The following is a 117,145-nucleotide window of genomic DNA, read 5'->3' as shown; positions in this document are numbered from 1 at the left end:
TGATTAGGAAAAAAGACTAATAACACAAGTATTGGTGGGGTAACACTGCCATGGGAATGCGAAACAGGACAATTACTTTGGAAAAAGTCTCAGTTCCTTCTAAAACAAAACACAACTATGACCCAGTAATTTCACTCCTAGGCACTAACCTGTGGTAAGTGAAAATGTGTGTCTAAAAAGGTGTACAAGGTTGTTCTTGGCTGCTTTATTTGTAATAGCTCACACCGGAAACACCCTCAGTGTCCATCAGCATAAAATTGATAAACCATGACATATCCTATACTGTGCTGCTACTCAGGGGTAAATAGGAACAAATTTCTGATATACACGAAATGAATGAATCTCAGAAGCATTATGCTGAGGGGAAGAGTACATACCATATGCTTCCTTTGACACGGAGTTCTGGAACAGGCAAAATGAACCCAGGAAAAAGATAACACAGTTGTTGCCTGTGGGAGTGGGGGCACCGACTGAGTGGGAAGAGGTCAAAGTCCTGTTTTACATCCCAACCAGGTTTTGCATCACACGGGTGTAGATACATATCAAAACTCAGTGAATGGTAAATTTAAGATCTGTGCGTTTCGTCTACGGCCATGCTACCCTGAACAAGACCCATCCCATCCAATCTCAGAAGCTAAGCAGGGTCAGGCCTGGTTAGTAGTTGGATGGGAGACCACCTAGGAAGACCAGGTGCTGTAGGTGTAAAAAATAAATAAGGGATTGTAAGCTGACAAGGTCCTTGCAATCTGTGGGGTGAACCAAGGGTTGCCTCACCTTAAAAAAAAAAAAAAAGAGCTGCATTTCACTGAAAGCTGCTAACTAAAAAAGTGAACTATAAACAAGCATAATTATATATATGTTGAAATGCTTAAAGATGAAATGTACTGATTTAACTTTGAAATGCATCAAAAAATTAGATGGACTGTCAAATGGATAAATGGACAGGTATGTCATAAAGTAAGTACAGTAAAATGTTAATTGTAGAATTTAGATGGATACATGGATGTTCATTGGACATTCCTTTCAACTTTTCTGAGTGTTCTTACTTTACCCACCAACTTCGTGGACAGTTTGGCTGTGAGCAGAATTCTTGGTTGAGAGTAATTTTTCTTCAGAATCTTGACGGCACTGCTCCACGAGGGTAACGAGGGTAACTACTGGGGAAGCTGAGGCCATCCGCTTCTCGTTTCCTTACGGCCTGCGTTTCCTCTGGGAGCGTGTGAGATCTCACTGTCCTGTCCTACGGCTTCACAGTGCTGTGCTCAGGGACGGTCCATTTTCTTTCACTGGGCTGGCATTTTCCCTTGGTGAACGGCCCTTCAGAAATGGGGAATTTCCTTGAACATTTTTGTGGATGTTTTCCTCCTTTGCTTTTTTTGTTGTTGTTCCTTCTGTATTATAGGATATTATTAGGATGGCTGGGCCTCCCAGGCTGGTTCCATAATGTTCTCACCATTTTCTATTTTCTCTCTCCATGTCTTCTGAGAGATTTCTCCAACTTGATGTTTCAAGCTTTCTGTTCAGTTTTTGCTGCTAGCATGCTTTTCTGAGTTGTTCTTTTATTTTTTTTTTAATTATCTCAAATTTTTTTCTAATTTCATGGATGAATTATCTGAAGTTATTAACAATCTTTAAAAAAAAAGTTTCCTTCTCCTTGCTGTTTTGGTGTTTCTCAAATTTGTTTGTTTTGATTTCTAGCTTCCATTCTGGAATTTTTCCTCGTATATCTTTCCCATGGTTTTCTGCTGCTGATCGGAAGTGGGAACTAAGAGTTCATGGGATGTGCTAAAGCAGGGGGCTTCCTGGAGGCACTGTCCCACTTTGATGTCTGCTTCGCAGAGAAGAACCCTCCACTCTGTCCTCCTCTGAAGTAAACGGCCAGCTGGAGCCACGGAGGGGCTGAGAGAGGGTCAAGATTCAGCGTAGGCTACTAAATTTTTGTTGTTTTCCAGGCCCTGTGCCTGGAGTCCCCAACACCACCATCCAAACACTCTCTGGTTTACCTTCTCTAGAGAGGAATCTCTAGTCTTTCATAGGGGAAGAGGAAGGTGGCCACCTTGCCAGTAGATGGTAGACTGCCTGCTTCTGCTTCTCGGCTTTCGCCCCACTTTCCTTACCTTACTCTCCCTTCATCCCCAGTTCCATTGGTGCCTGGTGCTGCCGGTCCCAAGTCCTCTGGTGATTCTCCAGTGTAGATCTGACGTTGATTAACTTTTTCCACAGCTTTTCTAGGTGGAAATCAGTTTCAACCTGCCTGTCCCCTCATTCCAGCTTCCAATATCTCTTGTCTTCTCTATACTTTCTGTTCTGGGATTATGGGGTCTTTTAAAATCCCTTTTCTGAAGTCCTAGTGGTGCTTCGGGCACAAGTATAATTAGATGTTTGCATGGAATCCATCGTGTTAACCTGGAAATGAACACTGTATGTTCGTTTGCCTGTTGAGCATCTCCCCCACTAGAAGGTAGGCTCCCCGATGGCAGGGATCTGCTTTGTTCATTTCAAACTTCCAACACCTAGACAACAACTAGAACAGATGATCGACCTTGAATGAGGGACCTAACTAGGATATAGGATCACATATATAAGAGGCACATGAGAAATAACTAGGTAGCATGTTCAGAAACACACGTGGTCTAATATCTGCTCTACATTTTAACTTTTTTGGACTTTTTGTTGCCATGGTGAACATTACAAATAGGCACTCAAAGCCAAACTTGGGGGAAGTTTTGAATTAGCTCAGTTTTAGGTTAAAGCTAATTTTCGTATGTGGGTTATACATTAGTTTTCTTTTATAGTCACAGTCCAAACTCTAATATGGTGGACTTTCACTTTATCAGTTTAGAGAAATGATCTGAATGTGGCTGTTCACAGATTGGCTCAAAAACTCACGTCCTGCCAGAGTAAAGTCCACACTCAAGGCAGTCTGCAATCCAGCCATGATTACCTCCACATTCCAGACCTGGAGCAACTCAGGTGCCTGGCTCCCTCTGTTACATCTGAGGATGGCCCTCAGCCTCTAACTTCCAGGACTTTGTTCCCTCTGTACAAAAAATGTTCTTCCTACTCCATCAAGACCCACCAAAAATCCTACCCAGGCCCATCCTTCAACTCCCATCTCTTTGATGAAAGCCTTTTTATTAGTGTGAATATAGTTTGTGGCCTCCTGATAAGCACCATATTTGCACCCTAATCATAGTACTAAGCACGGTGAGTCTTGTACTAAGCACTTATGTCCCCATCTGGTTCATTAACTATCAGGACATAAAGCAATGGCAGAATTCAAATGTTTGTGCAGTTGAATTAAATTACTGACCTGAGGCTCCAGCCTTTTATTTGTTTCTGGTCTGAAGACATGAAGGTAATTACACTTAGTAGTTTCGGTTTGTCATAGTCACTGGAAATTATCATCAGCAAAGGGGACACTGTTGCTCTTGACAGTTCATCTCCTTTTCAAGGGAGATCTTTATGTATAGAGCAACAAGGACAAGTCCTTTGCCCTGGGAATATGTTTATTTAGAAAAAAAAAATTACAAGACAAAAATGCTTTAAAAAACTTGTGTAGAAAAGGTCTGATTGCAGAAAACTGTTATATTCTGAGCAACAGAGGGAGTTATAAGTGGAGGCCTAAAAGGTGAAAACATCATTGGAAGTCAACTCCCCTGAAGGTCCGCTCTCACGCAGTTGGGACAGGGGACACAATGCAAAAACATGTATTAAAGCTTCAAAAACATTCATCCCCATCAACCCAGTAACTCCATTTTGGAGAATTTAGTCTAAAGAAATACAACTATATTCTTGCACAAACATGTCCATCCCAGCATTGCCAAATAGGGACAACTCAACTGCCCGATAAAAGAGGAATGGTCAAAGTACTACTAAGCAGCCATTAAACGTGTTCTCATAGTGATTCGGCAGGACTTCGCAACGCCGTTTAAACGTGTTCGTTATGCATATGAAGAAGTCACTGGGCAGCATACCAAAATGTTGGCACGTGAATGGTACGCTAACAGGTCATTATCTCCAGAAATTGCTACCAAGCGACAAGAGAAAAATTCTGAGATGCTCGAAATTAAATTATAGCGGGCTGGAGAGTGAGCGAGCGACAGAAAGAGAGAGATGGAGAGATGAGGAGAGAGACGGAGAGGGAGAGAAACGGCCTATCAATGGCCGGGGGCCAGCTAACGAGCCTGCTCACATTCCGGGTGGAGGCTGGAACTTTGAATTAACGAACTTCCAGGTAGCTATTTCCTCGGTTATCTAAAAAAGATAACAGCCCGGCGCCAATCAACCCCAGGCACCTCCACTTCTTGTTTACCCACGAACTTTCTAGACTGCCGTCCACCGCGACCCAGAGGAGCAAACGCTTCCTCCCCGCTTCGCCCTCTCCCACCAGCTGCATCTGTAGCCAGTGTAAATCCACCACGACCTGCATCTCCCCCCAAAAAACTTTCCATAGAAGAGCCGATCACCGCCAGGACGGGGGACACGGAGGGCACGGGACACGTCGCTCACCCAGCGGGAGCTGCCGCGGGTCGTTTGGGGCCTGGGGGGCTCTCTCGCCAGCAACAGCTCCCAGGAAGCCTTTCAGAGACACTTCCAGCCGTGGACGTTAAATTAGCATTTCCGTTCCACACAGCCAGGGCGCAGAGTAAGCGCTCGACGCACGCGCAAGGGAGGAAAGCACATTTGGGGCTGAATATACCTCGGTTATTGTGCTTAATGGTGCGATGTGTGGTCTTCTTTAGAGTTTTGGGTTCCGAATTTTCTAGAAGGGCCTCGTCGTCACATAAGTTACAGTCATCACACAGAAAGGCCGGGTCAACGCCTTGTTGCGGGCCTCGGACAGGCGCTGCTTGCAGCCCCGGATGCGACGCGGCTCTTGAGACGGAATCCCGCAGGCCCGGCGAGGACCGCGTCGTCGGCGCGCGAAGATGGCGGCCGGCGCGTCCCGTCTCCCGCCGTCCGCCGCCGCGCGCACAAGCCGGAGCCGAGCGTTCCCGAGCGTTCCCGAGCGTCCCCGAGCGCGCCCGAAGCCAAGAGGAGCCGGGAGCGCCCCGCCCCGAGCCTGGGAGCGGCGGCGCCGGCGCGGGGGAGGGGCGGCCGGATGTGAGTGGAGCGGCCATTTCCTGTTTCTCTGCAGTTTTCCCCAGCTTTGGGTGGTGGCCGCTGCTGGGCTCCGGCTGCCCGTTGGCGGAGGGCGAGGCGGTGTGGACAGCGGCCCCGGCACCCCGCGCACCGCCGCCCGCAGCCGCGCGCCCGCCTCCGCGCCCCGAGCCCGCCGCTTCTCGCCTCAGCGCCCGGCCGCGCCGCCGCGGCCCAGCCAGCGGCCCAGATGCAGGCCATCAAGTGTGTGGTGGTGGGAGACGGGTGAGTGCCGGGCCGGGCCGGGCGGCGGGCGCGCGTGGCGGCCGGGCCGCCTCCCCGCGCGCGGCGGGGGCGCGGGTCGCCGGCCTCCGGGACGCGGCGGCGGCGGCGGCGCGGGCCTGGCTCCGGCGGCGGCTCCCTGGCTGGGGGGGGGGAGGGAATCGCCGAGGGCGGCGGGAGGGAAAAGTGAACTCCACCCTCCGCTTTCTCCCCGCGCCCGCGGGCCGCCGCGCCCGCCTCGCCCGCGCCGCCGCCCCCCGCGTTCGCCGGTGGCTTCCGTGGGCGCAGAGTCGCCCGTCTTAGGGAAGGACCGTGTCGTGGCGTTATGGACCCTCTCGAGCCCCATCGAGAGCTCTGTGCGTCCCGGCGGAGAGTTCGGTTGTAATCGACGAGAAGAATTTGCCCGAGCTGGTGTAATTGACGAGAATTCGCCCTGAACTGGTGGACCAGGGCTGCCGTCCGCTGGTACTTCGCCACCGGTGGGGTTTTAAAAACGGTCATTTTTGCTCCTTCCGTGGAGAAACTTTTAAGATTCTCCCTGCGAGGTGCTGGGTGCGATCAAGAGGGTTCTTTCCTCTGAGCGTGGTGTGGTCATTAAAAAAAAAAAAAAAAAACTGGCCATCGCTGCTGGCGTTAGGTGTGGGATGTCGCAGAACAGGCTCCCGGAGCCGAGTGGCTCTGTGATTCAGGGCGTTTCTTTTCATTACCTCCTATGGTGGTTACAGGCCCCGGAGGAGGACAAGACTTGTCTTATGCAGTTTCTTTCTCCTAAAGAAACAAGAATCTCAGTGTAATCCGAGCAAAATTGTGTTTCTCAGCATTGCCCGAGTAATTAACCCGGAAGCTCCAAGAATTACTACCAGTTTCATCCAGCTCAGAATGCAACTGGCACATTTTTTGAGTGGCGTGAAGTCAAAGAAAGAGTTGTGTCATCACTGTTTCCTTTTGATGAATATTCCTCAAACTTGTCATTAGAACTCGTCACTTTTATGCCTCTCAAATGACTTTACGAATTCTCAGCTTATTTTGATCATTGTTAAATTAGACATTTGAAATTGTTTCTATAACTTTAAAAAAGGCGAATTGCTGACAATTCAGTCAGTACCTAACCATAGTATGTAATGTTCCTATTTGAAAATTTCTAAAACTAAAACATAAGCACAGCAGAAATATTTAGTTTCTTTAAACAGAAAATGGACCTCTCCATACTTGTTGAATGCCTGCCCTGGGATCTGGATCCTTCCTCATGGGGAAACGCAGAGCATATCACTCACCCTCCAAGATGAGTGTGGCAAGGGGAAGTCCTGAGATAAACAGGGATGCTGGATACGATGTGCCTCGCAGGTGCCCGGCCCTGCCAGGTGCTTTTTTATGTGCCAGCTGCCAGTGTTATTATTATTGCTGCTTCTATTTCTCTCAAGCGGTTCTAGGCTCTGTGAAGGGAGTATTAGGCATAAAACACAGTTCCTGGCCTTGAGTTTTTTAATGCTATATTTGACATCGATATTGACCGAGGCTGAGATATTAGAAGTGAAATGTACCTTTACAAAAAGTTTTCAGCAGTATTATTTAAAATAACGGACAATATGTAACAGACATTCAGTACGAAACTTAATTATCCATACCAAAAATATTTTTCTGCTTTTACCCAAATAAAATATATTCTTGGTGATACAGTAGGAATGTTCTTTTATTAAAAAATTGTTGGAGCTGTTACATATGGGTCTAAATTTGGGGGGAGGGGTCTGACCAGTCACTTAATGTGTGGAATCGCTGGCAATTAAAGGCAGTTAAAGCCGTGAAGGAAATTGGAAGCTTCCTCATTTAAAAAGTATTCCTGGGAATTATAGTTAAAAGCTGTGTGGTAACTATGTTATAACTGGGTTCAATTAGCCCATATTCCTCTAATGAATTATTTCCTATTTTGTGATTTAATTTCCATTGAGTATAAAATGAGAGAAAATTTGATACTTTTTTATTCTAACAGCCCTTTCTGAACACAGGGTCTGTCACTATTCTTTGGAGGACCTCTGCCCCAAGTTTTTCTGTCAGCTTTACTTAGATAAGACAGCATCTCACTTTCCAGCTTTTGTAAACCATTTTTACCAGTGTTTTGGCTTTGGTTTACTAGAAGGCTGGGAGTGAATGACTTGAAACCCTCATTTCACTCATTATAAATTAGATGTTCTCCAGGAATTTCTTTAGTTGAGCATGATAAATGCCTTCCATGGTGTCATCTTCATGGGAACGTATATGTGCCAGTCTCCACTCTCCTTGCATGCTCATGTAGCCTTGCATGATACACGAGTTTCCCTAAGCTTCATGAATTGTCTTTGCGTATTTTTGTCTTAAGGCACAGGGTTCCACATTTTGTAAAGGTGTTTGAATTCTGCACTGGCTTCCAAATGTAGGTTTAGTATTTGACTCTGATCTTGGTTGGTAAAATTATATATACATAGTGCTTTTCAGAATTTTTCAAATGATAATCTCAGTAAAAGTTCGAGATGTCTTAGTGCAGGAGGATCAGAAATCCATTATTAGAAACAAACCTTAAATCCACCTTTTATGATGTCTTTTGCTTTAGTCATCTAACGTCTTAGTACTTTTGGGGCATAGCACTCTGCATCAGCAGGTCACCCTGTCTTACCATGGGGGTCTTCTTAGAAAGGAGCTGTTTTATCAGGAGTCCTGCTATGGATTCCTGTTTGGCAGTTACGAGATGCCATCAGAAGGAATATTTTCCTCCAGCATCTTATGAAAAATTTGAAGCATACAGAAAAGTTGAAAGTATTGTGCAGTGAACACATATACCTCACACTTGGATTCTGTAGTCGACATTTTGCTCTATTCGTTTATCATATATGTCTTCTCATTATCAGAGGGAATATTTTAACAGGAGTTAATAGGGTTGATTTTGAAGGCGAAGGAAGATGATTTGCAGTTAGATATAAATTCTTGTTTTGAACTCTATGTATCTCCAGCTGACACAGGTATCAACTGCCCCCCTCCCCCCGGGTTAGGCTTGTTCTAGAAGGGTGGTCTAGAGTAAAGGCTGTTTCAGATTCTAACTCTAGTATGGGTACTATCTTTGTCCTAGGAACTACACAGAATCTGAATTTTTCAAAGCCTCCAATTGTGATAATAGGCTTTCTGTAAGTTAGTTGTGCTTTCCTCTGTTTGTAGCAAAACCTCAGAATTTCAGATTGGATTTTTTATTTTTGTAGCATGAAACTAACCTGTTCATCTGTTTTCTGAACACATTCTCTGCATAGTTAAGCTTATGCTGAAGACATACTGTTAAGATTCCCACACCTGTTTCTCAGTGTAAATCGAGGACTTTGATTCAAGCTCTTTTTTAAAATTTTGAGTTCCTTTTTTTTTTTTTTTTTTAATCTAGGGACATCACGAATGTTTCTAAAGTAATTGATTTTTGTTGTTGTTGTTTAAGTTTTGGTTTGTAGATTTCAGGAATTAATACCGAAAATTACTAAAAAATTTTTAAGTAAAAAGTTTCCTTAGAATTCTAATAGAAAAATGAAGAACATAATAGGAACGTAAGTTATTGGCTTTAATCTTGGGCATTTCTACTCGATAGAGCAGAGGCACAGGTTGGTTAAAGAAAATGTGCTCACGTGAACTTCTTTCCAATGAACTCATTTTCTAGTTAGGGCATCTTTCAGAGGTCAAAAGGAGGTTGAACTGAACAGTTAAATATATAAAATTGGAAATTCCAAAGCAAATAGTAACTTCCAGAAATTCTGCAGCAGCATCAGTCCAGGCCGTGACCAAATACGGTTCCTTTCTTGTGGGGAAAAGCTATGATTTTGCCTAGAGGCGATGTTGACTTTGGCTTCCGGTGTTCATTTGTGGAGTATGTCTAAAAGGAGCGGATAAATACACTAATGGGCGGTAGATAACCTTTTCTTTTTCTTTTTATCTGTTTTAAAAATTAAGTATTTACATCAAAGGTTGGACATGTACTCATTTCCATGAGTACGATTTTATAATTTAATAAAATTTCAGTTGCTATCAGGCCATGCCTTTACTTTGAATTTTCTTTCCTTTCAAAAGATATTGCCTCAGCTGAAAGTGAAGTTTTAGGAAAAAATTTTAGTGCGTTTAAGACACTGTTGGTTGTATTTATAGTAATGGCTTTGTTCCTTCTATCCATAGAAGGGCAGGATCTTAAAGGAAGTGCTACTGCATTTTAACATGAAAGTTAAAATCGTTCTAGCCGCTTTTCCTGGACATTAAGTGACAATACCATTAACATTTTTACACAACATTTATAATTTTGAAGAGGTTCACTTATTCTGGTCTTAAACTCAGCTCTTCCTCGGCTACCAGCCACATCCAAACACCCAGCCCATGCCAGGGCCACGCTTGTTCTGCTGCAGTCTCCGTAGCTCTCGAAATGGCCCACTTCTCCTCCCCGGGAAGCCCCCTTCTTGGCCCAGGCCACCATGGCTGGCTCCTTGAATGTAGCAGCAGCTGCTGCTTCCTTATTTTCTTGCCTCAAGTCCCAGCTTCCTCACTCAGTCTTCTTTCCACGCCTCCTCAGAGGCTTCCTCTAAAAATGCAAATCTAATGGTTTCTTGGTAGCTAAAAACCTTCTGTGACTTCCCAAGTAGGATCAAATCCTATATCCTTAGTAAGAAGAGATGACAACCTCTTCAGATTTTCCTCTGCCACTGCCCCCGCCCCTTTTTTCTGTTCAGTTATACTGGGCTGCTTTGAATTCTGGGCCTCCCCATATGCTGTCACTTTCGCCTGGAACACTCCTCAGGATCATGTCCCTCCTCATAAGTCTCAGCACATGTCACAGCCTCCTCGAACCACCCCCAAGACTAGCTTAGGTCACCTTGCCATACATTTCCAGAGCGTCTTTGCTAACACTTATGTCTTGACCTCATTCTTTATTTTTGAATTAAATATCTGCATGAATTTCGTGAGGTCTTTAACACCTAGTACACGTCCTGGCATGTAGCGCACAGTTTGTTGGCACAGACTGAAATCAAATTAATATAGTAGGTTTGTGATGGAGTTGGTAGTTTGGGGTCCATCTCACAGGCGAGAACATAGGAGGCATAAGGAAGTTGAAACTCACCGAACGATCCCAGCTGGCGGGTGGTGGAGCTGGCCATGGGTGGGCCTCAGGCCCAGGGTGCTGACTGCAGATCCTGGGCTCCTGCTCCCACAGGTTTATTTTGACATTCTAAGCCTTTAACGAAATGTATGGCCTGTGAGTCATCTCTGTTTAGAAAGCCTTTGGGAGTTGGAAGCTACCTCCGGTGATGTAATGTTTTACTCCGGAGGTCTGTAGGGTGGGGAGTTCCCACTTCTGTTAAGCCCTTAGTAATGTTATGAGTGAAACAAGCATCTGCAGGACTGGCTGGGCCTGTGATCTGCCCTCATCGAGAGATTTTTGCTTTAAACTTAAGAGTGCAGGGAAATAGAAACGCACCTTAATAACTTCTTTATGGTGAACCCTAATTTATAGTAGTTGAGGCTGAACGGTGAAATCTTAGAGCTCAGAACCCCAGAGTATCACGGTAACATTGGTAGGCCAGCCGGGTGGCAGCCATGCACCCCTGTGAGTAAGGTGTGCGTTAACTGAGCCATTAGGAGGCCAGGGACACGGGCTTGAGAACCCCCGAAGTCACCCTATGAACGCTGGAAAATTTGGAGACCGTTTTTTGGCCAATGGCGCAGGAATCTTAATTTTTAGGAGATGTGCCCTTGCAGAAAAGTGGAAGCGGTTGGGAGACCCCCCACCCCCACTCCGACCTCTGCCTGACGGCGCCCAGGCGCACAGTGCGGGTTCCAGGTGCGCAGGAGGCCCCGGTCCCCGGTCGGGTTCTCTCACTCTCCTCTTTGCGGCGGTCGGGGCAGTTCACTCCAGCGTCCCCGAGCCATTAGTTAACACGTCTGTATTACATCGTGTGCGCCGCTCTGAAAGCTTGCTGCAGTCCGTGAGGGGCAGGCTGGGGAGGCGGCGGCTGCATTAAAGCGAGACTGTTCCGTGCGGTGGCTGTGACTAAGCGCCCGGTAACAGCCGGTGCTGACTGCCGGAGGGCTGGCAGCGGGAAGTGGTGGGGTTCGAGCTGCCACTCACTCGGGCAGGATCCATTACTGAGCAGCACGGTGGCAGTTGCAGGGAAAGTTTGCATATGAGTGTTCATCGAAGCGAGTTGGGGGCGGAATCGAAGATTCTTGGATGAAAGAGTGCTGCAGATGGTCACAGAAAACGCTTTCAATTTTAAAGTGCTGTTCCTTTTGAACTTTGTGCTCGGTTAACAACTATTTCTTGGCTGTTAGTGCGCATATTACATACCCAAACAGAACGGGAAGGCTCCGGACTGCCTTTCAGAGAAATTCTCGTTTGTGAACTTTAAACCTCAGGATAAAAATATACGAGTAGTGTTAAAAGGTTATAGAAATGGGTTTCTTTAAATGCTAAGTACGTGGTGTATACCCCTTGATTTTTCTATAAATTATTTCAATAATGAAAACTAGGATTGCATTCATGTCGACTAAGCAGCTTACACTTTTTTTCCTCTCTCTTTAGAGCTGTAGGTAAAACTTGCCTACTGATCAGTTACACGACCAATGCCTTTCCCGGAGAATATATCCCCACCGTGTAAGTATCTTGAGTTAAACTGGAAATTAACTTGTCTGTGTTGAGTTTTTTGGACACCTTTGACCTTTGCTTTTTTCTATAAAGTCATTCTTAATCCTTATGTGAACAGATGTGGTTAATTTCTTCTTAAACACTCACCAGTCTAGTTATAAGGTATTTGGGCTTTTAAAAAAATATTTAAAGTTTTCACATAGTGATGAAACAGCTTTCCTCATTGATTTTTAGACATTCAGGAAACGAAATGCACTTAAACTAATTCTAGAGACTGGGTAATGTAGGTGTCAGGACAGTTTGGCTTTCTGGGCTGTGCGTGTGAAGAAGGATCAAGGAACTGGGGCATGTTTGAACTGGCCTGTAGTCTGATTACATGTCACTGTTGAGTTCCGGGGCTTTGGGATTGAAACCAGGGTGTGTGTGAGGAGGCAGGCATGTAGGAGGCCAGGACTGAGCTGCCTGCTCCCTGTTGGCAGCAGAGTTGGGTGGAGATGGAAAAGTGCTTTTCCGATGATGGGGTTGCTAGGGAGCCCGGTGGAGCCAGCTGAGTGTGAGCACACCGCCCAGCGGCCCCGCTGAGCTCTGCCCTCGAGGCTGCCCGCCTGCCGGACAGGGAGCACCTCAGCCCCCGCCCCCCAGGCTCAGCTCTCACACTTACCTGCTCCCTGAAGTGTCCTATGCCTATTTTAAGGTAAGTGGAATCACACTGTCATGTCATCGTGAATTTATGGTGGGGACTTCCCTCATCTACACGTGCAGATAGCTAAGTCACAGCTGTTAATGGCTTTGAGCTACTGTAGTCGATTTAAGCGTTGGTCATTTAGGCCTTGTTTCTCCGCTGGCATTACAGACAGTGCTGCGTTGAACATCCTTGCATGTGTCTTTGTGCACATGTGATAGAAGTGGAATCGTGCCAAATCAGAAGGGAATGGATGTTTTTAATGTTGACAGACACTGCCCATTTGCTGTCTCAGAGGCTATCATTTGGACCAGCTGTGACTGAAACAGCCCCTTTTAATACATGCTGTGGCCACGGGAATGGAACAGTTACCTCATCATTTGCATTTCTGATCATCAGTGAGGTTCAAACCTTCTGAATGTTTACTGCCCACTTATATAGTCTTGCCTATTGAAACTCTGCTTTTCTACTGAATTTTTTCCTTGTAGAAATGTTGTATATAAAAAATATTAACCCCTGTCATTCGTCTTTGAACTTCGTTATAGTGAAGTACAGCACCTTTAAATGTGCCCGTCTCCCCTCTCCCCGAGTTTTCTGCCTCACCGAGGAAGACCGTTACAACTTCAGTGATGCAGAATATTCTCTAATAATTTTTCGGGGATTTTTGTGGCTAAAGTTTTTATCTTTAATTCATTTAGAATTTATTTTTTGATACAGTATGTAGCAGACACCTGATTTTTTTTCCCAGATGGAAAAAGAGTCACAGTACCATTTATTGAATAATCTATCCTTTCTCGGGGAGGCAGAATTACAACACATCAGACCTTTCTCTTATGGAAGCTAGTTTGCTCCTCAAGTTCTGTGAACCACATTGGACCCTTAATCAGACATTGGCTTTGTTTCTCCCACTGTAGTAAGACTTAAGTTTTAGTCTTCAGAGTATGTAAAAATGAATTCTGGAGTTTTATTTTCAAGGCTGACGTATTATGTTCTGTTTGGTGCTTGCCTGGTTTGAATTGCAATGCCAGATTTTCTTTTTAATGAACTACTCTGTGAAACTCATGGTAATTTTTTAATGCCAGCCTTATCTTCCCCTTGTCAGCCTATAGGCTTTTCTAGGCTGCTGCTGATGGTTAACTAATTTGTGTATAGCACCTTCAGGTCAATTTAAGTCTGCATGTCATCGGGTACCTTCCCTTCGAAAGCGTTACACTATAGCTGCCCAGAGCCGTTGCACTTCAGTTGCTGGCGTGGGTGACCAAGGCCTGACTAATTACCACCCTACATCAGGTGGGCGTTGTGGACACACAGCTCCAAGTGCTGTGCCATCTTGTTGACAATGAGTCACACGTGTCTGTGCAAAACTCAACAAGTGGGATTTGAAAGGGGGACTAATTTTATACCTTATTTCTTCCTGGGGAGAAAAATCTTCACGTTCTCTTTACTAAGGGCAAAGCTTTTTAATTGCCGACAGCAGTGTTTTCCAGTTAAACTTAGTAGCTTTCTTGTATTTCTCGCATTTTTCTCAAGTTGTGAGTTGTTTCCCTCACACTCCACCCGGTTTTCCCTCCACTTCTTAGCTCCTAGGGCTGCTGCTCATGCCTGTGGGCAGGGCCGTTTGCTGGCCTGGGGCCCCAGGCCCTCTGCGGGCCTTTCCAGCACCACCTTCTCTAGGCCCCCGGCTAGGACAGCGACTCAGGTCCTGGACCTGTGCCTTACGCTCCAGGGCTAAACACTAACCATTTTTCCTCCGTTTTACAGCTTTGACAACTATTCTGCCAATGTTATGGTAGATGGAAAACCGGTGAATCTGGGCTTATGGGACACGGCCGGACAAGAAGATTACGACAGATTACGTCCCCTCTCCTATCCACAGACAGTAAGGCTCATGGCGGATGTTCACTGTGCCCTTTAGAATGTGCAGTTCCTGAATGTTTCATTACTGCCTAGCGCTGCGGATTTGCCTGTATTGCCATTTCGGAGGGTATATTGAGTAATAGCAAATAAAGTTAAATTAGTCCAATAGTGCAGATCCCCCCAAATGCAAACCGGGTTTTCGTTTGTTTTTAGTTGTCGAGCATTACCGGTTATTGAGTACCACGCTGTGTATTTTACATTTTTTCATTCAGTTTTAGGACATCTATATGACCTAGGTACTGCTTCACTTTTGAAAACCAGTTTTAGCAGCAGTTAGTTTCGGGATGGTTTGTTTTGTGGCAGTTTTGCATCAGAGTGAAATTAAGCAGTTTAAGATTGTGGTTTCTTTAGATCAAGTTAGTAACTCATGGGTTTAGTACTATTTTCCTATAAAATACATGCTTATTTTCTATGGCTTTGGTATGTAGATCTACTCAATATAGATTGAGCTTTCAGGTCTATAAAAATGTGTTCACTATGTACAGTCAGAAAAACTTATAGATTAGTTTTGCTTTTATGTCAGCTAAATTTACCAAAGCTAATTAGAGTAATAGCTCGTGAAAAGGAGCTTAGAAGCCGCTTCCCTTTAAGCAGTTGTCTCGTATCATTTGCTTGTATCGATACGTGTCTTTTCTTTTTCAAACAACTTTGGAGACTTAGTGACTAACTGGCAAACACGCATAGAGGCAGTCGAGCAAACTCCTCAGCTTCAGATCCCTGCTTTCCCTCTTGCTGGCTGCGTGGCCTTGGGGAGCTTTCTTCCTCTCTGGTCTTGACCGCTCTCTCGGTGTAGGATTGGATGAGTTAACACACGTAAGGCACATGGAACAGCGCAGGCACGTCGTAGACACTCAGGTGTCGCTCCTGTCAGGGCCCCTCCTGGCTCTGTGTGGACGTCCTGGCAGATCTGCAGGGCGCCTCGGTCCAGAGCCGAACCCAGATTCGGGCCAGCTATATATCCTCTCAGCAAGCCGGGCAGCCGGGGGTCAAGGCCAGTGTCAGGGAGACGTTTTAAAATTAACTTCCTGTGTAGTGATGATAGTTTTAAACCTTGGAATACAGCTTTTCCATTCAGCAGTCATTGTCTTTGTTTCCTGCTGGGGGAATTGTCACATACAGGTTCTTAGAGCTGTGGGTTTTGCAGATTGTCCTTTCAGTGCATTCTGGTAACAGTGCTAAATGAAAAGCCAGACTATAAAATGGGAGGTTTGAATTGCACGGTTTCTTAGTTACTCTCCAGCTAGAAATTAACTGAGTAAGAGTTAAATCACCAAATGGTTCAGATTCTTCAATATGTTTAGGAAATTATTCTGTACCTGGTGGGTGCTTAATAATTCGAGATTTTAAATGGTCTTGCAAATATCGATTGGTAGGAGTCTCCAACCCACTGGATACATCGGGAAGGGTGGCGTGTCCCTCAGCCATTGCCTGTGACTCAGAGGGTTGGGTGTGCCCTTTTGTTCTAAGACAGTCACAGCAAGGCAAAGGTGACTTAGCAAGATTCCCACTTTGTGTGCTAAAGAACACACAGATAGTGACCGACTGAATCAGGCTGCAGTGGTGAGGCCTGAAGTCCAGGTGGGCATTGTCCTCCTAGGGCTAGGACTTAACTTTATGTCGCAGCTGTGTGAGCTGTCAGTACCTGACAGCAGAAAGGGAGTAGGACGTGACTCTTGCCCCAGGTGGCTCACCGGAGCACTGCACTGGGTGCTGGCAGGGGGTTTCAGAAGCACCGATGGGAGACGCAACTGGCAGTGTGACTGTGCCCGCCCGGACTCCTCTGAGATGAGGAAGCTCTCTTGGCCCCTGAGGGGCAGGCCCCGGACGCTGCAGTGCTGTCACCTGGAAGGTCTCCCGGTAGCCATGCAGCCCCAGGGGCCGGGGGGAAGGGCAGGCCCTGGCAGTTACTGGTGGGCGCCTTGTTTCTTACGGACAAAAGGGACGAAAACTCTAAACTTTGTGCTGAGTGGAGCGTGGTCTCCATTGTTGGCTCTTCGGTCTGCAGGCCGGTTTGTGTGGCTCATCATGACTGGGCTCAGACCCACTCCGGAAGGGCCAGGAGGAAGATGTCTTTCTCTGGGGCATCCTTAAAAGAGACGTCGTGTTTCCTGTGGTCATTTGCTGCCGGTCCTTCTCCGTTGGGCATCTCTGTGTAGCGGAGTTACGTGTGTTTATACCATTAGCTTCTGCTTCGCTCTCCAGAGGGCAGTGAGCAAGTGGTCATGTTCAGCAGAAGTCACCCTTCGAGTTATTTTTCTAAATTAAGTAATACTTAGGGCTTTCCTGTCCTTTAATACATTATATTCTCTTTTAAAAATCTTTCGTTGTTCTGTGTGTCCTACTCGAGTCGGCGTGCTAAGAACCAAGGAGTGACGAGCGTGGCACTGAGGCCCAGCATCTCGCCGTGTGCCTGGTCGCCTGAGTTTGCCCACCTGTGCTGTATGTATTGGTGCGAGTGGGAACACCCTGGACTTGCCGAAGTCACAAGGCCCGAGCCTGCGTGTCCTGGGAGCCCCGTGCCCCGCGGTCGGTTGGCTCGGATCTGCGGCTCCCGTTCAGCCAGCCAGGACCCGGTGTGTCATGCCTGTGTGTTCATTTCCTGTGTGCGCTCTGACTCGCGAAGGGTTTGTAAGTTCTGGGCTAGACTGCTGCGACATCAGGTGAAAAGGAAAGCCAGCGTTTAGCTTAGCCGCTTCGGCTTCCAGAAGGCTGGAGCTCTGTTCGGTTGGCTGCTGCCGCGTCCATGTCCCGCAGCCCACGCTCACTGGGAGCACACCTGTGGTTAAACAGGACTGGCTGGTACTCTGTCCCAAGGGAGACACACTGTGGGGGCCTGTCGGTGAGCTGCGGGCCCCAGGAAGCGGGGTTCCTCCGGCGTGGACGGCGTAACTCTGTGGCTGGGCATTTTAGTACAGCCCCCCTTGAAGGTGGGGTGAAGCGAGGCCAAAGCCGTGATTGGTACAGGAGCAGTCACGCCCTCGGCTGACGGGACGTTTGGTGTCGTGTAGTTTGCAGTGACCTCGTACTTGTTTGTGCGTGGACGAGGGCGTGAAGCGGTCCGCTCTTCGTTTCTCCACCGTGGCCTCAGCGTCAGCGCGGTCACACAGCGCCCTGGCCTCACGCCGGTGTTCCGGGAGGTGGTTTCGTTCCGCACGAACCCCCGCGAGGGTGCCGCGGGGCTTCCGTCCTCCGCACCGTGTACGCGTCCCGGTCTTTCTTCTGGTGCGTGAAATGCCCGTATTAGAATAAAACGAAAGCAGGAGAGGTGACCGCGCTTTCGTAGCGAGGCTCCAGCTCGGCTCCTGCTCGCAGCCTCGCCTTCGGTGGACCGCGCCCGGCCCCACAGGCCGGGAGGCGGCAGCGCGAGCCGCCGGGATTTTGACCAGTGTGTCGAGTCCTGCCCGTGTCACTTCGACGAGTGACGGAGAACAGGCTTGCGGCGCAGGACTCTCACAGGTCCCGGAAGGCCTGCCGGAGTCAGGGTGGTCAGAAGTGGCCTGGCCGTGTGAGGAGCGTGGCGTCCCCGCGCAGAGGTGGCCGCATCAAGGCGTCTTTGAGTGTCACAGGACAGGCATCCTGGCCCCGGGGGCATCAGCACGGACAGCAAGGTCGGAACGATGGACTCTAGAAGACGAGTGTTAGAAGCACGAGGCTGCTTCCTTAGAGCCAGTTTTAGGCCGGGGGAGGAAAAAGGAAGGAGGAGGGACGGGCAGATGGTGTTCACTGATGGAGGATGGAAAGCGCGTTTCTTCACCAATAAAGACGTCCTTAGACATTGAATAGGCTAGAACAGATGTGGCTGGAGGATATTTTGAAGCTGTGTTTTTGTGGCCAATCCCCTGAGTCCCAGTGTCATAATGACATTTGGTGTCATGTCAAGGCCTTGGGAGGACAAATCTTCAGAAATAGTCCACAGGTTAAACCTAGACACTGGGGAACCTTTACCAGTCTCTCTGAATTGTAAATCAGAGACGCCTGAGTGAGACGGAATTACAATAATTCTGTCTGGCTCTTAAAAGAATTCCAGGGCTGTGTTGCTGGAAGAGCAAGTCTTTCTATTTTTATTGGACAAAGGAGGGAACTGAGAGCATTGTCATAAACACACTGGAAATGCTGTCCCTCCCGGGCCACCTCCACACCTCAGGGCCGGGACGGGAGCGCTCCCTGCCACACACTGTTCGTGTGAGTGATGCAGGTCCCCGAACTCGGGGGAGGAGAGGACCGGCATTTCTGCACAGCAGGGCACTTGTCACTTTCACAGCTCCCAGCCATGACCCTGTCCCCAGAGAGCCTCTCAGTGGGGGGCCTGTTCATAGACAGGCGCTTCTCCCGTTGGCCATGGCCTCAACTGGGCTTGTGCCTGAGAAAACCTGGACAGAGACCTTTGAGAAGGGTGTGTCCGTCCCTAAGGGGTGCCAGTGACCGCGCACGAGCATGCCGTTGTTGAGGGAGGGGTACCTGTAACACTTCCTTCCCGAGCGTGAGCTTCCTTGGCACGTTTTCGGCTCCGCTGGGGAGGAGCCCTCTGTGTGCTGCCACGAGCAGCGCCCGTGTTTGCCCCGCAGTGTTCACGTGACCCCGTCTTCACCGTCACTGACCTTCACAGGTTGCTTGATGGAGTGTTTCAGTGGCCTTTGGCATCATAAGCCTGTTAGAGCCTGATCTGCTTTCAGCTCAGAACCTTGGGAGGGTTGAGACCGAACTCTAATGAAGAATAAGTAACAGGCTGTATTGATTTTTATTTTCCTCAGTTTCTGCTAAATTCAAACAAAGTTCTCATGCATTACTAGGTTGGAGAAACGTATGGTAAGGATAAAACCTCCAGGGGCAAAGACAAGCCGATTGCCGTATGTAAAACTTTCAATCGACTTCAGTTTCAAGCTCTATCTATTCTGTCGTTTCACATAGTTCCCCTAGGACCTCCTGTCGAGCCTCACGTTCCTTGAGTGTTTTCTATTTAATTCACTCAAGGTTGGGGTTTCGCTTGATGAAACATGCTGTCATTAGAGCGTGACAGTTTACCTACCAGCTTGAATTGGAGCGGTTCGTGAGCTGCTTTTTCCCTCCTCCCAAGTGGGGGGTGCTTTTAGGACGGGCCCCTCCCCGGGCTGCTGGTGCTTGGCGGGCTGGCCTAACCCGGGCTGCCAGGGTCTCCTGCCGCTGTGCTGTCCCCGTGCCACGGGCCTGTCTGGGTGTGGCTGTGCGGCGCTGGGGAGCTCACCTCGGCCTGCTTCCAAATGCCACGATCCGCTCGGGTGCGAGACGGCACGGTGACTCTTGGGCGAGCTGTGCATGCGCTGGTGTTTCCACTGTCCTGCGGGACGTTTCCTTGCCTTTCAGGTGCGATGCCAGCTGCATGATTGAAAGTGTTATCTGGGAACTGGGTGCGTTTCACAAAGTAGCGTAGCCGCCTTTTTCCAGGAAAATGTTTTATAAACTTAGCATTTTAGAAACTCTGGGGCATTTTAACCCAGGTAAATATTTAGACTTTTTACACAATACAGAATGGGAGGAAAACCCAGAATATTTTACTTTTAGTCAGAAATTCTTCCAGGTATTTATCTGCACCTTTTTCCTTTGAGTCTGTCCTTCAGCTCCAGCTGGGTGCAGGTCTCCAGAGGCCGTATGCGGGGGGCAGGGGCTTTCACAGCAGGGAAGCCGCCACTTGCCCCCTCGGCCAGCCTCCGTCACGTGCTCTGCTCATTTGGCAAACACGTGGGCCCCAGTCCGGGCCAGGGATGGCGATGGCAGTTCTTTACAAAGCAGTTTAATTGGAACCTGGTGACCATCTAGAAGTGTTTATGCCCAACCCGCAGATGAGGAGCTTAGTGAAAGGCACACCGTTTGTAGATAATGTTTTGCGAAACAGACCAAATCTTGCGGAATGCTGGGGAGCACCCTGACACTTGATTTTGTCCCTTTGTATAACAGACCGTTAGGTTCCCGGTGGGAGCTGGGAATGATGACAGATGGGCCTCCCAGGGGTCCAATTTGACGCCTCGGTGGCCTCAGTACCTTCTAGCAGATGGAGCCCCGCTCGCCCTTCTCACACAGAGCTGGTTCTGACATGGCCGACAGGGGCACAGGGAGCACGCCCCCCACAGGCCGTGGGTGCATAGCGCACGCCCTGGCGCTGGCTCGTTTCCAGCAGCACTTGGGCAGCGTGCATTCAGCATCGTGGGAGCGTTTTCTGAACACCCCTGTGTTTCCTTTTTGTAGGACGTATTCTTAATTTGCTTTTCTCTCGTGAGCCCTGCATCGTTCGAAAATGTTCGCGCAAAGGTAAGTGGGGTTTTTAGAAAAATATTTTTGTTACATAATGTCACTTTCGGGAAGAAATATTAAGAAGTAAAGTATCATTTACTGGTAGAAATTGTCAGTTATTTAAATTGGTTTGAGTAATTTTGCTGAGGTAGATAATCGATTTTTTAAGGATATGACTTCAGTAGATAGAATTCTCAAGTTTCAGACGGATTCAGAAGTGCTGTGTTCCTTGTTAAAATTTCACAAAGCACTTTGGAGTTGGTCTAATAAAAACGACCGTTACTTTCTACTGCTGCATCTTTTACAAACTTAGTGAAAACAACGTGTGCGAGGTGCCCTTCCGATGTCACGCTCGTGGGGTAATGGGGCAGAGCCGAGATCGTTTATTCTCATCCACGGCTGCATGGAGTATTTCCCGAGATGGCCTAAGACTTGACTTGTTTTACCAAAAACAGTGGTTGGGGGGGGGGCGCCTTTACTCTTCCTGACAAGTAACACCCATCCTGTAGGATTGTTAATCTTGGGAGTCCTGCTCGCTAGTGAGACATCCACAGGTGGTCCCGTAGTCCAGGTGGTCCTGGGTCCAGGAGATCCCATGGGCTAGGAGGAACAGGAGGTCCCGTGGTCCTGGAAGCTGGGAATGGCAGGTGTGAGCAGGGCTGGGAGCGGGCGCAGTTTCCTGCAGGTTGGCTGTGCAGAGACGCAGTGGCTGAGGGCTGCTGGATGCGTTTTGGCAACTGTGTGGATACCGTGCAGGTGAAGGAAGTCCATAAAGGAGAGTATCCTAACTTTTTCCTTTCTCTACTTCTAGTGGTATCCTGAAGTGCGACACCATTGTCCCAACACTCCCATCATCCTGGTGGGGACTAAGCTTGATCTTAGGGATGATAAAGACACGATTGAGAAACTGAAAGAGAAGAAGCTGACGCCCATCACCTACCCGCAGGGCTTAGCCATGGCTAAGGAGATCGGTACGAACTGCATTGTTCACATTTGCTTCGCACGTGTGTTTATTTTCGTGACACAGGCTGGAGTCTGGTTCGGGGAGGTGGCGAGCACTCCTTCAGCTCAGTCTGGCTCACCTTTGGGGAGCTGGCTGAGCAAGGCCCAAGGAGGACGGGATTAAAAGCCACTCCGCTGCCCTCGCCTGCCAGCAGGTGGCAGGGCCGGGTCGGGGGTTGGCCGGGCAGCTGGGCAAGCGCATTGCATTGCATTGCGTTGCCTGGTTGCCCGTCGCTGTAAGGGGTTGTCCCCGACAGGTGCTGTGAAATACCTGGAGTGCTCCGCTCTCACGCAGCGAGGCCTCAAGACAGTGTTCGACGAAGCCATTCGCGCCGTTCTCTGCCCGCCTCCTGTCAAGAAAAGGAAGAGAAAGTGCCTGCTGTTGTAAACATCCGGGTCCCTCTTCCCCTGCTGCCCTGTCCCCTCGGAACCTTTGTACGCTTTGCTCAAAAACGATGGAGCCTTCGCACTCAATGCCAAGTTTTTGTTACAGATTAGTTTTTCCATAAAACCATTTTGAACCAATCAGTAATTTTTAGGTTTTGTTTAAAGTGTAAGAGTTCAAACTTTCACATTCTATTAAAATTTAGCCCTAAATGACACGCTTTCTTAAAGCCTTATTTTTCAAAAGCCCCTATTCTTGCTCAGATTAAGAGTTGCCAAAATACCTTGTGAATTAAATTGCATTGTTGTGCTAAGAACACTAAGCACCAAACCGTTTAAAGAACTCTGTCTTAAGAAGACGGTAGCCTCTGAAGTTAGGACAGGCAGACACTCTCACTCGTTTCCCATGCGAGCAATGCAGCCGCCTTCATGAAATGTTGCCATTTAACCAACACATCACTAAGTTTCCAGCCCATGTTCATCCCCCGCGCTGTACTGTGTGTCATAATGGATCAGCCTTTCTGATTCTGTAGGAAGATTTTTTAAAAAATTAGTGTACTAGCTTTTGCTGAGATTTTGAACAGGACTCTGCCGTGTTCCCTCTGATGAGGTCTGCGCCAGCCGTGGGTGCACTGGGGTGGAGTGTGGGAACGCGTGGTGTGACCGAAGGGTGAAGACAGTATTTCGACAGAATATGAAGTGATTTACACTACATTGTACACGTAATAATTAAACCGAATGAAAGTGTCACGGGTAAAATTTTAAACAGGTTAATTTCTGTCAAATGCAGTAGATGAAGAAGTTGGTATTAATCAGTAAGTGTTTTCCAAAGCTTTTTCTTAACCCTGCAGTCCCTCCCGAAGTTGGGCATTTATTCCTTTGACTGGTCATTCCCATAGTTGCTAACTTAGTGCGTTTCTTATAGAACCTTCTTAATGAGCAATATGCCTCCTTGTATTATAAAATCTTTCTTGATAATGCATTAGAAATTTTTTTGTAGAAGTGCATTCCTGTTTTCATGTTACTTTACTCCAGCTAATTAGTGCTTTCCTTAGTTTTCTAGTAACTAGGTGTAAAAATCATGTGTTGCATCTTTACAGTTTTTAAAATATTTTAGATATTCTTAAAACTATGAACTTCGTAACATCACTGTCTTGCCAGATCACCAACACTGTACCTTGACCAGTGCCGACCCCTCTGCCTCTGCCGCGTGGACACACTTCCTGTTGCCCTGCCTAACAGTGTTCCTTTGGGTCTGTGAGGGGCTGTACACCCCGCGCTCGTGGTAACGAAGTTCTGTAAACTCAGCCACTGGCAAGAATACAAGGTTGGACCTTTCAACCACTAGAACAAAATTTTTTAAATTGACAGTTGCAGAATTGTGGAGTGTTTTTACATTGATCTTTTGCTAATGCAATTAGCAGTATGTTTTGCATGTATGACTTAATAAATCCTTGAATCACACGACTGGTGATATTGAATTCTTAAGAGTGTCGTGAACAGCCGCCTGCTGTATGCGTTCATTTGCCCCACTTTAGAATCCTGGGTTGTTGATATTCATTTTCAATGTTTTCGTCGCTGAGGAGACAGGGAGCGGGTGGCCCTTCCAGGGGGAGAAGAGGGATGAGTCAGCCAGCAGTGGCTCGTGTTTGGTTCCGGACCTGTTGAACGTTGGTGAGATACTCATGTGATGTCCATCTTGGGGCATGTGTGTGCACGTGTGTGTGCACACGCGTGCATGTGCGTCTCAGGCCAGAGCTCCGGGCTGAAAACGAGAAGTTGGGACTCAAACTGGCATCTTGGTAGGGCGGAAGCTGACCGGGTGGAAGTTGACTGATTTTAAGATCCTTTCTGGAACCGGAAATTGTGCTACAAATAGTTCACGCTAGAATCTATTGTCGAAATATTCTTTATTTTGAATATTATTTTTGAGTTTTAACCAAAGATAAAATATACTGTTTAAAAACCAAAGTTATAAAGGTTTGCTACAAAGACAGCAGTCTTCCCCTTTTACCTTCCTCGGGTGTAACTACTTTTTAACTAATTTTTGATAATTTGCCTCCATATGCCTAAATTGTTTTTTTTGTTTTGTTTTTTTTACTAGATTGCCAGCTTACTGTAAAAGAACATCACTCAGGAACAGCCAGGTGGGAGATGCGTGGGGCCAGGGGCGGGGCAGGGGTGCGGGACTTCGATGCTATTCTCAGCATGCCGTTCCCCTGCATCTCCGAGTGTCCACCAACTGGAAGCTCCCAGGACCCCTCCGTGGGCTGTCGTGGAGGCTTCCCCACACAGGCAGGGCTGGTTAAGTCACTGGCAGGTGGTGGCTCATGGAACCACCGCCCCCTCCCGGGGTCAGTCTAAAGCACATGCTTTTATTGCTGGTTGGGTTTTCAGTTTCAGCCGTGAACACTGACATTCCCGTCATGGCAGACACGAAGGCTGTCTCCCAGGGCACCGCTGGCCCCCGACGCCTTCCCCATGCTCCTGTGTTGGCTGCTGCCGCCATGAGTGTCTGTGTGATTACCACGTAAGCATGCAGCTGAGCCGGGCGGCACCAGATCCTGGCCTGCCCGCATGACGACTTTTGGTTTCTTTTGGGATCTTTATGTAATGCTTAGTTTTCTGGGTACTTAACTGTGGCTTGCCATCTGTTGTCTAAATCTCTCAAGATGTTTAGATGTATTATGTGTTTCATCAATTTTCATTTCCCTAGTCTCTGAATCCTCTGACCACCATTTCTCGAATGTTTATTGCCTACACATGACTCATTTTTAAATTTTCTTCCTATTTTGATAAACAGATTGTTCAAGAGCTTCCTGAGAAGGAATGTGTAGGAAATCTACATTTTTGAGCCCTTACATCTTTGAAAATAACTTCATTCTACTCTGATATTTTTGCCTGGTTCTAAAATTCCAGGTTAGAAATAACTTCAGATTTTTGGAAGCAGTTCCCCGACTTAGCCATTTCCTTTGCAGTGGAATACTTTTATTTTTCAAGTCTTCCCTCTGTCTTCTGTGTCCTGAATTTATTTTGATCTCGTGTTCTGTGGACTCTCTCCATCTGGAAGCTCCTATCTCCCATTCTTCGGGTATCCGTTTTTATTCATGTTTCATGCTTTTAATTTTCACCTGTTCTAGTCTCTGGATACCATTTTTCGGTCTCAGCGCGTGGAGACCTGGGCTGGGAGGTGGACTGGCTTGTCCTCCCTTCCCCACTGCACTCCGGATTCTGTTCAACTAGAGCCTTCTCATTTGTTCCTGTCTCTTTTCTCCTTTCTTGTAAGTTTATGCTTTTTAAAGAAATCCCTTTCCTGTCATTTTATGGAATCTCATGGGGTGGGGGTAAGGGAGGTGGAATCAGATGTCTGTGCACTCTTTAGCCACAGGACCAAGAAAATTTAAGACTTCATTTTGTTGTTTGCAGTGGAAAGAATGCTTAAGATTGCTATAAAACCATCCAGTAAAAGACGTTCCTGGAAACTTCCAGTAGAAAAGCACATCACGGTAGACACTAGTGACGTGTGTAAGTGCTTTACTTTTTAAATGCCCTCTGAATCCACTGGTCCATCTCCAAGAGCCGGATGTTGATGAAACAACCACACAGTGTCGACAGGGCCAGGGCCCGGCACTGCGGCTCGGGGAGCAGGAGCTGGTCTTCGCTCACTTTGCTGAGCTGGCTTTGTCCTGATTCCCAGTCGCAGCTCAGGGCCGACCCTTAATGGCCAGGAGCAAGCCCCAGTCCACGTCCTCACAGTGAGGACAGTTAGTGTAGCCAGGAAAATCCAGTTGTAAAATAAACTGTACAGCTGTCTGCCAGGCTCTGACTCGTCTCCACAGGGACAAGACTGTCAGTGAGAAGTGGCCTGCACTGGGGGAGACCACAGGCCGGGAGACCAGACCCGGGAGGGCCGTAAGCCTGGCTGGCACCCCCACCCCTGCCCCGGCGGCTCCCTGGTGCCAGGGGCGGCAAGGCCCCAGGGAAGCAGCTGCACTGAAGCTTCGCACGCGTCCGTTCTCAGCACTGCCATCAGCTCCGCGCTCTCCTAAATCCTGAGCCTGTGGGTGCCGCGCCCGAAACGGCCAGCCGGCGTGGAGACCGGCGGACTGGGTGCCCATCCGTTCCGGTGCCTTTAGTACATGGTGTCACGGGGACCGCACGGACGTTGAGTCACTTTAAGGACAGTGTGAGTCCGAGTCCGTCGTGCTGGGGTGGCCGCCAGCAGCTCTGGTCACACCATGTCCACATGTGGGCCCCCTTGGGCTGGGCAGGAAATGCAGGTGGCCCTGTCGGACACTATGCTGTCTAGGGCTCTCATCAGGATGTCGGGCATGTGGTCCGTCAGCATCTTGGGACCGATGAGGATCCTGCTGAACTCTGACTCGTGTGCCCACCTGGCGGTGTACTGAGTGGTGTAACAGGAAAACCTGGAAAAGAAAACCAAGGAGCCGAGCGTGACGTCAAGTTCAAGGCCACATCGTGTTCCTTTCACTGGTGGGGGGACGCAGCCACACGGGGCCCCGCCCGCACTCACCTCCCTGCAGTGCCCTCTTCCTCCAGGTGGATGATCCTGCCCGGAGGGTAGAGAGGAGGGTACTTGGTGGGGGAGTCCAGGGGGGAGTCGCTGGAGAAGCTGTAGGCCGAGGACCTGCGTGTCAGCAGACTCTGCTCCCCGAGCAGAGGCTGCGTCAGCTCTCTGTGGTCGCCCCCGTCCAGCTCCGTCGGAAAGTTGTCGGGGTCCCCTCCAAACAGCTCGTACCAGCACCCGCGCAGCAGAATCTTGTACTAAGGGCGAGACCCGAGAAGACAAGCGTGCTTGTTACTCAGAGACCTTCACCGTCGCCAGAGACCTCTTTGGACTGTGGGCCAGGTGGCAGCGCCCCTCAGAGCTCAGACGCCCCGCTCGGATCTGAGGGGGCCGGAGGTCAGTGGGCCTGACTCAGGTGTCTCTTGGGCAATGAAGCCGTCACACTAGAAGCGATATTTAAAAATCAAATCATGCAGATTCTGAGGGGAAATTACCCTTCTTTTCAGGTAATTCTGCAAACCAGTTTTACTCTTCCCTCTAATACATTAGGATGGTAGTTTTTTTTAAATTGTGAGTAAAGTATTAAAATTTTAATATTTTTCCTAATTAGCAACAAGAACACATGAGAAGTTAGGAAACAGAGGTTAAGTGAAAATCATCTCTAATCCTATTATCTAAACCAAATCACGTTTTGATGTCTTTTTCAGTCAAAGCTCATACCTCTCCATGTAACCTCTCCTGCCATGGATCACACCTCAGAGAACCACATTTAAGCCTGCCTTTCAAAAACAAACTTTTCGATGCATTGTGGATATCTTTCACTATTGGTAAATATAAATTTATGCCACCATTTTTAATGACTGCATAACATTCCACAGCATAGATATAACCTGTAAATGGTATACCTTAAACTCTGTATTTGGCAGCCTTATTTTCTAAGCATTGGAACCAAAGGCATCAGAATACTGTTAGTCACGAGACAGGGCTAAGAAGTATGACAGAAAGCACATCACTTAACTGGAACAGGGATGGTTCTATATTATTATTTCCTAGTTACGGTATTTTGTGTGCTTAATTTGCCATTTGGTTTCTTAGACATCATCCATGGGACACCAGATAGAAGTCTGTACAGAGAGGATGGAAAGAACTTTCAGCAAGTGTCAAACACTCTAGGCTAAGAGGCTTTAAATTTAGAAACATCCTCTGAAGCCACAAACAGCATCCTGGGGAGGCCACGCTCCTGCAGGGCCTCGTACCGGGCACAAGTTACCTTAGGCTTGTTACAGTGAGCGATCACTCGCAAGACTCTCTTCTTCAGATCTTCCATATTGGTCACACTTAGCCTGTTTAGCAAAAGAACAGAACAGGTTGAGGCTCAGTACTCCATCTTTTCAGTTGCCCCAACTCTAGAGGAAGCGTCCAGCCGACTCACCTGGGAATCACATCCTTGCCTAGGACAAGTGACACGGTGAACTTCTTAGAGTATTCATGAAGGGATTTGCTGAAATTTCAAAAGAAGAAAAATTAATTAAGTTTTATGATCATATTGCCCACTGAGGGCTTCCAAGAGAAATCAAGTGACTTTGCCAGGTTAGTGAGACGTCAGTTTTCACGGAACAACAGAACTCAGCTCTCTGTCCCCTCAAGGGGAAGAGAAGTAACATGGAAACTCCGATTAGAGCAACTCAGTGGCCAGATTGCAGGAAAGCCACAACATACGTCGTCAACAATAAACCACGGCTAAAATTTCAAACCAAATCAAGACCCGCAAACTGAGGCTATGCCTATATCCTTTGATCCAGCAACTCCACATGGAGGAATCTAATAAAGACACAGTGGCAAAAATGTAAAAAGACAGATGCAAAAGGCTATTCATTGCAGCTTTTACTGCTTGGAATAGCGGAGGCTGGAAACAGCCCAACTGTCCATCCATAAAGAACTATGTTCAGTGAAGAACCTACGCCACATGCTCAGAGGGCTGAGTCCCTCGCATCTGTGAGAGGCTGAGGGATGTCTGTACTGTTGGGACCTGACCTCAGGATTCACTGTTTAAGTTAAATACAAGACGCAGGACGGCATGTGTAGTGCGCACCGTCTCATCTGAGAAGGGGAGAATAAGGACGGATGATAAAATATTTAAATGGCTCCCTCTGGGAGGAGGGAGCACTGGGGGAGGGGGGCGGATCGTCGGCTTCTATGACAGTACCTTTAATAACAAAACTGTAAGTCCAAATAACAAAGGAATCCAAAAATGTCAAATGGAACAGTGAACCTAATCCTAAGTGACGTTCAACTTGGGCTGTACTTTCCTAGTAGGACTATGACCTAAGGATAAAACAAACTGCAAAGAAGTCTCTAACTGCTCGAGGTAGTATTGGTATTGCCATTCTGAACCTGAGCTACTGACCTACGTATGCGTCTATATATGTATTAAGAGAGAAAGAAATACAAATTTTAGGTCAACACTGACAGAAACCAAGATTTTTAGCATAGGAGAAAAGAGTTAAGAATTTTGCTGAAAACCAAGTATGTAATCAAATAATTTAGGTAAAAACACTGATCTTTAAATTGGAAGTATCAAAATTAATACATTTTTTCTTTGAAACAATAAAAGCATTTCCTACCTCTTTCCACTGAAAAGGCCTAGAAACTGACCTGCCCCGTGGTAATGAGCACCCCTGGTACCCAGATCATGGTCTCTTAAGAAACATTTTCCACTCAAAGAAAACGGTACTCCTCGGAGAAATGCTTGACGCCAGATACAGAGCAGGGCAAAACCGTGAGAATATTCTGTAGTACCAGAAAGCAGACAAACCACCACACGGCTGGGCTTGTGTCAGGATGAGGAGCCTAATTTGAGGGGACTCCCATTGGCAAAAGATGGGGTAGTGTGAATATCAAAAGAATAACTGCAATGGATTTTAACTTTAACAAAACTTTGAACAAAGATGTTTAAGGCCAAGTTTACGATGGCAGCGTAAAGCAGCAACTCCACCTAGGGAGACAGCTGCCCGGCCACTGTTGAACCCTGCGGCCAGGGCACAGTGAATGTCTTTCCTGCATGACCTAACTCACGGTGCCAGACACTTGAAGACAAGTTCTTCATAACTTTCAGCTAGTACATGTAGAAGGAATGCTAGAAACAGAACAGCAACATTTTGCAACCTCTCGTATCGTAATTTGCTCACAGCAAAGACAAGCAGACGTGCCTTTTGACGTGTGTGATGCAGCGAGAATCACACACCATTACTGAGATGTACCGTCAAAAAAATCTCTGAATATGATACATACCTAAGAGCAACAAGTGAACAGGACAAACAGGAGAGACTCGTGGACATGGACTAGTGGTTACCAGAGAGGAGAGAGGAGGAGGAAAAAATTTAAAAAACATAAAAAGACTATGGAGCCAGGAAAAAAGTTATCTCTGAATCCGATCAAGTCTCTAGACATATTTACCATCTTCTGTGACATACAGACAAGCAAAGGGACAGAAGAACGTGTTAGGTGACACTGAGTAAACAATAAGCGAAATCCAGAATGTGGATTCTGCAGAACAAATAACCTGGTTTCACAAATAAATGGGAGGGAAAAAGCTATACATGAAAAGAGTCACAAGACACATTTACCATACCCAACATGACAACTCTGCTCGGATCTGAATTCAAACAAATCAACAACTCAAATAAGACATCTATGAGAAAATTGGGAGAATGGAATCAAGGAGTTGTTACTTTTTTAAAGCACCTTTTAGAGATATATTAACGTATTTACAGATGAAATGATATGTCTAGATTTGTTTTAAAAGAAAATGGGATCTGGGAAGTAGGGTGGGGTATGAAATGAGATTAATCATGTTAATAAATGCGTAGGCTCATTACACTATTCTCCGCTTTTGTTTGAGTTTCAATATTTGAAAACTGCATAATAAAACAATATTTTTAAAAGATCATCATCATAAGCAACTGCAGAGAGAATTAGTGAACTAGAAAAAGATCCAAAGAATATATACAGAATGTAGCACATAGAAACAAAGATACAGAAGACAGGAAGGAGAAGTCAGAGACGCAACCAGAATGAGAAGGTATAATATATACCCAGTTGGAGTCCCAAAAAAGAAGAGAGTAGAGTAGAGGTAATACACGAAAAGACAATGACTAAGACTTCACAGATAAAAGAGTCTAACAAACTTCAAGCAAGATGCATTCAGGCAATCCTACACACACCTAGGAATAATAAAGCAAACACTCGTGCAACCTAGATGCACCTTGCTGAGTGAAAGCGCAGCACAAAGATGACATTTTGTACAATACTATTTATGACATTCTAGAAACGGCAAACTACAGCGACAAAAAGTAGCCCATGTTTGCCTCGGGGTGGGAGGAAGGAACTGACTGCAAAGGGACACGACATTTTAATGGTCCTATCAGCACTGAAAGGCAAAAAGAGGAAGAAAGAAGAAAAAACTCATTCGCAGATGAAAAAAATTATATATACATGTATTTTTTAAAAAGCATCTACAGCTAAATTAAGAAAACTTAACAAGGTTGTTGGGTACAAAATCAAAAAGCAGAGTTCTTTGAGATTTATATATCAGCAACAGGAAAATAGCAGCACATGCCCCCAAATGATGTGTAAGACTTTATGGAGAAAATTATAAAACTATTGAAAGATATTAGAGAGTACCTGGGTATATATAAAAACCCTAAAGATTCCACAAAAAAAATCTCCTAGAACTAATAAATGAGTTCAGTAAAGTTTCAGGACACAGAGTCAGTATACGGCAATCTGTCGTGTTTCTATTACACCAATAACGACCAAGGGGAGAAAGAAAACGATTCCATTTACAATTGTATAAAAAAGCACAGACTACCTAGAAATAAATTTAACCAAAGAGGTGAAAGACCCATACTCTGAAAGCTAAGAAGACGTTAAGAAAATTAAAGAATATACAAATATATGGAAGAAAATACCTTGCTGATGGATTGGAAGGATTAATAATTGTTAAAATGCCTATACTACCTAAGGCAATAAACAGATTCGATGCAATCGCTATTAAAATACCAAGGGGATTCTTCTCAGAATTAGAACAAGTAACTGTTCTAATTATTTGGAGGCCACAAAAGATCCTGAATAACCAAAGAAATCTTGAGAAAGAGCAAAGTGGGAGGCATAACACTCCCTGATATCAAACTACACTACAAAGCTACAACAATCAAAACAGTAAGATATTGGCATAAAAACACACATAGATGAATGGAATAGAATTCAGAAATAAATCCTTACTTATTAACAAAGTTAAAAGACAAAACTATTATGATCATCTCAACAGATGCAGAAGAGCATCAACAAAAACGTACAAGGGAGGCAAGGACATCCATGGGGCACAGTCTATTCAGTAAGTGGTGCTGGGAAAACTAGATGCACACAAAAACAGAAGTAAAATCGGACTTTCTTATATGCAGAAATAAACTCAAAATGGATTAAAGACCTGGATTAATAGATTAAATGTAAAACCTTAAACCGTAAAAATCCTAGAAGAAAACACAGGTGACTCTCTGACATCGCTCTCGCTCTTAGCAGTATCTACTTTGGATGCGTCTCCTCAGGCAAGAGCAACAAAAGAAAAATAAACAAATGGGACTACATTAAACTAAAAAGCGTTTGAAAGTAACTGTCAACAAAACGAAGAGACCACCCACTGAATGGGAGAAGATATTCGCAGATGATACATCCCATTAGGAGCTAATTTCCAAAATATATAAGGGACTAACACGACTTAACACCAAATCCTATTAAAAAGTGGGCGGAGGACCTGAACAGATATTTCTCTAAAGAAGACATACTAATAGCCAATAGATACATGAAAAAATGTTCAACGTCACTGATTATTAGGGAAATGCAAATCGAAACCACAATGACACCTCACACCTGTTAGAACGAGTATTATCAAAAAAAAAAAAGAAGAAAGAAAACAATGTGGGTGAAGATGTGGAGAAAAGGGAACCCTTGTGCACTGTTCGGGGTATACTTTAGTGCAGCCACTGTGGGAAACAATATGGAAGCTGCCCCCAAAATTGAAAATAGAACTACCATATGATCCAGCAATTCCACTTCTGGGTATTTATCCAAAGAAAACGAAAACACTCGCTTGAAAAGGTACATGCACCTACATGTTCACTTCATTATTTACAAGAGCCAAAATATGGAGACAACCTAAGTGTCTGTCAACAAATGGATGGATGAAGAAAATGTATTAGTATGTATATACAGACAACAGAATATTATTCAGCCATAAAAAATAAGGAAACCTTGTCATTTGAAACAATATGGATGGACCTTGAAGGTATTACGTTAGTGAAGTAAGTTAGAGAAAGACAAATACCATATCTCACTTCGATACAGATACAGAGAACGGACTGGTGGGTACTGGAGGTGGGGGTTGGGGCGAAATGGTTGAAGGGAGTCAAAAGGTACAAACATTGGCTATAAAATAAGTCATGGGGATGTAATGTACAGCATGGCGACCAGTTAATAATATTGTATTGCGTGTTTGAAAAGTTGCTAAATCTTAGAAGTTCTGATCACAAGAAAAATTCTGTAATGATGTGTGGTAATAGATGTTAACTAGATTGTTATCATTTTGCAGTATGCATAAATACTGAATCCTTATGCCGTGTACCCGAAACTAAAAATGTTCTGTCAATTAGACGTCAATATAAAAAAATGAATCTTAGCATTATGTCATCTAGGAAATCAAAGCCATGGTCAGGCCTATGAGAGGCTGTTTCTTCTTTCTTCAACTAAATAGTACTTGAAAGCAAACTTCTCTTGAGGATGAAAAAGTACCATTAAATTACAAGTCAAAGGCGCGCCTGAACAGTACGGCTGGTACGTGGCACCTGTTTGACTTAGGAGAAGGAAGACGGACCTCAGCAGCCCCCTGGGCGGGGAGAAGGCGTAGCATCGGACTTCTGGGTACGCGTTTCTGAGCATGATGGCCAGGAGGGTGGCAGCGCCCGCTCCCAGGCTGTGGCCCACGATGACAAGCCGGTATTCCTGCAGGGCAAAAGTAGAAAGAGTGAAGGTTATAAAACCAAACGGCTAGTGACAGAGGGAAAATAAAAGCAAAATTAAAATCTCACAGGAGCAATGCTGAAGGCTTGGCTCAAAATCCCATCGTTGACGAGTCGTCGGTACACGTATCTGGCGGCTTGAGAAATCCCCTAAAAACGAGACAAAGGAGGTGGCGAGAGCTCGTCAGACGAGGCAGCTTCTGTCAGGACGTACGGTAGGCTTATGCTGTGCGCGCATTTGTGACCCTGCCCCCCCCCAGTAGGAGTAAGCGTCTCGGACAGTGGCCACACCAGCTGCTCAGAGCTGGCATGCAGCAAGTGCTCGATAAATACTCCCATGAACACATGGGTGACGTCAGCAACCTCCTTCCGTGTCAACAGATATTTCTACGGCATTTTCTGTAACTACATAATGTATTGCCATATGGACGTATCACCATTTACTCTGGCCAAGTCCCTGTGGCGGGTCGTTGAGGTTATAAATGCCCAGCTTTCAAGATGACGTTAAACCAAAGTTCTGAGCCAGTGACATCAAGCGCCCACTGTTCCTGCAAAGGCGAAACTGAGACCATCAGAGGGAGGCCAGGTTTTGATTTCATTTCAAAAAATAAATAAAATGTAAAACTCCCTAAGAAACGTAGCTGTCCGCAGCTTCCTGAAGGCTGGGCACTTCCAGCAGACAATCCTGCGTGCGTTTGGAGCGCTTCCTGCTGACGAGACAGGCCTGGCACCTGTGCAGCTTGTCCTCTGACGCGGAGGGGAAACTCAGCACGTGGGAGGCTGTGGCTGCCTCTCTCCAGAGCTACTGGAAGTTTCTGATTCAATAATTCTGTGATGCTGTGAGTAGAATGCAAACCTGGCCTCACAGCAGAGAAACCAAAAGAAAGCTCGCAGGGTTTCATGTTCTGTGTACATCCGACAGCACTTCTTGACAAGACACCAAATTTCCCTCCACTGCCTGCGAGTCCGCAGCGCAGCCCACCTGCTTCTGCGTCCATAGGCGCACCCATCGTGCGCCCAGTTCGGGGCAGCCAGAGCCAGACGAAACTTGGATCACAACTGCTGGTGGCCGTGAGTCTCCCTGGCACGTGTTTCATAGGCAAAATGCCAAGACCGTTTTCAGCTGCAGAGCTTTGCATTCCAATTACCGCGGACAGCGGCAAAGCCAAAACTTAGGACAGCGGGGCCAGGAGCAGCTGCCTTCCTGGCTCTTGGGTAAGAGCTGTCACTGGAAGAAACGGTGCCGGAGGCAGCCTCGGCTGGTGACAGATGCCACCCACAGTGCTGCGGGCTGGAGTCTCATAACCAGCCAGTTCCCGTGAGAACGGAACCTCAGCCCCGCCCACTGCACTCAGGTGTTCTGTGACGTGTCTCTATGGTAAGGCTTAACATTTTAATTTTTTTTTTCACGCATACTTAGTATTAGCTAAACTGGGCTCTTGTGAATTGAGGTACAAAGTAACAGCTGAGGGCTAAAGGAGAAAAGTCCCCGTGCCTGGGGCTGTCACGCCGCCTCACGGAACACTGCGTAGACATGGCGTCTCCATCCCGGGCAGCTATGCTCTTGCTGTCACACGTATTTGTATAAAAATTAAGCATTTTATTAAAAAACAACTACTGGGGGAGTGATGCACTGTGGCTAAAAAAATCCGCCACGTGTATAAAAATGGCACAAGCCCACCGCCCTCCACCCGACACCCCGACTGACACCTTCCCCCCACGGCAGCTGCTGTAACGTCCGGGAAAATCCCAGGCTCTCCCGTAAACGTCAACACTGCGCGCTGTGACTCCTCAGTCGCCAGGGCCACGCACGTCGAAACCACAGCGAGACACCACTTCGCCCCCACCCCGACCCCACTCCCACCAGGGGCGGCTGTGAGAAGAATGGAAAGTGAGTGTCGATGAGGAGCGCCAAGTGACGCGGCGTGTGGGAAGCCCGGCTCGAGGGTCCTGTGAGAGTCAAGCACAGAACCGCCGCGAGCCCCGGCAGCCCGAAGGAGCTGGAGGCGGGGCTCCGAGCCGGCGTCTGCACCCCGTGTTCGCAGCAGCCCGACTCACGGCACTCGGAACATGGGCATGACCCCGCGTCCACTGTGGGGTGGACAAACCGAAGGGGTGTGTGTACACACTGGGGTATCACTCGGCCTTAAGGAGGACGGAAACTGACACACACTACAACACGGATGGTCACAAAAGGACCATCGCTGTATGATTCCTCCTATAGGAAGTCCCTAGAATACCAGATTCACAGGGATAGCAGAATGGTGGTTCCCGGGGCCTGGGGAAGAGGAGTCAGTATTTAACGACAGGGTTTATGTTTGGCATGATGAAAAAGGTTTCGTTATAGACAGTGGTGATGGATATACAGCATTTGAACGTATATAACGCCACTGAATTTTACACTCATCAATAGTGAAAATGAAAAATACTACGTTGTGTGTATTTATAACCTAAGAAAGGCCAACGGCCTCCTCTGGGCGGCCGCGTTCCAGACCCTCAGGAGGAGCTCATGCCCCCCACCCCCGCCGCCCGGCGACAGCAAAAGGGGAACTGGGTGTTGCGACATCTGCCGGGGAATGCCGGCCGGCGGGGACCGCGCTGCCGGGGCCGCCTCCCCGGCGGGCCCTGCGGCGGGCCGTCTCGTTTGCTCTGGGGTGGACTGAAGTTTTCTTTCACCACTGGAACGTGTTACTTAAATTATAAGGAAAATGTTCGACTGGGGTTCAAATGCCGGCTCTGACAACCCAAGGACTGTGTGGCCTCTCGCAAGTCACTCGATCACTCTGAACGTGCTTCTTTCTCTTAAAAAACCACCACCGCCACCTCGCGGGGCTGTCCCGACATGGGCACCGCGAGAGCGAAAGCGCCAGCTGCAGCACAGCGCTCGGCACGTGGCGCCTGCTGGTTACACGGCTCGACCTGACAGGGCGTTCGGACTTGGGGAAGTCCTGACCCCTCTCAGCTTCTCCTTAGCGACATTCCAACCGCAAACCCCAGGGCTTCTACCTTGTGTGCCAAGCAGTCCTGCACCTCGCACTCCAGGTCGAGGGTCTCGCTCTCCGCGGACAGGTCCGTGAGGATGTCCTACAAAAGAGCGGTGGAAGAAGAGGCTGGGGCGAGGCATGTGCCGTCTGAGGCCGGGAGGCGGGTCCCTCTGAGACACAGCAGGGATGGCGCCGTCTCCTGGGCCAGCCTGCTGAGACCTGACCCCGTAAACCTGAACTCAGGAGAGAAACCCAGGTGCCCAGGTGGCTCCTGAGGGGATCTGGGGCACGACCAGCTCTGGGCCACGACGAACAGCGGGGAGGGTGACCTGGGACATGTCTAAGGGCACCCTGTTCTTCCTCATTGCTCACACCTCAGGCTCAGTCAACAGTCCAGTGAGGGAGGGTGAGACACATCGGATGGAGCAGAAAAACGGGTGAGCACAGCAGGGGAGGCTTCCTGGAGGAAGTGGTGCCTGAGCCAGAGTCCAGAGGAAAAGCTCCTTTTCAGAAGCACAGGACAGGCAGGCATCCTCACCTGAGGGCACAGCAGGGCCCTCGGCAAAGGCATCTGCGCAGGAAGGGGGGGGGCAGGTGCATGGGTGCCCTGAGGGGATGCAGGCAGAGGCTGCCTACAGGGGGCTGGTGTGAGCCCAGGACCCATGAGCCAGGGGGGGGGCTCCACCCCCACACTACCCGAGGCTCCATGGGGCTGCTGGCTGCCAGGGCTGGGAAACGCTGGCCCCTGCTGAGCACCCAGTGGGAACTGGAAAGGCAGGTTGGGGTCAGGTCACAAAGTGCCAGCAGAGCTGTGATGTCACTGTATTAAAGGCCGTGGGAAGTCGCTCGAGGTCTCTGAGGAATGGTAAGATCTGACCCACGTTCCAGGAAGGTACCTGGGGACAGTATTTAGGGCAGCTTGGGAAGGTGAGAGGACAGAGACCACAGTAGGAAACAGTGTCACTGGCCAGGGAAGGCAGGACTGGGGCCGGAACAAGGCCGTGGTGCCGGGAACGGAGAGGAGGCGGGCAGAGCGCGCGGCCCGCGCAGGGCCCCACACGTCGGCCCGGCAGGAAGTGGAGACACCGACGACCCCTGGCCAGAACGCTCTTCGGTGGGCAGTGGGCGGACACTGCGTTCTCACTAGAAATGGGGGCCAGATGGAGGGGCAGAGCCGGGAGGTGAGGGCTCTGGGTTCTTGGGCACCTCTGGGCAGACGCAGGGGGAGGGAAGGGGCAGGGCGTCCGGGCCACCAGCCAGCGTGGCCGGCCCTGCCTCGCAGAACCGGTCAGAGGGCCGTGGAGGGTGGAGGCTCTGGCTCTGGAGCCTCATTACATTTTCTGGGTCAGGAGAGAAGGAACCAGGCAAAGAGATGCGGAACAGCCAAGAGACCAGAGCCTGACACAGACGCGGAGACAGGACAGTCACCCGGCATGCCCACGGGGCAGGAAGTCGGGCATGCGCGGGCGGGAGAGGGCCCCCGGGCTGGGCCTGGCAGAGTGGCGGTTCTAGCAGCATCTGCGGAGCAGGCCCTTGAGCACCAGCCGGTGTGCTGGTCCAGCTGAGATCCAGACAGGAACTCGGGTGGCCGCAGCTGCAGCTGACAACGTCCAACTTTTGACAGCACTACTTAACTCACTATCCCTTTCTGGCTTTGAGTATAGAAAATTCGAGGGGACAGTCACCCAGGTTAGGGGCCGGGCCAGGCACACGAGGGAGTCAAGTGGGCGGCCCACCCTGCCGACATCCGTGCTTCTGACATTTCTCAATTAAAAGGAAACAACTTCATCTTTTTTTCAAAGGGAGCGTTTCACAACCCAGGATTCGCTTCCTCGTCTTCCGTCCCAGTGTTTTCCCGTCTGACGCGGGAACTCACGACTGCTTTGCCTCGGTTCCGGCAAAGGTGTCTGGGCATCTGCGACCAGGGGACGCACCCCCTCGTCCCAGGGCTGCCGCATCCAGCTCCTTACCTGCAGGGACATGGTTCCTCTCACGGCCACCACGACAGATTCTTTCCTGTGGTCCAGAGCCACTAAAAAGGGAAGCTCGTACACCTGCGGGAGAGACACGCGAGGCCTGAGTGGCGAGCACACACGCCGACTGGCTCGGCGAGGCCAGCCCGGCGTCCAGCGCAGCAATGAAAACCCGGTCCCCGCGGCGCGGGAAGCAGGGCATTGCCGGGCTCGCGGCCTCGCTCGGCGGAGTGAGCACTGCTGCTTGCACGTGGAAGGCGTCCATGAACACGTGTCTGTGCCTACGAGGAAGCGCCCGTTCGCTACAGCAGCGGCGGGGGGCCACTGAGGCCTCCGCTTCTGTGGCAACCAACTAGAAGTCGCTCCTCTGGGCCAGGACCAACAGGTGCTGCTCACCAACGACAGTGCAGGTCACCGCCACCTGCCACCTTCGGGCGGGGCAGGGCCATCTCAGTGGCCAAGACCAGAGTCCCCACCGGGTGTGACTGCAAACAGGGCACGAGGCTCCAGGACTGGGAGCCCCACCGTCACCCAGAACCAACCACAGGCAAAGCTGTGGCTCCGGGCTCCTGGAGAACACCACGGGCGTGGCGCCAGGCAGGCCCAGCTGTGGCTGGGGGACCCAGCCCCGCCCCTCTCCTGGCGCGTGAGTGCCAGCAAACGTCGGCAGTGCTATCTTCAAGGACGCAATGGCACCTCTCTCCTGGCTGCTGTGCCGACAGAAAGCAATCCATCGATGGCGGCAACCCGCGATGAGGGCCACCTGCTTGTGGCGGACAGCTGTGTACTTGAAGCAAGCAGGGCAGAACGACTGCCGACCTGCACAGGAGAGGGACTGTGACGCTGTACAGGGACTCCCTGGGCACTCACGAACCCTCTGACAAATACTTTCCTCTAAAAGCCCTCGGCTCTTCCTGCCATCATCGCTCAGCGTGAGCGCAGTGCCGGGCCACACGGCAGGTACGCTGGTGTCGCCCGGGACGGCATGTGGCCTGGGCCTCGGGTTTTCTGTCAACTCCCCAGGTGACTCATAATACAGTAGTCTGGGAGCCACTGGGCTGGAGAGCAGTACACTCACCAGTGGTTCCCAAATCATTTGCACCCTGGGGTCAGCGGGGGGCTCCTGAGCTGGGGCCTCAATGGCAGATACTCTGATTTAAATGATCCGGGCTGTGGCCTAGACCTCTGGAGGTTTACAAGCTCCCAGAAGGCTCTACGAGGCAGCGAAGCTGAAAACCACCATACACCAGCGGTTCTGACCTCTGCATGAGAATCGCCGGGACAGCTGCGGAGCCACACCAAGGACGGGGCGTAGAAACCAGACAGAGCGGCTTCCGTAGGCCACTAATTCCCCAGCGATCCCAACGCTCTCTGGACTGTGGGGCCCACTGCACCACACTGTGCGTGGCGCTCAGACCCCAAAACGGGGCTGGTTAACTCCAGACACTTGCGTGCGATCAACACGCAGGTAAACTCATTGTCCCCCCCATAAAAGACGCACTCATGGGGAACCCAGCATCGCACCCGACGAAGACGTTTTGCTCCATCTATGTTAGAACTGTGCGGGCTTCCAGGAGGTCTGAAAAGCCCCTGAAGTGGTATGTAAGATGGGGGGTGGGGGGAGTGTGGCCACATTTTTCTGGGGTAAAAACTTGTAACTTCCTTCAGAATCTCGAAGGGCCCAGGCCCCAAAGGCGTCAGGAAGCGCTGGCACACTGCACCTTGTCGTGGAAGCTGATGTGAATGAAATCCCGGTGCTGCAGCCCCGTCGTCTGCAGGATGGAGCCAAAGTGGCAGTGGAGCTGCTCCCCTCCAACCAGGTCGTAGTCTGTCGTCCTCCTTCTGCAACTAAAAACGGGACAACCGAGCCTCTTAGCAAGGAACGTCAGGCCCCTGCCCTGCTTTCCTAGCGAATATGAGGACGAGAGTTTATGGTTTTTAGGACTTGGTCTGGCTAACGTGCGATGGCCTTTAGCAGACAGTGCATTTCTGTGCATGCTTCTTACTAGGGTTCTGACTTCTGGAATCGTGTTAATGCTTTACATATTCAGAAAACTAAATCAACGAGGACCGAGAGACCCTGAGATCACGAGCAGTGGGGTGCATGGGCACTGCGTGTCTCCCACTGTGACGCAGCACGGACACAATGTTCCTCGTGCAGCATTCGTGCCAAAAATGTCCAACTTAAATCTCATGAAGAAAGCACGGGACAGATGCAAACCGAGGGCTGTCCTGCAGAGTACCCGGACTGCCCTTTTCGAAATGTCAGCATCATGAAAAATAAACGATAACTGAGAAACTGTTCCAAACTGCAGGAGACTAAGGAGATGTGATAACGAAACGCGATACATAACCCTGGAGTGGAGGAAAAACTGCTATGAAAATTTTATTGGGACAATTGGAAAACTCCGAATATAAGCTGTAACTTAGCTAATGATTAACGATGTTTTCTGAGTTTTTAATTGCACTGTAGTTGTATAAAAGCATGACCTTGTTCTTAAGAAATGCAGGCTGAAGCAATCAGAGGTAAAGGGGCATGACCCCTGCGACCAGATCGCTAATGGTTCAGGAGACAAAGTATGTGTGCACAGGGAGTGGTACAGCACGTCACAAACAAGAGTCACAGCTGGTGGCTCGAGGTAACAGGTATGTGGGAGTTCTTAGCACTGCTCTCGCAGTCTTTGAAATTTTTTAAAATAAAAAGTTTTTTAAAAAGGAGAATACGATTGTGTTTAGAAGATAAAGTATGGGCACCAGAGCAAGCAGCATCGGGAAGGAGGGGGGAGGCCTCAGTGCAGGCCGGCCTACCAGTCGCCGCCGATCCTGCAGAGGCCCGTGAAGGGGTTTCTGTAGATGTAGAGCGGCCACCCGTAGGCGGCTGACGCAAACTGCATGTAATGGTGGCAGTTTTCTAGTTCTGCATCCAAGTCGGCTTCCTGCGGAGAGGAGGAAAAGCTTTTTCTTAGGGGGATGCGTTACGGAGAGGTCAGCAGCACACTAAGACCTTCAACCCGCACCCACACCCCCGAGCCTCCCCTTTTACCCCTCCTCACTGATCACACCTCCCTGAGGACGGCCACAGGGAAATGATCCTTAAGCACAGACGAGAGGGGCCCTCGTTTTAGTGGCACAGAACACTAATGACACATCTGGCTCCAGGGGGAATGAGCCAGTGGCTTCCTGCCCGATGCAGGTGAAGACTAGCAGATTCCCACGCCACTGCCACAAGTGGGCCTCTGGGAACTAGGTGTTTGAACAGGTGAAGAGAAACACGTGCATCTATGTGGAATTTTCTCCTTCAAAAGCACAAAAATCTGTGGTAGGAAAATGCTCACCCACGAAGCCAAACTGCTTCTGGTCCCCAGGCCCAAAAAGAGCCAACACGTTACCGGGGAGGAACAGGTCCCACCCGCAAGGCAGCCCTGACACGCACATGCACACACACAGCCGGCTTCCTGAGAACGCTTGCCATGGATGGCGAGCCGGCCGGAACGAGCTCCCTCAACCTGAACGCCAGGTGGTGAGGGGCGGCCCCAACCTGACAGGGACAAACCACAGCTCATGGGAAGCACCCCAATCTGATTGTAAGCCAATGCTGAGACTGCTGCTGGCTTGTTTGTTTAAGATTTCTAAATGGGTGTGAAGGTTGAAACTGCACAACCCAGCAGAAGCAGTGCTCACCTGGGCGGGCTCTGGGGAATGGCTGATCACCTCATCAGGCTCCTGGCTATTCCTGACGCTGTCCTGCTGCTGATGGAGAAGGGTGAGGCCTGCCGCGATGTCACTGGGCACCAGGTCCGTGTCCTGGAGGGGGAATTACAGGGCCTGCCTTAAAACCCCGCAGGAAGTGCCACGGTTCCTTAAAATCCGTTTTATACAGTTCACGCACATGCGTGCACACACACACATACAGTTATATGTAAAAAGGTATTTTTAAAGTATTATATTTCCTTCTATATGTGAGCTAAATGTTTTTTACTACCCTGCATCATCGGACAAATCCGCTGGAGAGCATAAAAATTTTGTAGATCTCCATTTTCAAATTCCACTTCAAGTGACAGCTATTTTTAATCTACCTCCCATCTTTTGTAAAGTGAGAGAGGAAATGTGTAAACTCTCCACTTTTGTAGTAATGGCCAATTTCAGCCACGTTTATGTCCTCGGTGCTCAAGATGCTGTGACAGTTTTGTTGAAAGGTCCACGGCAGAGACTTATGAGACTGACCTGACGCTCACTGGGTGCAGCCGGCCTCCAAAAGAGCCCCGAGCGGGGCGGGCCACAGAGTGAGTCTCCAGAGCCGGGCCTGGCCCTTCTCCCCCAGGAGGCTGTGGGGGCAGGCGCGGACCCTCAGCCACAGCCGGGCACTTCTGCTCCACAGGAAAGAGCAGGTCACGTGGCTGCCTGGCCACTGAGCCATCGGTGCTGCCTATGATGCAGGCTGGCATCCTCTAAGAGGAGCCAGATTCTCCTCTTTTTTCAACTATTTTAACACTGGGCCGAAGCACTCCTTTAAAATGATTTAGGGCACACTCTCCTCTAATCCCCATATGGAGGCTGCTGCTGGGCAGCGCGGTTGACAAGAGAGAGGCGAGGAGACCGCGGGCCCGCAGGACGTCAGAGACCGCCTCTCCCCTCCTGGGCCTCAGCGGTGAACGTGACGGCAGTTTCCCAGAGGCCAAAACACGAAAAGACACACATTAAATGTGAAAGGAAAACGATTATTTTCAAATCACTGAAGAACCACTCTAGAAAAATGGCACCCTCCACACTGCGATAATCCGTTCAAACTTTCCTCCAGAGGCAGAATAGCCTATTGTTTCTACCAGGCATCAGAGCGGTGAGAGACCAAGGTCTGAGAGTACCTGGTATCTGCTGTGTGCCAGGTGGATGGAGGACGTGAGAAAACAAATTGTACCTGTTTCTTAAAAACGTATTCGGTTCATTAAAAACAAATTCAAAATCTTGCCAGTGTAATAAATGGCTGTCGACACCAGGATGTGCTGACCAGGGAGGCAGGGTCTGCAAACGCAGGGCCCTATTAATACTCCCAAGGACTCAAGTACTTGTCCTGGGGCTACCTCCCCATCACGGACACCCACAGTTGACAAATTCTCTAGAGCTGCTTTCTGTGAACTGGGGAACGGGCTCAAAACACAGCGCACTCGTCTTAACGTAAGAAGCATTCGCTTAATACAAGAAAGACAAAACCGGACCCCGTTGGCTTACTGAGAAGTAGGTTGACAAAAGCTCGGCCGTGCTCGAAAAAGCAACTCGAGTCTGGTCGTCTTTCCCAACGCAGCAGCACAAAAGCTTGATTCTGGTTTCCCACACACTGGTAGCTGCTGTCCTGAGGCCGGTCAGTAACTGGCTCGACTCGTTAAGTAACGGGCTTGACTCGTGAATGTCCAGGTGACCAGGACCAGCAGAGGAATACGGAGGCATTTTCCCCCCCAGTGGGTCGAAGACAATGATAATAGTGACCACAGTGGAGAAGATGATAATCCAGCTGCAAAACAGAGAGGGAAGGGCTGAGGACTGTGGGTCCGACAGCCAGACTGGAAGCCAGGAGCCCCCCGGGAGCGTCAGGTTCTGCACCCACGGCGCTGTGGCTCCAGTTACCAAGGCAGACGTGGCTCTCCCAGAACCTGGCTGAGGTGAGCAGCTTGTTTCTTCTAGAAAGTTCCTTATGAGCCTATTACTAACCTGGGCCCCACAAAGATCAGAGCTCTAAAAGTGAAGACCACAAAGGAAAAAGGAACTGTCTGATGGACAGAGCTGCAGCCTGGACATGGAAGCAGCCGGAACTTCTCTGCAGGCCCTGGCCCGAACCCCGGCCCATTCCCCCCAGTGCTCCAGTTTCTCTCAGTAAAACCAGAAGAATTCTGCCACGTCGCAAGGTATCAATAGGCTTTTCGTTCATATGTTTAAGGGTTCTAGATTGCCCACGACATGCAAGGCTCTGTGCATTTGTGACAGGAAACTGAAAGAGATGACGGGAAGACCTCACCTGACGACAACGGTCGCAATGATGCCATTCACAACTGTCCTGTCACACTGAACACTGTCTGCTATCCAGGAGGCCCCCAGAGAGGCCCAGACCATCTCTGGAAGAAAGAGCGCCAGGCGGATGTAAAGCAGCTTAGACATTGATTTCCGCGGTCCAGGATTACCGATGGTTCCTGCAAGACAGAAAATATTCACACTGGTCACTTGCTTCCTTGGAGATGAAGAGCTTCTTTTCTACGAAAATATAGCTCTTAGAGCTCATACTGGTAATGTATGGACTCCCGCCATCTGACTTCTTATAACTGGAAATCAACACCCAAGTTTAAGAGCAAGTGACAAAGTTAGGGATGGGAAACATGACAAAAAGCCTCAGATTCATTTCTTAGACTTACCGGGGTTTAAAAACACTTCGGAGCTCTAGCCGGATAATCAGTGACCAAATAATCACTGTCCAAATTGGGATACTTTTGAGAGCAAAGGAAGGTGCTATTAAAAATTATGCTGGGACAAACAGATAAGCAGTCACCCAAGTTCTAAACAGCCAACAAGTAAGCTCACCCCCTGTCTGAACCTCCATCCATCCAGGCACCATGCAAACGCTTTACACCCATTATTCTTTAATCCTCACGAGGACTGTGAGATAAGTCACCACCCCATTTCACAAAGGAGAATCCTGAGGCTCAGAGAGCCTGGTACTTAATTTTTGAAACATAATCCAGGTCTGCGTGACCCCTCGCTTTTGGGAAATGAACAGTTCTGACGTTCAAGACCACTCAGAGAAGCCTAACATTTTAGATACAACATTTTTTACTGCATTTGTAAAACAAATCCAAATATCAATACGGGCCCATGTGCTTCAATTCTTGATGCAAAACATCAACTCTCTCCCTCCAGGAAAAAGTGTGATAAACACTAATTTAAGTAATACGAAAATGCCATACGATTAAAACAAATACAATGACTGGAAGAAACCTAAGATCCAAAGAATGATTTGGTAAGGAATAGCTTTTAAATTCTTCCAATTACCTTCCATTAGAATGAATGAATTACAAGTCAAATTTACAATAACAGACACTATCAGGCCTCATTTTTGGCACAAAGACAGAATCTTATAAGGTAAATGAATCAGAACCCTCTCTCAGAGGGACAGTGAGGGCATAAAAAAATCGGTTCTATATTTGGAGCCTGCTGTTGCACAACAGCCAATCACCCAAATAACAGGAAACAGCATCTGCACACCCACTGCTTCCTGGAGGGCTGGGGTTCCAGACAGGAGCACACCCCAACACTGTCAGCGGCACCGGGATCTGAAACTCCAACACGCTCACGTAGCATGACTGAAATCGACACCCGAATAAGGAAGCAGGAGATGAGGTTCTGGTTAAGGTTCCAGAAAAGAAATAAGATACTGAAAAAAAAACCTTTATATCGTTATGCCTGCCCGAAAAACATATTTATTTTATTTAGATATTTATCTTCTTCTCAAGATAGAGTTGCTGGTGTGGACCGGGCTGCTGCAGTGGGCATCGCGATGGCAGTGCCCCAGAATTAGCAAGCACAGCTCCGTCCCTGAGTGTCATGTCCCCCACGGTGCTGGCGAAGTGACACTTCGTCTTCCCCTAGGCACAGCCATTTACGCTAGAAAAAAAAGACAGGCCTGCCACAGACCCCGTGGTCCGACACGTCTAGCCGCGGCAGTGATTTCCTTCAGCGTGAAATGAGCAACGAGCTTTAGGGACGCAAACACAGAGGAGAAGCAACATGTCCTAGGAACAAAACCAGGTGTGTGGCAGGCCACGCATGTCGAGGGTTCTCTGAGGATGTAGGTGTCACAAGGGTGGAACTTCATTAATTAAACCGCCCACGTGGTGGGAAGAGCAGGATTCCACCAGGGAGGCTGTCATACCACAGCCAGAAATCACCCCAGGAACACCAAGATTCTTCCCAAGTAAGCTATGCAGATGACCGAGAAAGAGAGGAGAGGTAAATGCACAAGCTTCAGTCTTTTGGATAAAAATGACCGATTCTGTTTGTTCCACACATGCCCCCTACAGCTTGTAGTGTTTCTTTTAGAGAGATCTGTCATCCAAAAGCTTAGTAAACGTGATCTTTCAGCTCAAAAGACAGATTTGTTACTGAGATGACTTAGGAAACAAAAGGGGCAATAGAATATCCATGTATCGAGAATAAAATACACCGGTGTTAACAATTATTAAAAAAATATATCTAAATTTTACAATTGTAAATAAAAAATAAACATTGATTTTGTGCAGGCAATGTGTGTAAAGGGCAAAAGAGTTCGAACAGTTCGAGGAGGTGTAAAGTGCCTACTCAGCCTTCCTTCCACTGCTGACCCCATCCTTGGGTCACCTTCCTAAAAGTAAACTACTGACAGGTGTAGCCTCCCAGAGTCCGGACGTGAACAAAACGTGTCATGTACATACATCCCCTCCAGAAAAAGCAGCCGACTAACACAGTGCTCTGCACCTTTGCTCACGGGGGCTCTCTCCTCACCTGCTCCCAAAGCTCTGCTCATTCAACAGGTGCACAGCAGACCACCATCTAGACGAATGACACTTAGCCTAACCAGCAGCCTGCTGACGGGCGCTGCGTTTGTTCCAATCCTTTGTACCTATAAACAGTGCTACAGAGAATGTTCCTATAAGTACTTCTTTGCGCACACTGAAATATACAGGAAAAAACTGGTTCACACACACAGCCAAACTGGGCTTCCAAGAGATGCAGTCAATTCACAGGCCCACCAACAAGAGGAGCTGTGGTTTTGGCACAGCCTCACCAACCCAGTGTGTGACCTAGGTGGATTTTTCCTGTTGCGATCGAAGCTGAACATTTTTCATATACACAGAAGTTGCTTATGTTAATTTAACTGTTCGTGACCTTTGCCCATTTTCTTATTTATCACGGAAGCCTTTATATATTGAGACTGGCTCTAAGTCTCACGTGTTACAATATTTTTTCCCATTTGCCTTTTAACTTTATGGTAATTTTCACGAAAATTTACATAATATTTTTAATAATGCATCTGATGTTAATCATTTGTAACAAACTGGCATTTAAACTAACATGTGTTTATAGAATGCTGCTTTCGGTTTAGTTGTGATGCTCTAGCCATAAGTAACAAAATCCAACTCGAACTGGTTTAAAACAAGAAGGGTCTGCATGGACGTACAGGACGGAAGTGCAGAGCCAGGGCAGGCGCCAGGGCAGGCGCCACGGTTCCCTGCGCTGCTTCTTTCTGTCCCCTGAGCATCAGCCCGCCCCGGCCTGCCCCCACCAGGAACTCGGCTGCTCATCCACGCACAGCGTCGTCCAGAAGGAAAACAATGTGCTCCTAGGGGAGCAAGGAGGGACTTCCCCAGAACTCAGTGAACTCCCTGAATTCCCCTGGCCCACACGGGTCACATGTCCATTCCTGAACCAATCACCGACATGAGGACCGCTCCTGAGCTAGGCCAAGGGCCAGCTTCCCTGACACCTACACCTGGTATGTGAGAAATGGGAGGGCTGGGTTCTGTCTAGAAGAGGCTGCTGGGAAGGCAACCCACAGGTAACGCCCCTCACCATCAGCAGATGTTTTGCAAGCTCTGACCCTGTGTGGTGGTGCGGTGCGGGGCTGGGCAAGTGCCTGGGGGGAAGGGCCGAGTGGAGACGGCCATCCATCACGGGGGTGTGGATGTGCCCTGACACCACCAGGACTATCTGAAGGAAAAAAGACTTCAGGGGGAAAAGCTTACACTTACTGCTTCAAATCTGATCCCACTACCACAGCTGTGAACTGGGCGTACTAACCAGAATGTGACCCGAGCAGAAACGGCAAATAAATTAGATGACGCTATATCTGAATCGACGCCAATGTAAATATTTCACCTTTCAGAAATTCTGACTTCATTAACAATTTCCTAGTGCTAAAGCCACATTGTACACATTCAGTGCTTTCCTTTCCTTCAGCATCCAGCACCAAGGACAATCCAGACTGGGGGACACAGACCACAGCACTAGGACCTTCCTTGATCCAGACTCCAGGTACCCATGTTTTCAGAAGTCAACTAAAATACACAGAGCTCTATTTTCTATAGTTTTCTGTAGTAAGTGACCGCGCGCCATGTGCTTCTCGGTCATGCAAACCCTATGGTATTGTTTTAATAAAACACCTCACCGCTAACATTTCTCTGTCTCTCTCCTCGTGAAGTGCCCATCTTTTAACTTTCAGTCTATCATTCCAAAGTGCCGAGATCTTGCTTCTGTCGTCCCACCCACTGTACCAGCTGCTCCCTCCCAGGTTTACCCTCCCCATCTGTAATGGTAAGTATGCCTCCTACATCCTGATTCGGGCAGTGATAAAAGCTGGAACCTGCTAGATGGAAGCATGCCCCGCCTGCCTGATGAGGTGTGGTTACTGATGCATCTCTAGCAGTCACCAGAGTGCTCGGCTCACCCTATGGACCAAAGCGATCCACGAGGGAGGTCGCCAACATTTTCAGAGCCATTCTTAGTAAGAGACTGTCAGCAGAAAATGGTAACACGAAGAAAAATTATCACTAAGGATATGTAACTCTTGTAACTCACTAATAAAAGGACAAATACCCCAATTCAAAATTGGGCAAATGATCTAAATAGACATTTCTCCAAAAATGATACATAAATAGCTAATAAGCATATGAAAAAGTGCTCAATATCATTACTCATCAAGAAAATGCAAATCGGAACAATGATATACCTTTCACATCAACTAGGATGGCTATGATAAAAAAGTCATAATAATAAGCATTGAGTATATGGAGAAACTGAAACCCTTAGAAACTGGTGAGGAAAAATGGTGTAGCTCGTGAGAGAACAGTCTGGCAGTTCCTCAGAAAGCTGAACAGAGATACCATATGATCTACCAATGCCACCCCTAGGTACGTATCCAAGAGAAATGAAAACATAAATCTACACAAGAACATGTGAATGCTCACAGCAGTGGCATCTGTAATAGCCAAAGTGGGAACAACCCAAATGTCCATCAACTGACGGATGAATAAGTAAAACATGATCTATCCATTCAATGTAGTATTACTCAGCCATCAAAAGGGATGAAGCCCTGACTCATGCTACAACATGAATGGATCTTGAAAATAAGAAGCCAGACCAAAAGGCTGCATAGTGGACAATTCCACCTGTACGATGTCCAGAATAGGCAAATCTGCAGAGAAAGAAAGTAGATTAGTAGATGCCTAAGGCTGAGGGCATTTGGGAGAAATGAGGAGTGATGGCTAATGGGCGCAGGATTTTTTGGGGGGAGAGAGAAGAAAATGTTCTAGAATTGATTGTGGTGACCGCTGTTCAAGTCTGTGAATACACTAAAAGTCGCTTAACTGTATTTTTCAAATGAGTGAATTGTCTGGCATGTGAGTTACATCTTGATAAAGCTGTTAAAATAGATTGTCAAATAGAAAAAGCTACTCCTCACCTTTCATGCTGACGCACACGATGGCCAACACGGTACATATGATAACTGCCAGGAGAACGATGAGAACGATCAAGTAACTGCTGAGCAGGCCTCCGCCGGCACAGTCCAGCTTCCCTCTGTGCATCAGGTACAAAGTGAGAATGCCAATCCACCTGTTCAGAAACAGGGAGGGTCAGAAATGAGATCAAAGGAGCTGCTTTGTAGAACACGATAAAGAGAAATAAAAAGAGTTAATATTTCCAAAACAAGGTGAGGTTCGTTTTGGAATATAATGTTCATCAATAAAATATCTATGTCAACTGAGAGTGCGACTTTTGAAAAATGAGTTTTATACTTCCCATGCTTACACCATCGCTCTTATTCTAAGCCCACCGTAATACATGAGAGGCATTCACAGCCTTAAGAAAGCAAATCTAATTTAAAGTGCTGGCAAAAAGCCCCCTTGTGACTCAGAAATACGTGACTGGTAAATCGACACACTATATGCTTGCTAAATTAACATGGGAATTTTTAGTTCCACATAACAAGCAATTGATAAACACCCACTGTAATGTGCCGTGTGTGATCCAAGATATGAGGGAGTCTCTAGCAAGTTATATACAACGATGTTCCGTGGTGAACACCCATAAACTTGAAAGGACAAGTACTGTGGGCTCATGAATGCATTTTGTGTTTCAGCGCAGAATGAAATACAGCACCAAACAGTGCGAAGTATTAGTGACTTGTCACTGGACGTTTTTCAGCACAGGGCAGAGCACCATCTGGCGAGAACACCATATGAAGGATTCGAGCCCAGACTAAGGATTTTAGTCCAAGTGGGAATGGACTAGATAACTTTTTATGTTTTTGTCAGTTCTGTGATATTATGACTCTGTGTCTAGAAATAATCATGGGAAATGGTCTCAGAAAGACCTGGCTCTGAAAACTATGAAACGACTGAGCAGCAGCTCATAACATCGCGTGTTTTTATTCCTTTCCACTCAAGAATCCGCTTTTTCAATAACCCCGGTATCGGTCCTCGCTCAGGCCCTCTGGGACAGACCCCCGGGCGCCGAGTCCACGCTCCGAAGGACGAGCGCGTGTGTGCCGAGCAAGCCCGTCGGCTTCTCACGGAATTCGGCCACGACCGGCTCGAGAAGGGCAGTCGGTGCGCGGCGCCGCCTGCCGCCCTCACGTGCCAGGCACGAGACGCCGCGCGGCCGCGCGCAGGGCGGAGGAAGGATGCGGGCGGCCGCCCCCGGCCCGCAGCGGCGGCCCGCACCGCGGCGAACACGGCCCGGCGGCTCGCAGGGCGCAGGCTCGGCGCGGCGCCGCGCAGGGTCGGGGGAGTGTTGTCCCCGCGGCGGGGACGTGCGACCCCGGGCCGCCGGCCCGCTCTGGGCCCGCCCGGTTTGCCGTCCGTGGAACGGGGAGCCGCCGCAGGCGCCCGGCGACACGACACTGTCGCCACGCTCGGACGGCTCGCCCCGCTCCGGCGCCCGCAAGCCCGCCGCCCTTACCACAGCACTCGCAGGAACAGCTCGAAGATTCCCGGAAAGACCAAGTCGTCGCTGCCGAAGGCCCAGCGCCGGCCGAAGAGCACCATCCCCGGCATGGCGAAGGCCGCGCCGCCGGCCTCAGGCCGGCCCGCCGCGCGCCGCGCGCCGCCTCGACTCCGCGCTCTCCCGGCTCCGCAGCAAAACACAGCGCGACCCCGCGCAGGCGCGCCCGAGGGCGGCGCGCGGCGCATGCGCACGCCGCGGCCGAGCCTGGCGCACGCCGCCGGGACCTCTGGCTGCGCGGCTGGACTTTATCTCAGGTGCGCTCGAGTGCGAAGTCCGTCCTGCTAATATTTCCACTTTATAGATAAGGACTCACTCGGCCCGGAGGAATGAGCCCGCCCAGAGACCCAGGATCTGGGGACGGGTCTGGAGGTTCATTCCAGATCAACAGGCGCCCAGGCCCGTGGCGAAGGTGTCTGCTCTGTGCATCCCACGGTCTGGAGAAGGAAACAAGAGACCCTCCTGGAGTTCGGAGCCTGAAACCATCTGTCATCTTGGGGTTTGGAATAGTCTGATCTGCCCTCCTTCCCCCCGAGCCAGCGTAGGTGCTGGAAGCCACTGTCCCTCGTCTCCCCACTGTCCCTCGTCTCCCCACTACTCTTCATTCTGCCCTGCCTCCCCCTACAATGCATTCCCCCTACAGCAGCCGGGTGACCTCGTTGGACCGTCAGACCAAGCCCATTCTCCTCTTGGATCTTGCAAGGCTGAGCTTTGTGCAGAAAATGGGCTTCAAGCTCCCCGCACAGGCCTTTCGCAGGTAGTTACACATCGCAAATCTGCAAATGAGTGTTGATCTGCCTGCTCAGTTAGGGTTGGTACTCTCCATCACCCCACTGCCTGACGCCTTTTTTTCTTCCCTGAAACAGGTCAAGCTCATTCTCGCCCCAGGGCTTTTGTTTCCTCTCCCAGGGATGCTCCTCCCACAGGCGTTCCCAGGTCACTCTATCACTTAAGGTGATTCTTGCCACCTTATCTAAAACGGCACACCCATCTGTTCCTATTCCTTACTCCTCCCATCCTAGTGTAAATGGCAAGAGCGTAGACACCTCGTCCGTCTCGTTCACTGCTACGCACATAATGGAGCACATTATAGGCACTTATTAAATACTAAAGATTCTCACCATTTAAGTGCCTGAGGAGAAACTAAGAGATATGGAGTATTCTAGAGTTATATATATATGTAAAAAAAAAAAAAGGTACTGTTGTCATTGTTTAAAAGGAATAGTGCTGTATTATGCTGCAATTTGCTTTTAAGTTGCAGGGATAAACGAGGGAATTGTTTCGAAACTGCAGGAGAAACCCCACAGTACCTGCAGACTCCACATTGCGAAGGATAACCCAGATCAGGTGTGTAGGGGGCGTGGTGCTGCACAGCGCAGGGTCCTTAGGAATTCCACATTTTGCCACTAGAGGGCGAAACACGCAGGAAAAAAAAAAAAAAAAAACCCATCTGGAGCCCAAATGCAACCTGGCGTCATCAGACCTCACTCCAATGGGTAGAGAAAGGTACCTTAGAAATCAATTTCTATAGGTGCATTACTGTCCCAAGGGCAAAGCTGGCCAATGTTATGGCCAGAGAGACTCCTGCAAGAACTAGTACCTGGCCAGCTGTCCCAAAGGTAAGCACAAAGGGAGGGTAAAGGGGGATCGCCCTGGGGTGTGCACTTAATGTGCACCAAGCTGTTTCCCCCATAAGGCCTCCGTTACACTTCATGGCAATCCTGCAGCAGGAGTCTGTCTCGGCTCGCAACTAAGGGGAACGAACCTCATGCTAAACCCAGGGTCCCAAAGGTGGAGTGTGTGAGGAGCCAAGACTCAACAGGCGGCTTACTCAGGTTCCCACAAATCACTTTCTACTGAATGGAAATCACTGCTCGACCTTTCCAGAAAGTCGGTCAACCTGGTGGCATCTTTGGAAAGGCTGGGCTGTTTCCTCCCAAGGCCTTAAACCTGCAACTTCCTTTTGCCACCTATTTCTCTGTCTTCTCTGACCGGAAGGAAGCAGAAAGTGTTAGTAATACTGCGATTGAACAGGACGGGGAATGGACTGGTGGTGTCTCTAAGCAGCTAACGGCCAGCAGCTTTTCAGTTATCACTTAGTGGGCAAATTTAATTTTGCTTTATTTCTCTTCATGCTTACATTAAAAAAAAAAATTCACACAAATAAAACGGCTCAATAAAAATATTAATTACCTGATAACCTTTATTCAGGAAGTGAGAGTAACTGAAACAGTGCTTCCCAAGGCGTGTCGCACGAGGCCTTTGTTTCCGTCGTGCGGGAGGACGCGGCCCCAACCCCGCACTCCCGCTCAGGCACCTTGTTAAGATGTCATCCTGGCTGGGCGCAACACAGTGGCCACATCTTAGACAATTCTATTACTTGGGCAGAATGACTAGAGAAGGCGTTGTCACTTCTTAGGTCAGCCGGCCTGCTGAGGTCCCAGATCCTCATCCTGTGCACCTGTGCTCTCCCCGCCAGTGACTGAGCCCTGCTTGAGTTGGAATTACATGCATAAAAACAAAAACACGTGCGAGACCACCATCCCCAGTTTGGGCAGACAGGAGTCAGTCTGCTTCCTGCACGTTCTCAGAAACTTCCAAGGAGGATGAAAACAGAAACTAAACCAAGACTAAGATGCTGGAAAAGAAAGACATTGATACATAGAAGCAAAACCACAAGGCAAGGGAGGAAGCCAACAGAGAGGTAGACAGGAGGTTAAACTATGCAATCACACAGCCAATTGAGAAGGATGTTAAGAGACGCGCTAGATAAAAATAAAACCTGCCCAGCTCCCTCCTCAAGGTATTTTAACGCAGCAAGCAAAAATACTCCGTCCTTCCTGTAGTAAGCACTGTTAGTATTCAACACTTTTAACACTTATGGTGCATCACATAAAAACAAAGTCATATGCTTTTGCATAACTCAAAAAAAAAAAATGTAGCAAATCAACCCGATGGCAAAATCAGGAGGAAAAATTCCAAATTTTCCACAAAATATAGAAAGTTTTAGAATATTAAGTAGATGATGTTTGCAGTGCTATATAGAGCTCGTTGCCAATTGAAAAACAGAAATCATCCTGACACAGGATATTCTGAAAGCCTGATTCATGAAAAAAAGACAATTTATTCTGTTTAATAAAATGTTTATTAAGGTGGTAACACAAATCATGCAAGAGCTCAGTAAAAAAAAAAAAAAAAGTAAGAGAATAAGGAATGGCGATTGGTGCTGCCAATTTAAAAAAATGCAAATCATTTTACTACCCGAAAAACCATATGATTCTGAGCATGGACATGATTGCGGCCATCGTTTGGAATTGTAAAGTGATAGGTAACTACTTGTGTTCTAGTCCTTTAGGAGTAGAGTCCAAGATCCAAAATAATCATGAATGGCCCTCGCATTGCACGCACAGATGGCAAGCAGCTCGGAACCCCTGCCCACCGACTTCTTCCAAACCCTTGGGGGGAGGAGGGCAGGCAGGCACCTTTGGTGGCTTTCAAATGGGACTCCATTGACATTCAGAATCTTACAAAACCGTAAGACTTGCACGTCATCCTTACCAGGCTTAAATGTAGTGTTGTGAGGTCCAAGGAAGGATTCCCACATCAGGCGGGAAGAAATTTGAACAGATTTACCAAATCGAACATAGTGTCTCAGATTTCAAACGAACGTGACTCATCTTTTGGCAAAAAAATAAAAAATAAATATAGTGGAATGCAGGTTTGATAGATGGAAGAATAAGTAATCTACCAATTGTCGAGGAGTACAATTTCATTGCAGACACAAAGAATCAACCATTTCAAAGAATTAAAAAAAAAAAAAGTTTGCACTATTTCTCACAAAATCTTCACTTTTGGAACTACCCCAATTGAAGCTACACACTGAATTTATTAATACAGCATTAAGTTTCTTCGTGTAAAAAAATCTTTGTACACAGTAATAAAAAAAGATAAGGCAAGACGCATTAAACAGAAACCTTCTGGTTCTTTCCTCTGGGTTCTTCCAGAACCACTGATGACTATCTGCAACAAAAGAGTTAAGTTTCTGATTTTCCGTATCGAGCATCTTGTGCCTTTGCTGTGGTAAGAATTCTGTCCGAGCACCCTGAAGGACAGATGCTGGTGACGGTCTTTGGCACTTACGCTGGCAGACTGAGCTTCTTTCCCTTGAGTACTAGAATTGGAAAGAGAGGAAAAGAAAACAAAAGGTTACGGATACTGACACGCGTACCGTTCCCCGCTGCTCATTCCTAGAGCTCGGTCACACTCAAGATACTACCTAGTGAGGTGCGAGGAAATAAGCTTTGGGCAACCAACAGTCATTTGATTTTGGTGTCAACAAACAAAGGCCTCTCAATTATGAAAATTTCAGGCACGTGTACACTAAAATTTTCTTCATCTACTGGATGCCAAAACAACTGTATTTAAGAAATGCAAATCTGATTAGTATTGTCACTAAATTCATAGCAGCTTTTTGTGATCATGACTTTCTACCCCAATCGGCATATGTTAAAAAATAACTGTTACTATGTACGAAGATCTATCAAATTTAGAGATAGCATATATGTGCCCTTGTACCTAGCATTTCTACCACCCAGAACTTTACCGTATAGCAGGGGTTCTTAGCCTAGGGTCTGTGTTGGGGTTTCAGGGGCTTATGAATCCCCGAAAACTAGATGCATAAATTTGTGTGCATATACATAAATACGCATTTTTTTTCTCAGCAAGGACCATAGCTTTCACCGCATTTTTGTGAACTTCACATGTCCTATAGTCACATAAATGCAAAAATGTACATTACAAGAATGCCAATTTAAGCACTGGATTGTAACAACATAAGCAGCAAAAGAGCAGTGACAGCCAGACTACCCATGCATAGGGGGCTGAGTAAATTCTGGTAATACACATAATGAAATGCTACGCCCACTGAAAGTTGTGTAGATTTCTATTTACTGACATGAAAAATCGTGAGTGGGGAAAAGAGATTATGGCGCAGCAGGTGTAGTTTAAATTGCGTATCTGTGTGTGCACAGAAAACTATCTGGAATTAGATTTCCAGCAACAGTAACGACGATGACCTGAGTGGCAGGATCTCAGGTGACTGTTTCCACTATGAAAACACGCCATCATGGAAACACAGTACCGCCACAGCAAAAGGAGACTGACGCCCTGCCCGGAGCCTGACGGTCACTGAAACGCTCATCTGTAGCCAGTTCTGCTTCGCAGAGCCAGTGCCAGGTCAGGAGCGCGCCGGGCTCCAGAGCCCCCAAACTACACCTGCTGCAGGGACAGAGCAGGCGGGACGCAAAGACGCACCTTTAGTAATGTACAAGTAGAAGAAGTCGCAGTAGAGGATGGTCTGCACAACACCGGCCACAACGGCGATGAGGTCGAAGAAGCCCTCGAAGTAGAAGCGCCAGATCCAGTTGACGAGATAGAGCGCGCGGTAGAGGCCCAGGAAGAACAGGTAGTGAGTGGTGATGGTCTCCGCCTCCCCGGTCTTGCTGATCATGAAGAGCTGCGGGAGGATGGCCACTGACTCAAGGTAGATGGAGAAGGTCCACAGAATCTGGAGAAACACACGCTTCGTCAGCATCCAGTGCCCGCCACGGGTCCGCGAGAAACACGCCAGTCCTCTGTGGGGCAGCGCGGAGAGCAGGAGTCGGGCCGTCGGAGCCCAGAACAGCAGAGCTTGGCGTTTTGCTACGTCGCAGGGACCTAGGCTGCACCTAAGAGGCACGGACACTCCCAGGGACAAGCCGGGTCACCTGGACCCTCTACCTCTTTGACTTTTCACTACCTCGTCTCTCCAACGTCACGGTCTTCCCTGTACGATTCGCCGTGAATCTACATACACGATGCTGTTCCTGGACCGGTTTGTCCCACTCCACATCTAGGGTCCAGGGTCACCCAGCTCTCCGCCGGGGTGGATCCCACACTGATAAGCAGGTCCCGCTACCCCCTCACTGCTGTTTCTCCTCACCCATTGGTCTCCTTTCCTGACTGACTAAATATCCTCACCAATTTTCTTATTCCTTAGGCTTTTAGGAAGTGGATAAATCAAAGGCGGATGAAAGCAGAGCAGTCATTATGCAAACTCCACCCAACATGGTGCCTCATTCACATGGACAATGGGAGGACTCGCCAATGTCCCCTGAAATACATAATGCCCAGGCACTCCCAGCACTCATCAGACGATCATGAGTCACCCCTGGATGCTAAGGGAAGGACAAAGAACTCAGGAGCAGCCACGGCCACGCAGACTGCTTTTCCTAAGGTTGAGGGGCGCAGCCACGCCGCTTAGGGGACTCGCAGCCACAGCGACAACGTGCAACAGTCAGATGCGAAGAGGAATCAACAGCCGGGTTAGAACGGGGAGATGACGTTCGCCAAAACCGCAGACAGGCAGGGCACCGGGTCTGGTTCCACAGAGGCCAAGTTTATATTCTAGAGGAGTCAGTAATAAGCCGTCAGCAGATGCCCTAACACCTGGGGGCTTCATTCCTGCCCACAATTCATCTACGCCAAATTCATTTACACAGTATATGTTGCACCAGAAGTTTGCGAAACTGAAAAAAAAAATCAGAACCCTACATTATCCGCCAACAGGACCATTTCCCTAGGGTACCAGACAGGACCCCTGAAGAACCTCTAACTAACCTCGAGAGGAGAGAACTCATGATTGACAAGAAACGAGAGGCCTCCCACAGGGACCACCAGAAACTCCACGCGGAAGGTATCGTGATTCCCATCGTACGTTGCCTTGAATTTCATGTAGATCAGGTACACTGTGGCGTAGGAGCAGGCGATGTAGATGAGCTACGAACGAACGAAAAAACACCAAGTCATCAGTATCTATTGTTGTTCTAATTCCCTTGGCTTTCTACATCACCCATGTTTTTGTTTATTTGAAAATTTAAATATACTAAAACTCACCTTTTGGGGGGATAGTCTATTATGAGTCATATAACCACCACCACAATCAAGACAGAGATCAGCGCTATCGCCCGCAAAAAATTCTCTGTGGCTGCCCCTCTGTAGCGAAGCCTTCCCCTGGGGCCTAACCTCTGACAGTCACCGATGTGCCCTTGGTCCCTGCAGTTCTGCCTTTTCTGGAATGTTACATAAACGGAATCATACAGTTTGTCGTCACCTTTAAGACCAGCTTCTTTCAATTAGCATAACGCGTGAGAGACCCAACCATACTGCTGCGTGTACTGGCGCACAGTAGGCTCCTTCTCACTGCTGAGCGGCAGTCCTCTGCCTGCCGCGGCACAGTCTGCAGCCACCGGCGGGCTGTTTCCAGCCTGGGGGATGGTGGACGCAACTGCTAAGAACATTTGTGTATGGGCTTCTGTGTGAACGTAATTTTTCATTTCTCTCAGGGAAATACCCAGCAGTGGGACCGCTGGATCATGTTACGTTGAAGTTTAACTTTATAAGAAATGGCCAAAGAATGTATTTTTAATCCCATTTTAAACTATCACAGTGTAGCTGGAGAAAAAAAGATGAATGAAAAGTTCAGTGCAGTTGAAAACCAATGCACTTCCTTCCAGCTTCTGATAATCCTAAACTAGTGCTTTTCTAAAGATAAACAATGTAACTCATCTTAAACTTTACAAGGATGGTTTTTACTTAAGCTGTTACTTTAACACTCACTGAACAGTCAGGTTGTTACTATGAAATTTTGTCTGGTAACATAATGAAAACCAAAAGTAAGCGATGATGATTTGTAAAACGTTGCTGCCCACGATGGAGCGATTTCATCTGTGTAGCCACAGGGCCGTTCAAGGGCTTCCAATTACGTTTTATGTCCTTGTATATTTAAGTCAAATTCCATATATTCATCTGACCCACAAGTCTGGCATTCTGAAATCACACCCACTTTCACACTGGCAAATTTTAGGCCCAAAAACCTCAGAGGAGGTTTAGCGCATGACCAGACATAGGTGGAATGTGGGCCACACCGCCTGGTACTACTTCTTAGGAAAACGACCCTGCAAAACTTAATCGGGGCATCGGGGCAGCGTGTGGGCAAACGCCTTCATAGGCAAATGAAAGCGATCATTGGGCTGTCACATACTTCAAAGCAAAACAAAACGAAGACACTAAACTGTCCCTGGCACCTCACCGTGATGTTATATTGGCAAAAACTCGACAGGTATTCAAATTGCTGGTCATACCCATGTTCCGAAGAACTACCAAAAAACAACAAAAACAGTCAAGGAAAATGAGCCTCTTACACTGTCCGTTCTCCTCACGCCCAAATTGTGTATACACGTATATGGACAAAATAATGTGTTATCTACACGTATAAATGAAATCTGTGCACGCAGAGTCCCCACCCGGCAGGGCACACAGTGGCCGGTTCCCTCCTCAGCAGCCAGCCTACGGCCTGCCCAGATCAAATCATCCACAGGGGTCGCGGCCACTGGGGAGAGCACCTGCTCGTCTCCTCTCGTCAGAGTTTGGCATTGAAAGCAAAAAGCTAGGCACGTACAAATCTCAGTTGTCACTCTTGATTTTTAGGACACACCTGGAAACTAGACCGAAGCGAGGAGGATTCCTCTGGAAGCTAGGCATCTTGAGGGGCTTCTGACACCTGCAGTTTTAACCGGCCTCGACAAGCAGGGACATGGGCATTTTTAAGTAAGCCAATTTCCTGATTACTAGGCTCCCGTCATTAGTAACGGAGAAAGGAATGATCAAAGGTAGCTCACATTTGCGTTTTAGTAAAGGCCGCAGACTCCAATATTGTGTTGTCTACTTTGACCTGTGCTGATGAAAATGCTTTTGGACACAAGTGTTGGGGAGATGTTTTAAATGCCACACCAAGGGGCTTCAGCTGAAACATTACCTCCTTGGGGTGCCAACGACCAGATACCCACAGCAGTGCCCGGCACACAGGTGTTCACTCAGTGCATGCGGGAAGGGGTGAGAAGTCAGGTCCCCGGCACACACCCTGAGAGCCCCGCCCCCCACTTCCCCGCAGAGCACCAATCACGAGCTGAGCTGCAGCTGCTCGTCCAGTGCCCCCAGTGCCCCAGCGACCCGACTCCTGCTTGTGTTCTGCCCTGCCCTCGGCGCTGGGGAAGTGCCCGGTCCTGTGTGTTGGAGAAGCCTCGCGTTCACAAGTATGAGTTCAAGACTGTGCCAAAGAACCGAGGCTTCTCCGAGCGCGGAGTGTGTACTGCCAGTGCTACACAGGGGTGTGCAAACACTCTGGATTCTCACAGGGGTATGTCTGTTTTAATGCAGACTAAGAAAAATATAAGAATACCAAACTACCATGGACACTAATGTTTAGGGCAAATTGAAAGGTTTGAAAAACATCTTTAGTGACTTATGGCACAGGTGTCATTTAGGCACACGCGGCAGAAGTTTAAGAAACAGGCCTGGTGGGGGGAAGGGGAAAGCAGAGGCCTCCGCACGGGCCCTCGGAGCGGCGAAACGGGGCGCCGCAGCGCGGCTCTCGCCTCGCTCGGGACGGGCCTGCAGGGCCCCGGGGGAGTCTGCAACTTCCCGCCGCTTGAAAACGTAATAGTCACTCCTCCGTTATCAAGAGCTTTAGAAGTTTACCGCACTCAAAGGGCTTAAGATTCAAAAATTTCTAAGCGTGAGGCACTAATTAAACAGATACTGCTCTGAAACCAAAAAAATCCGCTTAACGATAAGTTTCCACAGGTCTGTGAATTAAGGACGAAATCCGTTCCACCGGACGCCGTACGATACCTTCATAGATGTGTTATAAAACGAAATAAACGACGTAAAAAGGTCCAGGTAACGAGTTGTGAAGACCAGTGCAAAGAGAAGCTGGCTTTTTCCAGAAATACCTGAAGAGACAAAAGGGACACGTTAGGAAAGGCTGGGCCCGCGTGACGACGCCCGCGACACGGCCCGCAGGAAGCGCGGCTCCGGGGAGCGGGCGGCGGGCGCAGAGGCTGATGTCCGGGCTAAGCGCACGAGAGCGGCTTTCGCTTTTCTTTCCCGTCATGTTCTAGATCACACTGCTTTGGAGAGATTCTAACGACTTTTCTCTTATTATAATGGGCTGATTGCAGGAAAGTGACTTAATTATGCCGCAGCCAATATGCGAGGATGTGTGTTGTTCAAATGAACACTGTACTCCTCAAATATGTCATTGGGGAGGAATACATTTCAAAAATTCTGATACACTTTATGTTGTAATTTGTCTGTTACCTCTAGCACTCTTCCTTCCATTTAAAACGCTCCCTCATGGTGAACACCCTTGAGAACAGAGCTGGAATTGAATCGGTTGAGATGAGGAACCGGCTCCAGGTAAGAACCTGAGCATCCGCTGGGTCGCGGTACGGCCTCCCCGGTGCCTTCTCTTTGTGAGAGCAGTGTTTACTTGGACTTAAGATTATTAAAAAATTTCATCTCTTAGATTCGCCACACAACCCACCCCACACCACACAAAAGGGCGAGAACCTGCTACTATAGCCAGTCTTTGAAAGCAGCATTTTTTTTTTTTTTGTCATTTAACACCTTGTTGGGAGATTCAGAGAATTCAGGAAAGAACTCATTAAATCCTCACAGTCCTTAGACCTATTAACTAAGCATGTATTTAGCAGAAATGTCACTGTATCCAAATTATGATTATACTCCTACAGAATGTAAAAACTGCATAAAAATATTTTACAAACAATATTTTAGCGAACAATTCTGCAGCCTGAGACTAAATGCCCGGATCTAAGAAGGTTACTTTCTGTTTGAATAATTGCCATTCCGGCCTATCCACAAACACCTAAGGAGAAACTGAAGGAAAAGTCGGCCAGCCCTCCCCACCCATCAGTGGTAACCAACTCCAAGTGTTAAAGGTGGAGATACAGACAGTAAGTCTGCTGCTTTTCGTTTTTCCCCAGTAATGAGGAACTTTACTTTCCTATAGATCCCAAAAAGAAACGATGAGGCTGCCATTGATACAGAAAACGAGAGAGAAGACAAGATGGGGGACAGGGGACAGGGACCATGCAGTTCACCTCTGATGTTTGCTGGAGCCTTCAGAGGTAAATTTCCAGTTAATTTCCTATATGGTTTTTCCCAATATTTTAAATAAAAATTACAGGATTTTGTTGTAGAGCGTCTGTTCTACCGGAACTTTGGAAGCCAGGCCGATTGAAATGTTCTCATTTTCGGCACTCTGATTTGAAAAATCGGGGACAATCACGTCCCCGTTCCCGCTCCCCTTTGCAACCGCTCACATATCACTTCCTCTGGGAAGCCATCTTTAAAGACGCGTCCCTCAGTGCAGTTTATTCACTCGGCGAGCACGTAATGGGAACCGCTCCATGCCAGCTGCTACCCTAGCTCCTGTTACAGCACTGGCAATGCACACTGCAACTACCGGGTTGCCTGTCGCCCCTCTCCCTCAACCCCTGCCAGACACGGGGTCACCAAAGGCCGGGGACACGTGTTATCGGTGCTGAGCCCTGGGCCTGATGCACAGCGGGGCTAAGGCGATACTTCTGAATGAACAAATGGACAAAAAGAAAATAGAATCCATCTTACTTTCATGTCATAGAGTAAACTCTCATTTTGTGTTATTTTGAGGTCATACTTCCAAAGAGTTTCTAAGTCATGCTGTGTCGCTATGACTGTAATGCCATCATGTGCTCTGGGCTTTGCCCTAATTTACTGGCAGTCAGAGGGTGGGAGCGCCCCCCGAGCAGAGCACGGGGCAGAGAGGGACAGGCAGCGTGTGGCCTGGAGCTTGTCCCGCAGTGCAGAATCCACGCAGGAAAGGCTATGCCGGACATCTGAGGGTACGTGCACAGTCCTACCGCACTCTTCCCAGCCTGGGATTCTGAATAGCAAGTAGCAGCTTTTTCCTTTAAAACAGAAAAACTGTCCTGTCCTCACAGGAAGGCAGGGGTCCCAGCTGAGGACAGAGGGGGCAGGGGTAGGACTCTCAGGGGCCAGAGGACCTGCTATCTACCATCAGTTTCTCCTTTAGAGACCGGAACGTGTGAGGCTAGCAGGTGACAAATGCTCAAGAGTCCCTCTAACTGTTCCTGTAACGGGCCACCCCAATACCTAGCACACGAGATATCCACATGAAGAGTAGAATCTGTAAAATGGGAATAGACATTAAACTTAACACCATTCTTGTCTCTTCCCTCTGGCCTGAGTTAAGTTTAGTAAAAGCCCAATGATACACTCCACTGTATATTACTTTAAATCTTGCTGCAGGTTGAAGTTGCATTCCTTATATTGCCACTGATTTGTGGTAGAGCCCCCGACCAAACAGAAAAGCTTCCCACGAATTATCTTCGACCTGCTAACAGCTGGGATGCAACCAGGCACCGTAAACCAGACCACCAGGACAATCTGGACAGCGGCATTCAACAAGGGTCCTGGGCGCCGTGCTGCAAGCCACAGTCTCGGTGGATCTGGAACTCTCTAGAGGCCGTGACTCCCTGCAGCCACTCAGAAACACTGAGTACCCGACTCCGGTGACTCAGGCAGAGTGGCTTTGTTGCCAGGGGATCTGAGTTCAACTCAGCCCCTGTGAGCCTGGGCCCATTACACACTTGGTCCCCTAAACCTCACTTTCTGCATCTGTCAAATGGGGACAAATTAAGCCAACTTTGTGGGGCTGTTGGAAAAAGTGCTTTATATACTGTATCTGCCACACTGTAAATGCTTGATAAATGACAGCTCTCACTATATATAGCGTTTTGCCATTGTTCTTGCTTTCAACAAAATCCATGCTATTTTATTAAAAATTCCACTTGGGCTAAAATACATGGAATAAAGGGCAAAAGGACCTTTTTAATCACCCCTCCCGCCTCCATTATTAATGCAACTTTCCAGGACTTTTTAAGCGCCTTTGCTTCTCATTCTTTTTCATGGCTGCATGGCATTCATTCCAGTGTGAACATAGCAACATTTGTGCGACCATTTACGCCATTAATGAACATTGGTTGTCCACAATTTCTGTTCTTACAAATACTGCACGAACATCCTTCCATCTATAAACAGTGTTTTGTAGTTATTTAGGTACAACGAACATCTGTTTGCCTACACATAGTTTATTCACACACATTACAGTTTGTCGTTCAGATTCCCTAGAATTGCTGGAGCAAAATATATGAAACTTTAAGTTTTGGTACATTGTCAAATTTCCCCTAGAAAGGCTGGGCCAATTCACGTTTTCACTAACACCAGGTGGGAATGCCCTTTACTTCACACGCTGCTTACGTTAGGCGTTGTAAACCTCTTTCATTCCCCCACCCGGCGGGCAAGGGATGGCGCACACCGCTGCCCGCACATCCAGGTGCCTAACTACTAGTGATGCCGGGCATCCCTTCCTGCGTGACTGGCCTTCTGTTATTCTTCTGTGAACTGTCAACTCTGTCCATTTTTCCAGCAGTTTTTGTATTTGTAGGAGTATTTTATTTTGGATATTAAGCCTTTGTCATGTAGGTACACTGCGGATTATTTCTCTCAGTTTATTGTCTTTTAACTTTGAGGATACTCTGAATTAACAGTGAATGTGGGGAGATGCATCATCTTGCTTCCTCGCCAGGGTCTACGCAGGACCATGGTTTGAATACACATTCAGGTCACCGCCCATGTCCCTTGGCAGTCTTCCACATCCCCTCCCAGAGGTGTTCCACAGCTTATTGGAAAGTCAGGTGCCTTCCCTGGGGTCCTTACGACCACTTCAGTTAGGACTGACAGCCTATGCGGTTGAATACCCTCTATTTTTATCTTTTTACATATCTTATTGTTGCAATAAATTGCAGCTTTCTTAAGAGCAGAAACTTTAATAGCTAAAAGTTGCTGCTCTGAATTGTGTCCCCAGTGAGTGGTCAATAATTTTTGAGAGCAATGATTCCTCGAGAGTCATACACACAAAAAAAAACAGAGATGACAGTTGCTACAAAGAGGGAGCTGGAATGTCATGCGAAAGCTTCCTGAAGTACCCAATAACAATAAAAGATGAGGTGTTTTCATTTACTTCAAAAATATATAAACTGTCCAGTTATGAGAAATGCAGGGACACTGGTACATTCCTGTCGCATCCTGGTAGAATGAAAAGTCCACAACTTACATAACAGCTAACAATCTAAGCAAGAGGTGGAGAGGGAGAGGAGGGACTTGGGCAGGATGGCTGGGACTCGTGGTCTCAGAAGGATTCCACTAGTAATTTAAGCATAAGAGACACAGCATTATGAATACTATTAACTACAAGAAAATGTAGACAGGAAGTTTTTCATCTACAAACTCAGGCTTGTTTTCCCAAGGCTATCCAGGTCAGTGTTTAGAACAAGAAAGTGACAACTTCAGCATACTGTGAATCCAGCTGCAATGGCTGTTCAGGAATATGAGAAACTCATATTTTATTTGGGCACCCCTCCGTAATGTCGATGGCAGACGTGAGAGAATGCCAATTCAAACACAGCTAAACCAAGATCAAGTCCTTTAAGGCAGCCGTTCTCAAATTAGATGGTCAGGAAAACAGAGTCTCCAGCTTCCTCACTAACCTGCCTCACCCTTGACCCTATGAGAAAAAAGACCCATGGTTCTGTAGCCTCAAGCATGTTCAAAACAGGTGCCATATTCCGAAAATGAACCCCAATACCAGTATTTTCAAAGTGAGAAACACAACCTGGATGCACATATCTCCTATTCCAGTTATTTGAGAAACTCATATCAAATTCTCACTCTTTCAAAAGTCTCTAAACAAGTCTATAATTTAGGATGGAAAAACAAAACAGCTAGTCAAAGTTAGCATTTAATTTTGAAGACATGATCTTAGTGATCTTGATTTTTGAAAGGCCAGGAAAATCTCATGTATAAGAACTAAAATGATCCTAACTCTGACAATGAGAATAGTTTAATAATGCCCTATAACTACAGGCTAACTGTAGGAATACGATTTTGGAGGAAAAATAAAGATTAAAAATAACATCTCCTGGGTGGGTGGTGGGCAAAATGAGTGAAGGTTGTCTAAAGGTACACATTTCCAGTTATCTGATAAGTCAGTCCTGGGGACGTCATGTTAATGATACTGTACTGTATATTTGAAAGTTGCTAAGCGAGTAGATCTTAAAAGTTCTCATGACAAGGAAAAACACCTTGAACTAACTGTGGTGATAGATGTTAACAAAACCTACTGTGATTATTATTTTGCACTACATACATCATTATGTTGTACACTTAAAACTAATACCATGTCATACATCAATTATATCTCAATAAAGCAAGAAAAACTTAAGAGTGCAACCAAAAAAAAAATTACCTAAACAATGGGTCTGGTATCAAACATTTAAACAAAAATTACTTGCACCAAATAGACAGTTACTCAAAATCCTTAAATGCTAGTTACTGATTGTCTGTTTCAACCTTGGCTTTACCACTAATTTTCTCACCTCCCTTAGACTCAGTTTCCCCCTCCACAGAATGGGAACAATAGCACCCACCTCATAGGGTTATTTTATGGACTGCATGCCATATAAGGCGTAGGTCACAACCTTGTATACAGCAAGCACTTAAATGTCAACTATCACAATCACTGCAATTACTTCGCTGTCACTGGAAACCTTACAACTGAACCTCTCAGAACTATGGATAGAAATTGAGAGATCACTTTCAAGCCAGGCACACTGGTTTCAGTACATGAACTTTGTAACATCCACTTTAATTGCTCAAAGGTCTTTTTTGGTTTTGCTTACTTCCTGGATGGCAGCTATGTTCCAGGGAGATAGGTGAGGCCTGAAGACAGCAGAAATGTGGTGTTACTTTAGATGTGGGAATTTTTGGAAATCAATCAATGGAATCTCCGTCCTTTAGGACTCCATCTTTTACTGCCTCTGCAAAAACTAAGTTATTGAATTCATCAAAAGTTACTTCATTGAGGCCATGGCACTAAAAATAAGTTTAAGGAAGACACTGCATTTAGAGAGACCATTTAAAAATTCACCATTTTTAAGCTTTTAGGTTTAATAAAATGCACAAGACCACAACGATAAGAAATCATCTCGCTGCCTCCCAACAATGCAGGCAGGAAACGTGTACTCCCGAGGAGGGAGTCGCCAACTCACTGGTGACGTGGAGTGAGGAATTACAGGGGACCACGGCGGTACCTGCGAGCGCCGCAGATTTAAAAGAACCCGTTATTAGCGGGAGGCACTCGGAGTCTGACGAGTGCGTTTCTTAAAGCAGCATTATCCCAAATTCGCTTAGAGACGTCCCTACATTCCCTTTTCCGTCGCGGGCGTGACCCTGGACCCGAGAGTTAGGGTGAAGCGGGCAGAACTCTAAGGACAGGTCTGACCCGATGCCCTAATCTAAAGGCCAGTGTTCGCAGGGGCAGAGTGAGGAGCTGGTGACCTCTCCCCGCGCTCACCCCACCTACCGGGCTGGCCCGGCTGCCACGTCAGGCTGACCCGGCCGCGGCCCGTCCATTGATTCGCGGGCTGCCCGCACCTCCGGACCCCTGCCCGGACTCCGTCCGGGCCGCGCGGAGAAGCGCCCACTAAAGCCGGGGGCGGGGGCGCGCCTGCCAAACCCCAGCCCCGTCCAAACTTTCCAAGCAGAACGGGGCCCCGCGCAGCCTGGTTAGCGCCTCCTCTGCGCCGACGGCTCAAGTTCGGGAGCGGACCCAATGCGGAGCGCGGCCCAGCGCCGTGACACCCCGCGCGGGCCCGAGCACCCGCCCGCGGGGTGGCAGCCGCCCCCCCAGGGCCCGGCCGCCCGCCCGCCCGGCCGAGGGGGTGTGTCTGGCCAGCGCGGGCCGGCGGGCCGTGGGGCGGCCGACGTCGGCGGGTCCTCCGGGCGACCCGGCCCCGCGCCCGAGCCTTTCCGGGGCCTCGCCCGCCGCTCACCGGCGCAGGAGCGCGTCTTCCAGATCTTCAGCAGCAGGATGACGATGGCCGCCAGGTGGGACAGGTCCCCGGTTAGCCGGAAGATGTTCATGGCGGCGGCGGTCGGCGCAGCGGCCCCGGGGCTCGGCGGCTCAGGCGGCGGCGGCCACTAAAGAGGAAGCTATGAAGATGGCGAGAACGGGCGCGACGTGGCCAGGGACGTGGCCGAACTGCCGGCGCGCGCGCGCGGGGCACTCTGGGAGAGCGGGCCGACGCCAGGCCCCGCCCCCGGCCCGCCCCGCCCCTTAAAGGGCCCCGCGCGGAGAGCGGGCTCCGCGGCTCCCCGGCTCCGCTCGCGAGTGCGCGGACCCCTCGACCGACTTTCCTTTGCCTGGGTTTCCGGTTTCTCCCCGGGTGCCAGCGATTTCCTTTAGTTTTTGAAATGACACTCCCTCGCGAGCGATTTTTTTCCTCCCACCAAACTTAAAGCCTGTACAGGCTTTACTATATGAAAAAGTGTAAGAGAAAAATAAAAATTAAGTCCTGAGGGCATCGCTCAAGATAAGGTCGATCTTGGGGTTGTCGGGGAGGATGCGGCTTATGCGGGGGTCTCCAGATTTTATTCTGGGGGTCTCTTTGAGAAAGCGTGCAAAATTAGCTAGAAAAGTGAACAGTTCTGTAGGATGAGAAAATAAATCACAGGACATTACTAAAGGAATGAAGCTAACAGGATCCTCCGCATAATTTGCGAGTGCCCAGTGCAAAATGAAAACGTAGGATCCCGGGTTCAAAAGCGGATAAGAGGGACGTGCTCTTAAAAGTACTAAAATATAAAACTTTTTTTTGTCTTTTATGGTCTCTCTCCACTTGGAGTGTTTCCTGTTTGCTATTTAATGTCATTCAAAGTAAAGAAAAAATTTTAATTGTGATTATGAATTTTACTGTTTGTGTTTATATCGGTCAATGTCAGTTTTGAAGGCAAATAGAGCATTTACCATGGATGCAGAATCTCTAAAAGCACATGATTCTTCTTTAATGGCTTGTCCATGGAGGGTGCTTTGGGGCTGGGCAGAGAGATGAACACAGGCCAAACCCAGGAAGGAAGGAAGGTTGGAAGGAGGAAGAGGGGGTCCATTCTCCACCAGCTCAGTGCAGCCTAGGGAGCACACCACTGGGCATCTATTGCTCCAGTGAGCCAGGGTCCTCCTTGGACTTGGATGGAGTATGCAGGTGCTCCTCATGGCTGCTGGTTCCCTCTCCCTCCAGCTGACCTTGCTAGGGCAGGGAGGTCCAACCAGGCATCTCCCCTTCCCATGTACCACCACTTCAACCCATGGCAGAGGGCAACCTTCAAAGGTGCCAGGACACACTAGGTACCTGGATCAGAGATGGGCGACAGGTTTGCCTATGCCAAGCTGATCACCAAAGAATGTGTTGGCCACTGCCATGATCTGCCCAGAGAGGCCGCAGGGCACATTAGCTCAACCAGACCCACTCTGACGCTGTTAGACGCACTCCACACCTGCACCCAGGCACCCACCGAAGAAGAGAATGGCAGCAGGCACTGGGCAGGAGCAGAAAGGACGAAGCCAGGCTGCAAGGGGCACAGGAGAGCAGACAGCCAAGAGCCCATTGTGAGAAGGTAAGGAGGCAGCAAAACTGGAACCACGCAGGAGCCACACCTCTGTTCCATACTCTGGTGTCTCAATGGACCTCACGTGCAAAACACAAATTCAAAGATACAATTATTAAGAATTGTAAGACAGCGACTGCGGAGTGTACAACCTTGAGTATGGGGCCCTCGGTCCCTGTGAAACTGGTTGCTCACCCATGAAGCCAGAGCCCTGCTGACAGATATCAGAAACAGAGCAGAAGCCAGAAAATAATATAATACCAGTGATAACTAATGACCTCGCCCACATCTGTAATACTCTTTTTCCTGCATTTTTTTTTTTTACCGCACACTCTTTGGCCACCTCTTTACATGATAATGCTGTGGCGGGGGCGAGTGGGGGAGTGTTCACAACTTTAATAGTGCAAACACTGTAATTATTTTTTATATTTTTATTGAACTGTAATTATATTAACTTCAGGGGTGCCACGAGATTCAATATTCACATATATTAAGAAACAATCACCATGATAAGTCTAGTTAACATTCATCATCACACAGTTACAATTTTTTTCTTGCGATGATGACTTTTAAGATTTCCTCACTCAGCAACTTTCGAATACACAATGTCGTATTAACTACAGTCGCCATGCTGTACATTACATCCCAAGACATATATTTTATAACCAGAAGTTTGTACCTTTTGACCACCTTCACCCATTTCATCCATCCCAACTCTGACAATAATTTTTGAAATATTTCCTAGAGAGAATAGAAAAATGATCTTTTCTCCAGCATGGTTGATTGGGGGGAAAAAATGAGTTTTTAGTTAGGACTGTTGTCGCATCTGGAAAAACCCCAATCAAGTTATTTCATATAAAAGCTGCAAGATTTCAAGGCGTTTCTAGTTTCCTTGCTCAGGGACTATGAGCATGTGATGCTTTTTGAATCGGTGACACTAATTAACCAACTTCTTGTATTTCACAGTTTTGTTAGTTTTAAGATATGTCCACAGATTACTTGACACTTCCCTTGAGAAGGGAGCTTAATCTCTTCCCCTTGAATGTCGCCTGGACTTAGTGACGCGCTTCTAACGCGAGAAGAAACTGACCAAATAAAAATGTCTCCTATATCTGTGATCCCTTATGACTCAGCAGTTCAGCTCCTGAATCAGCATTATTGTTGGCCATATATACTGCATTTTTCAGAAATATCGCTTGGTACTTAGCATAAGGAAAGGCTAATCAAGGATATGGGATGAATTTCTTGAGCAAGTGAGAAATGGTTCGCTATTCTTGCTACCGACACATCTTTTGGAGACCTGCAGTTGCGGGTAACTAAGTAATGTGGTTTTTGCAAGTGTTATATATTTCAAAGACTTCTACCACCTGGTAAGTGTAAATATCTGAGACCACTTTTAAAATCTTGGACCACTCAGAGGCCAGTATAATTTATGTCACTGATCCCCAGTTTTTGGACATCCGGTTGCCTTGGATGTGCCACTCATTGGCAGGCATCGCCAAAAGAATTGATTTGTGTCGTGAGATGTTGCCAAATTACATCAATATTTACGTACAGCATATACCTGTGTATTTCAGTAATGGGACTGTATATTCCTCAATACACACATGTAGTTTTGAATAATATGAAATTATTCATAGAGAACAACTTTCTGCCAATTTCTTCCACCGGTCAGGATTAAAGTAATAATTACTTAAAGACCCCTGGAATTCTGAGGATGGTTTTCTCATGTAGTAGGTTTGATGGCTGACACAGACATTCAGAAATGGCAGTAAGTACACGTGCCGTGGACCTCGCTCTTTCTCTGGCCCAAGAGAAGCTTCTACCAAGTTTCCGTAACTGCTGTCTAGAGAGTAGCCACGGTGGACCTGGAATCTCCAATTGCGTATTCTTTATTTTTCACTTATTACGTCACAAGCATTCTCCCATGACCTTAGCAGTCCTTCAACATTCTGATCGCCATGTTTATTCCTACACGCGACAGCTACATTACTGATTTCACTGACCCCTGATTCTTGGACATCCCAGTTGCTTCGGACTAACTCCGCAAGGGATATCCATGCGTCTCGATGTCTGTTTGCACTTCTGACCATGTCTGTGGGGCAAATTCCCTAGTCGGGTCTTTCTCCTGGGGTTTCCTTCCTCGAGGAGCTTCGGGGTGGTGGTGATGGGGTCCCTGGGCGATGTGGTCATGTGCTGCACATCTGTTTTGGTGGCGGCTGACACTTTGGCTGGCTTCTACGCTCAGAGCCGCCACTTCCGCCCCAGCTGTTTGCATCCCCTGAACAAACAGCTGTAAACACAGCTGTTTGTAACACACAGCTAAGGCCACGTCCTGGTGTCTGCACAAAGCTCGGCGGAAGATATGGCGCTTCCGGATGGATGCTCTCATGTCAGGTCCGGGCCTCTCTCCTCACCGTCCTCACGGGGCAGGACCCAGCTCACCTCCCCCTGCTGGGGAATCCCAGAGAGCTTCCTCCTTCTGCACCCTACAGACTTTACTGCCCCTGGATGCCGACAACAGGGACATCTAGTTCCTTCTGTGGAAGCCCCCACACTAACCCCACGAGGTCACAGTCACTCTATTTATTCACTGTTGGGAACATGGGGAATCCAGTCAAACTCTCTTTAGAGAAAATGCTGTCCTTACCTTTCAAGGCATTATCAGGATAAAGATGTAGTTCATCTGCACAACTAAACAGACCCTGAACCCCTTGGTCTGTGGAATAGCATTCGGTTTCACAGTTTTCCTCCAGAACATTGTGTGGGTCCTGCCTTCCTGTGCCCAAACGCCCCTTCGGGCCAAATTTCCTAAAACAAAGGAATGAGGTAATCAGCATCTTTCCAACCAGGATTCAGAACTGCCAACTCGCCCCCAGCGTAGCTCCCTGAACAGCATATAAAATAAATCCAGTCCCCTTTTAGCGGGTACACGCCTTACACCCCAGGGTAGTATGAATGCGTCGAATGGCACAGATGTTTTATTTCAGGGGTTGCAGACTCACAGCTGGGCTCCATCTGGCTCATAGAAATGTTTTCTTTGCCTCGTGATTAATTGATCGCCTTTTTTTAAAGTTCGAGTTGATTGGCAAAATTTTATCAGGACATTTTAAATAAAAATCTGGGTTTCTGGTTTTCTTTGAGAAAGCCTGAAGATCAGGCATCACAAGGCGGGCCTTCCCACGTGGAGGTCCACAGCCGGTGGGGCGGTCAGGGGTTCCCCCCTGTAGACAGGCATGCGTGCTCCAGCTCCCTGGTGCCCAGCCTGCCTTGTCGTCTCTCCCCTGTCCCCGTCTGTCAGTAACTCGTCATTCTTGTCCTTATGTCATTAGTTCCTTACCCTCACCCGCACCCCATCATGCTTGCATTGCTTGTTTGGCCTCTGTAGACTCTACTTTGCAATCCCAGTTTGAAAGGTTAGGCTATAGGTGGCCAAACTGATTTATAGAAAGGAGGCATTTTCTTGAGCAGCTTGGTAGCCCCTTACCTTGATGTCATTCTGCTTTGGTTTCCTGGGCAATCGAAACCTTGCCGTGCGCAAAGGCTAGAAGCAGCTGGGCCAATGGGAAATCGAGTCGATGACAGGGTTATCAGCGAGAACACACCTGCTAGATGAAGCCTGGGTGTGTGAGAATTTGCCAAGGGAGGGTAAACAGTGCCCAGTGCTGCTTTAATAAAGGTCAAGTAAGATAAGCACAAACAGCCCTCCCCGTAGCTCCTTGTAGGGGTGAGAGCAGGTTCAGGGAGATGATTGGAGTGAAAACCAGACTGCCATGTGCCGAGAGGTGAGCGGATGGTGAGGACGCGGAGGCAGCCAGTGTAGACAGAGATTTGGCTCTAAGGTGAGGGTGGGGAGCGAGAGGGCATCAGCTACTGGCATCTTAGACTATCCTTCTGGGGGGCTGCAGTGGGAGGGATATTTACAGTCAGTGGGGAGTGAGCTGTGGTCGCTGGTGCATTGGGACACCTGGGAGCTTGGGGGTGAGGGGGAGCAGGAAGATAGCACAGACAGAGAACTCGCTCTGAACTGGAGGTAAGGGCAAGGTCAAACGTCATGGGATGAGGATGAAGGCGGGTGCAGAGAAGTTTGCAGATGGAGAAGGTGAGAAAATCCTGCTTGATGGGATCCTTTCTCTTGGAAGCACCAGCTCAGTCCAAAGATCTTTGAGGCCTCCTTGGAACTAGGCCTGTTATATCCTTGACACTCGATAAGAGAGCGTTAGGGTCGAATTGTGTCCCGTCCACAAGTTCATATGTTGGAGTCCGAACCCTCAACATCTCAGAATGTGGCTACATTCAGAGACAGGATCTTTAAGGTGATCATTAAGGTTAAGTGAGATCATATGGGTGGGACCCTAATCCAACAGGATTCGTGTCCTTACAAGAAGAGGAGATACAAGGATGCACACACAGGGAAAAGGTCGCGTGAGGGCACAGCGAGAAGGTGGCCATCTGCAAACCACGAAGGAAAAACTAAGCCTACTGATAGCTCGATCTCGGACTCCCAGCTTCCAGACGGTGAGAAAATAGATTCCTGTCTTTTAAGCCACTCAGCCTGTGGTCTCTGGTTATGGGAGTCTCAGCCAGCTAAGGCAAGGAGGAACAAGAGGTGGTAAGAAAAGAGGTAAGGGCTTGATGTACGAGTCACCGGTATCTGTGGTCCGTTGATATTAAAATTAAAAAACAGAAAAAATATATCAAGCAAAATAAAGAAGATATTTCCACTCAGAGGATGGGCTTCGGATTTAGACAGACCCACGTTTTCCAGCCAGCAAGTCGCATAACCTTCCCGAGTTTCAGAATTTTTATTTTGAAAAGGGAGATAACAAAGGGGCGTGGTGACGGTGAATTAAAATGAAATGTGTCAAAACGCTGCCCACACTACCCAGTGACCACTGCCTGATGTTACTAGAAACAGCAGTGTGTAATGAGGCTATATTATTTTGGTGGTATTATTGAGAGATAAATTCCTGGGGCAAAAGTGCCTGTATTCACACCTCGTCATTGTCGTGAGGAGTTGGTGGGGGGTATGGCGCAAATACTGACTCAGCTGTAGAACCGCCATGAGAGACAACCCTAGGGAACCAGACTCAGAGGGGCTGACTCGTGCTCGCAGCCCGCATGATGCCCGGCACACAGTGGGCAGTCAAAGGGTGTTGGCGAATGCATTCATGAATGAAGACAGTTTGCTGAGAATATTCAAAGACTGAACATCCATAACCATCTGTTGATGGGTGTGTTATTAGTCAATTTCTTGGTGTTGCCAATGACAGAACCCCATTCAAACCAGCCTCAGACAAAGCAAAATTTTGGCTCTTTTTTCTTTTTCTTTTTCTTTTTCTTTTTTTTACAAATTTACAAATGGAGGGGGAGTTTGTTAGCTTGGAAACTGACAAGTCCAGACACCTGCTTCAGGCGCGGTTGGATCCAGGGACAGAGACGTATGGCGTGGTCCTCTTCTGCTCTCCTGCGTTGCCTTTACACCCAGGCAGGTGCGCTCCAGGAGGTGGTCCTGGCAGCTCCCTCCCGGCTTCCACCCTCCATTCACCCGGCAATTCATCCGGAAGAAAGGAAGCCTCCCTTTCCAAACAGTTCTGAGTCTTGAATTGACCCTCTGCCACCCAGCCAGGGTCATGAGACCATCCTTATCCAATCAGCACTGCTCCAGGGCCTGGAAGTAGGGGAAGGATAAACCCCCAAAGAAAAAACGGGGAGCTTTCTCCAGCAGGAGGGAGACTGGTTGCTAGGCAGGCACAGACCCCTGCTGCCCATGGGACCGAGTGTATCTGGTGAGGACCCAGGTCACCCATGGGTGACTAGGTAAGAGAGAGAAGCATGCTACCCGGAGGACACACAGAGATGGGTAACAGAGCTGTGTGGGTCCAGCCAGGACCAGGGGCACTGAGGATTTATACCGGGGGCCCTGGCCAAGGGGGCACGTGGGAGATCGATTGCAAAAATTCTCCACCCACCCCTGAATTCACATCTTCTGCAATGTGACATCCAGCATCTCTCATCAAGAGTGGAGCCTATTTCTTTTCCCCTGTGTCCCGGGCTGGCTTTGTCACTTGCTTTGACAAAAGGCTGTGGTGGAAGGGATGGTCTGCCAGTCCTGAGCTTAGGCCCCAAGGGGTCTTCTGTGCCTTTGCCGGCTCTCTTAGACCCCTGCCTCTACCCTGTGAATGAGCCGGGCTCAATAAGCTGGAGGATGAGAGGCTACACGAAGTCACCAGCTGTCGTGCCCAAGGTCTCAGACGTGACTTACAGATAGCTGCAGATTCGGGAGTGGGTCCACTGAGCCCAGCTCGGATTGGAACTGCCCCGGTGACCCACAGACTCATCAACAGTAAGTGGCTGCCATTTTAAGCAACTGGTTTTGGGACAGTTTGTTACATGGCATTGTGTAGGCAGGGGCAAGACGCAGGGAGCCAGTGGAGTGTGGGCACAGACAGGCCCGGTGGACAGACCTCCCGGGGCGAACACACCAGTGCCCACGGGCGGCCATGGTTCACCTTCTTGGGGAGTAGATGCGCTGGCTCCTGCCTGGTGCCCCCAGCACTCAGAGCTGGGGCTCAGCCTGGAGAGGGGGGCCCAGCCGAGCCCCACACCTTGGAGATGGCTGAGGTAGCTGGTGACGCGGGCGCAGCGGACGCCGCGGCCTGAGGTCCTAGGCGTGCAAGGGACACACGCAGCCCAAAACTCAGGGGAGTCCAAGCTACCGGTGGGGGCGCAGCCAGCGGCATTTCTCTGTGCTCTAGTTGCAGGGGGTGTGGGGCTGCCACTGTCACCAGGCCAGGGGCGACACCATCCCTGAGCTGCGCATGCCCTCCCCGGCCTGCAGGTCGCTGAGAGCTCGCTGAGGAGAGAGGAGCACATGGAGAGGGCTTGGTCAGTGGTCCCAGGAGCCCCCCAACACCAGTCCTGCCTCATCTCCCCAGGCCAGAACCAAGGCACAGACCCGCCAGCACCAGCCTGGTTGGGTGGGTTGTGTGGGGCCCCTTTTCTGGGCTTCGGCAAGGGCCCCCACGCCGCCTCATTTGACCTCTGACTCTGACCTCTCCTGAGGGGCCTCTCCACGTGGCTTACCTCGAACTTGCTCATGAACTCTGCGAAGATGCCGAAGAAGGCCTCGGAGGTGGTGGCCTTGGAATCCTCCCCGAAGAAAGCCAGCGCCTTGCCCAGCTCGTCCATGGCCTCGCGCTGCAGCCCGTCCAGCGCCCGCAGCACCGGCTGGGCTGTCTCCAAGAACGACTGATGGGCCTCTGTTAAGGACTCTATGGACCCGCTGGTGTCCCCGGGCCCCAGACAACGGCCTCCTGCTCTGCTCCCGTCTGCCCCACACCTTGTGCCGAGCTGGGACCCACGCCCGGTTCAGAGGCCCCAGGCCCTTTGTCCACGGCCCACAAACTCATCCTGAAACCAGCCGCTCCAGCTTCAGGCCTGTCCCCTGCTCCTCTCTGCAGGACAAGTCCCTCTTCCCTCCTGGCTCTGCTCAGATGCCACCACCCCCTCTCCCCTAGCTATACACTTGGAGCAGCCCCCGTCACTCTCCGGGCCCTGCCGTCTCTTTTTCTATGGCATTTATCACTGTCTGAGCTCGGTGGGAATGTCCCCTCTCCTCGCTGCCTCTGCTGCCAGGGCCTGACAGGCCTCTGCCTGTGGCTCGTGACTTAAGTCTGGGCTCTTCTGTCCCTGAGGACAGATGGGGCGAGGCAGTGGCTTCAGGGCAGTCAAGAGAGTTCATCTGCAATTGCACGTGGACTTGGCACGAGCACTTGGACCTGAATGAGCCCGGCGGACCCTCTTCCAGCACCCCCGGTCCCCCAGCAGCCTCTGCGCAGACACTCCGCTGGGGCCACACCTGGTGCTCCCTGACACCCCTCCCCAGGGGCCACTCCAGCACTGGGACAGACTGCACGGAGGGTACCGTCATGACCACGGCAAACTTGTCCTCACTGGAGGGGACCATGCTTTGGCAGGCGGCCTGAATCTCACTGATGGTGCCATGGAGGTCAGCCAGGTCACTCGTCAGGGCCCGTTGGTTCACTGTAGGGAAGAGGACAGAGCCTCACGGGCCACGCTCCCAGCCGGGACAGCAGCGCCTCTGCTCCGCACCCGTTCACCCAGCCTACCTTTGGCAGCCAGGGGCACAGTGGGCAGGTCCCGGGCGCAGCCCAGGAGTTCAGGAAAGTGCTGGCTCAGCGATCTGGCGAGGACGTGCAGGAAGGTGGACTTCCCGTCCACGGTCTTGGTGGAGTTCAGCTGCAAGTGACCCCCCAACGCACATCCTCCTCAAGGACCCCATCGGATTCCTGACCACGTGCACCCACATGCTGCTTCTCCCTGACCGTGGCTTCGACCCTGGCCCTCAACGCTCACCAACTCCAGAGCTCGAACACCGATGGCCGGCATTCCATACTCTGAAGTCTTACCTGCAGGGCTGCCGCCGGCCTCCCCAGGGGTTCGCAGGTTCCCTGGCCCAGCTCTTGGTGACCTCTCCCTCCTCCCAGGAACCAGGACCCCAGCTGGCAACTAGGGGAGGGCCCTAGGTTCTTCTGCCCTTGTCAGTAGATACAGCCCAAGATTCTCTCATCCCAAGGGGATGGGTAGCCTCATTCACAGATCTTCCCTCGTGTGGTTTTCTGGAAGCATCTGTGGCCCATCTGAGTCTCAGACATCCTTAACCATTTGTATCTATCTAAAAAATGGACCCTCCTCTTCCTCCTGGAGCTGACCCTCCCTGCTCACTCTACTCCACTGATCCAGCCTAGCTTGGAAGAGTACCCCCGCCACCCCCACCCTACCCTGGGCCACCCACCAACCTTTGCTGCAGTCATACCCTGGCGGGCAGGCAGCCAGCTCTTCCTCCCGGAGAAGGGCCCTCCTTGGCCATGATGTTCTCCTGCCCTCTGCCTGCCACAGCTTGTTTGGGCCCCGCCTCTCCACCCTCCGTGGCAAAGCCAGCTAATGGATCACTACTGACGAGCCCCTCACCTCCGTCAGAAAGTTGATTTTGAAGCCCGTGGTCTTGTTGGTTTTGGGCTGTCCGTCGTTGAGATAGTTGCCCATGGCCAACACGAACTGGAAAAGAAGGTGGGCAGGCAGGCACTTGCCCCACCCCTCGGCCCCTGGCCTGCACCCCCTCCGCATCAGGATGGACTTCCAGGCCGGAAGCCCCAGGGGCAGGGGGCAGGGGCTGGGTCGAGTGACCGGGGAGGGGGTGCGCCCTGACCTCCAGGATCTTGGCGAGCTTGCGGCTGTTCTTGAGCTCGAGGGAGGCCTGGCGCAAGCACTCCAGGCTGGCCCGGATCTCCTCCGTCTTCTCCTGCAGGGTGGCCTGGAAGTGGAGGCTGCGCAGGCGCGTCTTGTATTCGGGGACCGACAGCATCTGCCCGGAAGGCAGGGCCAGGATTCATCCACCGCCAGGGGCCCCACGGCCCCACCCGGGCCCTCGGGAAAATTAAGCACAACCTCCAGGGGGCACCCTCATCCCACCTACATTGGACCGCGGGCGGGAACTGCCCACTAAAGGTGTGAAACCGGGACTCGGAGGTTTGAGCTCGGGACCAACGCAGCCCCAGGCCAGAGCGAGCCCGGATCCAGGCGGCCGAGGCCGCTGGGCGGCAGCGCCTGACCCCGGGCGGGGGTCACGGTCGCCGCACCTGAAGGACGAACTGGTCGGGCTCGCTGAGGCGGCCCGGCGCCTCCCGGAACGCCTGGTAGCGCAGCTCCTCGTCCGCGTCGGGCGCGAACAGCAGCAGCTGCGCCAGGTGCGCGGGCTCCAGGCGCCGCGGCTCCATGCTCATGAGCACCTGCCGCAGCTCCGCCGGGCTCAGCTTCAGGTGCGCCAGCAGGATGGCTGCGGGCGGGGCCGCTAAGGTGAGCCCGGGCGGGGCCTCGAGATCCACCTGGGCTACGGGATGGAGCCTGGGGGGAACCAAGAGGCTAGGGAGGGGCCTGGAGGCGGGGCCAGAACCAGGGCGCCAACCAGGGGGCGTGGCCTGTGGGCGAGCCCAAGCCCGGCACCTACCCTGGAGGGACCGGGCTGGGTGTGGGACCTGGGAGGGGACCTTCGCGGGGCCGGACGGCTGGCGAGTGTGGAGGTTGGGGAGGGAGGAAGCCCTACAACCGAATCTCTGTCATCCATGGGGCGGACTCGCGGCTCTGCGGCCCAGAGGGAGGGGCCGCATCCTGCTCCCTACATCCCCTGGGACGCCCCGGCCCCTCACAGGTGTTGTAGGCCTTCTTGTGCGACAGGATCTCCACCACTTCCTTCTTCCTGAAGGGCTCAGGCCCGGACACTGGCTCTGGAAGAGAAGCTGATGGTTTAATGAGGGGAGGCTAGGCCGAGGCTGCCGCGGAGGGCCAGGAAGGGGTGCGGCCACCCCCAACAGCCCAGACGCCCCCTGACCAGTAAGTAAATGGCAGTCAGTGCAAACCTGCAGGGCTCCAAGCCCTGGGATGCCACAGAAAGCAGCAGGTGGGCTGTCACATAGAGCCTGGTATCGGGGTCCCCCAGGGCCCTCAGGCCACTCACTCGCAGGTTTCTGGGTACCAAAGTGAAGCTCCAGGTCAAGGTATTTCACCATGTCACTCAGCTTGTCATAGTCGGAGTCTTCCCCCAGCTGCGAGGGAGCGCGAAGGCGCGGAGTGAGGAGGAAGGCTGGCAGCTGGATACCGCCCCCCACCCCGCCCGCCCTCTGAGGGCTGCTCCCCCCCCCCAGGGATGGCCCCCGTCAGCCCTGAGGTACACCTGAGGAGTCTGCAGGAGAAGCGAGCTCGTCCCAGTTATCGGGTGGTGAGCCGGCTCCTCTTGGGGTCAGTGACTCACACTTGGACACCCTCCGGCCAGAAGCCAGTGGCTCACTGGGGCAGGGGAGAGGGGCTGCTATGGCGCTGTAGCCCACCAAGGGGGCTTGGAGGTGGCTGAGGGGTCTGGCCCTGTCCTGAGGTGTCCTTTGCAGGGAGCGAGTTCACCAGAGCTGCCCCGGGGTCCTGATTCGTGGGGAACTAACTCAGGGAGATGCCAGGGGCTAGAGTGTGGCCAGGTCTTGTTCTCTACCCAGGCCACCTGCCCAGGCACCCTTCTCCCGGTGCAGGGCCCTGTGGGGCCCCAGGTCACCTACCTGACCCCAGATGGTGCCTTCCGAGTTCTCCACCTGCTCCCATCGCAGGCGCTTGACGCTCATGTGGCTGGTCTCACTGCGGCGGTGGCCCAGGCCCCGGGACAGCATGGGGGGCGCACAGGGCACGGGTGGGGGCAGGGGCGGCGGGGGCGGCGGAGGGACTGGGTGGCTGAGTTGGGTGAGGGGTTTGGCCAGCGTCTGAGTGGGGCCCCGGGGAGCGTCGGAGGTGCGGGCACCGGGCTTGGGGTCATGAAAGGGCAGGGGCGGGGGCGGCGGGGGGCTGAGCGGGGGCGGGGGAATGTGGTCGGAGACAGAAGAGTAGGTCAGGGAGCTGCCTTCCTCGCTGCTGCTGATGCACTCGCTGGCGCTGCTCCGCTCGTTGGTCACGAAGCTGCCCTGGTCATCGTGGAAACTCATCTGGCGGGAGCAGAACAAGGCAAGGGGAGGGCTGGGCTGGGCCCAGAGACGCGGGAGCGTGGGGCGCGAGGCGAGGGAAAGCCAGGTAGTGCGGGGCAGAGGATGGGGTAGCCTAGGGACAGGCCCGGATAGCCTGGTGGGTCAGCCTGCGGCTGCGGGTGGAATGGCCTGCCGAGGACTGGAGTAACCTGAGACGGGGAGCCTTGGGTTAGGGGTGTCATAGCTTGAGTCGAAGGGTGTGATAGGATAGCTCGAGCCAGGGAGAACAGTGGCTTGGGACAGGTCCCCAGGGCAGGCCTGTCGTAGGAGCCCAGGACCCTGCTCCTCTGGCAGACCCCCTCTGGCACCTGCTCCCCGGCCTTCCACATCCGCCTGCACGCTCACCTCCTCATAGTCATTCTCGGGGCTCAGGAAATCATCCACGACGGTGACCCGGGGGCCCAGCTGCTCACTCAGGGCGTCCAGGAAGCGGTCAGTATCCCGGCTCCGCGCAGGCCGGGAGAAGGTGAAGAGCTTGCGGCTAGGCTGGCGGGCGAGGTCCGGGCTGGGGGGGCTGTCGGAGTGGATGGGCCCGTGGCCTGGCTGTGGGGAGGGCGCCCTGCTGCTGTCCAGGCTGGCGTAGGGGTGGGACTCGGAGCTGCTGGGGGAGGCCGGGCCCCCCGAGCACAGCGGGTAGTAGCAGGGGGAGGGCACAAGTCTCTCGCTGGGCCATGAGACGCTGGACAGGGTCCTGGGCCCTGGGGTGGGGGAGGGTGCGTGAGGACCCCTCTTCAGCCAGTACCTGGGTTCCAGGTGCAGGCTGGAGGGGAGGGGCCAGGGCAGGTTGGCTGTGTGTCCTCCCGACACAGCACGGGAAGACCTGGGTGACCCCGTCCCCCCACGCTCTTCCTCGACGGTGATCAAAGGCCGGACGGGAGGACTGCTTAGGCCCAGGACAGGCCAGACCCCAGCTCATCTTGAAAGGAACACCGGGGGTCCCGCCTGGGAACCACTGAACACGAGGGCCGGGGGCCTTCTCCGGGTCCCCGACCACGGTCACGAGCCGCCTCCCACACCCAGCAGGCCCTTGGCGCACAGGAGCACCAGCCGGGGGCCCCGCCTTCTGAACTGCAGAGAACTCATCACCTGTGTCCTTTCCAGCTATGCCATTCACAGACCCAGACACGCACTCGATAGTTCATCCCATAGCCACATGCTAACTTGGGGACCCCTCTGGGGCAGCCCTCTGCTTTCTAGATCCACAACAGGGCTGAGGATCAGAGAGGACATGTAAAGACAAGGACAACCCTGACCTTGACGCTCCCCACCCCCAACCATGACGGCTGCTGGGGTTCCCTGCAACTTAGTTCCGTGGCCATGGAGCAAAGAGGGGGCTCCACGTTGTGCCTGGAGGTGGGGTAACTCCCAACCAGTGGACAGAGGCCAGCGCCTGACAGGAGCCGGGCTGGTGGAGCCCCACCTGCCGTGCCTGCCGGGTTGGGCGCTGGTGGGGAGGCGCGAGATCTCGACGTGGTCCCCATCTTCCCTTTGAAGCTGCTGCTCAGTCGGGACTCCAACTCCGCGTAGACGGCCGACATCTGTGCCAGGGGCGTCAGGCTGAGTCCAGCCACCCTCGCCTCCCCCGCTGGCCCTGGCGGGCCGCAGAGGCCAGGCCTGCGCAGTCTGGGAGGCAGGGTCGGCCCCAGCCCCCCACTGACACCACCAGGGAGCAGATAGGTCTCACCATCTTGGGATTGGGGGTCTCGGGGAGGGACGTGCCGTCACCCGCCTGGCGCTCGCCTGGGATCAGAGGAAGGGGCATCTCGGGGCAGTCGCTGGGACCTGCCAGGAATGGGGGGCAGGGCAGAGTCGGCTATGGGAGGGTTTGGTGACCATTTCCGAGCTCTAAGGCTCAGGCTGCAGCCCAGCCACAGGCGGGGGCCGTGGAGGAAGAACCCGCCAGCCCTGCAGACCCGGAGGGTGTCCGCTCGGCCCATCCCCGGGGGCTTCTCTTCCCACCAAGCCCGTTTGCAGCTGGAAGACCGAACTCCAGTTTCACCCTCACACCCTTTCCAGCCTTTTGGCCCGGGGCCTTACCGCAGCCCAGGCTGGCCTCTAGGCCCGGGGACCGGAGGCTGCGGCGGCACACGGAGGAGGCCCGCAGGGAGCTCCGGGGCTGGAGCTCGGGCACTGGCTCCGGCTCTGGCTCCAGCTCCGGCTCCAGGTCCAGCGAGGGCTCAGGCTCTGATGTGGGACATGGAGGCGGGATGGGCCCTCGTCCTCTCAGCTGGACATGGAGCCACTAAACACAGGGATGGTGGGCCCAGCCTGCCAGGGTCCAGGACAGCCCTCAAGCGGAACAGGATCCAGGAACAGGATCACGGGGGTGGAGGCTGGGCAGGTGGCTGTGGCCCACCCCACAAGGCCTCTTCTCACGACAAGGGAATACAACCCCATCATCCAAGGTCTCAACACCTGGTCACTGCTGCCCAGAGGGACTTATGGGGTAAAAAAGAACGATTCCTGGTTTAGGGATATGTGTGTCCACCCTACACCGAGTTTCTTGCTCAAACCCTCGACCCTCCCCATCGGGTGTGTATGTGCATGGCATGCGGGCACATCTGTGTATGGAGGCTGTAACACCTCACAGGTGAGAACGTCTGTCTCGTCACCTGGTGGGCTGGGACGGGGACGGGCTGCTTACCCGTCATGGCCGTGTAGCCCAGGAAGCACGCGATTTTCTCCTGGCAGAGCTCCTGCTCCTCATAAGTCAGCAGCTGGTAGATGAACTGCCAAAGCACCTGCTTGGCAGGTGTGTCCAGCACAGGGTAGACATCGACGATGAGGGTGTCGATGTTTCTGGGGGAGGACGCAGGAGCAAGAGGCTCGTTACTGAGGGGCTCACTGTAGGGTGCTGGGTAAGGACGGGAGAAGGGGACACCTCCAGGCCACAGAATTCAGGCTCATGCCCTGTCCCCTCTGTCCCCCCCACTGCCAAGACAGAGAAGTGGGCAGGAAGAAGGGTCATGGGGACAGGCCGCCCAGATTCAAATCCTGCCTCTGCCACTTACCAGCCAAGTGACCTTTCTCAAGTTACTTAACTCCTCTGTGCCTCAGTTTCCTCATCTGTAAAATGGGGATGAAAATAGTATCTAGAGCTGTTGAGAAGATAGAACTGTATGGAGCGTATAGGGAAAGCTGAGTCACTGTGTCAGGGATCAGCAAACGATGGCCCATGGGCCAAAATCGGGCTCACCACCTGTCTTTGTAAAGAAAGTGTTATTGGAACATGGCCACACCTATTTGTTTACATAGTTTTCAAGCGACAGCAGCTAAGTTGGAGACCATCTGGTCTGCAAAGGCTAAAATATTTACTATCCGGCCCTTCAGAAAATAGTTTGCTGATCCCTGCATTATGTGGAAAAATTAAACTGGCTCCCCACATAACACCACACATAAAGAACTCTAAGTGGCTAAAACAGGAAACTGCGAAAGATGAAATTATAAAATTAATAGAAGGTCATGCAGGAAGATATCTTTTGAGCTATGGGCAGGGGAAGGTTTCTTAAACAAAATTTCTCTGCCAAAGCAATGGGACCCAATGTGCACTGGATTCGATTATACAAAATCAAGGATATCTGTTCAGAGAAACATAACTTGGACACATTAACAGATATAACAGAAGTAAAAATAGAAGTAACAAATGGGAGAAGATAGTTATAATGTCCAAAATCGACAGGGACTCAGTATCTGATATATACAAGGAACTCCTACAAATCAACACAAACAAAAAGCCCAATAAAACAAAAATGGACAAAGCGTCCAAACAGGTCATTTACAGAGAAGGAAATGGAAAAAGTCGACAAGGACATTAAAAGATGTTTGAAATAATAATTAAGAACCCAAAATAAAGTAACGAGATATCGCTTCGTGGCTAAAAAGCCTAGCAAAAATGCAGAGCTGGATAGTGCCAGGTGTCGGTGAAGATGTGGGGCTGGGGACCCTGTCGGTGTGGGTGAAACGGTGCTCCAGGAAGCAATTGGCATGACCTAGTTAAATCAACAAATACCTTAATACGCAGCAATTCTGCTCTTAGAAGTAAATTTCAAATGAACTGTACACAGCGCCACAAGGAAGCGAACACGACGATGTTCATCACAGTGTTATTGTGATGGGAGAGAGTGGAGGTGTGTGTCGCTGGCAAGGTAAAGAGAGCTAAGACAAGTGGCTGTGAACCGTGGGAATTTGGCTGCGGCTGTAAATGGTGTGTGAAATGTACACAGAGAGACGCGGACAGCTCTAAAGACAGAGCAGTTAGTGAAAAAAAGTCAGACACGGAATGCAATACATAGCACGATGATACTGTAAAATAAAAATACATTATATGGAGCGATGCCCAGTTTTGGAGAACAGCTTTAGACGAAAGGATGCCCGTAAAACTCGTCAGACTGGGACTCAGACATGGAGTGAGGCCCAAAGGGAATGAGAGGCGGAAGTACCCCAATGTCCATCAACTGTCGAATGGATAAACAAAATGTGTTCTCGCCACACGACGGAATATTACTTGGCCATAAAAAGGGGATGAAATAGATGTTCTAAGTTGGATGAACATTGGAAATATTTTGCTAAGTAAAAGAAGCTGGACACAAAAGCCCACATGTTGAATGATTCTATTCATCTGAAGTGTCCAGAACAGGGAAATAGAAAGAGAAAGTAGGTGGGTGGTTGCTGAGGGTGGGAGGGGCGGAGAAGGGGCGGGTGGTGGTGAAAGGGTGCAGGGTTTCTTTCTGAGGTGATGAAAATGCTCTACAACTGAGTGCGGTGGCAGTTGTGCGTGTTGGTGAATACACTAAAAAGCAGCACACTGTGCATTTACATGGGTCGATGGTGTGGTATGTGAATTACATCTCAATAAAACTGTTTAAACAACAAAAAAAAGATGAACAAGGGAGGGGCTTTGCACGAACCATGACAATGATCCTGTTAACTGAGTGTGACAAATGCAGCCTGCTCTCACTGAGGTGCGAAAAGAAAGTCATCAAATCAACCCCCAAAGGGCCTGGCTGGTAGCGAGTGCCCACAGATGAGGGTCCCATCGATAATGCTGCAGGTGGGAACTGTACAGAGAAGATCGTGACTTGCTCCGGTCACGTGGCTAGGAGGTTTCAGAGTCAGGGCTTGTTCTGGGGCAGCCCCATTGTCGCCGCCTTGAGGTCCCAGTACCAGCTGCTGCCTTTTTGAGCCTCCCCCAGGAGAAGGGGGTGAAGAGGCTCAGGCAGGGAGATCTGGATGGTGAGTCTGGGCCAGGATTTGGGGTTCAACCAGGGGAAAGAGGTCCCCACCACCACTGCGGCCCGGCCACCTGTGCTGGAAGAAGCTCTCGAGGGCTCGGCAGACCCCGTAGCGCTCGGGGGGCGTGAGCAGGTGCTCCAGCTGCTGGCTGAAAGTCCTCCCCTGCACGCGGATGCTGGATGGCAGGATGTCCGCCACCCACTGCAGCGAGGTGAGCGCCGACGACGGGTTCGGGGAGTCCAGGGAATCGGAGTCTGCAGGGCCGCAGGCAGGAGGGGCACAGGTGACCCGGCACCCCTCCCTCTCCCCCCCCCGCCCCCCACCCACACACCCCGGCCGGTGTGTCGGTTTCCCGCAGCTGCCAGGGGACCGCCTGAGCGGGACTGCGGCTGCGCAGCCCCATGCAGCGGGAGGCACTGCTGCTGCCTACGGCTGGGGGCGGGGATGGCTGGAGGCGGGACCGAGGTGGTCCCCCTGGGCTCTACAGCGCCACCTGGGGAAGGATGCGGCGGGCTTGGGGGGAAATTGGGGTGGCGGGGTTGGGCCTCGGGGTCTCTGTGGGCTACAAGGCGAAGTGGCAGTGGGGGTCTCACCGCTGGCGAACGGGACGAGCCCCTCCTCCACCACCAGCGTGGGCATGGCGCCACTGCCCTGCAGCATGGACACCACCTTGTCGTGGGAGCAGTTCCTGCCAAGCGGAGATGGCCCAGGAAGGCCCGAAGGGATGAGCCCTGTCCACAGCCACCCGCCGGACCTCCCTGTCCTGCTCGCCGAGGCCACAGGGCACATGCACAGCTGGGCCAGGGCCCTGCCTCTCCTGCTCTTTAATTTCTGCAGAAGAAGCTCTGGGCCCAGCGCCCGCTGGACACTTCCGGGCACCGAAGGGGTCGCACCCATGTCGCCCCTAAGCCAGGCCTTCCCTGAAGGGGACGACACAGATGGTCTGTGTCCCTGGGGTGTTTTCTGGTTGGATGGACTGATGTCCTAGCTAGGGTGGGAGGAGAGACTCAAGAGTTCCCACAGGAATGGGGACAGACCCTGGGGACCAACTGGTCAGAGGAGATCAGGACCATGCCCGGATGTCCCAAGAGGCAGCAGTCTCGGGGGAGGGTTCACCACCAAGCTCTGGTGTCCCCAGTAGCCTCTGACCTCATGTCCAGTCCGTTGAGGAAGAGGATCCGGTCGCCCGACCTGAGGGACGCATTGTCAGCAGGGCTCCCTGGAGGCGAGAAGGGAGACTTTATAGGCGGGAAATGGGGCGGGTGGCAGATGAGAGCCAAATTCAGGCCAGCGGTGCCTGCACTGGACCCAGCACCTCTCTGCTCTGGACCGCTCTGGGCTGAGCCGGGGGTGGGTGTGCTCGGGGCGCGGGGACCAGTCAGCCTGAGCCGCTGGGGAAAGGAGGCGAAGGAGGTCTCGAGAACAGTGCTTCCCAGCACACGTGCCCCAGCCAGGCCCCTGCTGCAGACGCCATGCTCAGCACCCCCCCCCACACACACACACAGCTCCTCGTCATAGACCCCCCTGTGTCTTTGTCACCAGGAGAAAATGTGTCTGCTTTGGAGGGAGGCAGTCCTCTGCCTCAGGCTGGAAAACGCCATGTATTAATCATGTTTTTTAGGTGTCGATATCTTGGGGACTTGTTGATACAGGGAGGACCGTCCCTCTGGTACTAGCCAATTCCTAGAGATAACAAGTGTCTCTCTGCAGGCGTGCCTTTGAAACGCAAACCCAGCAATCCTGAGCCCACACCCCACCCCCTCCTCTGTAGGCTCTCACACTCTGAGCCACAAGGCACCTGTCCTTGTCACCCAGGGCCAGGCACCACACAACCAGGGTCCGCCCCTGTGCTTAGACCCCACTGAACTTATTCAAACAGCCAACCCCGAGTCTGCTCGCCCTGCCTTGCCTGTCCCTTCCCACAGAAACCACAGCAAAGGCTCTCGTCAACATTGTCCCCCTCCCTCTGCCTCCTGACCCGCCCTGGAGCTTCCCCGTGTGGCCCTGCAAGGCATGGCGCGCTTGCTCCTCTGGGGAACCGTGAGGAACAAACTATTTTGTCAACGGCAATCATCTCCTGATCTGTCGGCCTCGCCATGTCTGAATAATAAAACCTGCATTTTAAACACATGGAGGCAGCTGATTTAATTCTTCCTCTTTGCCTCGATGGCCCTGATGACCAGTACCTAACACCGGGGGCAGGGGTGGCTGATAAATGTGCTCCTGTGGTATAGACTTCTTTTCTTTCTGCCCCTTTTAATAGTTGTCACTGAATTTGATTTAGAGGTATGGAGGAGGGATGATAAATGCCTAAACAAAATATATTCTCAGATTATAAGTTCTCTCTTAAGGCTGTGGGGATTGTCGGGAGAGGAAGGGAATGATCGGGGAAGACTTCTGGGAAGATGGGTATGGGGCAAAGTCCTTCCCCTGGGACTGTAAAGGGGGCAGGAGTTATGGCGATAACAGATCCAAGCTGGCCTGCCTGGAAGCTTGGGCCAGCCTGGGGCGAGGGGCGGCGGTGAGAGGGGTTGTAGCAGGGGATTAAAGATCACTGGATCAGGAGTCAGGAGACCCTGGGTTCTGGTCCTTGATTTGCTGGTCTCTCTAGGCAAATGTAAAAGCTCCCATCAAAGCATCCGCTTGGACTTCCTATGCCAAGGATGGCCTGGGGTTACCAGCCTGGAGGCTGGATTGGGGAGAACAGCACACCTGGATTTTAACATGGCCCTAGGCCAGGTATCTCTGGCTACACACAGGGGAAGAGGCGAGGAGATGGGGGTGAGGAGGAAGCTCCCCAGAGGGCAGCCTTGGACCTCTTCACAATGACGGTACGTCCAAACCTAGTGGTGCAGAAATCCGAGAAGACCCAGAATGCCTCAGTCAACAGGGACTAGGTCTCAGAAAGATCCAATGGCTGGAACAATGATGCTAAGACACGGAGGTGCGTTTCTGGGGATCAGAAGACGCCCGTCTCACAAACCCATGCACCGGGCACGGGAGACGCAGAGGCAGAGGCAGTGATGGGGAGGCGTCCCCAGGGGCATCATGCTCAGGGGCCGGGAGGGGGTGGGTGCAGGACAGAGAGCAGATGACCCAGCCCTGTGGGGCAGTTCCAGGGAGAGAGAGTTGGGTTCAGCACCAGCAGACACTTCTGCCCCGGCCCGCACCCCAGACCTCTAGCACGGGAAGGGCCACCACTCACAGGTATTAACTTCTTCCCACACCTGCAGCCACTGGAGGGCAGGAAGGAGGAATTCCTGCTCTGCCTTCAGGTTGCCACCACTCCAGGAGGGAGAAGGGGAGGGGAGGGGGGGAGGGAAGTCTGGATTGGGGACTGGATAAGGGGCAGAGGCCCTGAAGCCCTGTCATCTCTCTGGGTCTGGCCCACCTGGCAAGGGCCCAGTTACCCAGTGGGCACTGGGTACAGGCCATGCTGTTTGGGGGCAGCCTAGGCAGACACCAGCTGTGCCCTGGCGCCCGTCCCGGAAGTACCCTAGCCCTCCCTGAGGACATAGGCAAGGTCTGAAGAGAGAACTTGGTCCACTTGGCTCAGGGCTGATCCTGAACTTGGATGGGGTTTGCCCCAACTCGGGCAGATGGATGATTTGGATCTGCTCCTCTGGGACACTCAGAGGACCCTGGCTACATGAGGTCGGTACCTGGGGAGTGGGAGAGGGGAGGGTGCTGAGGAGCGGCCTAGTAGGGTCCCTCACCTCACCCTGGACAACCCGCCCGCCCCTCACCAGGCAGGACAGACTCGATCCAGACGGGCCCGTGGCCGCGCAGCGTGAAGCCGAAGCTCTTGTTGCCCTTGTAGACTCGGACTGTCCTGGGGAGAAAGAACGGGCGGGTGGGGGCGGGCGGTGTGCGCTGCCCTCGCGAGCGGGGGCTGGGAGCGCAGGGGACGGCTAAGTCCCGTGTCCGCTCCCCTTTAGCTCCCCTACTTTCGCCCAACCCGCCTGGCGTCCAGCCCCATCCCGAGCCCACCCTCGGGCCCGGAGGCCCGCCTGCCTGGGGTACCTGCGCGCGCCCCCCGAGCCGGCGCGGCCGGCCAGCAGCGAGGCGGCCTTGCGCGGGGGCGGCTCGTCCGGGCGGCGCGGGGCGGCGCTGGCGCGCGTGGACACCAGGAGGCGCTCGGGCCGCTCCTCGCTGCGGCTCCGGCGCAGCCGCTGCGCGCTCTGCGCCCGCCGCGCGCGGCACAACTTGCCCAGCAGACCCTGTGACACCACCTCGTCGAAGCGCGCCCGGTGCTTCTTGGGGATGAAGATCCTGCCGGCGAGATGGCAGAGTCGGGGCGCGCCCCCAGACCGTACCCCAAGCGCGGCACACCGCGGCCCCAGGGCGCTGCCTGGTCTCCCGGCCCTGCACCCCCCCCCCCGGGGTGGCGGGCGCCCCAGTCTCCCCCTCGGTGTCCAGCCACGTGCTCCCAACCTGTCCCGCCACTCAGGGACCACGGCGCCCGTCTAGCTCTAGCTCCTACCTTCCCCAGCACTCTCTTCTGAGGGGCCTCGGTACCCCCAAAGCGAGTCCATGGACCGTGTCCTCCTGTCCTGCCTCTATCTGCCGGCCTCTCCCCCACTCCCTTCCTGATCTCACGCTGTCGCACCTGCCAGGCCAACCTCGGCCAGGGATCCCCACCGCCTGCCTCCTCCCAGCCTGGCTCCAGGCTACTTGGGATGGAGGAGCGAGAAGCCACGATCTGCCCTGGTCACCACAGTCCGGCCCTCCTGCTTGCGTCTCTGGCCGGCCCTCTGGCTGCCAGCTCTACAGCTGCGACTCAGTGTGCGGGAACCAGGACCTCCAGCCCTGCCTCTCTTACTTTCCCGCATACTGTAGCCCCTGCCCACCCGTACACTCTGTGCTTCCTCAACTAAACCGGGCTCAGCCTTCAATGCCCAGCACTGACTTCCTTCAGCTTAATCCTGTGTCTAAGCCCCCGCTACCTGGGCCGGCCAGGCCCTGGGCTTCAAAGCTGAAGGCACTGAGGTCCTGCTCTCAAAGAAGCCATGTGGAAGTGGTGAGAAGCAAGGGAAGCTCTCATGGTCCCTTTGGGGGTGGGGGGTCCCACACCCCAGGATGGTTCCTTGGTGACCATGAATCTTCTCTGCGACCCGGAAGCTCTTTGAGGTCTGGGTCTGTAGTTCGGCTTTGAGCCACAGTGACAAGCCAGGGCTCAGCGCATGGGAGGAACTCAGGGACTCAGTAAACAGGGGTGCTGCCACGACTGGTGGCCCCACCACATCTCTGAGTGACGGCAGCAGTTACCATCCTGGTGGCCTCCTCGGTCTGTGGCAGAGGACTCTGAGGCTCTGTAACTTTCCAGGGTTGCACAGCTAGCCCTTGGCTCTGCTGAGAGCCCCCGAAGTTCTCGTTGCTAGTGAGGTCTCCCTTTTGTTTTCTGTACCAGAAGCCAGTGCCAAGGGCATGGTGGGGAGGGGGGAGGAGAGGGGAGCGGTGGCCTTGTAGCCACCTGAAATGCAACCCCTCTGATGTTGCCCAGTGGCCCCCGCTCAGCTCCCTAGACCTCTGTGGGTGGGACTCATAAGGCCAGGTGGGCAGAATGGCTGCCTGGAAGGAGGGAAGGGGTGTGCACTCAGGAAGGAGAGTACCTCAGGGCCTGCCCTCCCACCCCCAGCGAGCTCTGCTCACGGATGTCCCAGGAAACCAAGAGGCCAGGAGGAATGACCTGCTCAACTCTGCCAGGAGCATCTTTGCCTGATCCGCCCATCCTTCCTCACCCGCAGCAATTCTCAAAATTTTAGAGCCTCAGCCTCATTCCCCAGATGGTCACTCAACGTCCCTGGAGCCTGACACCTCCATCTGCCTGGCCTGAAATTTCCCCACACCCTCCTGGACACACCACATCCCTCGTGCCCAGGCAAAGGAGGGATGACAAGCTGGAAACCGCCCACCTCACACTTTGGACTTCAAAAGGCATCAGCCTCACACCCCCAGACCCTGGGTCCAGTCTGGGCAGGGGCCAGATGATCATCCCAGCTCCATCCTCCGGCAGCAATTAGAAAAGACCCTGTCCCCCCAGGCGGGAACCAGAGTAAGTCACCAACTGCACAGGCAGGGGAAGGTAGGGTGGCTCTTCCCCTGGTTGGTGTCCTTGGGACTGAGCCAGATGCCCTTCCTGGCTTGTGTGGGCCCTCCACGTGGCTCGGTGTGGCCCAGGCAGCTCAGCCCAGCCTGGTCTTCTTAGAATCGACTATCCCAGCAGAGCCATGCACAACGGGGTCTCATGGGCTGCTGTGGTCCATCACCACCCCTCTGACCCTGACAGCCTGGCTATGGCTGCCCGAGGACGCCCAGGTCCCCACTATGCCAACAGGCTTCTCTGAGGCCGTAGGACTCTCGTGCGGCCACACAATGATGCTGTACTCAGGGTCAGTTCTCTTCTCTCTGCCTGGAGGGCGGGGGTCAGGTCTAAATCCACCGGCAGATCCCTGCCCTTGGGCTGCCCTGAGGTCCTCTCCCTCCTCCACATTCCCTGATTCCGCCCTCTGTCCAGGGCCCTTGACAGGCCCAGTCGCAGGAAGGACAGAGGGCTTTTCCATCCTGGCTGTTAGTCCCCATCCCGACCCCCAAGGCTGCCCGCGGGAACTCGCCCCCCTGTACCCTTCCAGTTTATGTCCATCCTGCCCAGCCCTCGCACCCCAACCAGGCACGGCGGGTGCCCACCCAGTGCCCCCGCTGCACCCCTCTCAGGCCTGCGCGAGGTGGGTCCCCCCACCGCCCGCCCAGGGCAAACGGTTCCCGGGGGCGGCGGACGCTACCGAAAGTGCCGGGAGAAGCCCTGGTCCTTCCCCATCTGGAGCCGCGGATGGTGGCGGCGCGGCAGGTGCCGACGTCAGGAGGTGGCCGAGCCGCGCCAGCAGAACGAGGACGCCGCGACTCCACGCGCCTCTGCCGGACCAGCGCGCGCGGCCCCTCCCGAGCCAGCCGGGCCGGCCCGGCGCCCGCCCCTACGCGGGTGGCTCCGCCCCGCCCCGCCCCGCCCCTCCGGGGGGACCCTTCATCTAGCTCGCGAGGAGCTGGGGCGGCTCCAGCTGTCACGGCGCCTTCTCTTGGCCCCCTCCATTAGTCCCTCCCATGCACCTCGCCTGCGATCTCTCAGGCTGGGCACCCGGGATGCCCGCATACTGGCGTGTCCCCAACGCCTGGCCGCAGGGGGACTGAACCCGACGGTTGGGAGGAAGCCCCGACTGCCCCTTGTACAGCCAGGCTGTCCGCTGGAGACGGCCTTTGCCCGGGGCCTCAGGGGCTCATTGGGAGTCAGGGACAAGTGTCTAGATTCCAAAAACAGAGGAAGGAGAGTGTAGGAGCCCCGGTGAGTGAGCGGAAGTGAAGGAGCCACCAAACCCCGCAGTTCCCAGGGGAGTGGGTGGGGGAGTACGGGCCCCCCAAGATGGGTTCCTCCTCCAGGGGGAGCAGAAGGGAGGCACAGCTACTGGAAGAGAGAGCAGGGAAGGGGAGCAGGACTCTTCCTGTGGCTCTGGGCCCGCCACTCCCTGGAAGCCAGCGCAGGAGCAGAGCCCAGGGGCCTGCATCGTTCCTTCTCTCTGATCCGAGTCCTGACTGCAGGTCACAAAGGCCTGATAGGTGTCGGGGAGCCAGCCCAGGGCATCTTGGGGAGGGACTTCTTGGCTACATCCTCAGCAGGGGACATCAGCACAAGGCTCTTTCCTCACCAAGAGGTGGCCACCACCTAGACAGGCTGGAACCGCAGAGGCAAGAAACCAGGGGACCCCACCTCTGTCTCGGCTTTGGGAATTTCTCACATGGCATCACCGGTGGGCTCCTGCAGCCCGCCACATGGAGGATGCTACGGACCTGACAGTCAATCTTGAATACTCTGTCCAGGCCACAATGCCCAACACACCTCCACCCCACGTTCCTGACCCCAGCAAGGCCACAACCCTCTGGCGACCCCTCAGGCCTGCATTTCTCCCTGGCAGCAGCAGGAAGCCAGAGCCGCGTCCTCCCCAAGCCTTGTCCTCGGCCCTGCCAGGGAGAGAAATGTCCCTGTGAGCACGGCTCCCTGACACCCACAGGGCCACAACTGTCACTTCATGATGGAGACATTCATGCTCGCTCCGTACGAGCTGCAATGGTCCAGAACCCAGCACCAGCCTGCCCGAAGGCTACGAACACTGCCCACCTTTCTGTGGGCAGAGAAGATGCCGGCACAGAGCAGATGCTCACGCTCGAATCCAGACACAGCCAGCAGTGCACACACTGCCTCGGCGCCAGTGAAGGCACCGGCAGAGGCAGCAGCTGGCACGTGTGGTCAGAGGACCCAAAGCAGCATGGGGCGGCCAGAGGTCAGGCAACGTCTGGCCTTCCCTGAAGTGCCTACCCCAGCAAGACAGTGCTACCAAAGGCGGATCACTCTGGAGCGGCGGAGCTCAACGGGGAGGCTGACCATTTTGTCCCCCCCCCCCCACCAAGGGACATTTGGCACTATCCAGAAATATTTTGGACTATCACAAAACGACAACTGGCAGGGGGCTATACTACTGGCATCTAGTGGGAGGAGGCTAGGGAGGCTGCTAAATACCCCGCAATGCACAGAGCAGTCCAACAACAGAGAATGACTGGGCCGTGGTCGAGAAACGTCTCTAAGGAGAGAGGGACCGTCCTCAGGGGACGCTGAGCTAACTGAGCACATTTACACGCCTGGCTCTTCCAGCTTCGCCGTTTCACAGACTTCTCGCGATAACGTTGTCTCGCAATAGGGTGTCCCTGACGCTCGTCCTTATAGCAGAAGAGGGTGAAGGAAGTACAGATATTCCCTCACCCCCTCACCCCCAGATTCTCAACCAATCTCTTTTCTGTTTGCGGCTGGCAGAGTTCATTTACGTTGTTTCCTTCCAAGAACCCCGCTGGGGACATGTAGGTATTACTGTCACCCTTTTATAGATAAACGGTACAGGCCAATGATCCTGTTCAAGGCCGCACGGCTAGTGAGTGAACTCGGGGTTCCAGCTAGGTCTGTGGGGATTTCCAATTCCAGCTTCCTCCGCCACCTCCGTTGCTCCCCCCGCCCCCATGCGTACCCCTCCCTCGCTTATTTCCTGAAACACTAGCAGACCCTGAAGCCTGTCGAGCTTTCCTGTTCCCCGCTCACCACTTCGCACTTTCCAAAGTACCTGGTTTGTCCTAATTAGAAAGCCATTTTATCACTTCATCAAATTGGGATCCCTTTGGGGACAGACCCAAATTAGGCTTGGAGCCTTGGGATTAGCTGCCGTTGTCAAGGAAGATGAGCCCCATTCCTGGCGTTGCTGTCACTGACCCCAATCTCCCTCTCAAAGAACCTTCTGCAACGATGCCTACGCATGCTCCGAACGGTCGCCAGGAGCCCTGTGTGGCTGCCGAGCACTTGAACGGTGGCTAGTGAGACTGGGAAGCTGAATTTTAAATTGTATTTAATATTCATTACATTTAATTTTAAATAGCCACACGGAGCCAGTGGCTACTGTGTACTAAATGGCCCGGCTTCTTCTTTCTCCCCGCGCCTTCTCTTTTGGCCACTGGGACCACCCCTCAGAGGCCACAGGGTGATCTGGATGGGTTCTAGCCTCTGTTGAGCGAGCGCGCACACATGGGGGAAGGGAGTCCCAGGGCTGCAGCAGCAGGAGGTCTTCGCGGCCCCTCCCCTCATGCAGGATGGTTCACAGCTGGGTGCCGTTGGGCATGCAGTGTTGGGTACCCATGATCCTGTGTGGCACCACCCTACCTTGGCGCTCAGGGGTCCACCCCTGTGGCTAGGTGCCTGGCCCTGAAGAACTCCCCCATTTCCACAGGACACACCACCAGACTCCACCAGTCACTGCCTGAGCCACAGCATTGGTGCCTGCTGCCTCCTCCGAGGAGCCCGCCCTGGTTGCCCCCTGATGATGTAGCCCTTGGCTGTCTCCCGCAGCACTCAGCCCCGGGAATCACAGCTAACTGTGTCCGTGACTCCTCCACGCCCCCTGAGCTCTGTTGGAGAGGTGCCGGGTGGGGAATCACTGCATCCCCGGGCCACCAGGGCCTGGGGGGTGGGAGCTGGGGAGGTGGGGGTGAGAGCGGCTGAAGCCACACTGCCGGGGTACCTGTCTCTGCCAGCAGAGCCCAGCTGGGCGCCAACCCCTCCTCCAGCAACCTCCCCAATTTTCCTGTCGCACTTGACACGCGCTGACTACAGAGGCTGCTGTTTCATCCTCGCCAGCAGCGCCCCGAGGACGCTGCGGGGCACCGGCACCCCAGCTGTCCAGGATTCCCACTTCCCAAGCGCCACACCGCGCGCCCAAGGGGGCGCCTCCCCCACCCCGGCTCTTCCTGCCCCGCCGCTAGGCGCTTGGGGACCAGCTGCGGACTGGAAAGGCAGGCGTGGGGGCCATCCCGGCAGCGGCGGCGGGGACCGCAGCCAGGCGAAGGGATCGGAGGGGGCCTCCGGCGGAGTCCGGATGCTCGCAGCCTTGAGACGTGCGCCAACTTCCCAGGGGACAGCCCGCCGCGCTCGCCCCTGGCCCAGCCCTGGCGGAGCAGGGCGGAGGGCTGCCCACCCATCGCCTCTCCAGGGAGCCCTCGGCTCCTCTCCACCGCAAATTCTGCTCCAGAAATAACTTTCTTTTTTTTCCTCTCCGAATTTTCCCGGGAAGGGGCGGGCCCCTAACTCACCCCAGGCAGCTCATGGTGGCCTCTTTCGGTGGCCTTCCGTGCTCGCTGCAGAGCTGAGGCGCAGCGGCCGCCAGGGCTTGGGGGGGGGGCGGAGGGGGAGGTGGTGGCCATCCCCGTCCCTGACATTGGCCAGGCCCAGAGGGAGGGGCAGGCTGCGGGGTGAATGGCAGCGAGGGGAGGGGGCGGGCTGAGCCCAAGAAGGGGGAGGGGAGGGGCGGGAGAGCAGTCACAGCCGCCGGAGGCGGGGTGAAGCGAGAGACCCCCCGCAGGACCCCCGCAGGGAACCGGGAACGCAGCGCAGGCCCAGGGGGACCTGATCAAAGCCGGGCAGCGTCGGGCAGTGACACCCGGACAGGAGAAGCCGAAGCCGGGAGGGGGCCCAGGAGAGGCCTTGGGCCACCTCAGATGGGGACCACCCGGAGTTTTGTTTTTGTTTTTTCTTTCCCTAAAGAATAAACTTCCGAGGTCCAAGGCTGAGCAGAAGAGCAGAAAGTGCACAGCTGGCTCGAGTCACACTCCTGCGCCTGCCCCTCCTGTGCTGTGTGACTTCCGGCCAGCCTCTTAGCCTCTCTGAACCCCAGTCCGTCTTTGTGAAACGGGAGTAATAAACGGGAGGGGATTCAGAGAGGGTCCTCTAGGGTGCTGGTGAGGTCACGGCACACAGCCAGCATCGTCGAAGGGTGGCGAGGACCCGGGTGTCAGGGGCCCACGCGGCACAGCCCTGGACTTCGCATAGTGCCGCTGTGCCGTCTCCGTAAAGAACCAGGAGTATCTTGGCATCCTGTTGATTTCTACCATCTGGGTTTGGGGCTAGAACAGGGGAGGCTGTGCCTTCAGAAGGGGAGACGGGGCCCCTCTGCGCCTGTCTCGGCTCAGCGGTTAGCAGCCCCTTCCTTCTCACTCAGCGTGACGCCGAGCCAGAGCTGCCCTCCTGGGGGGCACGGGCCCCCTCTTGCTCTGGGACCGAAGGGGTTCAGCTCGGGAGCATGCTAGGAGGCAGCAGTGCCTGGGGTGGCCGAGGGAGAGCAGACCTCCCAGAGTGAGCCGCACCCTGCCTGCCCACCCCACCTCGGCTGAGGTACCTGAGGTTGTCCAGGAGCGGCCCACGGGCGTCCTGGGGCAGTGCCAGGGTGAGCGCCCACACCAGGTCATCCACCCGCTGCTCCGCCGCAAACTGCTTCAGTGCAGCGAACACCTGCTCCTTGGCAGTCGGCTGGTCCCCCAAGATCTCATCCACCTGCACGGAACGGTCCTGCGAAGGTCACAAGGGACCCAGGGAATCGCCGGCCCCCTCCCTCCCTCCTTCAGCTTAGCTGACACAGCAGCCCTGCCCGAGCCCAGGGGTAAGCACCCTGCTAGGTCACTTCGTTTGAAACCTCAGCAGCCCCAGGACGCCGGCCGGCTAGGACCTTCTGTTTACATCGAAGGAAACTGAGGCTGCAGAGGTGAAAAGACTTGCCTAGGGTCACAAGGTCAGGACTCAAGCCCAGAGACAGCCCTTCTACCGAACATCTTAAGAAGCAAAGCAGTCATTACGAGAGCATGAATGTGTGCCAGGCACACTCCGTAATTGCTAGTTACTATTATTATAATACTATGCTCCCTTCTACCACACCGTTGGCTGAGCGATCCCACAGAGAACATTCCGGCTTCACAAAAAAGCCCCGGAGTGCATCTTAGCCCTGCGCGTGGACTCCCTCAGTGCTTTCTCTGGACTTCTGTGCCCCTCGTGTTTGTAATCTGGTCATCTCAGAGAAGTCTGGGTGGCCGATGAAGATGCGCGTGTAGCACACTTATTTGGGGGATATTTGTAGTTTATTGGCTATTTAGCCAAGAAGGGAGGAAACTCCAAATGGTGGGAGGCAAGACCCTGGCAGCTGTGCTGTAGCGTTCGCACCTGGAGGCTCTTGTCCAGGGCTTTGGCCCTTGAAGGAACGACGCAGAGATGCGGGACGGCAGAGCTTGTTCGGGGCAGTGCCGAGGCCCACAGCTCTCCGTCGGCACACGCTTCCTGGAGGATGCTTTAGACAGCTGTGCTCCGGGTCGCTGGTCTTTTCTCCGGCCTCCAGCACTGATGCTGTGAACCGTCCCGCACGCAGGTTCCTTTCCTGCACGTTAGTGGAGTTGACTCCCGATGTGATGTAGCCAAGTTCGCGCCACACTCTGCAACATGGACATCGTTGATGCTGGGGTATTTCTTCACATTCTAACATCTCTGAGATGAGGACGTGTCATATGCGTAACTGTCATTCCTGCGCATGCGTGAATCTGGTCACAGGTGTTACATCCACTGAATTATGTGCATTGCTGGTGCTAAATATGTCCGAATAAGACTGAAAGTCCTCTTTCAATAATGACTAAATTATGTGACAAGAAGATAATAAGGAAGCACGTGTCATGGGTTAACTGGCAGGGATTTTTCTTAGCGGTAATAAAACAACGGTGCATCTTGCAATTGACAGCGTTTTAGATTTGATGCAACGTGGTACTCTTTGGCCAGTGAGAGTGATGCTGTTAATCTTTATTTAAAATCACGAAATGAGGAGTGACAGCTAAGGGGTACAAGGTTTCTTTTTGGGGTGATTAAAATGTTCCGAAATCGACTGTGGCGATGGTGATACAACTCTGTGAACATACTAAAAACCATTGCTGTACACTTGAAATGAGTAAATTATACGGCATGTGACTTATATCTCACAAGGAAAAGTGATAAACGGGCAAGTGAAAAAAACAGATAATTGAATGGAACACATAGCATTACATTTTTTACATATGATTTTACATGTGTTTGTGCATATGAAATATGCACTAAGTGTTGTACTGATTTGGATTTTTTATAATTCGGTGGTTTCCATTTTTCCTACATTGAGCTTGTATGACATGTAGTCAGGAAAATAAACATATTATCATTGTTTCTTCTCCCCCCCCTTTTTTTTCACTGTTTTAAAAATTCTCACGAAAGAAAATGTACCATTGTAACCGCTGTAATGTGTACGTTTCGGCGGGATCGAGTGCATTCATGCCGTTGTGTAAATATCCCCACTATCTCTTCCCAGAACTTTTTCCTCCCCCTAAATGAAAACCTATCCGCAGTCACTCCCCATTTCCTTATTCCCAGCCCCTGGCAACCACTAATTTACTTTTCTGCGTCTATGGATTTGCGGAGACCGGATATAGGCGATGGAATCACACAACGTGCAGGCTTCTGCGACTCGTGTTGTTACTTTTTTAAGTGCGTCAGCTAACCACTGTTTGTCCATACCCCATGAGAGCCCTCCTTGTTCACCGAGGGTCCTGGGATGTCTCTGGGCCCTGCCATCCTGAGCTGACCCTGAAGCAGAGACTGAGTGGCTGAGAGAGTGTGTGAGTTTGCCATGCACCTCTCTCGGGGACATGTGGGTGTGACTTCAGCCAGAAGCAGGGCTGTCGGGTACCACCTCACTCGCCTTCCACCCACCTCCAAACTTCTAAACGGACACTGCGTCCTTCCCCTCCATCCTCCACTCTCAGAGGATGAAGAACTGAAAAGTCACTCGGACGTCACTCCTCAGGGGGTCCTTCCGGATTGCCCTGTCCCCTGCTTATTTCTTCACTTTGTTACCTTTACCCAAAATAGCTTGTTCTTTGAGTTGTCTACTTCCTTTGTCCCTTTGTCTCGTCAGCTGCACGAGAGCAGGCTCTCCACCTGTCCTGGTCTCAGCCGTTTCCCCAGTCCTTGCACGTCACGGTCCCTAATCGATAACCGCCAAACACCTGGATCTCAGCGTCTCTGCGGCCACCTTCCCTGTAGCTTATTTTAACGTGCAAGTCTCTCCCAACCTATAAATAAATAAGTAAACGAGTCCCCTTCGCCCTGCACACCTGTCCTCCTCTTGTTGTTCTGGCCCAGCACTGTCTACAACTGCCCTCACCCCTACTTGCAGCACGTGCGACAGCGGTCTGGCCGAGGACCCCGCAGTGGAACTCCTGCATCTTCACCGTCAGCCCAGAACTTGCCCCTGATCTTCAGCGCTGTGTCCCCGACTGCTTCCTAGACGGTGGCACAAGAGGGCTGGGGCAGGGGGCTTCCAGAACATCCGGTCAGAGGCCACTCTATGCGCGTGCTTGAGTCCTAGCATGCGCACGCCCCAAGTCTGTGAGACCGTCTCCTTCACCAGATACAACAGCCCGAGATTCAGGCCTGACCTCTCACTTATGCCCAGCCCCAGGCACAGGGCCTGGCATATAGCGGGCAATTGGTGAATGTTTATGGAACCAAACCAAAGAGCCACACATGGCCGGCCGTTCTCGTGTAGCATGTCCAGCAGTTTCCCCGCCGACTTCAGTTCCCCTTGCGGTGAGCAGGGCAGGCTGCAGCGCCAGGCACCCCCTTCTCGTGCACCCACCATGTCCATCCAGAAAGCTTAGTGATTTTGAAATCAAAGTCAGCTGCAGCCTCGATTCAAAGGAGAACATGGCTAGCTGGAAAGACGTTTTACGTAAGAAAGAGGAAAAAATAGTTCCCCCCTCCTGGGGCCTGTGCCACAGTGCGGTTTCGGTGTCAGTCATTATCCAGATGCTCTCAACCTACATCTAAGCATGCGGCACCATCACGGGACACTAATGGATTTTCTAATAAATGTCAGATTCTTCAAGGAGGAAAAACTGGGACAGGGCGAGTGCTGGCGAGAGTTTGGGAGCTGCTTGCTGAAAACCGATGGGGGATCCACAGACGCCCTTGATCTTCCCGAGGCGGTCTTCTTTCGGGATTTGTTCTCAGATTTGGAGATGCCGGTGAGCTGTAACCAGATTCCATCACTTTCTATGTCCCCTTGCCAGAAAACACACTGCAGCTGGCCTGGGCAGCTGGTCAGAGTCCACCCTCTGCTGATGACCACGCGGGCCCTGCTTGCTGGCCAGATCTGCACGTCCATACTGCCCCTCTGGGGGCCCTGACCATGCCGCTTTTCGACTCTCCGGCGGTGATTGGACGGCGTCTGGGAGTGGCCTTTGGCTCTGGAGAAGGTCATCTGGGATTATACTAGACATCACTAGCTGCTACTGTCTGAATGTTTGTGGTCCCCCCACCTCAATTCATATGTCGAAAACCTAATATCCAATGTGACGGTTTTAGGAGGTGGGGCCTTTGGGAGGTGATTAGGTCCTGAGGGTGGGGGCTTCATAAATGGAATTAGCGCCCTTATGAAAGAGACCCCAGAGAGCACCCCAGCTCCTTCCACCCTGTGAGGACAATGAGAGGTCTGCAACCCACAAAATGGCTCTCACACCACTATGTCGGCACCCAGACCTCAGATTTCTGTCCTCCAGGGCCGGCAGAAATTCATTCCTGTTGTTCATAAGCCACCCAGTCTCTGACATTTTCTTATAGCAGCCCAAGTGGATGAAGACATTATGTTAGTAATACAGGCAATTCTAGAAAGAATGATGCGCTGCTACATGCAAGGTGGATGAACATCACAGACATGGTGTTGAGCACAAGAAGCCCGGCACCAAAGAGTATATACTGCCTAACTCCATGCCTATGAAGCTAACAGATGCAAAAATCATCTGTAACGATGGAAGTCAGAATAGCAGTGACTTCTTTATAGGGCGGGTCAATAGACAAAGAAAGGGGCGCACAAGAGGCTTCTGGGGTGAAGGAATCATTCTATATTCAACATTCTATTATTATCTATATTCTGTTAGTCTGTATTTTGATCAGGGTGGTGGTTATAAGAGTGTATCATATGTAAAATTAATTGAGCTGTACACTTAATTCACTTAACTGTACAACTGTCTACCTCAATAAAGAAGAAAAGCTACCTCTACAAAACAAGCGAACAGAATTACAAAATTAGGTACAAGGCCATGCGGCTTGCGTGTCATTATACTTCTAGTCGATATGTCCCGAGAAGATGCCTCAGCTCCAGGCCCACGCTAGGCCCCGGAGAGCCTGCCCCGCCCACGGGCCCCCCACGCCCCGCCCACGGCCGCCCAGACCCCGCCCCCAGCCCCCGCCCGGCGCGCCCTACCTTGCGGCTGAATTCCTGGGCTTTGCGCCTGCGTTCTCGGTGCACCGCGTCGGGGCGCTTGCGGCCAGCGAGGCGCAGCAGCTCACGGCCCAGAGAGAGGCAGCGGCCCGGGCGCGGGGACCGCGACGCTGTGGCCGGGGGCTCGGGGCCAGATCCCGCGTCGAGGCCGCCGTCAGGGCCTGGGAGCACGCCGAGGCTGGGCGGCACGCGCGGGCAGCGCCGGGCCAGGCGCACGAGGTGCTCGCGGCTCAGGCCGCCGACGGCCAGCCCCTCCACCTCCAGGATCTGGTCCCCGGGCCGCAGCCCCCCGGCGTGCGCGCTGCTCCCTTCAGCCACCTCCAGGACGAAGCAGGGCCCGGAGCCTCCCAGCCGGAAGCCGAAGTCCTCCGGCCAGCCCTGGTTGGTGGCGGGCATGACAGCAGTGGCGGTAGGCCTGGAGAGAGGCGGCACACAGGGGGACTGCTTGTGGCCCTGTCTGCAGTGCTGCCTGCCACTCGATGGCCCAGGAGGTGCGCTATAACCTCCTGGAGGATCGGTTCTTAGGTACTGTCTGAACTCCTGGAGACAGCTGGGCCTAAAATTCACCAACTTCCCTATGACCAAAGGACTTCCCGGTGATACGAGGTCACAAATTCCTGCTGACTTTTGGCCTTGGAGCTTTAAGGCTCCTGACCTCCCTGGGGAAGCATGGTGTAGCTGATCTAGGGTCTGGGCTCCCGGCTCTAGGACAGGCTCTGGGGAGGAGGTGCCTCTGTCCTCCCAGGCGGGCCACATGGTCGGGCGGGATGGGCTGGAGGCACAAACGCCCAGCGCGCGAGGCCTGTGCTGGACGGAACCCTCCGTGTGTGTTTGTGTGTTCCCTGTCTGTAGAACAGGGATTCCTTTCAGGAGCGCGTGGATGGCTCTGAAATTGTGGGCAATACAGGGTGTGAAGACTCGGTTTTCTGGGGGAAGAGTCCACGGTCCCAGGCCTTCCTGGCCCTGGCTTAGCAGAGCCTCAGAGGGCCGGGCTTTGAAGGCCCAGCCTGGGTGGCCCTCAGCCCTCCCCGGGTGCTTGGAGACCCTCGCCCATGGGAGTCATGCTCCTTTGGGCTCCCTCTCCTAGGACGCCTGGGGAACGCTGCTTGGAAGCTGGGCCGGGAGGAGACCTAGGGTTCCACAGCATCACAGACTAAGAAGTAATGCCCCTGAGTGACATCCCCTGAGAACCGGTGTCACCCGCCAAGAGAGCACGATGTGAGAACTCCTCGCGCTGGGTGGAGTGGGGGCTGGCACACCCCAGGAGCTCTGGTCCTCCTCTGCCAGGAGGTGCAGCTGCCACGGAGCCTCCTTTGTCGCTTGGTGGCTGCCCTGGACACCATGAAGGGTGGGGGCATCACCACGTCTTGGAGGGGCTCATGCCGTGACAGAAGCAAGCAGCTTCTCCACAGTCAAGGAGGGCAGGCTAGACACTCTGAATTTGGGGCCAGGGTAATGCTCGCCCTCCGGGTACACACCTGTTCTGAACAACACACCTGCGACAGGGCTGCCTGTCAGAGGTGAGCCAGCAACTCCTAAAACCTCTACACCCAGCCCGTGGTGCCCACAGGGCCAAAGAGGCTGCCAGTGCTCGGATGCTCCTGGCTTTCACCATGTCAAGCCCTCCAGCCCTGAAGACCAACCCCAGCCCGCTCCCACTTACCCAGAGCCCCCGCTGAGGGCCCCTCTCTGCCACCTGGCCTTTGCCCAGAAGCAGGAATCCAGGCTCCTGACAGGACTGACTGGACTAACTCAGGGCACAAAAAGGAGACGTGCCAGGGCCGCCATCACAGCATTTCGGGTGCTGCACCCCCACCCCCAGATCCGCTCACCTGTTCTACTGGTGCCTGCAATGGACGCGGTGACAGAGCACCTGTGGAACTCCCAGTGATACCTGCTTATTGCCGGCCCTGTGCTGCTCAAGGCCTTGGCATCGGTTACTGATGCATCCGAGGTGACAGCTGGAGTTTCTAAGGCAAAGTGATCCTCTGAGTAACGTGAGAAGGCCCCAGTTACCAGGTAGACCAGCAGAACGGCGGGACAGCTCAGTCAGGACCCAGAGTGGCCGGCCTCTGTTGCATGGTCCTGGGGGAATGAGCGACAGTCCTCAGGCGGGAGTGACACTTGACAAGCTGGGCCTTGGGACAGTGTACCCATGAGGTCACAGAGCTTGGCAGGTGGATCGAGAGGATTCGGTTGGATTGTTTTGGGGTGAGGGGTGTCACTTAGTCTACAGATGGCAGAGAGGACCAATGAGGCTCCATAGAGCTTTGGGATCCGGTCCCTGCAGAGAACACTTCCCTGGAGCCCCTCAGGCCAGATTTTATTGGCAGGTGGAAGGGAGGGCCAGGCCAGGAAAAAAGATCTGGGTGGAAGGAAAGATGCTGACCGAAGTAATTCTGGAAACGAGTGGAGCCTGTACCACTGCAGGCTACAGGAACTGCACATCGCGCTGTGCTCTAGTTTCTGAAGAAGTTTCCCGTGGGAGTGAGTACAGGTTAATAATTCTGAAGTCACCGGAATTGGACAATTAAGTAAATGGATTGTGGGAGCCAGGTTTCTCTCTGTTGGATGAGAGGTTGCAGACAAACAAAAGGGAAAGCTGGAATGATCCATGTGGTACTGGATCAGAATTGGGGGCATCGGTATGATCTCGTGTTTAGCTTACCATAGCTGCAGATGGTTACATATAGACGTATTTATAGATATGTGTATATGCGTGGATTAGTATCTGCACATACGCTTGCTTGCTCTGTCAGCCAAGAGGGCCTAGAAGCAAGGACACCCCGGCAGCAAAGAGCACATCCAGTGCCAGATTTTGATTTCTGTATTATTCCACAATAAACAGAGCCCGGGCTCCTTGGAGAAATGGCCGATTCTAGGGCTTGGGCAGGAAGTATACAAGATGAGCCTGGAGCATCTTCTAGTGCTAGAGAGTAAGGAAGGGCTAAACACACACACACACACACACACACACACACACACACACACAAACACACGTCAGCCCAAAGTATAAAATAAATACCCACCATTCCATACTGATATAAACGGACAATTAGTTAAATAAATAAGGAAAAGAGACACATCACCCATGCAGAAGAATTCCGAACAATTTATGCAGCTACTTTTCCTTTAAGTGTGAGCTGCATACACGGCCTTCCTTCCAAAGGGACAGCATGAAGGGGTGGGGGGAAGCATAGCTTTACAGTGGACAAACTTGACAAACGTGACCTCAGTCGGGCGATCGAGGTCAACATCTCCAGGGATAAATCAGGCCGATGGCATCGCACCCTTTATTGGATGCGATGAGAATGGCACTTTGCCTCTGTGGTCTTCTCCCAGCAGCCCGTAACCAGTCTAACCATGAGAAGGACACCGGGCAAACCAAGTCAAGGGACGCTCTGAAAATGCCTGACTCTTCAAAACTGTCAAAGTCACCAAAAACAAGGAGATTCTAAGAAGACCTGATGACCAAATGCAATGTGGCATTCTGGATGGGATCCTGGGTGAGAGGAAGGACACTAGGTCAAAACTAGGGAAATCTGAACTAGCTAATAATAATGGATCAAAATTAGGTCATCAGCTGTGACAAATGTTCCCTAATAATACAAGATGTCGGCAACAGGGGACATTGGGTGTAGGGCAAAAGGGACCTGCACTATCTTCATGACCTCCGCAAATCTAAAACTTCTAAAATTAAGTTGATTCTTAAACCCTCTTCTCAGGATGTGGGGGATGGAGATCAGATAGATTAGAAGATACCGTTAATAGGTCACCATGATTGAGCTGGATGTTTTCCAGAGTTCGCTTTGCCCTGAGGTGCCTCCAAGTTACTGTGTGTCAGTAAAGTTGATATTTAAAACTTGAATTCCTTGGGGGGTTATGCCCTGAAACCTTGTACCTTACAGGGGGCGGGAAAAAGAACACACACTGAGCCACACCTGATTATGTGCCAGGGAATTGTCATTTGATTGTCACGACTTTCCCGACAAAGTCAGAATTGTTAGCCCCAAGTTAGAGAGGACAGCTTCAGAGGGATGAAGGGACTTGCCCAGGGTCACACCAGCTCCTGAGCGCCCGAGGTGGTGTTTGCCATAGCTGCCCTCCTCTCTCTGAGCCCTCAGGGGACGCCAAGTTCAAGACCCTAGAACTGACCACAGAGGAATACACAACTCTGGAGCCACAGCTGGAATCCCTTCTCCACGCGCCCCGTTCCATCTTTAAGGCTTCGCCTAGGCTGTCTCAACAGGCTCAAAATGCGCCCAGGGCATTTCTCACCCTGGGCTCAGAAGGTCAAGCCAACCCATTAGGATGCCAGCAGGTGTAGGGAGAGAGCCAGGCCCAGGTTTCTGGGGTATCCAGGGGGTAAGGAGGTGTCTGCCAGGATGGATAAAAGAACCTCCGGGGACTCTTGGGGCAGGTAGGTGCTGCTCAGAAGGGCTGTCTTTATCTTACATCGCTCGAGTTGTCCCAACTTTGGCCAATGGCTTCTCTTCAGTTAGCTCCTGTGTCCCTTTGACTAGTCTCTATTGCCGTGCACGTGTGTGTATGTGCGTGTGATGTGCGCATATGTGTGTTTTATGCTGCTTTATTTTCTGGTTTTTCTAAGATGGTCCAGGTTCATGCTAGCCTTAGAATCGACCTTTTTCCCAAAGAGCTCCAATTTCTTTTACTGAAGAATGATACTAGAAAGTAAGATCTAGACACTGGACATGCTTGTCACTGCTGGGGTGTTCTCGCTTCTAGGCCCTTTCCGCTGACAGTGATGGAACAAGCAAATACAATTGCCTCCGGTCACACTGTCCCCACTCATTTCCAAATCTACTTAGGTCGGCATCTTTTCTCATCACCCCCTTCACTGAGGCTATTTCATACATTCGTATCACAGATTTTCGGGGGTCACATTGTCTTCCATCTTGGGATGCCACGAATTCCTAAGTGATTTTTTAAAATGCGCACACATTATGGTTCACTTTTGTGCTTTCATTTTCTATGGGTTTTGACACATGCATCATGTCACGCATCCACCATTACTATATCACACAGGAGCCTTTCACTGCCCTTCAACAGCGCCATGCTTCACGATCCGACCCCTCGGCCAGACGCTGATCTCTTTACCATCTCTATAGCTTTGCCTTTTCCAGATTCCTGTAAATGGAAATATACAGTATGTTGCCTTTTCAGGCTGGGTTTTTTCACTTTATGACATGCATTTAAGATTCACCCATGTCGCCTCTTGGTAACTCATTTCTTTTTATTTTTATACATCCTTCCACTGTACGGACACAATTTCTTTCTCCATTCACCTATTGAAGGACATCTTGGTGGCTTTGTTTTTGGTTATTATGAATAAATGTACTGGAAATATTCACGTATGGGTTTTTGTGTAGACATAAATTTCAATCAGTTGGGCAAATATCTAGGAATAATCGCTGTCTCATGCGGTAAGACAAAGTTTAGCTATGTCAAACCGTCTCGGAAGTGGCTGTATCATTTTGCATTCCCACCAGCAAAGAATGAGAGTTCTTGCTGCCCCATATCCTTACAGGCAAGTGGTTTATAATTGCTATTTTAATCTGCTTTTTCCCAGTGTTAAATGATGTTGAGCATCTTTCCATATGCATCTATGTATCATTTTTAGGGAGGTGCCTGTTCAGCTATTTTGACCATTAAAAGTTTTTTTGTAATTGTTGAGTTTTAAGAAGTTTTTTTTTTTTTTTTGTATTTTGGATACAAGCCCTTTATCTGATATGTGATTTACAAATATTTTCTCCAAGTGGGTAACTTGTATTTTCATTGTCTTAGCAATGTTATTCACAGAGCAAAGTATTTCATTTTAATAAGATCGAGTGTATTAAAGTTGGGGGGGGGTATGCTTTTGATGTTATATCTAGAAACTCAGCACCAAACCCAAGGTTGTGTAGATGTTTTCCTATTCTTTTTTCTTCTAACAAACTCTGGAAAACATCCAGCCCAGCCATGGTGCCCTGTCGAGGGTCCGTTGTGGTCGACCTGAGTCCTCTATGAGAAGAGACTTTTCTCCCCCTTAAATAATTCACCGAAATATGACTGAACTCCACAACACAGTTTCCCCCCAAGTTCATATGTTGAAGTCCTAACCCCCTAGTATCTCAAAATGTGACCATATTTGGAGATAAGGCCTTCAAAGAGAAAGAGGTGACTAAGTTCAAGTGAAGTCGTTAGGGTGGGCCCTAACCCAACGCGACTGGTGTCCTTGTAAGAGGAAAGCTGACCATCGAGACACCAGGGACCAACACTGCGGACACCTCGATCTCAGACTTCCAGCCTCTGAAACTGGGAGAAAACGGATTTATATTGTTTAAGCCGCCCAGTCTGTGGTGTTGGGTTATGGCAGCCGAAGCAAACCGATGCAATGCCACAGTGAAATTTTATCTGAATATGGCTAAAAGACTCTTCATTCAGGATGTGTTGAGAGCTGGGAGAAGTGGCGTTGGCTAAGGAGAGCAAATGAGGGCAGACAGGGATTGATTGGGAAAACCCAGACATCAGTTTGAAATTGGCTGGCGTTGTCCTCTCTCTGTGCCAAGTCTACCCTGACACATCCAGCCTCCCTGGACTGAGAAGAGTCCAAACTGAGCATCGACATCTTGCAGTCACGTCATGTACTCCTACCCAAAGCCCCTGTGCCCTTAGGATCAAAGGCAGAGTAGTGGGTGACCACCTCCTGGGGGGAAGGAGAAGTTGGTCCAGATGACTGTCCATCCTCATGACAAGAGAGCCGAAGCTGACCAATGACATAACGGATGGCATTTCCAGGGCAGGCTTGATGATGGGCATGGGGTACCATGCTATGGCTTTCATCAACAACTCAGATAGTATATAAGTCAGGGTGATTAATGTTAGCTGCTGTAACAAACGACCTCCAATTGTAGCGACTTAAAATAATAAAGTTTTGTTTATCATCTACATACAATCTGGTGTGGGTTGGTTGGCTTTTCTGGGTTGGGGGAAGGGCTCCTAAGGCAGCTTCTGGGCCATCTGTAGCAGGCTCTAAAGAGACATTGGCCTGGTGGCTCACTGGTCTGGAGGGCCATCAGAACCTGGTGGTTCACGGTCATTACTGAGCCAGGCCAGGGCTCCTGACTTCCCCACCAGGGACATTTCATGGATTCTGTAGGACACTCATTCTAGATGCCTCCCATTGGCCTCCCCTGTTTGAGACTCCCTGGAGAGATTAGCAAACACTTCCTCTATTTTCTGGTTTTCGAGTTAGGCCGACCACCTTAACTTGGCCTTCTTTGCCATTCCCCCTTTTCTGCCGGCCCTTTGATGTCTGCCTCTTCTCTCTTTACACCTTCTTGCTCCTCCTAAAGAATCACATCCATTCTGGGTGACCTTGCAGAACTGCTACTGCAGCTTTGTGGCTAAAATTTCCTCCTCCTTCCTTTGAATATACATTTCTTTGAACCTACACCAGGAGACAGCTGCCAGGAAGGAATTTTATTAATAGATTTGCCTTTGAGTCTGAGAAACAAAGGACATCTACCGCAAACTGCTGCCATGCCCCCAGCATCCATGTTTTTGCTGTTGTACCTTCATTCATCCTGGGCTCAGTCATAATTTTGAGGGACATTTTTGACATATCCTTCCCATCATTCCAGATATAACAACTTACCGAGTGCCTGCCCAGCATCTGTGCTCCTTACTAGTGCTACCCAGGTCTCCACCTGGGATCTTCCTCTCCCCCGAGCAGCTGCTATGATTTGGGAGAAGTACATGGCCCTGACAGCTTTCGTACAAGGCCTTGTTTAACTCGCCGAGTCGCACATTCCATTTTCCTGGCCCCATCATTGGTTCAGGGCTGAGCCTATGACTTAAACCTGTGAGGTGAAACTCAGCACTCCTACTTGGAACGCCGGGGCGGACCTCCCCAATCTTTCCTCATCTGAAGTGAATGTGGAAGCATGAAGTCCCCCTACTGTGGCTGGCAGCCATCCTGTCACCAGGAGGAAAGCTGGTCTGAGGGTGAAGCTGATACTGGGGTGGCAGAGTAAGGGACAAAAGGAACCTCCATCCTTGATGATGTCATTGAGGTGTTCGTTCAAACCATTCCTGAAGCCCACCCAATCTCCGGACGTTCCAGGGGCAGAGCCAAGAAGTCTCCTTTGTTGTTTAATCCAGTTTGAATTGGGATGACTAATACTTGCAACATAGAGACCCCTGATACCCCAAACCTCTTGCACCAGAAGTGCTCCTCAGTTTGTTCTTCTATATTGATCACATTTGTTAACTTTGAGGATTGCATGTACATTAGTGGCCAATATTGATTTAATGTGCTTTACATGGATTATCTCATTTAATCCTCACAACCACCCTTTGAGGTAGATTCTCTTATCCTTACTTTACAGATGAGGAAACTGAGACTCGGAGAGGTTAAGTGCCTCGCCTACCACCATACAGCACTAGACGAGATGGATCCTGGCCTGGAACCCAGGAAGCCCGACTCCCGAGCTCATATTCTTAAGCCCTACATGACTCCCCATTCAATATTTTCATTCTGAATTTCTTCCTGGAATTACATTCATGTCTGTTCTTCACAGAGCTCAGCATCATTCCTGACTCGCTTGGTGTCGAGAGTGTTAATAAGAAAGTCATGACTCTGGGATGCTAACCAGGCAGTGCCATTCGTTCATCCCCACAGCTCTGAGACAGAACTCAAACATCATCCCTTGTCTTTCTCCAGCGCCTTCCTCTGTAACGTGCAAATAAGACAAGTGGAACGCAAACTGCACTTTACATGAAGGGATGGACCGTCGCCCATCACGCGGCCTGCACTCGCTTGCTTGTCCGCCTTTATTCCAGGTTATCGGGTGGCTTTTCTTTTCTGAACATGTCTCGGAGGCCATCCTGAGACGGCTCGGCCCTAACTCAGTGTCCGGGGCCGGATACCGCTTTTGCTCAGCACCGCGAGCCCACGGATGGCCAGAGTCCAACCGCAACACTAATTCCTGGTCCCAGTTAGAACTAGAATCTCTGTCGAGAGGTATTAAGATGATGGCTGGAAATAGGATCTCCGGATTTAGCAAATAAAAATACAAAATTGAATTTGAATTTCCGACAAACAAGGGATAACTTTTAGATACAGCGCGCTTACACGTTCATTTGAGAGCTACCACAGCGGTGGTGAACTGCAGTGTTGGTGGCTGGAGTGACAGAGGTGAGGGGCGCTGAGCAGTGCACTGAGTTAAGACCTGTTGAGAAGTAACCAGAAAATGGAGATTCTGCCCCGATAACCCCCCTTCGACCTGGTCGCTGAACACAGTTGCTTTCAGGGTGGTCAAGGTAACAAAGGCCAAGTGGAAATTTGGAATTAGAGCTTGGCCACATCTACACCGTGCTCTAAGTTGACAGATGGTGATGCACTGTGGCCCCACCTACTGGCCAGAGGAATTTTTGTTTTGAGGATGTCCAGGATACAGATTTCCTTTGGGTATACTTCAAACTTTTTCTTTCATTCATTCAGCACATTTTTATTGAGCATCCACTTTGAGCTAGCCATTAAAATAGATACGAGTGATAAACAAACACAGACTCAATCCTTGCCCCCCAGCAGAAATACTTTTGTTACATTCCTTTTGAAAATGTTGTCTCCTCCATTGTAAAATTTCTACCCAGGTCTCCACCTGGAATCTTCCATTCCATATTGCTCTTCTCCACCAAATCACTGATATTAAATAAGCATCATGTGCTAGTTGTCTGTTGCGAGGGAAGCTTCGAAGTCCTGTCTTCCATTTCCTAAGTATTGCCTCAGTCATTCCCTTGGGGACGAGAGATGGCGGTGTAAAAGGTGGTTGATCCTGTCAACCGATCTTGCAGCAGGTAAAAAACTGATACCACGGGTCCAGTTTCAGGGGCCGACAGGAGGATTCAGGGATGCTCCAAAGAGGGATTCTGTGCTGCTTGTTTCACAAGTGACACAATGCCTTCTATCAAGCTTACATTAAAATTTTGGTTTTGGGCTCAAGTAGTGTGTTTTCTCCTATGCTATTTATAAAATATAAGTGTCAAGGTTTATGCTTGGAGGTTTTGAAGAACAGAGGGGGAAAAAACTACCAGAAAAACATGAGTTTCAGGAACCGATCAACCGTTAAGAGATTTTTTCTAAGAAAATAATTCAACTGAAAAAAAAATAAAAGCTATGAATATGTTACTTGCAAAACTATGCTATTAAAAAGTAGGAAATAATACAAATGTCCAACAGTAAGATAACATTAAGCTCATTATACTGCATCCTTGAATAATTAAAACTATCTAAAGAAAAAGCAGTTATGATAAACTAAATAAAAGCAAAATTCAAAAATGACCTAGATGCTATTACAGCTCTGTAAACATTTTATGTGAATACAAAATTCATATTTTTCATGTTTCTATAAATACACAATAAAGCAATAGTTAAGACAGTAAAATAGTCTTTTTCAGCTGTTTATACATTTCTACAAAATTTAAAATGTTGAGCAGAAAAGAAAGCAAGATAGAGAACTCTTATGTATAAAATGATGCCATTTCTGTAAATGACAAATTATGTATTTGTATATATACACCAGACCGCAAACTATAAAGTTCAGGGATTTTCCTGTTTTATTGTTCCATTCCTAGGGCCTAGAATGGTGTCTGGCATATTGGGTACTCAATACGTATTTGTTGAATAAATACATATGTATAATTTTATGAGAGTTTTGAAGGATACACATTAAACAAGTGATTAATACTGTTAAGGGACTGAGATTTGGGAGAGGCGATCAAGGGAGATTTTTTAATTTTGTTTCATATACTTTGACTTTTTTACAAGAACAGAATATTGTATTGCTATCATAAATTGAAAAAAAATATTAAAGGCAATCTAGCACAATATAACATAGGCAATCAACCCAAGATTGTTGGTCTCAACTGAAACCATCTGGAAAAAAAAAATGAATGGGGATAAAAATAAAGTTCTGCACTCATGAGCAAGGAAGCTAACTCCAAATACTTAACCATCTGCTCAGGATTAACTAGTAGGGTGATAAGTCAGCTGGAGATACTGATGCACCCAGTCCACTCAGCTCTGATGAGGCTCCGTCTGTAATCAGTCTTCCCTGGTGATATCGCATTTTTTAATTTTGTCCCCCCCCCCCCAATTCTTTGTCCCCTAGTTCATGAAGGCCTTGCATGCGATGTATTGAAGTCGCCCAGCATGGTTAAGTTTTTTTTTTTTTAAATAGAAAAAGCTTTTCCTTTTGGGGTAGGCGGCAAAGACAGACAGGAAGAGAGAAGTTTAAGGCCAGTGTTTGGAAATCCGACATTTCGCCTCAAAGGGAGGTTAGGCCTGGCTCAGTCAGCCAGGTCCGCAGAGGTATCAGGAATAGACCGGTCTCAGGGGATTCAGAGGCCTTCACCCCGCGGGGGACCTCTCAGCGCTATGTTTGGAAGCGGCTCTTTTCACCCCAGGTTCGGCTCTCATTAAACAGCTTTCCTTCTCATCCTCCACGTTTGTCATCAGGCAATTGTCCCTGCTCCTGTTACCTGAGAGGCGAAAGTCCCCTTTTCAAGGGCGCCGGGCGGGGTTCTTTTCTCATTTGGTGTCACGAAGCCACTTTGAGACGGAAAGCAAGCCTTAGCCGCACGAGTTTTACGCAACGGCGAGAGAAGGGGCGCTCGAGTTTGTTCTGCGGCTCAGGACCCAGCTGTGGATATTGGGTGGGGTTGGCTGGGTCTAGGTAGATGAGGGTGAGAGATGTCCCTGATTTTTCCAGAAAGGAGGTGAGCAAGCTTTTCAGAATCCACCTTTCTTTCTGTCCTTTTACGGTTTCTTTTGGTCGTTGTCATGGTGACCGTCAACTGTCACTGAGCCTGTAGGTGTGTCATTTACTATGGAGGTTAGATAATAATGGAGTGTGAGGTCTTCTGGAGGTCGTTTCCATGGCTGTCTTAGTCTTAGCTGGTTTTAACTCAACCTTTTCTGAGAAGGAACTGTTACCTGTAGGCCTCCCTGTTCTCAAAGATAAACCGAGGTAGGGTCGGGTAGGAACTTACCCAGGGACAGGAACTTGGCTAGGTGACACAGGCCCATCTGTGGGGTAACAAATTCCCTCCTTATTTTCACTCCTCATTCTCGAGGGGTGCTAAAGGACGAAGGTTCACCTTCTATAACTTCTTCAAGCTGAATTTGGGTGTTTTTGGGGGGCTCCCAGAAATTTTTCCCATGCTCACTTTAAACAGGTCTGATTGTCCCCTGGCTTTGCTCCTAGTCATTGGTATCCCTGCGTGACTACCATTTGAAGCTTGACTGATTCAAGCCTTTTAATGACGAAAGAAAATAGAGGGGTTAGGGGGCAGGGCCCTCGTAGTGGCAAGAGGCTCTAAGAGAGTAAAGAACCAGGTGAGGGTAGGCAAACGTTTTTGACAGCATCCCAGATGTATTTGGAGTTGGTACGGGTTTTCCCAAATGAGTGCCATTTCTTGGCTCGGTTATATATTTCACAGATATCAACTTCCACTTGCCCAGTATCGTTTATCCATGTACAACAGGAGTTGATAACTGCACATACTCCTCCTTGTTCAGCCAAAATATAGTGTAGGGCTCGCCCGTTACCAAGGGCTACATTAGCCAGTGAATCTAGCGAGACCCTCAGGCCACTAAGTGCGCCCGCAGCTCTCCAAGCTATGGTTTCGGTAATGTTGGCGAGACCGGAGAGGACAACCACGTGATATGAACCCACCGCCTGGGGCAAGGCGCCTGTGGTTGCTACCCTCCTGCCAAGATAAATCCAATTTCTCTTCTTATCGTGAGTTGGTTATGGATTATTATAGATTGTGGCCTCATTGACGATTAAGCGACCAAGGGTGCATCCTCCCTGGCGCTAGGTGTTTTCCAGGCAAGGGCAGGCTAGGGCTAGCCTTTTCTGTGTTATGGGGGTGACCACGTAAGAAAGCACCCGGATGGGGCACATGTTCTTCTGGGAGGCTTTCGCCACCTGTTTAGGGCCGCTGCTCTTGGTTGGCGTTCCTGCGGAGCAGGTGCCTGAGGTCTGCTACAGGCTCGCAGGGGCACTGCGAGTTCTAGAGGGACCGAGGTTCTGGGCCAGTCGCCTATTTGACCCCAGTGTGATGGATCCAAGGCATGACTCCCTGTAACTTAAGGACAGAGTTGGTAATTAGAATTACTAAATAAGGCCCTTTCCATTTGGGTTCTGTCTGGTCTCGGGGTCCGTTTTCTCCTCCGGGTTTTTAGATAAACCCAGTCTCCAGGTCAGAAGGGCAGACGGGATGTGAGAGTGGAAGGCGAAGGTAGTTCTTAGCTTCCGAAGGACTGGAGAGCTGCGG

At 51.0% G+C, this 117,145-nt stretch overlaps 4 protein-coding genes and 1 pseudogene across 6 annotated transcripts; 2 read left to right on the top strand and 3 right to left on the bottom strand.

The window, feature by feature from the left end:
- The first annotated feature begins 583 nt into the window (after positions 1–583).
- LOC118606226 lies at positions 584–702 on the top strand (annotated as a pseudogene).
- A 4,429-nt stretch (positions 703–5,131) lies between these two features.
- On the top strand, positions 5,132–23,708 carry RAC1 (Rac family small GTPase 1). Of its 2 annotated transcripts, XM_016155186.2 has the most exons (7): positions 5,132–5,367; positions 11,933–12,004; positions 14,439–14,556; positions 19,385–19,441; positions 20,814–20,876; positions 21,670–21,829; positions 22,118–23,708. In XM_016155186.2, exons 1-7 carry the CDS (start codon positions 5,333–5,335, stop codon positions 22,246–22,248), a joined length of 636 nt encoding a protein of 211 aa, XP_016010672.1. In that variant the 5' UTR covers positions 5,132–5,332; the 3' UTR covers positions 22,249–23,708. The 2 variants fall into 2 exon arrangements, with proteins under 2 accessions (XP_016010672.1, XP_016010671.1); XM_016155185.2 differs by lacking the exon at positions 19,385–19,441 and having other exon boundaries at positions 5,140–5,367.
- Positions 23,709–24,137: 429 nt separating this feature from the next.
- DAGLB (diacylglycerol lipase beta) lies at positions 24,138–51,931 on the bottom strand. Its single transcript, XM_016155184.2, has 15 exons — positions 51,778–51,931; positions 50,279–50,430; positions 44,810–44,981; positions 44,029–44,308; positions 42,484–42,606; positions 41,611–41,738; positions 40,524–40,650; positions 38,800–38,883; positions 36,852–36,929; positions 33,915–33,995; positions 33,701–33,828; positions 28,205–28,273; positions 28,043–28,115; positions 26,779–27,029; positions 24,138–26,671 (listed from the first exon to the last, which is right to left on the bottom strand). The coding sequence occupies exons 1-15, from the start codon at positions 51,870–51,872 to the stop codon at positions 26,476–26,478; spliced, it is 2,037 nt and encodes a 678-aa protein (XP_016010670.2). The 5' UTR covers positions 51,873–51,931; the 3' UTR covers positions 24,138–26,475.
- Positions 51,932–53,998: 2,067 nt separating this feature from the next.
- KDELR2 (KDEL endoplasmic reticulum protein retention receptor 2) lies at positions 53,999–68,878 on the bottom strand. Of its 2 annotated transcripts, XM_016155187.2 has the most exons (5): positions 68,673–68,878; positions 61,549–61,649; positions 58,477–58,635; positions 57,133–57,385; positions 54,003–55,990 (listed from the first exon to the last, which is right to left on the bottom strand). In XM_016155187.2, the coding sequence occupies exons 1-5, from the start codon at positions 68,761–68,763 to the stop codon at positions 55,956–55,958; spliced, it is 639 nt and encodes a 212-aa protein (XP_016010673.1). In that variant the 5' UTR covers positions 68,764–68,878; the 3' UTR covers positions 54,003–55,955. The 2 variants fall into 2 exon arrangements, with proteins under 2 accessions (XP_016010674.2, XP_016010673.1); XM_016155188.2 differs by lacking the exon at positions 57,133–57,385 and having other exon boundaries at positions 53,999–55,990; positions 68,673–68,877.
- Positions 68,879–74,990: 6,112 nt separating this feature from the next.
- LOC107515941 (Grid2 interacting protein) lies at positions 74,991–104,197 on the bottom strand. Its single transcript, XM_016155222.2, has 22 exons — positions 103,784–104,197; positions 98,855–99,009; positions 91,122–91,370; positions 90,845–90,930; positions 88,248–88,317; positions 87,692–87,786; positions 87,169–87,352; positions 84,511–84,665; positions 83,904–84,050; positions 83,551–83,648; positions 83,287–83,404; positions 82,212–82,564; positions 81,411–81,827; positions 80,822–80,909; positions 80,514–80,591; positions 79,947–80,143; positions 79,517–79,672; positions 79,279–79,365; positions 78,417–78,546; positions 78,212–78,330; positions 77,371–77,535; positions 74,991–77,140 (listed from the first exon to the last, which is right to left on the bottom strand). Exons 1-22 carry the CDS (start codon positions 104,195–104,197, stop codon positions 77,069–77,071), a joined length of 3,633 nt encoding a protein of 1,210 aa, XP_016010708.2. The 3' UTR covers positions 74,991–77,068.
- Between the last annotated feature and the right edge of the window lie 12,948 nt (positions 104,198–117,145).

This window comes from Rousettus aegyptiacus, unplaced genomic scaffold, assembly GCF_014176215.1.
Source record: "Rousettus aegyptiacus isolate mRouAeg1 unplaced genomic scaffold, mRouAeg1.p scaffold_m13_p_7, whole genome shotgun sequence".
Lineage (NCBI taxonomy): Eukaryota > Metazoa > Chordata > Mammalia > Chiroptera > Pteropodidae > Rousettus > Rousettus aegyptiacus.
Note: the sequence above shows the minus strand (reverse complement) of the source record. Positions and strands in the feature narration are given on the sequence as shown.

Bases quoted from the DNA above. Each gene is read 5' to 3' on its own strand.
- RAC1 (XM_016155186.2), top strand. From the start codon at position 5,333: ATGCAGGCCATCAAGTGTGTGGTGGTGGGAGACGG. The intron at 12,005-14,438 runs GTAAGTATCTTG...TCCGTTTTACAG, and splicing joins GGAGAATATATCCCCACCGT to CTTTGACAACTATTCTGCCA. The intron at 19,442-20,813 runs GTATGTAAAACT...TCCTTTTTGTAG, and splicing joins GCAAAGACAAGCCGATTGCC to GACGTATTCTTAATTTGCTT.
- DAGLB (XM_016155184.2), bottom strand. From the start codon at position 51,872: ATGCCGGGGATGGTGCTCTTCGGCCGGCGCTGGGCCTTCGGCAGCGAC. The intron at 44,982-50,278 runs GTGAGGAGTAGC...TCTGTCTTGCAG, and splicing joins CGTGTGCGTCAGCATGAAAG to GAACCATCGGTAATCCTGGA. The intron at 40,651-41,610 runs GTAGGCCGGCCT...TCCCGTTTTTAG, and splicing joins TGCAGGATCGGCGGCGACTG to TTGCAGAAGGAGGACGACAG.
- KDELR2 (XM_016155188.2), bottom strand. From the start codon at position 68,763: ATGAACATCTTCCGGCTAACCGGGGACCTGTCCCACCTGGCGGCCATC. The intron at 58,636-61,548 runs GTATCGTACGGC...GTTCGTTCGTAG, and splicing joins TTTATAACACATCTATGAAG to CTCATCTACATCGCCTGCTC. The intron at 55,991-58,476 runs GTTAGTTAGAGG...TTCCAATTCTAG, and splicing joins ATGAGTTCTCTCCTCTCGAG to TACTCAAGGGAAAGAAGCTC.
- LOC107515941 (XM_016155222.2), bottom strand. From the start codon at position 104,197: ATGCCCGCCACCAACCAGGGCTGGCCGGAGGACTTCGGCTTCCGGCTG. The intron at 99,010-103,783 runs GTAGGGCGCGCC...CGTTCCGTGCAG, and splicing joins CCCAGGAATTCAGCCGCAAG to GTGGATGAGATCTTGGGGGA. The intron at 80,592-80,821 runs GTGAGTGGCCTG...CTTCTCTTCCAG, and splicing joins TGGTACCCAGAAACCTGCGA to AGCCAGTGTCCGGGCCTGAG.